Source organism: Clupea harengus, chromosome 15, assembly GCF_900700415.2.
Source record: "Clupea harengus chromosome 15, Ch_v2.0.2, whole genome shotgun sequence".
Classification (NCBI taxonomy): domain Eukaryota; kingdom Metazoa; phylum Chordata; class Actinopteri; order Clupeiformes; family Clupeidae; genus Clupea; species Clupea harengus.
In genome coordinates, this window is record NC_045166.1 from 10,061,843 (window position 1) to 10,206,021 (window position 144,179).

Genomic DNA, 144,179 nt, shown 5'->3' on the forward strand with positions numbered 1-144,179 from the left:
GATACTGATGTCATGTGAACATTATGGGTGACCAAAACTAATACAAAACTAAAACTTCCACACACTCAAACAAATAACCTCAATATATTATAATAATAATATAACTGTCAACATACTGCTCAGAAGATATTGCTATGGGCTTGTTTATCTTCACCTGATACCAAAGATTTAGCTTTTTCATTTCCATTTTGTCATACACATTGTATAAATTAGTCCTTAACCTTAATTTCATGACCTTTTGACTTCAGACCTTTAGACTAAGACTCAAACGTCGTTAAAAACAAACACTCTTTTAAAATGAAGGCTACAGATGTATTTTTTGAATTTCTCATCAGTTCTTAAATGTTCTTGTGAGATCTCTACACAGCTGTGTTTTTTTGTTCGTGGCGTGTCATTGAACAGAACACAGCATTGAAACACACAGAAATAATCAAAGATGGAAAAGCCAGCTGGCTGTTCATGGACATGTTATTCACTGTATGTTTACGGTCACTGAAAATACAGAGATAGTGGTTTAGCTTAGTTACAAAGCTAACGAGATTAGCCAGGCATAAAAGATGTCTGCATAGTGGTATGGACGCCTACTATTGCCAGCCAGTCTGGATATTAAATAAAATCGCTTACTGCCCTGATATCCTTTTATAGTCTGAAATAGGAGAATGTCTCCTGCACAGAAAATCTGTCACAAGGGGAGAGTCTCAAATATAGGGGAGTCCTCTGTTTTTAAACTCCCCTTTTCATTCGAAGTGTAGCCTACCTACCTTCACACAAAAGCGAAAACAAAAATTAAAGCGGAACTAAACAAAAGATCACAGGACTTATGCCGCTGATCATTTGTGTGTAAATTAATAGTGAGCGATCTGTTTAGTTAACAGTTTCCTAGCCCTTCGATTCCCTGAATTTCATTGATTTGTGAGTAAACACGTCATGCCGTAAGTTTCGCTTTCACATAAAGTGCAGCACTTGGGAGAGGAGGCTCAAATGCTATTAGCTAGCCTGAAGCCTGAACTTCAGTTTCACTCCTCGTATTATTGGTGCCGGCTTGAGAAAGAAGTGACAACAAGGTTCAGTAAGGCTTTACCCAACAGGTAGGCTTTTTGGTAAATATTTGTTTTAAGGTATGTGGAAACCATCACGAGCAACTGCTGATAGAACTGTGCAGTTTATTTGTTTATGGCGCCTTGTTTTTAACGAATGTTACAGCTTTCACTTTTGCACATTACAACACGAAACGCAGAAAATCTGACATATTGCCATAAGCAAGCCAATTAATTTAACACTTCGTGATATCGTTTTGAATAATAGCTGATGAGTTATTATACTGAAGGAATAGTGAAAAGATCTTGTGTCCCAACTTTTGTGTCTTCTGCACTGGATAACATTTTGTAAGTCGGTGATAGAGAAAGAAAGGGCCATGGTATGCACCCTATTTTCAATTACGTCTTCATTATTGCGAGTTAAAATAGTGAATTCAACGTTGACGAAAGCCCTTACTTTACCCATGTTTTAAAGTATGACATTGAAATAACGTCGTGATGTCAACGTTTTCAAATTTCCATCTCAAGCCCTTCTTTTATCCTTTAACTCCCAGCTGTTACACACGACTGCTTGCCATGATTAACAGATATGTAAATTCATTCTTGAAAACCGGTTGGCTTTAACTGAGCAAGTTTATCACAACTCACTGATCGTCGGTTTATGGAGAGCTGTTAGGATGGAGAGAGTGAGTTTCAGAAAACGTTGTATGTTTTACTATGTACGAAAACGATACAGATGCAAGTGTGATTTAAAGGTACAGTGTGTAGTTGTAATGGCATGTAATGGCGTGGTCCTCTTCCACAGAGTCAACCATGTTGTGCCCCATGTTTCTACAGTAACCCAGAACGGACAAACCAAAACAGTCTCGAGATAGGGCTTTTCGCATTTGTATGGCATTTGACGACCACCTTAGGTACTCACACACACTTGTAAAGGGAAGGGCATTGCAATTCAGGAACCTCACCCCTAGATGGCACTAAAAACTACACACGCCACCTTTAAGTGAAATGTTGTTCAGACTCCACCTATCTAATGCACCTCCTGTATAAAGTAGCTTTCGAGTCGAGTCGACCATTGCCAGTCTTGGTGAAGCAGAAGGGGGGGGGGGGGGGGGGGGGGGGGGGAGTGAAAGGGAGTGGCAGTGAGCTGTCCAGCAACATAAAGATGGAATGTACCTTGCCCTGACAACCTCAAGCTACAAGCTTGTTGCTCGGTTTGACTGAGCGGTTTCACAACCTCCAATGACGGAAAACTATAAGAAATATTTGTAAGTAGATACAAATATTTCAATGCTGCTTGTTCTAGATGCAATGAAAATTAGACGTTAGCCTTGGCTCAGTCGTGACAGTGTGAGGGTAGGCTATGTGTCACGTATAGGCTACATACATATAGCCATCGAAAAGTCTGTGTCTCGCCTGATGTCCTTGATACATGTCATATACTTTTTTCCCCTCAAGTGTCTATGTTACTACATTACATTATTGCCTGTTATTTTCCAGAGGGATGGAGAGGTTCAGTAACTCACATTAACATACATTTCCATGTCATTATACAGAATAAAGAATGGTGAAAGTATTTATCATCTTTGCTGGAAACACTCTGAACACTCATGCAAAGTTTTGGCAGCGCCTGGTCAGAAGTAACGATGCGGAGGAAGTGGCCAACGTTAGAGACTGTGATGTGACCCTCACATTCTGTCCAATCGTCTCACGAGTTGGAACTGATGTAGAGGCAGCCGTCCAGCTGATCCCAAGTGAGTGTTTGCGGAAAGGAACACATATGCAGAGAACATTTGTAACTGGCATTTTCACATTATTATCTTGACACTATAAAACGTATTAGGGTTCATTCATAGGTCACATTTGCCAATGTGTCTGTGCTTCCAACTAAGATTAACTTTTTGAAGGCTTCATGATGATGATGAACTGTTTGCGGAACAACATTTGTAACTAGCATTTTCACATTATTATCTTGACACTTTACAACTTATAAGGGTTATTCAATGTGTATTTGTCTTCCAACTAAGGTGAACTTTTTGAAGGAACTTTTTTATGATGAGCTCAGCTTCAAGAATGAAGTCAAAGAACAACAATACATTCATTTATAGAGCATAGCAATGGGGGATGTAACGTTTTTAAATGTTAATGTAGAAATAACACATACACTATAATCCCTCCTGCTGTAGGACTTTTTGTGTCATGTAGTGTGTCTCAGTTTTGTTCACGAGCTATGCACCTGAAAACAAGTATCATACTGTATGATGATCATACTGTAACTACCTGTACCGCACTAGGGAGAAGCTTAACTCTGGTGCCTCCCTCTATTATACTGTATTTATGTCTCCATACTTAGGCTTTGTCCTCATGTTAAACCTTCATTTTAAACTCTCTCTTTCTTCTTGTAGCAACTAGACCTGGAGTCCTGGTATTACTGCACCCAACCTTTAACCCAGAGGAAATAGTCCCAGACGCCAACAGATTTGTAACCAGTGCTAAAATCCTGACTGTCAACTGCTTGTTCCACGAGGGCACCCTACTGGACAGCCATTGCAATGACGAAGCCTTTGAAAGCGTTTCCAGTTACTTAAGGAAAATTGCCCCACATACTAGCTATGAACTTCCTTCTCCACCTCATAATCGAAACCATGGTTACAACTCCATGCACATGGTGGGGATAACTGTCACACTATTGGGTTTAATCTTTATTATTTATCTTTATCTTATGCCATCGCTCCAAGACAAGCCAATGGCCAGAGGTGGAAATTCCACCTCCTCTTCACATCTGTCAACCTAAAATTTAAAATGACATGTAGTTGTTTATGAACAAAAATAAATGATCAGTCAAACCAAGAAAACATTTTCATACTCTTGAATCATCCTCAAATATACCAACTTTAACAAAACATACATGATTGCACTGTCTACAAGATTGTGTTTAAAAAACAATATACTTATACCATGTCATGACATGTCATATCACACCCCGTGAGCAGAATTTGTTAATGGTAAACTCTAGCAGATTTGACCAGCTATAATATGGTAGGTCTTCTATCTCAGAATTGTCTGGAATTTCCACACACTTCGACATAAAATAGGCCTTATTCAATTCAGAGTTTGTAACTGAAGCTTCTCTTTCACACACTGTTTTTCAAAAGTTGGAATAATGCTTACTGGTGTGCAATCATGTCTCTTTTGCACTATAATAACTTCTGTTCTGCTGTATCATGTTTAATTTGGAACACATTTAGAAAGTTTAAGGATTTAAAATGAGACCTCAGCAATTGTGATGTTAACATGTGGCATAAAGAAAGTGATGAAATTAAAGACCTATTATGGGAGAATTGGTATTTTTTGCTATTGAGCTCCCTCTAAAGATGGAGAGTGTAGCTTACTTTTCATGGAAAGTGTGTCTGCTTCTCAGATGGAAGCTGGAAGATTATTCCACAGGAGAGGGTCTCGATAGCAGAAGGCTCTGCCTCCTATTGTGCTTTTTGACTTTCTTGGAATTACAGATCTGCACTCTGGGAACGAAGTGTTTTTGGTGTTAGAAGGAGTACTTTGAAATCAATTATTCTTTTGACAGAGAGGCCAGTACAGGTGAGATGTTCAATATATTTTTTAGCTCTAGTAAGTGTGCGAGCAGAAACATTCAGTATGAGTTGGAGGCTCTTTATTGAGTTGTTGCTATGTCCAGACAGGAGAGGATTGTTAGTTTAGTTTTTCGGCATCTTGGAGGGATAGGACTTTTCTAATTTTGGCAATATTGCGTAGATGAAAAAATAGTGTCTGAGTTCTGTTTTCTGTGTAAGTCTAGTAGAAGGTATTCGTTTATAATTATACAGAGATTTTTGGTGGAGTGTTGGATGTTAATAAGATGCCATTGAGTGTGGTAGATGGTTAGATAATGCCATTCTCGATTGTTTAGGGCCTACAAGCATAACCTCAGTTTTATCTGAGTTAGGGAGCAGGAAGTTGTTAGTCATCCATGCTTAACATCTTGCAAGCAAGCTTCCATCTTGGGTAGCTGTACAATTTCCTCAGAGTTCATGGATAGGTAGTCGGGCTAGCTAACCTGCATAACATTACTTAACTGTCGATACGGTCGTCTGCTTGTTGTCATTAGGTGAACGCTCTAAACTCGGAAGTAGGACCTTCCGGAATGGGAACTTTCTCCAATTCCCAGTTGCCCGAATGCACACTGAGCATGCACGTCTAATTTCTCATGTACATCTGTCCTTTTGTTGATGACACAACGAAAGGAAGGGAGAATTAAGAGGGTGTCTTTAACTATTAATCTTTAACTTGCATGTGGCATCAGGAAGTACATGCCACTGGCAGGAGGCGGGACATGCACTTCATGTACTCAGAGGTGTAAAGTAACGAATTACTTTTACTCACGTTACTGTAATTGAGTAGTTTTTTTGTGTACTTTGTAATTTTTAAGTAGTTTTTGAAATCGGTAATTTTACTTTTACTTAAGTAGATTTTGACTGAAGTATTGTACTTCGCTACATTGGACATTACATCCGTTACTGAGTAAAAAAAAAAACATAGTTCAAGGCGGGAATCGCGCACCACAATTCTCACTGCAATGGTGGATGCTGCATAGAGTAAATGATGGAGTCATGCAAGGAGCCGGTACGGTGCCGAGTCACGAGAGATAGATATGGAGGAAGATGATAGTGCGGACTACCAACAAGCTGAAGCACCGAACTTTCCGCCAGTTGAAATTAAAGAAGATGAAGAAAACCCGTGGCCATATCTCAGCAAGCAGTTTGCCTTCCAACGTAAAAGAGGCAACAGCTATATGCTGTGTAAACTGTGCCTAATCCGCCAGTCAGAACTTTCTGCTTATACAAATTCATCTTCAAATCTGCGCAAGCATGTGTTGGTAAGTACAGTATTTGTCCCTTTCCATTAGTAGTTCAGACAGCGTTTTTGTCATTTAGTTAGCTTTGCTCCATTAAGCAAAATATGCGTTTCATGGCACTAGTAGGTAGTAGCCTAATTTTGGCTAGCACTTGCAACCGACCTGAGTATGCTAACGTCGACAGCGGTCATCCAATAGACTAATAATACCATTCCTGTCTTCCATTCGTTTCAGGTCATAGAATTATTATGTTCAGTCTCTCATATTGTGTTAAAAACTGCAGATCAGTCATCAGCAATGAAATACACCACATAAACTGATATTAGGCTAATCATTTGGCTGCCTCCCATGCCTTGAAACAGAACAATGTGAATGCGCACACCATCGTTTTCAGACAGTTGGACAAGTCAATGTGTATGTCGTTATCTGCAATTTATCACGATGTTTAGTCAGATATTGATAACGATAAGTGGTGGCTTTGTAACGTGCACGTCTTTCATGTTCATGCTAAGGGGTCCCGGTTAGCAAGAATTGAGGATTATGAATTGTGATGCATGTAGAAATAGAAAATAATGCTATAATTCTGTATACTGTAGGTCTGTCATCTCAATTAGCTATTTATAGCTATTTCTGTGTTATGATGCACTCTTGATGGCAGCTCAATACTTAATTGTCAGAAATGTTGTTTGTCATTCTACAGGTCTAGTCTATGTCAGACAACACCTTGACCGGATGTTGGAGGCTGGAGCAAGTTGGACAACATTCATCAGATGAAGATGATTTATTTTCCTCAATGAAGTCCAGAAGGTCAGAAGGTTCAGGGGAGTTAGAAGGGTACCTAGCCTGTGTCTCAGTCAATATGGATCTGCTGAACGCCTTTCAGAATATCAAAAACTGTCCCTGAAACTCAATACTGGCCTACCTGCCTCGGCCGCCTGCGAGCGACTCTTCAGCTGTGCTGGATTGCTGTTCAATGCAAAGCTAGCCCGGATGAACTCTACTCATCTTGAAAATCAGATGCTGCTCAAACTCAACAAGAAGTTTGTAGACTAATGCTCTAAAGGTGGACACAAGTAAAGTAACCAAAGTTTAAGCGGGGCAGCGGTATTTTAACTTTTTATTTTAGCTGTCATGTCTTGACATGTCCTCCCAAAAGTTCTTAAATGTTGTGTTGACATGTTTAATGTTTGACATGTTTAATATCATTGCACTTATATTTCTAAAGATTCTCCTTTAATAAAAAATAACTAGTTTTTGTATTGGATTTATGACCCCTTGTCCTTTTTTGCACTATATAGGAGCGGCCCCCATCAAGTTGTTGAAAGTAACTAAGTAACTTTTACTTAAAGTACATTTTAAATGAACTACTTTTTACTTTTACTTGAGTAGATTTTTAGATGGGTAATTTTACTTGTACTTAAGTAAAATTTCATCAAAGTAATTGTACTTTTACTTGAGTACAACATTTCAGTACTTTTTACACCTCTGCATGTACTCCCTGATGCCACATGCCAGTTAAAGATCTAACTAAATATCCCCCCACCGCAATTAATAGATCTAGCCTGGGATGGATTAACGAACGGGGGCCCATGAGCTCAAGGGCCCCCTAAGCCAGAGCCTCTGCGTGAAGTCGCTGTTATGTATCTCTTACTTGGGGTGTATTTTGTTAATTTGCTAATGGCTTTAACTGAGTGTACCTGTGCTGTGTTAGAAAATGTGCATGTGCGCCAGGGGCGTAACTATATACAATGCAGCCAGCACGGCAGGTTCGTAGGCAAAGCAGACCCTGCTTTCTAAAAAATGTCAAACATATGGATGTCAGACTGTCGCAAGTTTGATGCGACAGTGATCAATGATGATTTATTTTTTTGGGCTATTAAAGATCCCTTATGGTATATATTCCCTCAAAATGGCAAACCTGTCTCTATCAAGGTTTTCATAATTTTTAGGGGGAAATCGTCAGTAGCAATCTATAACACAATTATATGCTTATCGTACATACTGTAGCGTAGCTCGGATTCCGCTACACGGACTGGTGTTGTTGTTATGCCGCGGTGTATTGTGGGAGTACTACACCGCAGCTGTTAGCTTAGCCACAGTGCTATCTGTTGTGTATGTCCCATTGTTGTGTGTGTGGTTGATGTAGAATTGTTCCTGTTCTGTATTGATGTGTTTTGTATATATAACTGAAGTGTCAACCGTGTTCATGTGTTATAGATGTTGTGATTATAATCCTGTGTATTTAGTGTTAATCTTTGTACGAGTATGAATGAGTGTTCGAGAACCAGTAAAAAGTTCTAAAACCATTCAAACGTCTCGAGCCCATTCTTATCTTCGCCACATTGGTGTCAGAAGTGGGATTGACGGAGATCAAGAATGTACACGCCATGGGGAGCACCTGGAGGTGCCACCGGACCGGCGAACTACGCAAGGACCACTCTGCCAGGCTACGGGATGGAGGAGTCACCGCTGGACGCACCACCACGACGTCTCTTCGAGGGAACAGACGGCGCCAGCGGCCTGCGGCAGAGGAGCGACACGAAGGGGGACGACATCGCCTTGCCCGCCGTGGACCAGCTGCCCGCCCTGGAGCCGCTATATCCGGGACAGCTGCAGGATCGACGGCTCCCGATGCCCACCCTGGACGCCGGACCCATCTACAACCCGCCCCGGCGAGCAACCATGAAGCTGCCGAAGTACCATGGAGAGGGACTGCTGGAGACCTACTTCGTCCAGGTGCAGCTGGCGGCTAATTTCAACGGCTGGTCGAGCGAAGAGACCGGCGTGCAAGTCGCACTCGCCCTGGAGGGAAAGGCGCTGCAAGCGCTGATGGACATATCGCCGGGCCAGCACGCCAGCTGGCCGGCGATCAGAGACGCGTTGCAGCGCCGTTTCGGACAGCGGGTGTTCACCGACGACGCACGGGAGAAGCTGGCCAACCGCTTCAGGAAGGAAGGAGAGAGCCTCGGGGCCTTCGCCGCTGACCTGAGGTTCTACACCCAGAGAGGATATTCCACCTTTGCGGATGCCGAGCAGGAGGTGCTCACACTGCAGGCGTTTGTGCGAGGTCTGCGCCCAGAACGGCTCCGAGAGCACATTCGCCTGAACTTTCCTCACTCCCTGGCTACGGCGCTGGACGAAGCAGAGCGAGTGGAACATGTCCTCTGCGTCTCAAGACATCAGATACGGCAGGCGGACGTGACCGGGGAGATCGATGAGGACGAAGTGGTGACACGACAGGCAGCGGCGACCGACGCACGTCGATACCCCAGACGGAGCCCCGGACAGCAGAGGAGGCGAGACGACGGCTGCTACCGATGCGGGGAACCTGGGCATGTGGCACGCCAATGCTTGGCGCCGGCACCACGGATCGCACCTCAGCAGCCGGCGTTAAACTGATAGAGGGTGGCCTAATGGGAGGATCGCCACCCTCGTCTATCACCATAGCCCCCTCCCCTGATCAACAGAGACTGGGACGTATTGGCCAAGCACATGGACTGTATGTGGACTGCGACATTGATGGTGTGCCCGTGCGGGCGTTGGTAGACACGGGGTCCACCATTTCCATCATCCGACCGGGTGTTCTACCCAACACCGACCAGCCAACACCGCCGGGCTGGGTAGCCACAAAGACACGCATCGCGACAGTAACTGGAGAACAAGCGTCAATGAGAGGAAGAAAAGCCCTGACAGTCTCCATTGCTGGCCGCACTGTCCAACATTGGTTCTGGCTGGCCAATATCCAAGATAAGAGCATCATTGGCTTGGATCTATTGACTCTGTGGGGGGCTACAGTGAACATAAAAGACTCTCAGCTTCACATAGGCAGAGTGACCGTGAGTCTGCGCACCGTTGGAGAAGAGTCAACGACAAGAAGCGCTGCAGCAGTCAGTGCCGGGCCGGCAGCTAGAAGCTCATCAGCTGTCAGGCAACCGAAGGCTGGCAGTCCTCGACAAGGTCCGCTCCACCAACAGCACGCCCCTCCCAGCCCGGGCCAGTCTCCGCCCACCGCCACAGCAGAGCCAGGCTCCGGAAGAACAACATCACGCCGGAAGCAAAACAACGCAGGGCCGAGCAGTTTCAACACTACGACACCACAGCCGTCCGAGGAAACAAGGCAAGCAGTCCAGGACCTGTGTGCTCGTAGTGAAGAAGGGCTGCTGCCTGCCCAAAAGCTCCGACTACGGCAACTGCTGCAGGGATTTATTGACATTTTCGCTGCACGAGACGAAGAGTGTGTTGGCACGAGATTAGTGCAACACGACATCAACACGGGTAATGCTCACCCGATTCGCCTTCGTCCCCGGCGGTTGCCCCTAGCCAAACGGGAGGCAGCAGAGCAGCAGATTGCGGAGATGGCGGCAGCAGGGGTCATCGAGCCCAGCAACAGTCCATGGACGGCGCCGGCGGTCCTGGTAAGGAAAAAAGATCAGTCATGGCGCTTCTGTGTGGATTACCGACGACTGAACGATGTCACACGAAAGGACTCGTACCCCTTACCACGGATCGACGACGCCCTCGACGACATTGCTGGGTCGAGATTGTTCAGCTCGCTGGACCTACGGAGCGGGTATTGGCAAGTACACCTGACGGCAGAGGCCCGCGCCAAGACGGCGTTTTCCATCGGGCAAGGGCTATGGCAATTCCGAGTCTTGCCATTCGGACTATGCAACGGGCCCGCCACCTTCGAGCGCTTAATGGAGAGAGTGCTCGCTGGTGTGCCACGGAGTCGCTGTGTGGTGTTCCTTGACGACTTGCTAAGCCATGCTGCGGACTTTGAAGGGGCTATGGCTAACCTGCAAGAAGTGTTCGAGGCCATCCGAACAGCAGGACTCCGATTACACCCACGGAAATGCCATCTGCTGCGGAGACAAACAGCCTTCCTCGGACACATCGTCAGCGAGGCCGGCGTGTCTACTGACCCGGGCAAAGTCGCCGCCGTGAGGGACTGGCCAACCCCCCACAACGTCGCTGAGCTACGGAGCTTCCTGGGGCTGGCATCTTACTACAGGCGCTTCGTCAAGGGCTTCGCCGACATAGCTACCCCGCTGCATCGACTGACGCAGAAAGCGCAGCCCTTCGACTGGAGCGCGGACTGCGCCAACTCATTCAACAGGCTGCGGGCAGCGCTGGTGGAGGCACCAGTGTTAGCATTCCCCGACCCCACTCGCTCCTTCATCCTCGACACCGATGCCAGCGACGTGGGTGTTGGGGCAGTGCTATCGCAAAAAGGTGAGCACGGAGAGCAGGTAATCGGCTACTTCAGTCGAGCCCTTAGCCGACCAGAGAGGAATTACTGCGTCACGAGAAGAGAACTGCTGGCGTTGGTCCTGGGGATAAAGAATTTTCGGACTTATCTCTATGGAAAAAAATTCCTCCTACGCACAGACCATGCCGCCCTCACCTGGCTGTTGAACTTCCGTGAACCAGAGGGGCAGTTAGCTCGGTGGCTAGAAACACTGCAGGATTACGACTTCAACATCCAACACCGGGCTGGCAAACTGCACGGCAATGCAGACGCACTGTCGCGACGACCGTGTGTGACGACGGAGTGCCGGCAGTGTGAGCGTCACGAGAAGAAGAGCACGGCGACGGCTGAGACAACACACGACCAGCATCCGAGAGAGGCAGATGTCCGCACAGCCAACACCGCGGACGCAGCGCCAGCCACAGACAACGAGTGGGAGGTCTTCGACAGACAACAGCTACAGCAGATGCAGGAGCAAGACCCTGTCCTCACCAGGCTCCGTTCTTGGGTGGGAGAGGGGCAGCGTCCACCGTGGTCTGCTGTTTCCGCTCTGGATCCAGAGACCAAAACACTGTACTCGCAGTGGCCCAACTTCACCATCAGAGAAGGGCTGCTGTATCGCCGCTGGCAAAAACCATCTGGACAGCGCGAGACACTACAGCTGCTGGTGCCTCCCTGTGTGCGTGGCCAGGTGCTACGGATGAACCACGGCGCGGTGGGGACAGGACACTTTGGCATCTCAAAGACATTACACCGACTCCGGTCACGGTTCTACTGGCCGGGTTGCCGCCTCGACACAGAGCAATACGTGCATTGCTGTGACGCCTGCACAGCCAGGAAAGGGCCCGGGCGGCGGTCCCATGCCCCACTACAGCAATACCAGGTCGGGGCACCCATGGAACGAGTCGGCGTGGACTTCCTCGGACCTTTTCCCGTCACTGAGCGGAATAACCGCTACATCCTGGTGGCAATGGACTACTTCACCAAGTGGCCCGAGGCGTACGCCACTTCCGACCAGAGTGCCGCAACAACAGCAAAGTTCCTGGTGAATGAGATGTTCTCTCGATTCGGCGCCCCGGAGGAGCTGCACAGCGACCAGGGGAGGAACTTCGAGGCAGAGGTGTTCCAGGACGTCTGTCGGTTGCTGGGGGTAAAGAAAACACGGACTACACCACTACACCCCCAGAGCGATGGATTAGTGGAACGCTTCAACAAGACGCTGGCGGAGCAGTTGACCATCACCGGCAATCGACAGGCGGATTGGGACCTCCACATCCCCATGGTCCTGTGGGCGTACAGGAGCGCAGTCCAGGAGAGCACCGGATGCACACCCGCTGCCTTGATGTTCGGCCACGAGCTCCGGACGCCTGTGGATCTGGCGTTCGGACCACCCCCAGAGCCAGCAGTCGAGGGCGCAGCAGGACTGAGTTACTACTACCTGCTGCGCGATCAACTCCGGAAAGCGCATGAGCTCAACCGGGAGGCGCTGCACACGGCGGGTACACGGCAGAAGCGCGCCTATGACAACCGCTCTACTGGACAAAACTTTGCCACTGGCGACCAGGTGTGGGTTTACTCCCCGCAGCGGAAAAGAGGTATGTGTCCAAAGTTGTCTAGCAAGTGGATAGGGCCATGTGTTGTGTTAGATAAACTGTCGGATGTGGTGTACCGGGTGCAGCTAACAGGGCGTAGAAGAACTGTAGTCCTTCACCGTGACCGCCTAGCACCCTACCGGCCTTTAGCTCGCCTCAGTGGGGAAATAGAGACTGTGGGGGAATCGTCCACTGGGACTGTAACACCTCCGCCTGCAATGAGGACGCCATCAAACCACTCAGGGCGTACCCGCAGGGCCCCTGCTCGTCTTCAGGACTTTGTAATGCAGGCTTGGGTTCATGAGGACATGTAACCCGCCTGGAGGGGGCTATGTAGCGTAGCTCGGATTCCGCTACACGGACTGGTGTTGTTGTTATGCCGCGGTGTATTGTGGGAGTACTACACCGCAGCTGTTAGCTTAGCCACAGTGCTATCTGTTGTGTATGTCCCATTGTTGTGTGTGTGGTTGATGTAGAATTGTTCCTGTTCTGTATTGATGTGTTTTGTATATATGACTGAAGTGTCAACCGTGTTTATGTGTTATAGATGTTGTGAATATAATCCTGTGTATTTAGTGTTAATCTTTGTACGAGTATGAATGAGTGTTCGAGAACCAGTAAAAAGTTCTAAAACCATTCAAACGTCTCGAGCCCATTCTTATCTTCGCCACATTGGTGTCAGAAGTGGGATTGACGGAGATCAAGAATGTACACGCCATGGGGAGCACCTGGAGGTGCCACCGGACCGGCGAACTACGCAAGGACCACTCTGCCAGGCTACGGGATGGAGGAGTCACCGCTGGACGCACCACCACGACGTCTCTTCGAGGGAACAGACGGCGCCAGCGGCCTGCGGCAGAGGAGCGACACGAAGGGGGACGACATCGCCTTGCCCGCCGTGGACCAGCTGCCCGCCCTGGAGCCGCTATATCCGGGACAGCTGCAGGATCGACGGCTCCCGATGCCCACCCTGGACGCCGGACCCATCTACAACCCGCCCCGGCGAGCAACCATGAAGCTGCCGAAGTACCATGGAGAGGGACTGCTGGAGACCTACTTCGTCCAGGTGCAGCTGGCGGCTAATTTCAACGGCTGGTCGAGCGAAGAGACCGGCGTGCAAGTCGCACTCGCCCTGGAGGGAAAGGCGCTGCAAGCGCTGATGGACATATCGCCGGGCCAGCACGCCAGCTGGCCGGCGATCAGAGACGCGTTGCAGCGCCGTTTCGGACAGCGGGTGTTCACCGACGACGCACGGGAGAAGCTGGCCAACCGCTTCAGGAAGGAAGGAGAGAGCCTCGGGGCCTTCGCCGCTGACCTGAGGTTCTACACCCAGAGAGGATATTCCACCTTTGCGGATGCCGAGCAGGAGGTGCTCACACTGCAGGCGTTTGTGCGAGGTCTGCGCCCAGAACGGCTCCGAGAGCACATTCGCCTGAACTTTCCTCACTCCCTGGCTACGGCGCTGGACGAAGCAGAGCGAGTGGAACATGTCCTCTGCGTCTCAAGACATCAGATACGGCAGGCGGACGTGACCGGGGAGATCGATGAGGACGAAGTGGTGACACGACAGGCAGCGGCGACCGACGCACGTCGATACCCCAGACGGAGCCCCGGACAGCAGAGGAGGCGAGACGACGGCTGCTACCGATGCGGGGAACCTGGGCATGTGGCACGCCAATGCTTGGCGCCGGCACCACGGATCGCACCTCAGCAGCCGGCGTTAAACTGATAGAGGGTGGCCTAATGGGAGGATCGCCACCCTCGTCTATCACCATAGCCCCCTCCCCTGATCAACAGAGACTGGGACGTATTGGCCAAGCACATGGACTGTATGTGGACTGCGACATTGATGGTGTGCCCGTGCGGGCGTTGGTAGACACGGGGTCCACCATTTCCATCATCCGACCGGGTGTTCTACCCAACACCGACCAGCCAACACCGCCGGGCTGGGTAGCCACAAAGACACGCATCGCGACAGTAACTGGAGAACAAGCGTCAATGAGAGGAAGAAAAGCCCTGACAGTCTCCATTGCTGGCCGCACTGTCCAACATTGGTTCTGGCTGGCCAATATCCAAGATAAGAGCATCATTGGCTTGGATCTATTGACTCTGTGGGGGGCTACAGTGAACATAAAAGACTCTCAGCTTCACATAGGCAGAGTGACCGTGAGTCTGCGCACCGTTGGAGAAGAGTCAACGACAAGAAGCGCTGCAGCAGTCAGTGCCGGGCCGGCAGCTAGAAGCTCATCAGCTGTCAGGCAACCGAAGGCTGGCAGTCCTCGACAAGGTCCGCTCCACCAACAGCACGCCCCTCCCAGCCCGGGCCAGTCTCCGCCCACCGCCACAGCAGAGCCAGGCTCCGGAAGAACAACATCACGCCGGAAGCAAAACAACGCAGGGCCGAGCAGTTTCAACACTACGACACCACAGCCGTCCGAGGAAACAAGGCAAGCAGTCCAGGACCTGTGTGCTCGTAGTGAAGAAGGGCTGCTGCCTGCCCAAAAGCTCCGACTACGGCAACTGCTGCAGGGATTTATTGACATTTTCGCTGCACGAGACGAAGAGTGTGTTGGCACGAGATTAGTGCAACACGACATCAACACGGGTAATGCTCACCCGATTCGCCTTCGTCCCCGGCGGTTGCCCCTAGCCAAACGGGAGGCAGCAGAGCAGCAGATTGCGGAGATGGCGGCAGCAGGGGTCATCGAGCCCAGCAACAGTCCATGGACGGCGCCGGCGGTCCTGGTAAGGAAAAAAGATCAGTCATGGCGCTTCTGTGTGGATTACCGACGACTGAACGATGTCACACGAAAGGACTCGTACCCCTTACCACGGATCGACGACGCCCTCGACGACATTGCTGGGTCGAGATTGTTCAGCTCGCTGGACCTACGGAGCGGGTATTGGCAAGTACACCTGACGGCAGAGGCCCGCGCCAAGACGGCGTTTTCCATCGGACAAGGGCTATGGCAATTCCGAGTCTTGCCATTCGGACTATGCAACGGGCCCGCCACCTTCGAGCGCTTAATGGAGAGAGTGCTCGCTGGTGTGCCACGGAGTCGCTGTGTGGTGTTCCTTGACGACTTGCTAAGCCATGCTGCGGACTTTGAAGGGGCTATGGCTAACCTGCAAGAAGTGTTCGAGGCCATCCGAACAGCAGGACTCCGACTACACCCACGGAAATGCCATCTGCTGCGGAGACAAACAGCCTTCCTCGGACACATCGTCAGCGAGGCCGGCGTGTCTACTGACCCGGGCAAAGTCGCCGCCGTGAGGGACTGGCCAACCCCCACAACGTCGCTGAGCTACGGAGCTTCCTGGGGCTGGCATCTTACTACAGGCGCTTCGTCAAGGGCTTCGCCGACATAGCTACCCCGCTGCATCGACTGACGCAGAAAGCGCAGCCCTTCGACTGGAGCGCGGACTGCGCCAACTCATTCAACAGGCTGCGGGCAGCGCTGGTGGAGGCACCAGTGTTAGCATTCCCCGACCCCACTCGCTCCTTCATCCTCGACACCGATGCCAGCGACGTGGGTGTTGGGGCAGTGCTATCGCAAAAAGGTGAGCACGGAGAGCAGGTAATCGGCTACTTCAGTCGAGCCCTTAGCCGACCAGAGAGGAATTACTGCGTCACGAGAAGAGAACTGCTGGCGTTGGTCCTGGGGATAAAGAATTTTCGGACTTATCTCTATGGAAAAAAATTCCTCCTACGCACAGACCATGCCGCCCTCACCTGGCTGTTGAACTTCCGTGAACCAGAGGGGCAGTTAGCTCGGTGGCTAGAAACACTGCAGGATTACGACTTCAACATCCAACACCGGGCTGGCAAACTGCACGGCAATGCAGACGCACTGTCGCGACGACCGTGTGTGACGACGGAGTGCCGGCAGTGTGAGCGTCACGAGAAGAAGAGCACGGCGACGGCTGAGACAACACACGACCAGCATCCGAGAGAGGCAGATGTCCGCACAGCCAACACCGCGGACGCAGCGCCAGCCACAGACAACGAGTGGGAGGTCTTCGACAGACAACAGCTACAGCAGATGCAGGAGCAAGACCCTGTCCTCACCAGGCTCCGTTCTTGGGTGGGAGAGGGGCAGCGTCCACCGTGGTCTGCTGTTTCCGCTCTGGATCCAGAGACCAAAACACTGTACTCGCAGTGGCCCAACTTCACCATCAGAGAAGGGCTGCTGTATCGCCGCTGGCAAAAACCATCTGGACAGCGCGAGACACTACAGCTGCTGGTGCCTCCCTGTGTGCGTGGCCAGGTGCTACGGATGAACCACGGCGCGGTGGGGACAGGACACTTTGGCATCTCAAAGACATTACACCGACTCCGGTCACGGTTCTACTGGCCGGGTTGCCGCCTCGACACAGAGCAACACGTGCATTGCTGTGACGCCTGCACAGCCAGGAAAGGGCCCGGGCGGCGGTCCCATGCCCCACTACAGCAATACCAGGTCGGGGCACCCATGGAACGAGTCGGCGTGGACTTCCTCAGACCTTTTCCCGTCACTGAGCGGAATAACCGCTACATCCTGGTGGCAATGGACTACTTCACCAAGTGGCCCGAGGCGTACGCCACTTCCGACCAGAGTGCCGCAACAACAGCAAAGTTCCTGGTGAATGAGATGTTCTCTCGATTCGGCGCCCCGGAGGAGCTGCACAGCGACCAGGGGAGGAACTTCGAGGCAGAGGTGTTCCAGGACGTCTGTCGGTTGCTGGGGGTAAAGAAAACACGGACTACACCACTACACCCCCAGAGCGATGGATTAGTGGAACGCTTCAACAAGACGCTGGCGGAGCAGTTGACCATCACCGGCAATCGACAGGCGGATTGGGACCTCCACATCCCCATGGTCCTGTGGGCGTACAGGAGCGCAGTCCAGGAGAGCACCGGATGCACACCCGCTGCCTTGATGTTCGGCCACGAGCTCCGGACGCCTGTGGATCTGGCGTTCGGACCACCCCCAGAGCCAGCAGTCGAGGGCGCAGCAGGACTGAGTTACTACTACCTGCTGCGCGATCAACTCCGGAAAGCGCATGAGCTCAACCGGGAGGCGCTGCACACGGCGGGTACACGGCAGAAGCGCGCCTATGACAACCGCTCTACTGGACAAAACTTTGCCACTGGCGACCAGGTGTGGGTTTACTCCCCGCAGCGGAAAAGAGGTATGTGTCCAAAGTTGTCTAGCAAGTGGATAGGGCCATGTGTTGTGTTAGATAAACTGTCGGATGTGGTGTACCGGGTGCAGCTAACAGGGCGTAGAAGAACTGTAGTCCTTCACCGTGACCGCCTAGCACCCTACCGGCCTTTAGCTCGCCTCAGTGGGGAAATAGAGACTGTGGGGGAATCGTCCACTGGGACTGTAACACCTCCGCCTGCAATGAGGACGCCATCAAACCACTCAGGGCGTACCCGCAGGGCCCCTGCTCGTCTTCAGGACTTTGTAATGCAGGCTTGGGTTCATGAGGACATGTAACCCGCCTGGAGGGGGCTATGTAGCGTAGCTCGGATTCCGCTACACGGACTGGTGTTGTTGTTATGCCGCGGTGTATTGTGGGAGTACTACACCGCAGCTGTTAGCTTAGCCACAGTGCTATCTGTTGTGTATGTCCCATTGTTGTGTGTGTGGTTGATGTAGAATTGTTCCTGTTCTGTATTGATGTGTTTTGTATATATAACTGAAGTGTCAACCGTGTTCATGTGTTATAGATGTTGTGATTATAATCCTGTGTATTTAGTGTTAATCTTTGTACGAGTATGAATGAGTGTTCGAGAACCAGTAAAAAGTTCTAAAACCATTCAAACGTCTCGAGCCCATTCTTATCTTCGCCACAATACACTATAGAAACTATTAAAAAGTCGATTCAATTAAATGAATAATTTCTTATTTAATTTGTTATTTTTGTCATATACAGATATGCAATGATGATTGCTGGGTAATATGTATCTTGTTCGCCAATGTCAAGTCTCTATTCGATCATGTGACGAGACGATACGATATAGCTAGTTTAGGCGCAGAATCTGAACGTCAAGACCTACAAGCTGACTGAGCACAGCCACTTGCCGAACGACGCCTTTCAAACATAAAAGTGGTGATGCATGATTTGCTCTTTCAATGGACAGGATAGCCAGCCCATTCAGCCTATCCTGCCCCATGCTGCTCAAGTAGGTCTTAATCAGTTTCAATCTGGAAAAGAATCACTCGGCTGTTGCCCTGTAATGTCAGAAACAATAGCAGGGCAGTGCACCGAAGGTGGATGTTACGGTGGAAACTTTGACCTGTTTACTTCCCCAGTACAATAGCCAAATTATCGACCGTTAAATCCAACACATTGTTGGTAAAATGTATATATAATACGCCTAATGGTGTTTGTGTGTGCGTGCGTGTTTTGCGAGTGCACAATTTTTTTTCCGCGAAGGGGGGGGGGGCTTTAAAATGTCCAGGCCCAGGGGCCCGTGGTTTCTTAATCCGTCCATGGATCTAGCTAGCTATGTTACCTACTGGCAGATAACATCGACTGTCACGAGACCTGACTTTTTCCTGGAATAAATAAAGTGAGCGTGGGTCAAATGACCACTAGTATTTAATCAAAACAGGTTTAATGGGTACCGTTACTTCGGTTCGTCATTAAATATCAGTTTTCATATGTAGCTAAACAGTTGTCGTGACTATGAGACTCTCCTACTGTCAAATTAGGACCAATCAGAGAAAAGCCCGTCCTGCTTTGGTTCCCGCCCACACAGTGCCAAAAGTATGAATTCGAGCGAGCAAATCAAGTTTTCGCGAGAGCGTATGTCAGTCATTCAAGCGAGCAGATCACGTTTTCTCGAGAGCGTATGTCAGTTTTTCAATTTAAATGTCTTCTTGGTCACAGGTTGCTAGGCAGATTTCGTGGGGCACATCTTAAACTTTGGCCTGTGTCGCTCACGCTCATTGGTGTTTCCATAGCAACAGTCTTATGTTTGCAGCGCTGCCCCAGAAGTGGAGGGACAGCGGAGAGCAGACAGCATTTCACAGAGCAAGCACAAACACAGAAACAAACACGAATCAAATTACTCCAAAACAGCACTATAATGCTTGTGAGTCTAGTTTATTCACACACACATTTACAATTGAATTGCTACTTTGCATATTCAGATTTCTGCACCACAGCGCCATCTGGATCTGGTGGGACACAATAATGTAGAAACTAATGTAGAAACGCCACTGGTCTCCTTTACTATGCCGCCATAAAGATCATGATCCATAAGACATTTAAGTGACAACAACAGGAGTCAAAACGGGCGCACTGGTGATTCTTTAAAGAAAATAATAATGTAAGTACGATATTTTCATGTTACCTCATTTCCAGTTATTCTGATTTATACAAAGAGTCGATGGCTGTAAATAAAAACAGATCATACGTTGCAAAATACTTTCAGTTTCATTTCTCCATTAAAGCCGCGCCACGGATGGTAGAGAGATGTTAAGTTTCATTCGTTCTTTTCAGCAAAGCGCAAATCCACTGGTTTCGATGTCCGGAAAGGTAAGTTTTAGAAGATTAGGAACTGTGTTACCTAGCTGCTGTACTGAATATGAATGTAGCCAAAATGGTGCAGCACAACCTCGTCCACACTCAGGTCGCTCTTCCACAACAGTGAGCGGGTGCTCGTCATGGATGGTAGAGGGATCTTAAGTTATATTCGTGAAAGTGCAAATTCACTGCTTTCGATGTCCAGAAAGGTACGTTTGGGAAGATTAAGAACTGTGGTTAATAGTTGCTTTACCAAATATTAATGTAGCCAAAATGGTGCAGCACAAACTCGTCCACACTCAAATCTCACTCCCACAACAGGGAGCGGGTGCTCTGCGCGAACAAATCCTACTTCTTTCAGATGAAGCAGCTCGTGTATTTGATGGTAGGTAGCCTAACACCTGCACATAGATGCAGACTATCTTCTTCTCATAAACTTTTACACAGATTGCTATTTGCTTGCGTAGTGAACTTGGAAAAACAACTATATTCATTTATTTTCCTTAGCCGCAGAACTTAATGAATCAGACATCCTCACCTTGACAAGGCAGGACCTAAACGACCTTCTCCCTGGGCCTCAGCACTTCAAGATTCGGAAAAAGATTGCGGAGCTGATCAGCTCAGCTGGAAGGGTGAGGAAAGCTACAAAGCTTAAATAAGGGTGTGGTTAAATTTGAAGTAGGCCCAGTTTGATAGGTCCGATTGTCAAATATGGATTAGCTTACAACCTTTGCACAAGATTTTGACTGTACAATTGATGCGTTTAGACAAAAACACAAGTAACAGGTGTTTGTGGGCAGTGGTTTCTGAATTAGATGCTAGTATAAGTATTAACTGCATACAATGTGTAATACTACAATCATCTTATCAAATACTAGGAGAGGTCGTCTGGGGTCAGTTGTAACACACAATACCATCGGCTGCAGCCATCAAGCGTAGCTAGCAAGTGGAAATGTGACAGCCTTGGTTTGTAAGAGACTACCTCAACGCTGTAAAGACTACAATTTACAGAAAAACCCTTATCCACCACTAGTCTGGTTTGAGTAGCCTAATGCACGGCTGTTGCATTACATTTGACTTTAACCCTTGAAATGGGCATGTACAATTGCCCTCAGCCATAGTTATAACTGCCCCCTAGGTACTCACTGCATTTAAACGAAAATTAGAGAAAAAGACGAAAGATGTATGTTGCAGATATGTTAAAATGAAAGGTGGCCTTTATGCCGATTTTTTCCACCAAAAGATCAAAAAGTACAGAAACGCAAAGTGTTTCAACTTACCTACATGTAAATCATACTGTATATTTGTTTTGTTGTAATTTGGGAAAATCAAACGATATATGTCAATGTAGTTGTATTCATTTTTGTATAATATTTAGTTTTTGGGTTTCACTTTTTACTTTTCTGTGTATTACAATAAGTTAGGCCTACTATACATTTGTGGGTGCTTTGTAAATCTGTCCATATCTGGGTTTATTTGAATCAAATTAGCCTCATGTAAATTTTCTAAATTTTGTAGACTGCTTTCAAGGAGCCACCTGTGTGTTCAGATTTCTTACCCGAAACACTAAAGGATGTGTTTTCAAGAGAGAATGTGAAGAGTAAGTTTCTAATCAAGTCACGTTGTAAGTAGGCGTAATGTTATTGTTCTCTATGATAATTCACAGGGAAAAACAAAGAAGAAAAAAAAATGAAATACTGGAAATTATTTGCAAACATGATTTGAAAAAAATGTATCTTGTTTGATGTGTAAACGTACCTGATATACATTTTATCAGTACATGTGTTGTTTAAGAACCAAACCCATCACCCCGATAGTCACAGCACATCCATCACTTGAAGTGCAGGAACTTACTTCCTCTCTAGATCTGCCTGTGGCTGGCGTACCCTTGGAGAACTGCCTTCGCATTCTGCGTGACGCTGAGACACACCTGGCATCTTCTCTGGACTCTGTGAGACAGCATGTGAAACTGCTGGAGAGCCTGCAACCTCCTCCCCCGGAGGGCCCCAGCACCGACGGGGCAGCTGCTGGGTGCTCACACCCTCGCATTAAAGATGAAACACGTCCTCATCTAAACAGCACCAGCTCTCCAGGTAAGCAACGGTGCCACTCATTCAGACCCACAGACACACCATGGAATAGAAATATTTTTTATTGCCAATTGTCAAGAGAATAACACTGAGATTTGCACAAGGATGTAGAGAATATTAAGAGGTTGGCTGAGACTATTCTGAAAGATTAAGGAGAAAGGAAGGAAATCTGCGTCTAAATGAAGGGCCCCTTTATATAAATTGAAGAGTGTTGTCTTGTTCCAAGGGAAGTGAAGATATATTTAGGGAACTTTAAGCACTCCCAGTGGCATTTGTACATCACGTGTTGTCATTAAACACGGTGTCATTTTTAACTTTGTTTGCAGTGCTTAGACCTGGCAAGCCACTCCTAGTACTTCCTGCCTGTACTGCATTTGATAAGACAGTGCTTTATGTGTATTTGCTTTTGGGTGTCTCCATACAGTGAAAATCCACTTACTGGTGTGTGGGAACACCATGGGCGTCCACAATGATCTGGTCAGGCGTGTGGGTGTGCCAACACTGGAGGTCGGTGTGGAGGAATGCCAAATAATCCTTGTGTTTTGCCCGGTGTGGTCACGAGCAGGGACAGACATTGATGCAGCACTGAGTAAAGTGCCTGGTAAGACTCACACTCACATATACTGTACATAGCTATACTGTACGATAACCATTTTTGCTCAAGCCTAAGACCTATACTATGTTAAGGACTTTACGATTTAAGATTTGTATCTCCCTCGTTGATGTAAACTGTAGTTATTATACTTCATACCTGTGCTAGTTTGATGGACACATTTCTGACAAATGAGTTGTTTTTCTTTGCCAACAGGAAACAAAGATGCCATTTTGGTGGTAATGCACTATACTTATAACCCCCAGCAAGGTCTGACTGGAACGAGACCTACTTCCCAAGCGAATATTAGAGCAGTTCACATATTGTTCCACGACCTCCACGGAGGCCTTCTGAACTGTGAACCTAATAGACAAGCAGTGGCTGTTATTGAGGCTGCCTTGAAAAAATATACTGTGCCAAACAGGTTTACATGAGAGAGGATGAATTCAGCCTCACATCACCAGTCTCCACAGACACTATAGATACTATACACCTACGGGTACTATACACATACATAAAGCTAAAGCTAAATCTGGTGACACAGACATTAGTCCACTTTTAATGATGTTAACGTCATGTGTCAGTACTTGCGAGCCGCAGTGGTCAGCCTTACTGCAGAAATGTTGCTTTTGTTGTGTTTGGCACTTTTTCCTCTGAAATGTGTAATTAATGAATGAATCACACTTTGGTAATGAATCCCAGGACGAAGTCAAAAAGGTGTTTCAATGCAAAGGTTTAATATAATTTCTCACAATGCTTTGTAAGAATGCCATCAACGCTGTAAGAAAATTAAAAACCATTCTTGCCCACAATTTCCTTATGTGTATTTAGTCACAGTGACCAAAACTTCTGCAGGCACATATATTTTTATATCTCACCTCGAACATTAGAGTGGACAATTCAACAGCCAGTTTTGTTGTTTTACCTTTTGTCGTTATATTTCATGACTACTTACAAACAGGTTTCTCATTGGTTACATAAATCAAACACGCAAAACAAGCACATTGGTTGCTGATGCTTGGTACAGTAGTGTTTGCCATTACATAACAATTTCAAAAAACAAACAAACAAAACAAAGAAGATCAGAACAAATACACCTGAAGGAAGTCTGTTATACTCTGGAGTACACAGGGGTATCTTTCACCTGCAGGAGACACGTGGACAGCCATGGGATTCACATCTCTTTTCAGATCTGTGCTAAAGAACGCCATTAACGTAAAAAACAAAGGTTGTTTCAAAAAGGGAAGTCAGACACTGGTAGAAAAGATACCCCTACTCCCTCCTGCACCATCTTTTATCTTTCCCTTTCCGTTACTCTGAGAGAATGCACAGAAATGTCAGAGTTTGGCCGTTTGGTGCAGAAAAGGAGGTTGCACTCACACAAGCTGGAAAGGGAGGGTGTACGTTTCATTAGGAACTGTGATAGGCCTCTCTGTCTCTTTCTCCACAGAGAACTTGACCATTACTCCTACAAACACTTTCTTTGTGCACAGATTTCAGTAAATAAGGAGAGACGGAACAATATTCCCCCTCTCATGAGTCAAATGAGCTTTACGGTCCGTCCTCATAAGAAAACCAAACTGTGACAAAAAACGAAAGCTGGAAATACCAGCTCGAGGTCCATATTGATACGTATGGGGATTTTTACTCTTTGAAAGTGTTCAAACATTCCCCCACCCCAATCAATCAACATCTGTGAAAGCGTGACCTTTCGCTTATAGGCACGTCGATTCAAATTCCGAACACCCTTTCATTACCACACTTCGTCCAATCACACAACGAGGTGTCAAAACGTTGACCTGCACCGCAGAGCATAATGTGCTGCTCCCAAACGTCACCGCAAACACACACACACACACACACACAAAAGATAAAACAAAAAAAGATAATGATTAAGGGAGCCTAGGAAAAAAAAAAAAAGAAACAAGAAAGTGTCATCTCTATACATTCAATTCACAACCAACCCTCTTCGGCGGGTCCAACAGCATTCAACCCCCGAACCAGTCTTCCCTCTTGGGATGGGAGTCGCTCACACGTCGTGGCGCTTTGTGAAGATTGGTCTGCCTCACTGTCGCTGCCGGCGGTCACTGGCTTGGTCCCTTCTGGCGCTGGGCCCAGTAGTTGCTGTAGATGTTGTTGAACATGTCCTTGCAGGACAGCTTGGCGTCGAGGCGAGAGCAGATGAGGAAGGAGCCGCCCATCTTGCGGTGCAGAGAGTAGGTCTCCTCGGGCGGCGGGGTCAGTCGCTGCTTCAGCATGACCGGGATCAGGTTGTGGATGCGCTCGGTGGTGCTCTGCGCGCCGAAGTTGAACGGCTCTTCGGAGGCGAAGGCCTCCCCCAGGATCATCACCGCGTCCACGTGGGCGTTAATCATGGCCTGGGGGAGAGGGGCAAAAACCTTAGATGGGTAAGTCTGTAAGCAACATTGGGTATGTGTGTGTGGGTTTATAGCGTATGTCAGAGGGATATATATTTGCAACATTGGTTATGTGTGTGTGTTTGTAGCCTGTGTGTGTGAAAGAAGTCTACATGCAACATTGGGTATGTGTGTGTGTGTGTTTATAGCCCATGATCCATGATCAGCCCTGCACTAAGCAGCGTTATCCTACTTTTTGGTTTAAACCTCTAGATTTGCGGATTACTAAATGTAAAACTGGAGTTTTACACTAAGTCACACGAAAGATTTCCCAAGCTCTGCATAGGACTCCGAGACAGACATACGGTATGTGTTTGTGAAGCCCCCACTCGGTCAACAGAACAAGAACATTTTAGCGCTTAAGAAACCCGTGTACTTGACTCCATTTATCCCATCTCCAGTGTCTGAAGACATGTTTGTTTGTGTGTGTTTGTAGCCTATATGTTTGTGTTCGTCAGGTCAGTTGGGAGTTCTTGCGGTCCTCTGTGTGAGTCCTGTCAGTATAAACGTTCATGTAGACTCTTCACTGGTGTGGCCTCTGACCTTTGACTCGTAACCTGTGAGGAACTTCATGTCTATGGACTTCGACAGCACACCCTCTCTGTTCCCATCGGCTGCTGCTTTGATAATCTGTGGCATCAGAACAACACCGTCACGAGAGTCAACCATTTTAACACATCTATAGACAAAATGCCACACATTCTACTAGATGCATTAGCATTTTGGGAGATTTTAGGGAAGTAATTGTACCTCGATATACGCGTCAGTGAAATTCTGGTCAAAGCCTCTCGTTGCACCAAAGTCCAGTAACGCAACCTAAAATAAGATAATCATCAGTGTTAAGTCGTACTAACTCATCCCCACTTGTTTAAAAAAATCCAAAGATTAGCTTTAAAAGACGAAGCGCTACCACGTGAACAAAGCCTTACCGTGTGTGTCTGTGGATCGTAGAAGAAGTTTGACCAGTTGGGATCTGTCTGCATGTACCTGAACTCAAACAGCTCCCGAAGACAAAGGTTTAAGATGTTCTCACAGATCTGCAAGGGGAAAACAAATACTAAGGAGCAAATAACCAAACGCATCAAATCACCTCTTTATTTTCTATGTAGCAATACCTTTACTTCACCACTAGGTGGCGAACACTACATAGTAAAGTCCCTTGCCTGCACTCATTTACTGAACACACTGCGATCACGATCACTTCACGTGCGTGCAGAAATCTCTCTCACAGTGGTGTGGTGTGGTGTGATGTGGTCTGTGAATCTGATCCCTGTATCAAAAATCACCCTGACCCTGTTGAACCGTGTTAGAATCTGTTCCAAGTTCCATAGTTCCAAGCTCTGGTTCCAGCTGTCCCTCCAGGGGTGCCCCTCCCTGGTGTGCAGGGGCAGTGATGGGGGCATGGGGAGGGCACCCTCCCTGGTGTGCAGGGGCAGTGATGGGGGCAGTGATAGGGGTATGGGGAGGGCACCCTCCCTGGTGTGCAGGGGCTGTGATGGGGGCATGGGGAGAGCATAGCCTGGGGAGAGCATAGCCTGCTGCCTAGTATTGGGGGGCGACAGTGGTACGGGGGTAGAGAAGTCGTTTAGTAATCAGTAATAATCAGTAGGAATCAGAAGGTTGCTAGTTCGATTCCCTGTCGAAGCGTCCTTGAGCAAGACACTGAACCCCTAATTGCTCCTGATGTGCAGTGTGCCATCAGTGTAAATGTAAAATGTGTATACATCCTTGTAAGTCGCTTTGGATAAAAGCGTCTGCTAAATGACTAAATGTAAATGTATTGACTTTGAGGGCCAACAGTGTGGAAGTGCCACAAACTATCTGAGAGCAGGGTGAGGAAATATTTGGGGTGGGGGTGCCATCGGGGTGAACTCATGTTTTGGCCATACCTCATGGAGGTGTACGTGTGTGTGTGTACCTCGTTCTTGAGCTCCTGAGGGAGGTTCTCGGCCTGGTCAAGTGGGAAGCCAGGCACCAGCTCAGTGGTGAGTACGTGACGGCCACTCAGCTCGTCCACCACGTTAGGCACGTAGAAGAAGGGCTGATCCTTCAGCAGTTCCCTACAAACCACACACACACACACACACACACACACACACACACACACACTGAGTCAGAAAACCACAGGAAAGTTGGCAGCAACTTTTTTCAAAAGAGGGGAACCGAGTAAGTTAGATCAATCTTTCCAGATATTTCATGACACAGGGGAGGAAAAAATTTATGAATTTAATCAAGGACGTGCTCCTTTGCAGCACGTGCGCGGGTACGCACACAAACGCACACACGCATACACACTGATAGACACACAGACAAGCCCCTGTAGTGGCCTAGTAAGGAGACATCAGTGACAGGCTAAGGTAGCTCCAGGTCTCAAAGACAACATGTCTGTCTGTTTCACAGCCATGCTGGCCTGCATCTACCTGAAGCACCGTGCTCTGAACCCCAAACACTCCCTCTTCCTGTCATCAGAGACTACTGGGCCTGGGATAGTGGCACCCTGTGTGTGTGTGTGTGTGTGTGTGTGTGTGTGTGTGTGTGTGTGTGTGTGTGTGTGTGTGTGTGTGTTTGGGGGGGGTTGACTCAGGGTTGGGGACCCAGGGTGGGGAAGGGAGGGCACACTGTCCTCTGTCCGCTTCTTCAGAGGGCTATATTGAAGAGCTGGCACAGTGCGAATGGTTTGGTGCCTTTATATCTCCTGGTCGAAACTCAACACCACCACAGGGGCTATTTCTGGTGCACAGCTGCAGGAGCTCCGAGGACTTGGAGTCAGACAGGGAGCTGTGAGTCCATAATTGCTAGATCATGCTCCATGTTGTGGTGTTTATTTTCGACTTTCAACGTCAGGCTATTTTAAGGCCTTAAAACAGTAAACGGCCAAACCGCATACATAATCAATAATTTGAATATAATTACGTAGCTGTGTGTCAACCTCTTCAAAACAGATACAATATGGGCAGTGCACAGCTTGTTTTGAGTATGTGTTTGAACAGACATATGGCAGATGAGCGTGCCAGAGAGAGAGACAGAGAGAGAGGGAGAGAAAGGGTGAAAGGAAGAGATGGAGAGAGAGAGGGAGAGAGAGAGAGAGGGACAAAGAAATGGAGAGATGTTGAGAGGATGAAAGAGAGAGAGCGAGAGAGAGGGACAAAGAAAGGGAGAGAGGTTGAGAAGATGAGAGAGAGATTCACCGTCTCGTTCATGACTCACTTGAATTTTTTGGAACATTTGGCCTCCCTTATGTAATCGCACTCCAGCGCCAGCTCACGTCTCATAACATCAATCAAGTGCTCAGGGAACAAACCTGCTCCATTCAAACACACACACACACAAGTAAAGGGCATAAGCAACAGGTATACTTAGTTCGCTACAGAAAACGACTCCAAAGATCACCATCATACAGTACAGTTGAAATCATCAGAAAGGTGTAGTTTTATACAGAGCGTTAAAAAAATAAATGCGAAACTAAGCTGAGAAATACACCAAGCCTGCTGTGCTTGTGATGATTCAGGTCAAAATGATGAGCGGCTACACTGGTGGGCCTTTCAGACCACTCCTGAAGAGGAGCTTCTCAGAGACCAAGCGTCACGAAGAGGGTACAGACAAACCACAGGAGATGACGGGTGGAAAGCATACAGTGCACCCCTGTCTCAGAGGATAGGGCCTTCAGTTTCACCCCTGTTTACAACCTGGAGAACTGATTTGTTTGAAACCCTGTGTGTTTAGTTTTTTGTATATGGGAGAGGGGGGGGGGGGCTGACCAAAGCCAAGATCAGAGTTAAAACAGTGGAAACGCTTTCACTGCAGCTGTTTAAGTGGTAAGACACCATAGAATAATGTACATCTCATGTCATTCCAAACTTGTGGAAACAGACGTGTAAAATCTACAAACAGGGACCCCTGACTACAGCAGCACCCGCAGTGAAGCTAATTACTGTAGCTAGCGAATTCGCTACGCTGCAATGACACTCCAGATAAGGGTGAGGTCATTGTCCCCAGCTGTCATGGCTGTGGAAGTAGTGCCTGAGGATAAAAACATTAGGTCACGTGACACTGTGGCAGCCTGCGCCTACAGGTCTTTGTTGGCAAGTCTGAGGCTGTCCTCAGAACAGACAAAAGGGCCTTGGTGATTGCCCTAAGTGATCATGAGTCATTGCATCACTGTGTGCATGACTGATCTCAGAGCAGTGAGAGTGTTGAGGTGAGGAGATAATTGAGGCTTAATACCATGTTCGTACCATTGGCATCTTTAATGGCAAGGCTATTCTCATGGGTACATTGTAGAATCACATCCATAGAGTACAGAAAAAATAATAAGCAGATAAACGAGTAAATAAATAAAACAACCAAATAACTATAGATGTGAAAGAGGGTGCACTGCATGCGTGTAAAACTGTGAGAGGTCATCACCTTCAGGTAGAGCGTTGCTCATACTGAGGAGCGTCATCATGTTATTGACGTCGCTGTCGATGCTCTGTGCCACTCCAGGGTACTAACAAAATAACAGAGAACACAACAGAACTCTCTGAGACCTGAAGAAATAAAAGCAAACTAGAATATTCCATTTATTTACTGAAGATTACCCTCTAGAGACATTGTCTCAGCATGTCACCATGTGTTATATATTTCTCTAGTATAGTTTTCTCTGTACTGCTGTATTAGGGTTCTCACAGCAAAAACAGCAGAACGGAGAAGTACATTACAGACACAGCAACATGCCCAGACTTGATAATGATAAAGTCTATTTATTGGTGCACTCGAAGCTAGGCACTAATCTGCAGGGCTGTGGTTCGAGCTGCGCCAGAGGTTAGAGCCCTACTGGAGCAGAAGACACGACAGACCGTGAAGAACAAGTTTATGTGAGCAGAACTGAGTTTAGATATCGTGGCTGCGTAGCGTAGCCGCTAGCACTTAAACAGATCCCACCTCCATCTGTGGTATGTAAGCCAGTGATATGTAATTTTAGCCACTGTAATCTGGTAGAGATACTACACAGTGAAGCACTGGTAGATCCACCTGTACCAGGTGTTTACAGTCCTGTGCACACCAATCCGCTTGGCACAATTATAGCGGACACTGAGCAGATACAGCCCTTCAGTCTTATACTTTAATAGCAAGGGATGGACCTTTGGGGACACGCTTGTCTCACCTGGATCTTCATGGCCACCTCTCGGCCGTCCTTCAGCTTGGCCAGGTGCACCTGCCCAATGGAGGCTGCGGCAAAGGGGCGATCCTCAAACGACTCCAGCTTGTCCCTCCAGTTGGGCCCGAGGTCGTTGTTCAGGGCTTTCTGCCAGGGAGAAGGGGGAAGGACAGAGATGAAGTCTGACTCCGATCTGACTGGACGCAAGTCACTGGGCTAGTAATCTAGCATTTTTATAGTCAAATGACTTCACGCCAGCACCTGGTAGAAAGGTCTACACACTCATACTTATATCATTAACGTGTTTAGACTACGATTAGCAAGTTTGATTAGAAAGTATGAGGGTATTCTGATGGACTGGCTGGAAGTACTCAAGAGCTCCATTCATTTTGTTCACTGTGGATACTTGCACCACTTCCAGCTGGGAGAAATAGACTTAACCTACGGTCATAGTATTTCACAGCATAACTCTGAAGTGACAGCACAGCCAAGATTACCAGCAGGCCTTACCGTCATTTGCTTGATTGGCATGAAGTCGGCGCTCTGGCGAACACGCTCGAAGATCTTAGCCAGCTGTGGGTTTATGAAGGCGTCATCTGAAAATTACCAGACACAAGAGGGCAATGTTAGTCAGTACAGCCACCAAAAGCCATAAGATAGATGCAGTCCATATACCATTCGCCATTCTAGGCCTCTAGCAATACTCTGGACAAGGGATTGGATAACCTTGGATAACAACAGTTAATAACAGTAATACCTATGCTAAGCTTTGGCACTACACACCACATTAAAAAGGAAGCAGTACCATAAACAAGTATATTTTGGTAAAAAAAAAAAACATGAAAACTATGCCTTCAACAGGAACACATGACACAAGATATAAGCCAGCACGATAGCCTTAGTTTCTCCAACTATCCACTAGGGGTCTACCTGTAACACCATGTATTCCTAGGCAACAACTTGATATGACTGATCTCTGCTGTGTAAACCCACGCCGAGCTGACCTCTGCACAGAGCGCATGTTATGATCTAAGCATGTTGACACAACCACAGCAGATGCAGGCGTTCCTGGAGGAAAATGCGGGACTGCTCTTAAGAGCGTACAGAAAAACATAGTCTAACATGAGGAGGTCCGGACTTCAGGACAGCAACATTGAGTAGACTCAACATGTGAGAGGTGTTCTTCAACAGCGTGGGTTAATGGACAGTAGACAACAGTTTTTAATAATCACACAAAAATAATTTTGTCCACACATTCTTTATCCAATCTGGCAAGAAGCTTGGGTGCTCACATTATTGACATGAACTAAGTCCATCCCCTAGCGGAGTTCAAAGTGTCCGATGATCGTCTGTAAAATAATAACGACCTTGAGGGTTTCGCTTGTTGTACTACAATGGCTGAAGGCTGAATCCATGACCTTGGTTTTGCCCGGTCGTTCACCACTCACTGAGCGGCAGGCGCCCTGTGTACCCTCCCGCATGGCCCACACACCACTCTGTTTTTTTGTTTTTTTCTCTGTGTGCATGTTTGTAATGCCTGGATCAGATCCGATGAGAAGGTCACAATCCTTGCATGGCTGACAGGCGTAGAAGCCGGAGGAGATCTCAAAATAAGCTGTCGCTGCCGCTGTCCCTCAGCTGGTAAGCCTCCACCCATCACACAACGAACATGACAATGTTGGAGGCACGCCAAGGGGACCTGGCCTTTTCGCACTGTGAGGGCTTGTTTACCGTCAGAGATGTTTTTTCTCTCTGAGACAAGACGAATGCAGAGCATTGGTCTGACCCATGAGCGATAACAGCCGCCTGTGAGTGCTATTTATTTCCTTTCCCAAAACTGAAGGTCGTGAACAGCCACACTTAGTGTTAAGTGTCCTGAATGTACATTTATATACCTACAGTATCTGCTTTATATATTAAGGTATATATGGAGTGTACTAATGTGCTTAACACTTGACGAGTGTCATTTTTGTAAATTGAATGTAGAAAGTGCAACACACTAATATATCGCGTCTAGGGCCCATGGGGTTCGTGTTAGGGGTAGGTTTGGGGTAGGTTTGGGGCTTAAGCTTGTAACACATAAAAATATGTATATGGTTTACAAGTACACAGTGTTACAATTGTGATTCAAAGTGGAGCCCTAACGATTTCATTCTAAAACAAGCATTCTTGATGCACGGTGCAACTCGATGCATCTAGGCTTTCTTGTTTTTCATTCATAAATACAAGCACTCAGATTTGAACTCTGTTTTCCCTTTTTATATTTGTGGTGTACTCCATAAACATGTTATTGTTTTCACATTAAACGCAAAAGGAGCAGTTTCTGAAATGGGTTCAAATTAGTTGTTTACATTCATTATGCAGGTGTGCATATTATTCAATTAAATTGTTAAGAAAGAAAAAAAAAAGAACGGTAACTTAATTTTGTGCATTCAGAATCTTTCATGTTAGCAAACCATTATTTTTCCCAGGCTCTAGTAAACATTTGGATAAGTACACTACACATATGAAATGGTACCTTGTGAACTTTTCAGTTCTGAGCTATTCTCCAGAGGACAGACACAGTGAGACAACAGAGAGAAGACACAAACACTAGCGTCTCCTTCTCACATTCCAGTCAATCCAGCCCGAGGTTAATGTCGGGGGTAACACTGAGTCAAGTTAACAGGAGCGCATGCGTTCGGGGGGGGGGAATAAAACCATTTGAATGATGACCTGGCACACAGAGGAACGCAAACTACATTCAAGGCTGCCAGTCAAGAGTTAGGATGACAACCACAGCTTATTCTTCCGTCAGGAATCATCCTCCCATTTAACATCGCTCACTCATTCTCACTTCAAACCACTTCACTCACTTACGCACTTAATTAAATCACTCGCTCACTCTTGGGTGAAAAGGTCTCACCGGCTCCAGTAATAATAACCTATGACAGTGTGAATGACAACACGACATGGAGGAAACATGAAGTACATTCAAGGCTGGCCGTCAAGAGTACGACGTCTTCCGTCTGATCATTCTGTCTTTGTCATCATGTCCCTCTCTTTCTCTTTCGCCCGCTCGCTCACTCTCCCACACCTGTCAGATGACACCAGCCTCAACGGCAGTAGCAGGTCCAGTTCTAATGACTTATGGCTGGCATGATGCTGGGATACCAGTCATAAGCTTGTCAGGCTGGAGCAGTGCCACGCAAAACCCCCGGGCAGTTAGGAAACAGGGCACGCATGATAAACGAGGCAGGCTAGACCCTGTGATGTAACAGTGCTGGGTATGGCTTTGAGGACTAGGCTAACACAGGGCAGTTAGGAAACAGGACATCTATGATGAATACGCTTCATCTGTTTGTGTAACCCAGTGGGGACCACAGCCATAATAAATGGAGCTATTCCATATGAGGACTTTTGGTGCGCTCGAGACAACTCGGAACTCAGGTAATTCAGACTTCCCAGTTCCAACTTTAAATTCAGGGTAGATGGATTACTTTGCGTGGTATTGCACTGTATTTTTTCTAGTGGGAGGTCAGAAAATCCCGACCTCTGACTTGTCTGGATCAGCATTAGTAAACACATGGTCCATGATAAATGAACCTATACCATGAGGCATAGGCCAACACAGGGTCCATGTTAATGAAACCTATACGATGATGCAAAGGCCAACACGATGGGCACTAGGATAAAGGGATATTGCAATGTGGGTCCTACTTTTAGATCTTTTTGGGTCAAAACCTTTACTAGTGGCATTTAACGATCGAAATCAGTCTACCGTAGTTTTGAGTTGGAACGCTACAACTGGCAACCGCAAAAATGGCTATACAATGGAATCCTATGAAACCAGCATGTCAAAGGTAAACTACTTGTTTTCGCCACTGACATGCTTGTAATTGTTATTATAAAAGGTCTGACAACACGGAGAGGATCCCTACAGAAATACACCTGTATCTGTTTACTTCAATATCTATAAAGAAACTGTAGAAAATTACTTTTTTTCTGGTAAAAGGTTGTTGATATTTGAGCTCAACAGTCATTCAAATCATATCCCTTCTTTCCATGCTCCTGAAGCAGCGTGTTGATTAGCTGGAATTGTGTATGGCATGTTTCCCATGTTTCCTATTTACCAAGGCAGGAATGTGAACAAACACTGGAGGTCACCTTTAAGAAACCTTTGCACTGGGCACACCTCTGAGGACTAGGCGGATAGGACATAGGAAGCACCCATAACAGCACCAGCCCCAGCAATGCAGACCCAGGGTGAGGGGGGGGGGGGGGGGGGGGGGGTACGCACACCTGGGGATCGGACTTTAGGACTCACCTTGGATGCTGAGCATCTGGCCCAGCTTGAGGGCGGCGCCGCGCACCTTACACAGGGTCCGGACGATGCGCTCGGCGTTGGCCTCCGATAAGAACGGGCTGGAGTCCAGCACTGACTTCTTGTTCCCTGAAGAGAGGAAAAGATGTCCGTCTGGACTGTGTCATCGTGTCAGCCCACACACAAAAAAAATGAGCCTCAGAGAAAATATAGTGTTACTCGGCGCTGTTTAAATCAAGGCGCACATAACAAACACTTAAAAAGTCTCTTTAGACGTCAGCAATAAAGAAGCAACACAGTTGAACATCTAATGGTATTATGGAAATGCCTGTTTTCCTTTTTAAATTCCTTTCACGGGGAAACCAGACTAAACATATCCGTGTTTCCATTTTTTTAATGTTCTGAAGCATTTGCAGAGGTCAAATGCTGCACATTTCCTTAAATAACTAGACAAAGTTGCTGCAGCAGGCAACAGTTTGCCGTTGTTGCAGTGTGCGTTGTTGCAGTGTGTCGTTGCAGTGTGTGCCTGTTATGCAATGCAAAATGTGCACGTTAGAATGTTTGCATAAGAAACCTCTGTACTGGGCACACTTAAGAGGAAGTGTATTTCTCCCCTATAGTTTTAGAGGCAACACAGTTAGTTAGTTACACTACTTAAGAGCAATAAGAGCCCATGATGACCGTGGGGCACCACCTCAGGGTAACACTGACTACATGCTCTCCTGGTAGGGTTGTGTGTGTGTGTGTTTGTGTATGGGTGAATATTGTGTATATGAGCATGTGTGTATATGGGTGGGTGATTTAGTGAGAATGTGTATGTGCAGTGTGCGCGGGTGTGTGCTGGTGTGTGTGTGTGTGTAAATGTGTGTGTATGTGTGTGTTACTGAATGTGTGCAAGTGTGTGTGTGTTTGTTAGTGTGTGTGTATATATGTGTGTGTGTGTGTGTACGTGTATATGTATACGCGTGTGTGAGTGTATGTCAAGACCATCAGCTATTTTTGGACGTGTTGAAGTTACTTGTCCCTGTGTGACATCTGAAGGCTGGATCCCATTTCTGGGCAGACTTCAGAGCATGGGAACGTCACAGATGTTTGTGTACACAGCCACAGTTCTATAAGCACTCCCCTTATAAATACAGACTTTGAACAAACACACCTTGTTTCACTTAACTTCCGATGAAGCAGATTTAAGTGGACATTTGTAGACACACACTGGTAGAAACAATAAAGCAGACACTTTTTTTTTTTTTTTACCTTACTAAGAAAGTACAGACACAAATCTATCTCTAGTGGCAAACACAAAGCATTAAACAAATGTGTGTCTGTGGTTCAGGGCTGACAGCATGGTCTATAGGCGCAGGCTGTCAATGCGGCATTCACAGATTTACTTATTTGAGCCCAGATTACACAAGAAAATCTGCCAGAATTGGGGTGAAGTCATCCAGGTCGTTGGGAATAGCATTACCCTACAGTCAAATCAATATAGGCATATGTTTACATACATATTTATGTATAAATGTGTTTACATCTTATCTGTTTGTAAAATATGTATGTGTACATATAAAGTATGTATGTGCAATATATGTTTCTAACAATGGTGGTGTGCAACTGCACTGCCTGCACAACAATTCAAAGTAAAGTGTGTTGCTCTTTTCAGAACACACCCAAGACAGAAACCCTTTTAAAAATGTTCCGACTGTTCATAACACAAAAGGTTCTAAAACCTTCCGCAGTCTTGGTCTTGGTGACAGATTTCTGTCACAGTGGGGAGGTAAAGGTCAGATGAATTAATGGCCTGTTGCTGATCTTCCTTGGCAGCTGCTGAACTCTAAGGACCGGAGCAAACCTCAAACGTCCCGTAAATAAAACTGGCCTGGCCCCATGAAGGAGGAGCAATCACAGGTTTTATAGGAAACAGGGTGAGGGTGATGCTGCAAATTAAGTGTGAACCAGGTGTCTAATTTTATCGGTACAGGAGTGTATTGTGATTCATGGATGTCTACTTTAGCGAGTCCAGTGAGTCTCGTGAATGTCTGATTTCTCGACCCCAACAGAACATACAGCTTGCTCAAGCAACATCAACCTCATCAGCATATCAGACAATGTTGTTGTTGTTGTGGTTGTTAATCTGTGTTAGAGGATAATATGTAGTAGTTAATGGTTGGAGCTTATTATTAAGATTATAATTAATATCTACTAGGTAGTAGTTAAAGATTATTATAAAGATTATAATGAAAATCTATTAGTTAACGGTTGATGATTATTATTAAGATATTTATGGTAATTTCCCAACTATTACCCGCAATTTATACCTTGATTTATTAAAATGTCTGCAGACCTGCGGTTAATACTCGGGCGCGGTCTATACATGGGAATGCATTTTTTCTCTCTCCCTCTCTCTTTCACATACGAAATCCATTAAAAACAACATGGGATACAACACATTTCCATAATGATAAAGAAACAGGTGTGTGTATTAACACCAAACTATAGCCCATTTAACGTGATGCTATGGAGCTCATACCTCCACAAGGAAGGTCTCGCGCCAGGTAACCTAGCTATGAACTATACTTGCCGTCTGTAGCTTAGGGAACCATCTTAACAGAATATGAACTCATGGTAATATGAAGCTGCACAGGCACCCAGTGGGTTTTTACCTATTGTAGCTTTTGAACTAACCTAGCTATCTCGTGCTCATGTTAATATGAACTCATGTTAAAAGCTGCACAGGCACCCTGAGGGTTTCTAACTTTTCCTATTATAAGTTTGAGGAGACTGAAACATCAGCTAGATAACTAGCTATCATGTCATGCAAATGGGACTCTGCCATTTGAAATGTTTAAGGTTATTTAAAAGTTTCCTTAAGCTAGTTAGCTAGCTAATTAGCTAGCTAGTTAGCGGCAACGTAGTAACACCATTTGCTGTATAACCTGAAGCAAAGTTGAATTTCAGCTCAACAATGAAAGGCAGTCTTGGGTTCAGAGTGATCACAACCACTTGTGGATGATGTTAATTGGCTTCACATAAGAAATTAAAACAATCCTAAGAGAAATAATGGGACATTAGTGAAGCAAGGGCTTACTCTGATACCAGTGAAGTGATTAAAGGGGCTGAAGTTCCCCCTTCCCCCTTGCCCTTCTCAAACATGTTAAGTCAGTGGTTGCCAGGGGACTTATTAATGATGCAACTTAAACACTTATAGTTGGTAAAATACAGTAGTTGTTAATGGTTGAAGATTATTATAAAGATTGTAATTATTATCTTACCATTTTTTTCTTCACTTCGCATACTCTTCTTGGCCAAATCAGCCAGTGCTCCGATGCCCAGACCAACAGCAAGGCCTGAAACAAGACAACATTCGTATTTACCATGTCCGCCTTTAAAAACACATTATCTATACGTACATACATACAAGTTTAAAGATGTATAGTGTGTAGTTATTGTGTGTATATAAGTATAGTTATTTTTTTAACTCTATTTTGGCTATACACAGTGATGGAGTATTACAACAAATGTATTTAAAATATAATTTAATGGAAGTCAAGAAATCTGGGATCTCTGGGACATCGCACTGACTTCAGTACTTAAAGGTCTTTCCCTGGCCTCTTTCTAGACCTCTCTATGAATAAGATTGTGATAAGAGTAGGATCAGAGTGAGTGAATGTGACATTGAGGTGAGAGAACAAACCCTGTCTGCAGCTGTCACAAACGGTCCCCAGCAAGGGGAGGGCACAAAAGGGAGTGCATATGGCCCTGACAGAAATATCACAGTATACCACTACATGCTGAGGTGGGGGCAAGACCCAGAAAGACACGCTTCAAATAGGAACGGCCAATAACATGGCCTCTAGCCGTCGCTAAATAGTCAGCACTTGCAGAGAAACAATAACAACATTCTGGTGAGCGCGCTTTTGGCTGGGGTGTTATGCAACCTCAGACGTTACATAACTTCCTCCAGTTTGTGAAATTCGGAGGAGGAGGAGGAATTGTGGAATGGAGTGCAGAATGCGGCCACAAGCAACGAACGAACGGACGAACGAACAAACGACAGGACTGCCTCGCTAGTGACGCTCTGCAAATATCATAAAGCTGAAGTCTGTTTACACTCCCAAACCAGTGACCTTCAGAGCTGTGCAATACAAGCTCAAGTTCGGGATGGGTCTGCCCTATTTAGCAGGCTGGGCAGTGAATCTAGATCAATGTGAGGTAATGATTAAACCACTACTCTTACTGTTGCCCCTCGTACCAACAGCAGCTAGATCAGCAGGGCTCTGGGTGAGACATCGACCACACCTCCCACAAACACTACTACAGTGTCTGCCCACTCTGGTGGCGTGCAGTGTGTGTGTGTGTGTGTGTGTGTGTGTGTGTGTGTGTGTGTGTGTGTGTGTGTGTGTGGGGGGGGGGGTATATGTGTGTGTGTGTGTCTGCATGCAGTTCTGTGGTTTGCGCTCCACAAAGATCCCACAGAGGCTATTTTGCATGGACAGAGTAAAGCTGAAATTCAACTTTGCTAACCTGTTTTGCACAATGAAAGTGGTTTGTTTGGTGTTTGACCAAAGTGTTGCTTTGTTGGCTCTCAAATCACTTTTCTACAAAGTATTATAGCATTCAACACTTCAAAAGGTGTCGCAAAGTTATCAACGCTTATACTGTCCATAGTGTTATTTATTAATTATGCTGTCACTACCCATAGTCCTACTTATTGTAGGCAAGTCATTGCAAATGTATACTTAAACTTGAAGTTTACATAACTCCCCCCCCCCCCCCCCCCCACACACACACACACACACACACACACACGTTCTCTCACCTCTACTCCTTGTTGCCACCACTGAGGTGACACCGAGTGGCCATTCTCTAGCTGCCCTTAATGCAACCAAGTTAGGACAAAAGCTCTGAGCCGCCACACCACAGAGGGAGGTTCATTTCTATACCGAATTGCAAATATAGATGGACTATATATAGACTGGAAGTGAATGTGACAACAGGCAGCTATGTCAATGATGACCAGTTGCAAACTGTCTCTACTGGTCGTTTCGATGTCTCTCGAGGGGCTACTTTAATGAGATATCAAAAGTGAGACAGGCGTTAATGACAAGACAGAGGCGGCACCAGCCAATGGGCACACCTTTGCTAATCTCAGAGTCAATCCATCATCGTGTTGTTTGCTTCCCTTCCAGAGGGCTAGGAGGCTCGACTAATGCAGACACCAGGCAGGAGTCTAGATGCCGCCCCCCACACACGAGAACAAGAACTAAATATCCTGTGAGGAACTCAATCTCTGAGAAAGTCGGTGAGGCTGCAGTTTCCACAGGCAGGGTAACCACGTTCCTGGTGGAGGTTGAGCTTGGTAGTCAAGGAGAGGGTAGGGGTGAAGGCTGAGCTTGGTAGTCAAGGAGATGGTAGGGGTGAAGGTTGAGCTTGGTAGTCAAGGAGAGGGTGGGGGTGAAGGTTGGGTTTGGTAGTCAAGGAGAGGGTAGGGGTGAAGGTTGAGCTTGGTAGTCAAGGAGAGGGTAGGGGTGAAGGCTGAGCTTGGTAGTCAAGGAGAGGGTAGGGGTGACGGTAGGGTTGAGCTGGACGTTGCATCAGACTGACTCGACCTCCACGTGTGTAGGAGATGATGAAGTAACCTGCCCCCACCCCCACATCACCTCACCCCCCTCACCTCACCCCCTGCCACAAGATCTGCCCTGTGTCCGTTACAATTCAATGATGCTCTTGGACTGCGGGGCCGACATGACGAACTGGTGTTCTTGTAATGTATACGGGCTGTGGCGGCCATGTAAGGGTTGCGCTGAACAGGTGCTTGCGGGTGTTTACCTATCCACTTTTGCCTTTTTTTTAAACCCTGTATCCAAGGGTGAGGTGAGAAAATGCAACACATGCCATCCCAATGTGTCACGCGTGTACCTGCCACCAGGGTGTGAATTTAGCAAGTAAACCCATCCCGTTATCATTTACAGAGTATCATGTGTCAGGGAAAAATAAAAATTAGACAGAAAGCTGAGGGAGATAGATAGAAGGGGAGATAGATAGAAGGAGAGAGAGAGAGAGAGTTTAACTTTCTCACACAATTACACACAACCAAAAAACCCACATAAAACATTCCAACCGACAAGGCTTAGCTTAAAATAAATGAGAGAAAGAGAGAGAGAGAGAGAGAGAGAGAGAGAGAGAGAGAGAGAGAGAGAGAGAGAGAAAGGAGAGAAGGTGCTGAGAGATGGAGAGCATTTTCACTTTTCACTGGGAACTGTCCCATCAGCCTGACAATGACACGTCCCTTCGCCACCTACCAGACACACACAAAAACACAGCAGACCAGACCTACCAGACACACACAAAAACACAGCGAGACAGACTCGCCCTCTCTGTCTGTGTCCAACTCCACTGAATAAGAGAGAGCACAGAAGGCCTCCTCTGTGTCAGACACAAAGGCTGTGTTCAGATGCTAAGGTCTAATGCACAATTAGGTTTTTTTCTTTTTTTAGCTTGCATCCCATCCCATTTTTCTGCCTGCCTTGAGGTCCGTGTTAGTGTCTGCATGTGAATCTTGCTTCTGAGGTCTGTGTTAGTGTCTGCATGTGACCCGTGCCTGTCATTACTGTGAACAGAACCTTGTCCTAAAATGACCCACATGGGCACAATTAAAGTTAAGTGCATTTGTTATGAGTTTTATATGCACAATGATATATATCTGTCAATCAATAAAAAAAAATTAAATTGCACATTTTGAAATTAATTAAATCGCGATTAAAAGTTTTTCTTCTTAAGACTAAATCTTATAAATTAACGAGTAATCACTTCATACAGCGTGTATTTTAGACACTGTTGTTTAATTTTTAATTTTTTTTTTAAAACGGTAAATCGATCATCTAACCTGGGACTGCTTTCTGTCGGGTGCTTTGCATTAAGGTGATAACTTAAAGACGAGCTGCTTCTGTGATAGCTAAATTCAGCTTGACAAATGCTACATACAACTTCAGTTTTGTCGATTGTTCAGTCATTTTGGCTCTTAAACAGAGACTTTCCGCCCAACAATCCCTCAGCTCTCTCCATCTTCAACTACCGCAGTGGTTCTCAAACTTTTGTCATTCCCCATTTTGAACAAGGGGGGCTTTTCAAGCCCCACCTGTCCCTCATCGCTCTCATAAAATGGTAGGCCCAGCTTAAAATTGTCAATTATTGAAATAACCTCAAGTAATAACAAATAGCATCTTATTTAGGTCAGCAAATGTATATTGCTTGGAGTGATTTAATGTTTCATGTTGTAGTGTATTGTTGCTATGGACACGCACACATGGACGGATTATGAAACCATTGGTCAGGACGTGTAACAAAATACACCGCTTCCAACCACAAATAAGAGATACATTTAAGCCACTTCTGATATTAACAAATACAAAGTCTAAAAACAATTGACAGCAAGCAAAGTTAATAACAGCAACTTCACGCAGAGGCTCTGGTTTAGGGCCCCCCTGAGCTCAGGAGCCCTTGGGCCTGGGCCCGTTCAGCCCGTTCGGTAATCCATCCCTGCACGCAGACAGTATTGTATTTCTTTCTGTTGACAGACTTTTACTTTGACAACTGTAACAGTTAGTAACGCACATGTCTAGTAAGCCTCTATTAAATTATGCTTTCCCTCGCACGCTCAAAAACAATGACTAAGTTATTTAGCTGTCTCACACTGTGATAAATACGTTTAAGTGACCTATGTTTAAATGCTATGAACTGTGTTAGTTCGTTGTAACGTAAAATGTAATTATTATTAATTTAGGGGTCATTCCACGCCAAACGGGACAATTAAAGGAAAATTCCCCACTCGACCATCTCAGATTTGGCTGAAAAAATTCAAGGTTGTTCATACACTTCTTAATATGAATAGTCCCAAATATTAGCTCTCTACTCCCAATAGTTTTGTCACAATAGGATGTTTTAGGGGGGAGGGGGTGCCAATACTTAAGATGCTTTTTGAGCAGCGTTTTGTGAAGAGCCATTTTTAAATTGCTATTACTAGAAAAGTATTTAAGCTAGCTCCTTCAAACTTTCTAGGCTTAAAATATGATACCATTACTTGAAAAATATGGACCAAGGGTGTGGCTTGGGTATATCATAGTATTCGGGGTGCTTGAATTTGCGCGGAAATTTTACACTATGCTCTGTCGTAGCATCTTTGAAGGACTGTGGAAAGCTCAATGTTAAAGCTAGAGACTTGATATTATACACAGACCTTCATATGTATGCTTTGTATGTTTTATTAAAAAACTGACCTTATGTGATGAATGGGCTGGAAGATATTAAAGCTTGAAAATGGATGAAAACCCATTTTGTGCCATTTTTGGCATGCTATAGCAAAAAAATGACAGCATTTACCAACATGAAACCATTTGTTTTGGAAAGATTAGATATTTGTTCTTAACATATCAAAAATGTGTGATGGTGTTCTGCCTCATTTTCTCAAAATATTTTTTTGAAAATATGGGATTTTTGTACACGCCCAGCATTCAATGGCCTATGGAAGCATATTCAAATGGTAGCAAAAGGTAAGTTTATGACACAGAGCTTAAACTGCACAAAATGCTTTATTTGATTATATTAAATTGTAAATTGTCACACATTTGACTTGTAAATCATTCCATGTAAAGTGTGACAATAACTCTCACTCAACTGTCTCAGATTTGGCTGAAAAGATTCAAAGTTGTTCATACACTTCTTAATAGGTATAGTCCCAAATATTAGCGCTCTACTCCCAATAGTTTTGTCACAAAATGATGTTTTAGGGGTGATGGGGTGCCTGTACTGTTTTAGCAGCGTTTTCTGTACAGCCATTTTCAAATTGATATAACTAGAAATGTATTTTAGCTACCTCCTTCAAACTTTCTAGGCTTAAAATCTGATACCATAACTTGAATAATATGGATTTCCAAGGGTGTGGCTTGGGTGATCATAGTATTTGGGGTGCTTGAATTTGCTCGGAATTTTTACTCTACGCTCTGTTGCAGCATCTTTGAAGGCCTGTGGAAAGCTCAAATGTTAAAGCTAGAGACTTGATATGATACACAGATTTTATACACAAACGCAGTTTAAGCTCTGTGTCATAAACTTACCTTTTGCTACCATTTGAATGTGCTTCCATAGCCCATTGAATGCTGGGCGTGTACAAAAATCCCATATTTTCAAAAAAATATTTTGAGAAAACGAGGCAGAACACCATCACAAATGTTTGATATGTTAAGAAAAAATATCTAATCTTTCCCAAAAAAATTGTTTCATGTTGGTAAATGCTGTCATTTTTTTGCTATAGCATGCCAAAAATGGCACAAAATGGGTTTTCATCTATTTTCAAGCTTTAATATCTTCCAGCCCATTCATCACATAAGGACAGTTTTTTAATACAACATACGAAGCATACATAGGAAGGTCTGTGTATAATATCAAGTTTTCAGCTTTAACATTGAGCTTTCCACAGGTATTCAAAGATGCTGCAACAAAGCGTAAAGTAAAATTTTCGCGCAAATTCAAGCACCCCGAATACTATAATATTCCCAAGCCACACCCTTGGGAGTCCATAATCTTCAAGTAATGGTATCATATTTTAAGCCTAGAAAGTTTGAAGGAGCTAGCTTAAATGCTTTTCTAATAATAGCAATTTAAAATTGGCTCTTCATAAAAAGCTGCTCAAAAAGCGTCTCAAGTACATGCACCCCCTCCCCCCTAAAACATCTTTTTGTGACAAAATATATTTTGTAATAATATTTTGGACTATACCTATTAAGAAGTGTATGAACAACCTTGATTCTTTTCAGCCAAATCTGAGACAGTCGAGTGGGCGCCATTGTCCCGTTTGGCGTAGAATGACCCTTAGATACATTACGTTCTAATATGTGACCGTTAGCACACCATTCATTCATAACTCAGTTGGTGGCAGACGTTAGCACTTATTAGCCAGCTGTGTTGTAATCTGTTGTTGCTCTGATTATTGGTGTAATGAATCTAATAGTAACTTGCTGTGTTTCGTTAAGATACCTTCTAAGTATTTTCCGTTTCTTGTGCATTATTGTTTCACTCATAAGTTTTCACCTGACATCAATAAAGGAGCAAGGCGAGTTAACCGTAGCCTACACAGCCCTAACTAAACTAAAGTAAAAAAAAATTAAATAAAAAAATGATAATTTTTTTTTTTTTAAGTTGCGTTAACTGTGTTAAAATATTTTATCGCGTTAATCGCGGGCGCATTAATCGCATAGATTAGCACGTTAACACTGACAGCCCTATATATTAGTGCTGTCAGTTATTAACGGCGTTAACGCAAACCCATTTTAACGCCGTTAATTTTTTCTTTTTTTAGATTAACGTTCTTTTTGGCCTCGCAAACTGTGTAGTAGGCTAATGTTACGGTTTGAATGAATGGTGAGCGCGATACGCCGAAATGGATGATAAAAAGCTTCTGAATGGAAAGTTTACTTTTAAAAGTTGTGTTGTGCAAAAGAAGCGAGCTTCACTGTTGTCTGAAAATGTCAACAGGCAGCTGGCTGAAAGCAAAGAAGTAGTAGGCTTACCTTTTATTGGTAACCTAACTGTTACGGTTCATTGTTTCTGAAATAAGAGGCCTGACTGCTATGTTCCCAGCAAACTTGAAAAAAAGAAAATATTAAGCCATGGTTTAACTGCACTATAGGCTGAGTCCTTGTTTACCTGAAATGTGCACTTTATAATTTTATTTTGTACCGCCCTGTTTGGCAATGTTGGTTTTCAATAAAATAAAACATTTGCATAAAGCAAGCCAATCCACTTTTCCATGTTGATAAGGGCATTAAAATAAAAATAAAATGATGGAAAAAATAAATAAATGAAGGGACATTTAGAATAGATAAAAATGTGCGATTAATCGTGATTCATCTTGAGTTAACTATGACATAAATGCGATTAATCGCGATTAAATATTTTAATCCTTTGACAGCACTAATATATATATATATATATTATTAATGTTATATATATATGTGTGTGTGTGTGTGTGTGTGTGTGTGTGTATCACTCGTCATTGCTTGGGCCCATATCACTGTTATCATTTTAGCAATATACTGTAAATGTGTTTGATGTTACCTGTATAAGATTGTATTATTGTGTCCGAAACACGTTGTTGTTTGTTGTTGACACATTTGACATGACACATGTTTTTATATATATATATATATATATATATATATATATAAAAATCCACATTTCAATCTGACAGTTACACACTTTTACTATTAAAAAAGTATATCTGAACAGAACAATAATGTGTCTGAACATGTGACAAACAAACAAAAAAAAAAACACGAAGAGGCAAATCAGAAAGGGTCATATTCTCTTTGCAGCCCCCCATTAATCTGAGAGAGGAGAGCTGCTGCGTCACAGTGCAGAGCTGCGTGCGGCCATGATGGAGCCACAACTGTTAAGGGAAAGGGCTAGGAGGCAAAGCCAGCCATGAGCCAGGCTCCCTGTGGGGAGACAGGTGTGGCGCCGGCCCCCCCAGACAGACTAAGCTTTCCCACGCACAACACAGCCCACCGAATCAGTCTGCAGCACGACTGGTCAAAGTGGAGATTAACTCTGAGGGCTCAATCTGGTGTTGTGTTGCGTAGGTGTCCATGTGTGTGAGATGGATGTGTGAGAGTGTGTGTGTGTGTGTGTGTGTGTGTGTGTGTGTGTGTGTGTGTGTGTGTATGGGCCTATAATAAGGATCTCTGGTGGCAGTGGAGAAGCACCACAAGGGTAGTCCTGCAAAACATGCCCTAGAGTTGTGTGCGCCTACGTCAAAGTATGAATGTGAGTGTGTGTGTGTGTGTGTGTGTGTGGTGGGGGGTGGGTTAGGGAGTGTAATGGACCATGCTTATTCACAGACACCCAGACCCAGAGCAGGACAGTGGAGGTGGAGACACAGAAGAAAGGAAAGAAGGTTGGCAAGGGTTAAGCTGCAACCATAAAATCGGCCCACTAAAACTGGATCTAAGCTCACCCTTCACACAAACACAGATCTAAAATAGAGCAAAGAGATGCTGCCCATGCAAGCGCTGGATGAGTCACCAGTCAACGATGCCAACAAAGGCCGTCGAATTATAAGCCTTTATCTGACTGAGGTCAGATCATGTTGCAAATGCGCTACGTCCCAAAAAAAAGGATGTACATATATAGATTCAAAACTAAAAAGTTAACAAACAAAATATTAAGGGAGGATATATGTTATCGGATAAAATCTTCGAATTCAGCCAAAATGCTGGGGATTTATTCTCCTACCACAGAGCTTATTTGTCCTATTTACAGTATTGAAAAAAAAAGAATCCATAACGTTAAAACGAAAAAGGTCCTTACCTCCAAAATTGGCCAGTCTTCCTAACCGCGTGACGGGGACTTTGCGCTCTCTTGCCCTCTCGCTGAGCTGAAAAGACAAAGATGTGGAGCCACACCATTATGTACACCCCCACACACTGTACACAGGCTGTCCCAGAGTGCAGTGGGACTCCGAGCCGAGCTGATTAGAGCCATGATGGCCTACAGAGGGAGGGGGGAGGGGGGAGGGGGGGAGATGTCGCGTACCATCTGCTTGTGGGGTTTCCCCTCATTCCGTTTGGCCTCTCTGGCCTTCTGAATGTCTTCGGCCGTCAAGCCGCCCACGGACGTGTGGTCCTGGTGGTAGGAGCGGATCTGCCCCGAGAACTGACTGCTGGGGTCCTTGTAGCCCTCGAACAGTTTGGACTTTGCTCCCGGTGCCTGGCCGTACGTCCGCGCCGGCTCTTCCGCTGCCGAGCCTGTGTGGTGACTGAACTCGTCCTCCATGCCTCTCTGCCCGGAACCTTCCATGCCCTCTTCGGCGCCAGTGAAGTTGTATTCTGTGTCCATTTCGGAACCTAAGTCTGACATGTTCTGCTGTTGACCGCCAAATTCCTGAAAAAATTAAATAAAAAAAATTAAATACACGCATAATAATATATTATAAAAAATATACACAAATAATAAGCTATATAAAGACATTCCAAGAATAGATACAAGGTGATACAATATGAGGAAACCACAAGCTGCCCTTTTGACCTTACTCAGAGGCCTCGATTGATCCTATTTGTGCACGGAGGAAATACTTCACACTAACTCCTGCATATCAACACAGTGACAAAGAGGTTTTTGTTCTGCTAAGTCAACAATGAGGATACGAGACAAAAGCGACACCCAACACTTGCAACCTTTCGAGACATAAACAATACACACAATGGTAAGGTCTTTCAGAGTTGGTGCTTTGGATTAAATAATTCATGCTGCAATCAAGGGTGGATGCAGGTCTAAGGCATTGATCAGTGAGGACGTCTGTGATTGGGTCGTTCTACCAATGATACTTTATTTCTTTATTATGTCATGCCCCGCTTCAAAAACGCAATCTTCGCCAAAAGCTTTCTACACCCGGAACGAAATAACTTCCTGCTGAACTGGTTCCGCTTCTTGAGGGCTCAGGCCAGAGTGCCTGTGTATGGGCAAGTGCAGCAGGCCCAGACCTGTGACTAGAGCTGCACACTGGCAGGACACCCGCATGCTTATGTCATCTCACACAGGCAGCAGGAGCAGGAGCAGGGCTCATGGAACAAACCAGCCGTGTGTGTGTCCGTGTGTGTGTCTTTGTGTGTCTTTGTGTGTGCCCGTGTGTGTGTGTGCATGTGTATGTGTGTCCGTTTGTGTGTGTGTGTGTGTGTGTGTGTGTGTGTGTGTGTGTGCACTCATATGTCTGTGCTTGTGTGTGTATTTCCACAGCTGGAGTTAGGGAGCAAACATGCATGTATACCAGCCAGCACCACCCTCTCCCCCACCCCTCCAACACCACCCTCTCCCCCTCCAAAACCCCCCTCTCCCCCACCCCTCCAACACCACCCTCTCCCCCACCCCTCCAACACCACCCTCTCCCTCACCCCTCCAACACCACCCTCTCCCCCTCCAAAACCCCCCTCTCCCCCACCCCTCCAACACCACCCTCTCCCTCACCCCTCCAACACCACCCTCTCCCCCTCACACACCACCCTCCCCCTCCCCTCCCCTCCCATGCAGTGGCCCCTGTTCTCCTCACCTGCAATTTCTGCATGGCCACGCCCATGCCCTGCTCGGCGTTCATCTGCATGCCCTGGGCGAAGGCCTGGGCACCGCCGTTGCGCATCATGCTGGCCTGCGTCTCAATCACCGCCTGACTCAGCTTGGCCAGGCCACGCACCAGCATCATCATGTCCCCCGCCATGATGGTTCTCCTTCGCAGAAAAGACAGAAGATCCTGGTTAGGGGTTTCAGGTTAGCATACAATGCTCCCAAGGCTCGCATAGGGAGATCCTGTAGGAAAACTGGTATCAACAAGGTGCTCTACATTACCATGGCCATGAGCTTAAAAACCAAGGGAGCACAAACAGGCTACTGATGAAAACGTGCATCTCTGCTATACCATAACGTGCATCTCTGCTATACCATAGGTGAAACATTGGATTAAAACATTTATTAAGCGAATAAATGAATAAATGATAAATGTCAATGTTAATGTAGACGATCCTGAATAAGGGGTTAGCATAAAATGCTACAAATGCTGTGAATTGGCTAACACTGTAAACTTGAAACTTAAACTGTACACTGAAAGCCCATTTGAAGTGACATGCTCCACTTTTACAGGGCCATTCTGAATGCTGATGCAATACTAATACTATATGTAACACTAATATGTAATATAAGAATATTGTACTACACGTAAGACTCATGTAAACAACAACAATAAGATCCGCTGCAGGTCACAAAGGTAAACGAGCAGACTGCAGCAAACAGCAGAACCACAAAGTGCCGGTCAGTGAAAACACACCAAGCAAACAATGCAGCGCTAAACACCACGGGCCTAAAATTAACACTCAGGAATATGACCACCGCTGGCTTGAAGTAACTGTAAGATGAACCCCATTGGCTGAGGTTGCCAGTGTCAGAGATGCCACTGGCTGGGAAAAATGTTGTCATGGTTGGGGAAGGGAGGTGGGGGTGGGGCGGACGGACGGACTGCGCTGTTGGCTTTAGTGAGTGAACGGCCGGGGCCACAAAGGGCGTTAGGCCAGCAATGCACTCAACGCAGAGGATCAACAACTCAGAGTAGAAGCACAACACAGCTGCTATCATGCCTCATGGCAGCCAAGACATTCCCTCAAAGGTTAGGCACATTTAAGGCTGAGTCATTAACCTGTAACGAACCAAAGCAGTAGCAGGTACCGGAGTTACTGTATCTACCTATCAGGCTGACCCTTTTTGACCACTTTGAGATGATTTGAGATAAGTTAGATTGTGGCACATTTAAGGGTCTTCCAAGAGAGTGTTCCTTATACATTTGACCGAATGTCCTTGATCCTAGTGGATGAAATATCACGCCCACATATCATGGACAACTGGCATGTCTGACAACATAGCAACAGATGGTTAGTGGAAGCCCACTACTTTCTGCTGTGCTGACGTTAATAAATTAACAATTCTACTCAAATACTCCTTCACAGAGTACCTGTGAAAACTGATTTTGTACAGCACTAAGGTAAAAAAATGTATATGGGTGGCTACATGTCATAAGGCTGAGAAGATCATGACACTCAGTTTTGGGGTGAACTATCCCTTTAAATTAAGGAGAGGAGGCCTCATTCATTCCAGTGCAACAAGGAGGCTGCTTCACTTCACCAAATGTTTAAAGGGCAAATAGCAGACGCATGAAACAGCCAGCTGACTATCGGCTATATACCCAGAGATGGCCTCTGCCTATTCACACAAACCACCCAATTATGTACAACAGTGTATAAATATTACTTGGTCACCATTACTAATTACACCCTGTGATTAATGCATTCTTCTGCACACGGTTTTATTTGACGACCAAGCCCTCTGTACTTAATGGAGTACATGCCAAGACATCAATTGCCCTATTATCATACAGGGGTATTTGCAATTGCACTATGAGCCAAGAAGAAGGAAGAGAGGAGTCTGCTGTTCCATTGTAAAAGTGCACTGTCTTTCTTGCCTCCCTCTTTCTGGAGCGCTGGGAGTGCTGGACGCCAAAGGGAGGATTGTCTCCGTTGCCAGACTGCTCGGCCAGTGAATATGCAGTCTGCCCACGTGTTCTTTCCCAAAGGCTTAACAGTTTGCTCACACACTAAAAGCCGCACAGGAACATTACCCCTGAATATCCCTGCTGACAGCCTGTATCCTTGAACACACTGAATAAAAACATGCCCACCACAGTAACTCTCTGGAGGGGTGTTCAGTTCATTTTTCAATCTGCACACAAAGAAATAGCTTGGTTTTAAAATGATTTCAGTGTCATATCTGAGCTTCTTTCTAAGCTCTGTAACAGCCATTGGTGGAGACGGCACTCTTTTCTGTGACAGACTTTGATGACACACTGTGCAGACGAAGCACAGAAAAACACACCCCACACACACACACACACAAAACACACACACACACACACCACACACACACACACACACACACACTTTTGCTTCTGTAGCACAGTGCTTTGACCTAGTCTCTGCTGGATGAGCTTGACATTTAAAACAGATAAGAGGGCACAACAGAGGGTGACTGCAGTAAAGAGAGTAAAGCACCTACTTTACTGGAGGAGATGTGTCTCTTTATGTCTCTGGATCTCTCTGGAAGTGTGTGTGTGTGTGTGTGTGTGTGTGTGTGTGTGTGTGTGTGTGTGTGTGTGTGCGTGTGTGTGTGCATGTGTGAGTTCTAGAAGACTCACAGTGGCTGATAAGTGACCATGCTGTGCATGTGACGTCTGCATGTGACATTTCTTAACATAAGGAGAGGCATGTGGTCCCCTTCTTTTTACTTCATAACTCATAACTCAATAAGAATGGTGATTCTGTCCACCTGAGCGAGCGTCTCCTCTCATTTCCAGCATGCTCAACGCATTAAGTCCTGCAGCACGCGTCGTCTGTGGCATCAGGTCAAGATGAGTTAGTATGGCATCAGTGGACGATCCTCCGCATGCCAACGCAACTGCATCAGGAGGTGCTGGGAGGTGTCTTTGTTTACACTGGCCTACTTATGCCTGCTGGGCTAACACACCAAGTCGTGTTCACACGATCGGAATTCCACCAGACGGAACGGGAGAGGGAAGGATGTTTGCCTTCCTCCGAGTGTCAACCCAACTGACCAATACCCTTCTCAATGTTATCGCGTTCAAATAAAGACTTTGAGCATATCGTGGAATTCAGAAGGGCCCAAATGGTCTAAGGCTTGCAAAATAATAGCGTATCAAAGATCCCAAGTAAAGTAGTAACAACAGTCATGTTATGACCTGAAAGCAAAAAAAGCTTTTAGCCGAATCCTCTGGCATACTGCTGCAGACAGGTAGAAGTGTTATTCCGTTGCAACCACTCTGGCTTATCAACAAATGGTCAAAGCTTTGAGATATGACCGTAGCTGTGCCTTCACAGCAGGGCTGGGGAAGGCATGGGGCGTGTCAGAGCAGCTCAGCTTTAGAGCACAGAGATCTCTTGTTTACGGCACTGCTGAAGTGTAGGCGGTGACATGCCTGTGCGCATCGTCATATTTGCCAAGGTTTTTTTTATTTATTTTTTGGTCTGGTCCAGACTAGGACTGAAATAAAAAAGGTTGATGAAATTTAGACATAAATGTGGGCTTCTATTGATCTCTTTTATTCAGGTTAGTATTTCACTATCAGCTGGTGGAGGTATTGCACTAAAATGTGCAAACACACATGAGAAATGTGAACTTTCAGTGAGCACAACCCAGACATAATATAGCCTAGCCCTTTCATGCATGGTGTTCACATTTGTTCCACATTTTGGACAGTTAATTGAACTCCATTTTGGATTAGCTATGGCATTCTAAACGGATGTTCGAGAGGAGCGTGACGAAATTAGCCAAGCCTCTAGTATCAAATCTGTCAGGTAATTTATTCCCAGTTTACCTGTTCAAGCCACGACATTTGCTTCAGCTTACCCCGCCCTCACGCCTCCCATCTTCCTTGGTTAAGAATGAAATGGGGTGTACACAGGGAGAACGCTTGACTCCTGCCGGCGCAGCTGACTCCTGCCCCCGGCGCAGCTGACTTCTGCTCGCTTCTCTTTTTGGGCAAATTTGGAGCGTGAATTCGTGATTCGTCACTTAGAGCTAGTATCAGTAGGATATCAATATTGTGAGAGTAGTAACTATCTTTTTTCCAACAATTTTGATTGCCGCCACTCTCAATCCAAGATGGCAGATGGTGGTAGCCATTCACAAAATGCTTCAGGCATATCTGTCAACTTCTATCCAAAAACATATTAGACCTGGTATGTACAGAAAACTGTGATGAACATGTTTGTGTTTTGTAAAACTAAACTGAGAGTAAAATGTAGTCATTATGTCGTCTTTAGTCCTCTGTTGCATAGTGTCCACACGTGTGGGCAGTTAAATAACTTTTGACAGTTTTGAATAATAAAAACTAATCTTGAAAACAATGCATGGTAGGGTTAGGCTAGTTAATTAAAATCAGTTCAGTTCCAAAAAACCCTATAAATGATTTATTTCATATGTCAGAACATTTTGACAGAACAGCATCAGTAGTAAACTAATTGGGTAGATCCCTTCAGTTGTTGAAATAGCATTGCACAACTTCCTCGTTTTGAAAAGAGGAACATCAGCATAAACTGGGCCTGGAACATTTGTTGTTGCTGTGAACCATGCACATTACTTTAAAAGAATATAATGAAGGGTGGACTATATTATTAGCACATTTAGTAGATGATGATCATGTAGAACCATCTTAGAACATAATAACAGATTACAATAGGGTACTATGAATTTCAAAAGCTGTCCAAAATCCATAAAAAAAATTACAAAAAACACTTATTTCCCAAATCCTATCAAAAACGTGACCGCTCATCACATTTTCCAGGATGTTCACTTAGATGGCTCCTTTAGGTCAGTTCCCAGGACACTAGAGACACACTAAAGTGCATTGTAGGGAAAAAACACGAGCATGGAGCATGGCGTGCTAAACAAATGCCAATTACCAGAAGATAAATGGCTGCTATAACACTGTGAAATGAATCTAGCAGACAGTGGCCATTTCCTTCCAACTGTCCCTTACACAGCACTGATGCACTCTGGGAGGATAAAGGGTCAATGCCTTGGGGACTGTGTGTGTGTGTGTGTGTGTGTGTGTGTGTGTGTGATGTCTCCCAAGGGTTTTTCTGTTTCGGGAGTGGGAAGATGGGGGGGCGGAAGGGTTGAAAAGGTTGTTTGGTATTTAGAGCCAATCAGGGATCAACTATCAGAGGACTTCAGGGAAACACCCCTGTCTTTCCTGTTTACACCTGCCCAGATTAAGGATTGATGGCTTTTCCAAAACACAGTGGCTCCATATCAATCATTTATCAAACAGAGCTGATATGATATGACGTCCGTTGGCATAACAAAGCAGGGCATAAAATAGACATAGCCTAATAAAACAATGTGGTGTTCAAGGTAAACTCAAATAACTCATTATCAGTCAAAGATTAGGCCAACACTTCTGACTATGATACTACATTGAAAATCTAATGCAGGCCATCCTTTCCATTTACCTACATGATACAAATTTGATTATGGAAACAAGTGAAGAGAGCTTGTGTTTACAGGGTAGAAGAAACTGCAATTAGCAAATATGTCATGTACTTAAAAATAACTTTATTCCCTTAAACTACAACACACTCACACAACAATTGTTTATTACTAAATACTCAAAAAAATATAAGTGTTTTTGTACCTATTCCAAGGTAAACCAAATCAAACTTGGCTCTTCCAACTAGCTTTATATTACAGACACACAACAAACACACTTTATAATCAAAGCACTAGGCTTATCATGCTGTATAACAAAAAAGGCGCTGGCAATGACCCCAACAATACTCTCTCCTTCAAGGACAGGCTGTAGCTTTAAAAGCTGATATGGCAGCATAACCATTGCAGTGCTATAGTGAAGGCTGGCTCAACCAGAATGGGCCAACAAGTTCAATTCAATTAAATTCAATTCAATTTTATTTATATAGCGCCAGAACAATAAAATTGTCTCAAAGCGCTTTGCAGAGCCCAGAGCCTGGACCCCCTTAGTGCAAGCACAAAGGCTACAGGGGCAAGGAAAAACTCCATGTTAATCAGGAAGGAACCCTAAGCAGAACCACGGCACATAAGGGGGGACCCATGTGCTTGAAGTTGCCTCAACAAAACAACGCTTTGCTGTTGTGAGGGCGGAGTAGCATTTGTATGCATGCCTATGATATCTGCAATCAAATGTCCTCTGTCCTTGAGAACTGCTTCATACTAATATTAAATTCAATATATAGTATGAGAAATAGGAGTGGGAATTGCCACAGAGGCGGCAATACAATACTATTTGATATTTGAAGATATTTGGGCCTTTACTTTTTATGATACATAAAACTAAGTATTGTGTCATGCTGTGGACTTCAGAAGCAATGTTATCAAAGTAGACATATGTACCAAACATCCTCAGATTAAATAAATAAATAAATAAATGTAATGACACAATACCCATCGCTGCATTGATATAATATTGTGCTGAAAAATATCACAATACAACACTGTAGGCCTATTGATTTTGTGTGTGACTGCGGAATAGGGATATTGAGGCATGCCCTTGGATATCAATCTTCAAAAACCTGGGCTGAGTTAAGGCATTAATGACCATGTCCTGTACAACACAGGATGAAAAACTAGTGAACTCAGTTACTGTTAGGTGCCCAGCATGGATGATTAATAGGGGACGTGACTAAAGTCACGCAATTGTAAGGGTAGCCGAAATGGAAAACTATACCAACGATGGAAAACACCAGGATGGAAGCTTTACGTGTCAGAACATTATGGGATTATGGGGGTATATCGGAAATATACAATTAATCTGACTCAATTAAATTACCAACAATATTACCATGCAGGATGTACAGTGCAGTCAGAAAGCATTCAAACTTCTACAATTCACTTCACAGTTTGTTATGTTGCAGCCTTGTGCTAAAATCGTTTAAATGCACTTTCCCCCTCAGGTTAACGTTAGTCAACGGCGACTTTGCAGAGCCTTCAGTTACACTTAACCATCTGAGATAACCAGTTGGAATCAGTTATACATGAACGTTACAGTCTTCATTACTTTAAGACAAACTCACACATGCCCGTACAGATTATAGCTAATTTACCCAAGCCCTCCAGACTTGAATGAACTGGATTCATCCATAACTGAGATAGCTACATCATCATCAGCTAACAGAAATAACAGACACAATATGCAATTGCAATTGTTATATAATGGTGGCTAGCAAAACGTAGTTAACGTCAAGTAGGGACAGCAACAACGTTATGGGTAACTTTAATGTTGCTAGGCATGGCTGTATACCTTCTGTCATCGTTAACCTTGACGCTACGTGCCTCCATAATCTGTTATGCTACAGTTTGCTGTAATAACTGCTACACTGTCGACATTATTGCATATAAAAAAGATTCAAATTCAATACCTACCACCTGGATTTGCGAAATTCACTGTTGTTCCGCACTAAGCCTCGTCTCCTTCACTGATGAAGCTTGCATACACCATGAGGTCAGCCAGTGCTGTTTACCAACTTTGGGCAGTGATTGAAGTGTTACTTTGGCCCGCCTTTAACAATGTATAATTGGTTACCTACTTCTTCCAAAACTGTGCAATAGGTGGGCGGAGGCCCAACCCTGCCTTCTTATTGGTCACATCACAAGCAAAACGTCAAACTTTTCATTTAACAAACCTCTTTAACCAATACAAAGTCATGTCTGGATTCGAGGGGCAGTCCATGCTAGAGTTTGACAAACCAGGATTGTGTTATTTACACGTCCATTACATCCTTCACAACATGCTGTCCCACTTTTTGATTGTACAATAAAACGCAGGCCTAAGGTAACGTGTAATGTGTTTAACAAGTAAAATAGTAGTAGGCTATTAGAAAGTAATAGATCGAAATAATAATAATAATTATTATGACAATAATAATAGCAACAATAACAACAATAATAATAATATGTGGAAAATGATAGTCTAATGTAACATGTAGCATATTATTCCACAGAGCAAAATAACAACAACATTGAAAACAACATTAAACGCACAATAATAGTGAGGTTTCTAAAATAACAACTACTACAACAACAACAACAACAACAACAACAACAACAATATTACATTCAAGCACAGTATAGCAATTTGCCACTTCTTGATATGTTTAGTCAAACTAGTTTTGGTATCTTCTTCAAAGTAATGTTGCCTGTAGGTTATTTGGCCATGTGAAGAACAGAAAAACACACCTGTCATTCCCACTCGCCTCCCAAGTTATGTAATGTGTATGTAGTCCTGTGGTCTGCAACAGACCATGCTCGTGAAAATGAAAGAAAAGCTTTCACAGCACAACGCTTGCCAAACCGATTACTAACACACACACCAATCAGCATGTTAGTAAGCTTTCATCAGTGGATACAGTTGGTGTTTGCAAGGTTTTCAAACGCCTTTTTTTCGCTAGTTTTAAATCAAAACTCATTACTGCTGCTGTAGTAATACTAACAGGCCATGTGATGACACAAGTACAGCTATCTGCTGCCACCTGATGGTGGATCTAAAGACGTGTTTAAAGGACGGCATTGACGTTTTCCTGTGTATTGTTCTTGTCTTTCCATTTCAGATGTTTTTATTCCAATTGAAAAGGGGTTTTCAGGCCTTTTAAAACGACAACAAAGGTATTAAAACACTTAAAATGTAGGCTATAATCGGGAGTTTGCTATACACAAGAGCAATGAGGAGAATTGTATTTTACTGAATGACTTAAGAAGGCCACTGTTGGCCTCAAAGTATCTTTACTTTTGAGAACCAGCCGCAAAGTCGACGTTTAAACCCCAAAAGCCCCAGTGAATTTTTGAAAGTTTTGTGGGTTTGTTGGCGGTTAGAGGAGAATTTGAGTGCATAAAAACGAAAACAAAAACCGAATCATTGTATCCAATACCCAAAATTCGTAATTTGGCTGTATCACATAATCCAATGTCTGTCAGTTCAATAATGACTACCCATAACTTTTGTAAATACCCACACAAAACACCATTTTCAAGTATTTTGGCTGTGTATTTGATGTTTTTCATTTTGTATTTTCTCCATGTCACAAAAGGCTTGTCAGGCCTACCAACAGGTGGCGTAACATGCACACTATGAAAATCCCAAAACAATGTACAGCCAATGGGCCTACATGTTGAGATGTGTAAGGTTAGAGCAACACTTGGTGACTCATGTTGTATCACTATCCTAACACCGTTGATAAATCCATAAATCCATAAAAGATTACTTGGATGTTTATCTGAAGTATTTACATTTATTGTGCTGATAAGTGATATTGCGATCAGTATGTGGATGCCTTACCTGTACAGGGCACACCTCTTAATGGGACTGTTAAATCGCTGGGGTGTTAATCTCAGTGCTAACCTTGTTACCGTGTTGATGGTCAGTCCCTATTCCAGGGAGTAAAGGTCATCTGGGATAAACTGCAAAAGACACGCCTATGGTATAATAGTTTTATACCCATAGATACTTGGAAAAATAAACAGGGCTTAACTACAACTGTATTTGCTCAGCTATAAAGCTATATTTACAGAGCTATGAGTATCAACCTCACGATGTACCACAATAGTGATCAATGATCACAGACAAGGGCACACACACACACTCATGTGCATGCACACACACACACACACACACACACACACACACACACACACACACACACACACACACACACACACACACACACACACTCACACACACACACACACACACACACACACACACACAAACATAATCAGTGTAAACACATGTAGATACACTCTCATGAATAAACATGTATTCAAATTATCACTTTTTCTTTTTCTTTCTTTCTTCCTTTTCTCGTGTGCACACACACATACAAACACACACACACACACACACACACACACACACACACACACACACACACACACACACACACACACACGACCTACAGTCACTCAGACTGTGGGTTAAGTAGGCCTATTTGAACTTGATCTGTGAAATTTGTTTTGATATTGTTCATTATAGCACTCATAACTTGATCCATGCATGCAAAAAACTAAACAAACAATGATGTCAAAGCAAGATTCTTTGCCTGCATGCCAACCTAGTTTCAATCACAGGGGATGGAAAATTAATTTTCATATACCTATCAGGTAGCTAGTCTTATTCAAATCAGAAGGGCCAATAGCATAGTATTTTCCATTCAGTTTGGTCTGCCAGGCTACACACTTCCCTGAGTTTTACTAATGAGTTAGTGACCTGGAATGGCTATTTAAACAAGATTATTTGGTGTGAAATATTTTTAAACCAATTGTTGCCAAATACATGTTGGCTTGTCTTGGTTACACTTAATTAACCTGAACGGGTTTTAACTTTATTTTCAAGAAACTAGTAGTGTTTATGAATAATAGTGTACACATTGGTGGTGTCTAAATTGGCATTGGTCTTTTCAGTCTTTTGTTTATAACATAGGCTATTACTGAGTCAACAATATATCTACCTAAAGCAAGAAACTTGTCGCCGGAGGAAATTACTATTAATCGGACTCCGTGTCCCCCCTTGCGAAAAGAATGCGAGCCAAACAAACGAAATTACACAATGTTGACGTACTCGCTATTCATAATCTTGTTGGGTTTGAGATGGCGAGTTTTTTCCTCCCCTGCTGTCTGTGAGCGGGGCAACTGAGAGAAAAGCGGCTGGTTCCGTTGTATTCAGTGTCACTTTAACTTCCTTCCTGCTTTTTGTACAGTAAACATGCTACGCAGAGACGAGGTGTTGAAGAACACATGGGACAACGACCATACAATAAGCTCTAACATGGACCAACGGAAGACAAACGCAAATTCGTAACTTTTCTCGTGATAATAAGGAGCTTTTTTGTGGAATGTGTTGAACTGCTTGTCTTTGCGTGGACCTTAACGCCGTTTACAGATGTTTTCTCCTCTGGATCAATTGCGTGTTCTCTCAGACTTGGTGAAGCTGGCAGCAGCAGACGGTGATTTTTGAAGTCCGAGAGGGTTTACTTTAATCTTAACGAGGTAAGCTGATCGTCCTCTTTTGGACTGCCGTTGTTAGCAAAGCTGTTCAGTAACCCCCTAGCCGGAGTGTTTCTATGAAACTCAGTTTAAGAAAATAAATGAAGAGTTGATTTCAAAATTATGTATTCTTTTAGGCAAGAGTAGAAAACTGTTAATGCCACGAATGAAGATTCTACAAATATGACATAAGACTGACAAAATGCGAACGAAATTAATGATATTTAACAGACATGAGTGACTGATTTTACGCATGGCATCAACAGAGAATATCATCACCAAAAGACTTAATAGCAGTCATGATGGTAATATTAACTTTACATTGGTGTTTTAGTATTCATGTATTACGTTCTATAGCAATATATAGATTTCGTACATCATTCCAGTAGACAATGCCGTAACCAACATAAAGCCCATAACATGTTATGTGAACTTCTCAAGTAGCCTAGCCTTTGTGGAATTAGTAGGCCTGTTTACCCCAGTGAGCTAATGAAATCTGGTTACAAATTGGAAGACAGGATAGTTTTGTCTGACTGCGCTGGAAGCACGTGTTCAGCTATTTTGTGCGTGTCCTCCCATCCTCCCATGATTTCCCTCAGTTGCCTGAATGGGTCCACAAGTTTCAGTCCTTTCCTATCTAAAATATGAAGCACCATAGGCTACTGATGAAGAGAGTTATCCTTTGGACAGACACGTAGCCTATAGAGTCGACTACAGATGTAAAGAGACCAACTTCATTTACTCTGGTACGAATGGTTGAAGGTAAAAGGAGCTACGTGAATCCCCATTTATTCTCTGCCCTGGGCTGACGTGACGTGACGTGATCGCCAATGAAACCAATATAGAAGATTTAATTTCATATGAATGTTTAAGTTATTGCTACTGCTTCAAAGTTGTTGTTTTAAAGTTTTACAGCATTATCCATTAAGGTTAAAACATCCGGTAACACCCATATCCATCCATATCCCTATAGACGTTCACAGCTGTGTGGATCCAGGATGCCATTGAAAGAAGTCTTGAGATTTGTATCTGACTGTTTCCTTAAATGGCTATAGGCCCACTTTAGGGTCTCCCTTCCCCTTGTCTGTTTCCCTCTCCCATGGTGTTGAATGGGAGAGCTGAGGCCTCCCAGTTTCTGTTGATCTTTGATCTAATGTTTCATCCAGCACGTCTTGCTCTCAGTAATGTAACTGGAGACGGTTGCTGTATTTTTTCCTAGAAGAAGTTAAGAGAAAGAGAGCTAGACAAAAGTTGTGCGTTCACTCTCTAGGTAGATCTTTGTTTTGCTTTCTTTCATCCTCAACGTGATGTAAGAGTGGTGGTATTCGAGACACAGGTTTATTTTTTCCATAATAGCACACCATTAATCCTGTGTCTCTCTCACACTGACGCACAAACATAAAAGGTCATGTTGACTGTACTCTTTTGGGAAATGTGTTTTCAGTATTTGGTGCTCGCTGTGTATACTTTAATTATAGAGAAAATAGAGAATACTCTATCCCGTTTATTTAATATTGAAGAGTTTCCCTCTCTCCTGGTGTGTTACGTGGTGCCCAGGATTAATTGTACAGTTAAGCAAACCTCCATAAAGCAGCAACTCAGTTTATATAGCTGCTTATGACCCGTAGTGCATAGGGACTAAACATTTCCACCAAAAGCTGCATGACAATTCTTCCTTAGGAACCTTAGCAACGGCTAGGGTGAGTGTCTTAGTAACCTGATTTGTTTAGGTTTGGGGATATTCCTAACAGGCCTCATTGTGTTGCACTGGACTTGTAGGGGGAAGCAACAATGTATCAAAGGGACTGGTGATTAAGTCTGTGGTCTCATTTATTTTCTGCTGGCACTGAAGATTGCATGTTGCTCGGCTCAGTGTTTCACTAATCCAGATGTCAAACATGTCACCTCTTCAAAATCTACCTGTCATTTATGAAGCATATTCTTTATTAAAATATTTTTATTTTTGCTTTTTTTTATTGTGCCTGCATAGGTGGAGTTGACTGTGTCATCTTGCTCTAACTAATATTTCTCCTTGTGTTTTCTATCCACAAACCTTTCAGACCTGAGTCTGCTATATACACAGAGTGCAGAGCTCATCTTCCTTTACCACGGCCCTGCCCAGTGATATGGTAGGGTCCATGAGTGGGTGGAACATTCTGGATCGGGCCTAGATGGGAGCTCACACCGCAGGAGCCAGCCTGGTACTATGGCTGCATGCGCCCTGAACGGCCCCATCATGATGAATGCCAACAACATGAAAGGTGAGAGCAGCCCTCGCACGGGGCGCCCCGTGATGCCGGTGCCTGACCGCTCCACCTACTGCCCCGTCCTGGTGGGCGGGAGCCCCTACAGCCCGGGCAGCGTGAGCCCCAGCTCGCCTGGTGCCCCGCCGTCCTTCGTTTTCCCCCCGGTGACGAGCCTCAGCGGGCCCCGTGCCCGTTCGCCCTGCCGGCACCCGGACACCCTGGGGGTGAACGTGGGCAACCGGGTACGTCGCCTGAGCAGTCCTTGCCGCGGGCGCTTCAGCAGCGAGGAGGACGATGGCGGCGGCGGTGGCGGAGGTGGCGCACTGAACGGTGAGACCAAGCGCACGGTGCAGATCGTGCAGATCAACCGCGAGCTCCAGAACGTGGAGGTGAACAAAAAGGTGGGCCTGTTCGAGGCACAGATCTCTGGCCTGCGTGCCCAGGTGCTGAGCGCCGAGATCCAGCGAAGCCCCAGGGTTCCCCGGAGGACTGGCCCCAGCCCTGGCCCCTCCCCTACCACTGCTCCACCGGGGAAGCCCAGCCCAGGGGGAGTCCCGGCCCCCCTCGGGGGGGACTGCCCTCCCAGTGTTCCCAACCAGCTCCAGAATGGGAGAGGATGTCGCGACCCAGAGGGAGTAGCATCAGCAGCAGCAGCAGCAGCAGACAACAAAAAAAGAAGAGAGGACAGGAACAGCTCAACGGCTGCTGACCCAAATACGGAACAGGGTGGAGGCCAGCATGCGAACAAATCAGCAGAGACTTGGACAGGCTCTGACAGCTCAGCGAGCACTCAGACCATAAGTTTGCCGGGGGTTAGCAGCGACTTGGCCGTGAGCGAGAGCCTGGTGGTGACGCCGGGCAAGACGCTCCTGCCAACAAAGGAAGGAGGCGAGCAAACGGAAGCCCAGGCGCAGCCCGCTGGCGGGGCCCGGCCCAGGGCAAAGGCCCTGGCCGTGGTTGGTGGGGAGGGGGGTTGCCCGGAGGTCGGCACCATCCCGGCCGTCATTGTCACGGACCACGGGATGGACGCCGGAGGGGAGGGTCCTGAGCCCCAGCCGAGCCCCGTCGCCAACCGGTCCCTGCGGAAGCTCTCCTCCTCCTCCGCCTCCTCCACTGGCTTCTCCTCGTCCTGGGAGGAATCGGAGGACGATATCTCCAGTGACCCGGAGCGGATGGAGACTCTGTCACCTGCATTACTTCAGACGCAGCAGAAGGCGGTAAGGCTCATAAGGCTTCTTTCACCAAACTTGTATTTACTCTTTCACAGTCTCTCTCAAGTTTCCCTCTGTCCAAACAAGCATTTGACTAATTATGTTGACTGTATGCTACGCTCCTATGCTCAAGGAATTTGTTCCATGCCCAACTTCCCCTATAGACATGTACGGACAAATATTAGTACTATGTTAAACTAAAATAAATGCCTTGTCACTCTCCAACCATGTATGTGGCCTCAAGGTTATGACATCCCCCATCAGGAGCCACTTAGTTCGCTGTGGGGATCTGGATCCCTTTAGCTCAGACTGACTGAAGGCACCTGAATGAATTGTTTGTTTTGAAGCTCCTGCGCTGAGCTCTTTGTCACACAGCTCACTTTCTCCTCAGGCCAGACGGCCTCCTGTGCAAGAGAAACGTCTGACATTCTCACTTACAAAAGGGACTTATATGTCTCACTACCTCTAACGACTCAAAGACTCCTCTGGCTGAAGCAGGCCGCTCCTTCCAGCTGGGGTTGGTTCATGGGCAGAGCACTGTACAGGACGTAGAGAATAGCCAGACATATTTTTAGCCAGACAGGCAATGCCGTATCTGTCAGTTTGTTATGCCATAAAATGGCTAATAAGCCCAGTCTGTCTTTTTTTTTTTTTAACCAAGAGCGCTTTGAACGAGAGCTTTCCCAGCATAACTAGAATCTGGAGGGCACTAGTAAGCATTAACCGCAATAGCAGGGCCGTTTAAAATCTCGACACATTTATCATGGATAAACATACTCCTGACCAGGGGTTGTCAAGACACTACAAAGCTTTCACCGTCTCATTGGCTTTTATTAGACGTGGTGACCCTGGTGACAGTCGGGGCGGTAGCCATTAAGAGGGAGCAGCTGTGCTAAGGTGACTAAGTACCTCCTGAGCTCTCCCGGGTCATGCCGCTGTCTTTCTGACCACCAGGGTCCTGCTGCTGAGTCACATGCTGCCGCCGCACTGACAGAGCTGTAGTGTTATTTGGAGATGCCTATCAGGGAGAATCCCCCTCGCTGGCTAATTGAGAGAATAATGGAGTCTGCGTCAAGGGCATGCATCAGCTAATCCTCTCGTGATATCTTGTTCATGTAAACATCATATCATCAAGGGAGGGATAAATCATCCTCTCGTGCCAGTGTGCGTGAGAGGGTGGGTGAATGGTTGGTGGGGGTGAGAGGGGGGGGTGCTGCCAGTGAACAAAGTGAGATTTATTAACTTCTTGGCGGGATGGCAGAGTGGGGTAGCGCACAAGGCGCCAGATGACTAGATGTCTGAGCTTCAGAGCATTTTGTGTTGTGTCTGGTCTGATTTGCGTTGGAATGTCGTCATGTGCTTAAGAGTCTCTCTCTTTGGCCTCACTTAAGTTACTGTGCGGTTAACATCTCTGTCTTGCTGTTCTGTTTGTGGAAGTACAGATGTCCTGGTACACATGGATAAACTTTGGAAAACTCTGTCATTTGGAAAGATGCGTCTGTCTAGAAAGGGGGAGGGAGGTGTTTGTGGTCATTTGTGGTTAGACTAATGGTATGCCTGGCACCAAAAATGAAATACCCTGTGGAATTGTCCTGCTCTTTGTCAAACTTCAAAAGATTTACGGCTTCAAAGGAGTGAGTGAAATGTTTATCATAACTTGTGGCCACAGATACAAATATACAAAGGCTAATCTTTGCTGAGCTGAAAATGATGAATACTCTGGCATGGAGTCCCAACCCAACAGTACAGAGGGCTATTTAGAAAACCAAACAGTCTGCAAAGGGGTTCTGATGAAATATTTTCTATGAAGAATGCCAAGTATAACTGATTTTTTTTTTCAGATATATTTTGCTAAAGGGCAGTGCTTGTTTCTAATTCCATCGCTTACTGTTTCTGTTGTACACCAGACTGTCACACGTGTTATGCATGTTAAACAAGGTCCGCCGACATAAATAATCTGACACAGGAAAAAGCCCCCCTTTAAGTTTGTCTCATTTTCCCCAAAGACCTATTTTCCACCCAAATTGGACCTCCCCTGCTGTGTTTTTCCCCCCGCTTCTAAATAGGCGTATTCTTCTCTGAGAGGAGACATGTCAGAAAGCACATGTCTGGCCCACGGTCTGGTGCCTTTTTTTAGGCGACCTGTCATGGCCTCTTAGCGTTTTCAGACCCATTTTGTTTGTTTTCCACTCTCATCACGGGACTGTTAGATGATTTAACTCTGTGGCAAAAAAAGAGCAAAAGAAAGAAAAACATGAAAATGCTGATCAACTTGTTCCTCTCTGGCAAAAACCTCTGTGATTCTTCCTTTGATAAGTACCACTAAATGAGGTAATCAAACCCAAAAGCCATCATCACTCCCCTCAATTGTTTTTCAGTCTTTTTTTTAGCTTCAAAGCAAAACTCAGTTCTTGTTAATGAAGTTTACGAGGGCTTGGGAAAAAAAGGAACAAGGGAATGATAAAAAAAGGTGTTATCAGCAGTGTGTCAGTTCTTACTGATGACCCAGAGAAGTTTCCACTGGGCTTGCTTTTCCACTAATGGTGTTATGCTTCAGATAATACCTGTTGAGCCTCTCTCTTTCTCTTTCTCTCTCTCTATCTCTCTCTCTCTCTCTCTCTCTCTCTCTAACCACCTCTCTCTCTCTCTCTTTTTGACCATCTTTCTCAAAGTTTATTAAATCAAATTAAGTTTCGTCTTAACATGTTTGACTCTCCGAAGCCAATTAATTGTTTAACACATGAAAGGAAACAACATTCAACTACATATGGGTTTAAATGAATCCCTTGTCTCTCCAAACGCTTTTCACAGTTCAACACCATTGGAAGACATATGATCAGCAGAGGTGGAAACACTGTCTTCATCTCTCTCTCTCTCTCTCTCTCTCTCTCTCTCTCTCTCTCGGTGTTGCCTAAAGTTAAGCACATACTTGACTTCTCTCTCTGGGCCAAGGTTTCACCAGAATGAGATGGCATGGTGGTTTCTGTCCTTCAGTGGAAGGGGAGGTCAAAGGGAGGGACTTAGAGGGGGACACCAGGGCAGTAAGGACAGACTGCTTGTCACCCACTGCCACCTCCACTGTCACGCTGCAGGTGTTAATTTGGTATTATAAAGAAGTAGGAAGTTCTTCTGTCGACTACAAGGTTGAGTGCACGCCAAGGCCTCAAGCAGTAGTGCGTCATCAATGGGTCAGCATTGTTTGATTGTTTTTCAAAATGTTGCACAGGGCAAATGCAGAACTGGTCACAAGCGTCACTTGTTTTTGCAGCGGTGACACTAACCTCAAGAGGACACTGATGACACTAATGGTGTCTCCTCTTCCTGTGTCGACTGAGGGAAGAGCCCTTAGTGTTTTTACTTGTGTGTCTGAGTGTGCGTACGCGCGGCGGAGATGAACATATATGCACAATAGCATAGTGTTCTGCTTACGACTACAGTACGAGAGCTGTTAACTTGTGGTTGCATGTTGAAACAAAGTGATGAGAAACAGCAAACAAGTCAAGTTTTCTCACAGACATGCCGTCAAAGCTTGTCTGTGGGCTTTTTTTAATATATATTTTTTTTTACTTTTGATAACATCTCCCCCCAGGGTATCCCAGAAAGCAGGATATACAAGTTCACCAGGCTTCTTAACTTGTCGTTCACTCCCTAGATCTAAATGGTGCTGTCTTTTCATTTTGCTTACAAGATACATACTACTCACTCCCCTAAAAGCGGCTTAACTTGCTATTTATTTACGATATATTTACGTAAAGATCTCTGCATGGGTTATCAGAAAAAGGACAAGAGTGAGTGGAACTAATTAACAAATGCGAGTCCAGGTTAGTTTCAGTTCAGGGGTGGAATGTAGATAAGTATCTGTCACAGAGAACGTATCACATATTTGTATCAAGCCCAGTCAGTTAACAGATCTAGTCAGTCCACAGAATACACATATAGACCATAAAATGCCCCTCGGCAATGCTTCATGCGCATTGTTTTCTTTTGTCTGTGTTGGCAAGGTAGGATGTAATCAGGGGTCACAGTGTTCCTCCCATCAGCACACGATTGATAGACCTTTTTCCTGTGTCGTTGGTGACACCAGTTATGTCTTCATCAGAAGGACCTGCTTTTGAATCAGCCTGATAACATTATCCTCTCGAAGCCAAGCTGTGACCCATGTTTTAGACAAGGCGTCTGGCCTGTATATATCTGCTGCCTTCACAACGTCTTCTGTGGTTGTTGTTGTTGTTGTTGTTGTTGTTGTAGTAGTGGTACATCTTGTCATTGACAAGAATATGAAGATGTTTCTTTATTTTATTTGTATTTTTTTTTTTGTCATGTGTTGTCAGATCAGTCGTTTATCTTTGGCTGCAGTTGTGTGAGGCACATGTCAAGGCATGAGTGGCTGGTTTCACATACTCAAGGCCCACACAGTGTGGGAAGAATGTATTTGTGTGTACTAGGGGGAGGGGGAAACAGTGCTGGGGAATGTTTTGCCATTCATCCAGAGCCGCTAGTGCTGTGGGGAGAGCATCAATTCTTTCCGTTCAAGACCAAATAAAATGGTAACATTTTATATTAACGCTCACTTAACTAACACTTGTTTATTCATTAGTTAACACTGATTAGTAAACAAATGATTTACTAAAAATATATTAACAAATTATCAAGCTTTTGTTTATATTCTTGTTTACTCCTGTATTATGCCCTACCTTAGGGATCCTAATACATAATTTTTTTTTTATTTAACAGGAATAAACCACTAACTTCATTGAACTTTTATGAACCCTTCTGCAATATTAGGTGTTATAATTACTGTTGTACTCATGTTAAGTAGTTAACATGTCATTAATGTTAGCAGTCAGATGTATTTGTAACTAGCCTTTAATTTGTTCGCCTTTCTCTGTCCCAGAGGATGTATTAGGTGGTGAGACCATTTCCTTTCAATCCCTCAGTGTGTCTAAGCACGAGACAGTGACCTGAAATAGCACGGCCTCTCTGCTTGACATTCATTGTGGTCTCAAAACGTGTGCTATGTGTGTATGTATGCTAGCCAACGTACAGTATGTTTGCTATGTGTGTATGTATGCTAGCCATTGCTTACGCGAGCGAACCCCAGTGTGTTTTTTTTTTCCCTTCCCGGAGTGGCCCTCTGACGTAAAGGCTTAAAAAATGATGTGTAATGTAAAGACTGTTTCAACTTGGGCAAGTGGGTCGTAAATTTTGAACAGTGCACAGTTCGTCAGTCCAGTCATTGCTAGCGCTTTGGAGCTCCTCTAGTGAATTTGTCATGCAACTGGACGAAGGAGGCCTGAAGTATCACCCTCAGCAGTCCCCCTTTAAATCACTCTTTAAGTCTCTCTAAGTCTCTCTTTAACTCACTCTTTAAGTCCCTCTTTAAGTCTCTCTTTAACTCACTCTTTAAGTTCCTCTTTAAGTCCCACATTAAGTCCCACATTAAGTCCCTATTTAAGTCCAACTTTAAGTCAGTCTTTAAGTCCCTATTTAAGTCCCTATTTGAGTCAGTCTTTAAGTCCCTCTTTCAGTCCCTCTTTAAGTCCCTCCTTGTCCCGTCTCACCATGAGTCCCTCTCAGTGGCTGTTGCTGCTGCTGGCTCAGGGGTTTCTAGGGCAAAAGTTGCCACTTTGTGTGTTATTTGTTAACCCCAACAAGTGAACGCTGATAGTGGCCAAGAAGACTCGTTTTTGAGCTGGAGGATCTGAGGGCCTCAGTTGCAATGGAAAATGTAACACCCCTTGCGGTAGACTGTTGCCTCGACGACCAGCTGACGTCAAGCCAGCCTCAGTTCAAACAGCTGTGGGGGGGGGGGGAGAGAAAGGGGGGGTTCTGTGTAACTCCAGCGCTGGTGGTGGAGGCACTCGTTTCATATGCATGAGACAGGAAGTGTACTACTTTCCTCTGATTGGCTGGGCCCTTTTTGGTGTTTTTGTTTCGAGGTGAGGCCCCGGCTGCCGGAGAGTAACTCTGATGTGCGTTTGGCAACTCTCACGGGGAAGCACCGGTGAACTCTTAATCAGCCGCTGTTTACGCTCGCCAGGCACAAAGAGCATTTGCATTTTTCTTGCATGTGCAAGTGGGCCTCCTTTTTAGGGATTTCTCCTTTTTTGTATTTTCGTTACCCAAAGTTTACATAAAGTCACAGTTGCGTCATGCCCAGTGTGCAGAAGTGGTTCTTCTTTTTTAATCCATCTAGAGGCCTTATATTTACATTACATTTAGTCATTTAGCAGACGCTTTTATCCAAAGCGACTTACATATGTGCGACTTACAATGTATACACATTTTACATTTACACTGATGGCACACTGCACATCAGGAGCAATTAGGGGTTCAGTGTCTTGCTCAAGGACGCTTCGACAGGGAATCGAACTAGCAACCTTCTACTTACTAAACGACTTCTCTACCTCCTGTACCACTGTCGCCTTATCTGAGGGTAGGTATGAAAATGAATGCATATAAATGTAATCAAACAGTCTCGTCTTCCAAAGAGAGCTGTTCCTCGTTGTCGCTGGCTTTCTGAGAAGCGGGGCTGAGGGGTTAAGGTGGAAAGGAGTAGTGTGCCACTGCTGCTTTGATGACCTCGCTGCGTCAGCGCGAGAAGAAGCGTCAGCGGGACAAGCGTCAGCGGGACAAGCGTCAGCGCTCCACTTGAAGTGGTGGCTTAGAAGTCCAGATGAAGCGTGGCGTGGCGTGGCGTGGCGTGGCGTGGCGTGGCGTGGCGTGGCGTGGCGTGGCGTGGCGTGGCGCTGGGTGGCATGGCATAGCATAGCCCAACCCATAACATATTACTATGGCATTACGCACATAGACGTACATAATTACACACACTCTTACACACATGCACGCACACATACACACAAACACACACACACACATGCATGTACACACTCATACATACACAGACACACACACACATGCATGTACACACATACACTCTCACACACATGCAAGTGCACATACAAAAAAACACTCTCACACACACACACATGCATATACACATACACACACTCCCACATACACAGACATCCACACACACACACACACACCAACAGACACAGACATCCACATTCAAACACACATTCACACTTTCTCATTGTCGCTTATCTCACACTCACAATACTCACCCACAAGCACCATAGACATACACCATAAGTCTCCATTCTCGAGCCTGTCCTGACTTGGCTGTTCATAGGGGCCTGTGCTATTGCCGAGGGGAATGATATTTAGTAGAAGTCCTCAAGCACGTCCAGATTTGTGAGCAGGGATATTGCAAGCACACCATTACATCCATCGCCAGAGACAGTCAGTGACACAGCAATTCCTGACCTCATGATCACTATTTAGAAAATTGATCTTGAAAATTGATTGATTTATCTCAATAATAATAGATAGAAAAGCAAGGGGAGAATATGTCATGAGGCCCGACTGAGACAAGCATGTGTTGTTTTTTAACTGCAGTACGTGTTGTGTGTTTTTTGTTTTTTTAGTTTTTTTTGGCTTTACCATTTCACTTTCCTCTTCGTGTCTATCGTGCTTTTTGACACTGTGAGCGTATCCTCACTGCAAGAGGACATGTTTAAAAATGGAGGTCAATGGCCTTGTTTTGTTTGTGCACTGTGCAGGAGTGCTTGGAGAAGGCTGTATCACATCCTTGTGCAATACTCATTTGCTTCAAAAAAAACTTCCATTGGTGAAGCAATGTGGCTGAATGCCCAGTGAACTTGAATGGTGAATGCTACTGTATAATTTCAGTGAGAACAAGATTTATAGACAAAGTTCAAAGTTCATGTGTTAGAAGGTGAGACCCAGTGAAAGTCTCTATTTCTGATAGGTTAGTGGCAAGTGCCTTGTATTAATACAGATCTTGCCTTTTTTTTTGCTGATCAACGTTTGTGCATGTATATTTGAGGGTGTGTGTGTGTGTGTGTGTGTGTGTTACCTACGTGGAAAATACTGTCTCTTAGCCCCACCGCTTTCCTGTCTCACAGAGAGGTTCCTCTCGAAGGGTTAAAAACCACTTCCTCCCTTTCGCACCCAGTGGAAACTTTAACAGCGCCGCAGAGGCCGAGGAGTCGCTCGCGAAGAGCGGCATCCCTTTCCTCCAGCTCGATATAGAAAGCCGTCTTTCTTTATCAGAACAATGGCACGACGCAGTGAGGTTTCGTGCTCGCCCCTTGATACGGCGTTGCCTCTTCCGTCTCCAATTTAAGAATGTTGTAGGGCTATTGATAGCGGACACACACACACACACACACACACACACACAGACACACACACACACACACACACACAGACACACACAGACACACACACAATGGTAATGGTAATAGTCGCGGGGGGCTAGTAAGTTGGGGGCAAACAAAGCCTGACCCACGGTCACAGGGATGTGTCCACTGGGAGTCTTGCTGCTGCCGAATTGTGTAATGGATGAGGGAGAGAGGCGGAAAATGAGTAAGTTGGAAAGGCAGGGCTTGGTTGTTTGGTCATGGTGACTTGTATTTTTCGGGAGAAATGCTAAGGGTTGGGCTTAGATGGTAAACAGAGTGTAGAATTACTGTTTGATGTCGCAAACGATAGGGGTTTTAGAAAGTGGAGAAAACATTCAGAGCCAAGAAATTGCTGCTTCATAATAAGCCGTGGAACTGTAGAGAAAAAGACGGCAGTTTGCTGGTGTAGCACGGTTGCTTTGCAAGCTTCAACTCACTCTGTTGAGCACCTGAGTGATTTCTCCCAGGGTGCATCACTACAAAGACTGTAGTAGGAAAGTATTGTGGTTTTTCAGACTGTGCTGTTTGCTGTGAAGAAAAAAAAAAGGCATGCAAGAATTTTTTTTTTCACCCTCAGCGCTCAGATCTTGGCGTGTCATCCCTTCTGACAGTCTGTCTAAATCGTCCACATTGCCCAAGACACACGTGTCTTTCATCATCAGCTTCAAATGATGCTCTTTGGGAGGGGGGGCTGTATTTGTATAGCTCTGTTTTTTTCTGTGTAATTATGTAGGGTAATTGCCAGGTGGTTGGTGTGTGGAACTATACCTCCAGCTCTTGTTCACAGAATGGCTTCTCCCCCCACCAATTGAGAACTCATTTTGCAATTTGATCAGCATTATTCAAATCAGCCTCCGCTTGCAAATGATCGTTGTGGTTCAGCAACAAAACAATTTTCTAGAGCCCTTTTTTCCCATTCTGTGCCTGTAAACCTTTGTTATGTGATTAGATGTTTTGCAAGCATGAACTTCAGTACCTACTGTAAACATTATAAACATGTAATTTTCTTTCTACAGTGTTTGCAAAGCTATAAACCATATATTTCATATCATTACAATAATAAAGCATTTTTGTTTGAAAATACAAAGTGTGATATCAGTTGCATTTATGATAATATGATAATTACAGTTGCATTTATGGCAGTGCCTTTGTGGATTACAAGAAAACCACAGTAAAACATATGTCCTGTAACTGCAGGGATGGGCCTACCACTCCTCCTTTTTCTCCTCGATAGCCAAACTCCTCCGATTAGTTCAACAGGGTTTGAATCCATTCTTCTGCTTAACCTCAAATGGATGTCTGGTTAGCCTAGTGTCTCTGTCTTAGTTCCTGTCGCCTACCAATTCAAGTGAGGTCAAAGAGGATGCTTTTATTTGCATGGCACTAGGCATAGCATCCACGGCCTCGCACACACACGCTTACCCATGTGCCAGACTCCCCAGCCGGGGTTCATTTGCATGGGGGGGTGCTTTGCTGTTTGTCACAGGTTTTGTTTGAAAGCAAATGAACAAGTGGCCGCTCTGCCCTGTCCACCTGCGTGAAATCCCAGCTACGCGCTTTTTGACCTCGATCAACACCGACAAAAACTAGCAGAGATTCCACCGCTGCCACCATGGCATCCTTTATCTCGAACGTCTGGAGCTTTGTTCTCCCTCTACTGCATACGGCGGTCACGTCCATTGCCTTCATCTTGGCGGAGTTGCAGGTGTAGTAGCTACAGTAGTTGCTTTGACTTTAGTTGCGACACCCAGTGTCTGTGCTGTGATGTGCTGTCACCTTAGGTGACTTTTGCTTCCGTCTGTCTGGTTCAGATTATGGCCAAAGTGAGACGACAGCCAGCCGTGTGACATTAATCCCAAAATAACGGCTGATCTAGGCCTGCTGGTGGGTGGGTGTGATTAAATAGACAACTTACCCTACCACAGGGTACATCTGGGCCAGTAATCATGTCCGGTGTTAATTTACTTGCCACCCTGAATGGGCTGCTGTAAATTGTTTGTCAGAAAAAAAGAGTAACCTAATGTTCAGTCTCGATTCACAGTATTGCCTTGTTAGACTTGAGAGTATACCATTGCCTTGTTAGGTTGAGATGATTGACATCATGTCTGTTTTTTTCTGCAATGTGCTCGAATTTGATCATTTCAATTTGATGCTTTTTGGTCGATATGGGCACGTAGTATTTAAAACTGTGTTTGTTTGCGTTTGGTCATTTTGACCTGACCTCAACCCCCTTGCTATCTTATCATCATGGGGCACATCACTTCCTGCCTGTTGCGCTTTTTTTTCATAAACATGACTCACTGCTTACACAGTGCTCTTACTCAGAGACCTGCCTTTTTATTTCTAATTTCCTTGTTTCCTCAACATCACCTACCTTTGCATTGTACTTTTTCCCTTCGGACCCACGATACCTGTCCGTCAACCCTAATGCGTTTTTAAGAATTTTCAGTTCGTGCTCTCGGCCCACACATTTACACAGATCCTGTTTTATGTCCGCCTCAGTGAGAGAAAGCAGACACGTGGACTGTATTCCGTTGAGAGGCACTGTCATGCTGGGAACTTTGAAATTCCTTGCTGTAACTCTAGCAAGAAAAAGAAAAAAAAGAAAGACAGATCCGTTGACATCCACCTGTCTGTGCCTCTCCAGGAAATTGATTTGAATCATAAATGTTCACTCATGATGGGTTTAGAGAAGAGCGTGCAATTTGTGGTAGCTGGCCTTTCGATGACCCTTGAGACCTGGCTCTAAGTGCTTCAGTCAGAAGTTCAAGCCTACATTCAGAGACGTTCTGTGTAGCATGTATTGAGGTCTTGTGTGCAGCTTCAGCTATTTGGACATGCATCTTGTCTGCATGTTGAGTCTTTGGTTACGCGTCTGGTTTGTGCATCGAGTCTTTGATTAAGTATCTCGTTTGTACAACACGTTTTGGGGTCAGGTATGTTGGGTAGTACATCTTGTTCAACAGCCTTTGGCTGTGCATTTTGTTTGTGCTTGACCATGCATCTTGTTTCCTGGCATCATGCATTGAGTCTTTGGTTTTGCATCTTGTTTCTGCAGTACAGTACAAGTGGGTTTTAGAGGATGGATGAGAATCAAATAAGCTCAAAACAGGGGAAACCTCACGACAACTGGGCCAGCCCCTGAAGGCTAGCTATGGCTTGGCTGTCTGACGTGAAATGGGTGAGTGAGTTTCCACCACATGGCCCGTGGAGATAGTCGGCCTGTAGTGAACTGCACACAGCACCAAACCTGCCTCCAACTTCCCCAAAGCAGTGAGGTGTGTGTGTGTGTGTGTGTGTGTGTGTGTGTGTGTGTTTGCCTCCACGTGTCTCACATGTCCTGCAGGGAGATGTTCCCTCCACCCCTCTCCCTCCTCCACTGAAGCATGGCCAAAGGAGTCCTCATGTGATGGGGAAAAAAGAAAGCCTGCACTGAGTTACCACTGATACCTTTTAAGGGCCTGTCAGGGTCTTGCCTTAATTCAAGAGGTCGAGGCTTTCTGTGAGAGGAAAGAGTGGTAACGTCAGCCGTGCACATGGCAACCACACAGACCTTATCAACAAATCGCACCACATTGCTCGACTGTCTGGTAGACTCAGAAATCAAAACAGCACTCGGACGGTGTCGAGTTCCCGAAGGCCATACAATAAGTTAAACGGGTTGATACTGATTCTGTGCTGTGTTTTTTTTTTTTAAAGCTTTCCCTGAAGTTTTTCCCTCAGGGGATATGGTTGTTTCTGGTTAGCTGAAAGGGTTTCCCCCTGACTGCCTTTCTCAGTTTGGACAGGCTGACAAGAGGAGTGCCCTTGGTTACTGTGTGCCTAGGGAGGGCTACTTCAGAGTTGGCTGTGTGCACTGAGGCCAGTTAAAAAAAAAGGCTTCCCCAAGCTAGGAGCGCAGTGTGGTCACTAAGGGAAACCCCACATCCATTTTAGAGACCAGAGAGAGAAAGAGAGAGAGAGAGTGATAGAGAGAGAGAGAGAGAAAAAGGGGAAAAAAGAAACGCATACTTGTTGCCAGCACGGAAAATGAAAGAGTGCTCACTCAAGGACATTCACTGAGGTGGAATAAAATGGTGCAACTGCACGTCAGAAAGTCTGGCTCGGAATAGCCAAACAGCCCCCCCCCCCCCCCCCCCCCCCACACACACACACACACACACAAACCTCACCGGGCTGTCATGCTAAGGGAGTTCTCTTTCTATGTGTGTACACAATGGCGTTAATCACTCGATGCGTGGCAACAGAGTAGCTGCTCTATGAAGCACTTTGCTACCTGTGTTGATCGGCCAGGTTGAAAATGGAGAAGGAGAAAAAAAAACTCTCTCATAGATATAGCTGATATGGCTATATGGCTAATAATATGGTTTTATGACTTATGTTGAATATTGATTAATAATATTAATAATATATGTTTAGATGCAGAAAAGTCAAGAAAAGACATTTTTGCATGTTTGCTAGGCCAGGCCTGGATTCTTGACCTTATCATCTGGCGAAGTAGCCAAGCAATTAACCGCCCTGAGTGTGTGTAAGCAAGGCCCCTATGAGATGCTGAAGGCCAACTATAAACACGCCGTCTCGGAAAATCGCCAAGCCATGATAGCTCATACCAACAGATGCTTCATCCGGCGTGTGTGAGAGAGTACACACTTGGCTTGGCCCTGCTGTAATAAAAATACTGCTCTCTCTTAATGTGTGAGTGGTTGCAAAACAGACACCATATTTATGCTGAGCAAACATTGCCTAAGACTTGTCTGGTTGATGTTCTCCTCTGTGGTATCCTGTCTCGCGTAGGCTTTTTCTTTTGTCAAGCTCTGGATGTTCGTGTACGCAATGTGTTGACGATCAGGCCCATGTGATACTGTACTGTACTGTGTGTGAAATGAGTGCTTTATCTGTTTATCTCAGTTGTGATTTCAGTTGCGGTGTGGGTATCGGCAAAATTCATATTTGTATAAAAATCTGCATTTTACGGGTTGAAAACACGCCATCTACTGTTTAAAATCATCCTGAAACTTGCAAGGCTGATGCTGACATAGAAGCAACTGTTTGGTACGTCTGCACGTCATGATATTCATAGACTCTCTCCGCCCCTCGCCCACACTTTAAAAACTCTTCCTCGGAAATGGCAGTTGTACCGGGAAAGTCCAAAGTTTCATTTTGATTTTATGATTTATGAAAGATCCCCTTCACAACACAACAAGACAGAAGTCCCAGAACTCCTTTTTGAGTCGTGTCCATTCTTGGTAGTTTTTTCTCATTTTGTTTGTCAGTGTTTTACAAATGGCCATGTTTGTTGAGATAACAGACAGGGTGCTGTCATTACATAACATTACTCAGTTCTTCTTTGACTGTTTGTTCACTATTTCCATATGCAGCATAAATCATGGAAGAAGATCAAGAACATGGTGCACTGGTCGCCGTTTGTGATGTCCTTCAAGAAGAAGTACCCTTGGATCCAGCTGGCTGGCCATGCAGGTAGACCTTGAGGGATATCCCTGGACAAACATTTGGACAGGATACTATACACAGCACACAGCCTTGGGACAAATACATCCCTTAGAATGGCCTGAAATGAGAATCAAGTCGATTTTCATGTCAGGGTGTTGAGTTTTTTGCCCTGTTTCAGCAATACAATCAGCTACCTCAGAGGACACAGTAAAAAATGTATTCATAAAAAACAATTCATAATGTCCTTGTAAATGTTTGACAAAGTTGACCAAACACCCCTCGGCTTTTATACTTGGTGTAACAGCCATTTCTGTCTCATAGCGACAGTGATACATGCACTGTACTGTGCAAGAAAGCCTATGCAGTAGAGTTTATGATTGGAAAGTCCTTGGAATATACTTATATCAATCTTAATTTTTCCCTGAAACTTAGAGCTATTTTGAATATATGTTTAAATAACCCGAATGCATATTTATGAGGCTTCATAGACAATGTTAAGTGTCCTCACAATATGTTTTGAGAAACTGACCATCAAGCCCCTCCTTTAACAAAACACCCTTGAATAATGACCTTCATGATGTTTATTTATTGTTGTTGTTGTTGTTGCTGTTTATCTCTGTGCACAGGCAGCTTCAAGGCAGGGGCAAACGGGCGCATCCTGAAGAAGCACTGTGACTGTGAGCAGCGCTGCCTGGACTGGCTGATGAAGGACGTGCTGCGGCCCTTCGTGCCCGCCTACCACGGCGACGTGGAGAAGGACGGCGAGAAGTACAACCAGATGGACGACCTGTTGGCCGAGTTTGACCTACCCTGCGTCATGGACTGCAAGATGGGGATCAGGTCAGTACCACGTACAGCGTACACAAAAAACGCAACCAGACAGGACGACCAGAAAGAATGTACACAAATTGGTTAGCGCTAAAATGTCTGACATTTAATTTCTGATTCATCCATATGGTTGCTAATGGAAGTCAGTCATTCATGGCAGTAGAGTCTATTTGTGGCACTTATAGTCTGGGGGCAGTGACACTCGGTTCTGGTATAAGTCAGGTCAGTGGTAGCCCCGCCCTCAGAGGCTTAGAGAGTTTTTTGTGTTCCTTCCTGTTTGAAAAGGGTTTCTGAAACCTGCGGACAAAAGGCCAGGCCAGGGGGGCCTAAACTGCCACAGGGGCTCGCCAGCGCATCTCTCTTTCCACAACTCTCTCTCTCTACCTCTCCGTCCCTCTCTTGCTCTCTCTATGTCTCCCTTCGCTCTCTCTCCCTATCTTTCTCTCTCTCTTTTTCTCACCCCCCCCCTCTCCTCTTCTTTCTCTCTTCTTCACTCTGTCTTTCTCTGTCTTTCTCTCTCTCTCTCTTTCTGTCTGTCTCTCCAGTACACTGATCGCCAGCTGGCTCATGTCACACACCAGCTCTTTCATCTGGGGGAGAGAGAGACAGAGAGAAAGAGAAAGAGAGAGAGAGAGAAAGAACGAGAAAGAGAGATACAGAGAGACAGAAAGAGAGATAGAGAGACAGAGATGGAGAGAAACAAAAACAGAAAGGGAGGAAGGAAGTAGCGAAGGAAGAGTAGAATGAGGGCAGGCAAAGGAGGGAGGGGAGAGAGAGAGAAAGAGACTGAGAGACAAAGAGAGAGAGAGAGAAAGAGGGGAGAGAGTCAGGAACAGAGTAAGAAGAGCCAACCGAACCATTTCCATTCCTGGTCGTTAATTACTCTGATGGAGCGAGGCCATGTATAAAGCCTGTCACACAGCCCGGTGAAGCTCACACCGGATTAGCCGCCGCACAGGCGGGAGCTGTTGTTATTTTTGAGAAGTAAATTACTCCCATGTGTTGATCCCTTGAAATATAAAAGAAAAAGCCCAGCCTGGGATAATGCTGGGCCATTAGAAATGCCCACAGAAAAATCCCATGTCTTCTCATCCCTGAAAAAGGGGGTCAGGACAGTGTGCTCCTGTTTCGGTGAAGTGTCACCGTGTGCTTTTGCCTTGTGGGTGTGTGGCGGTGGAGGTGGTGGTGGTGGTGGTGGTGGTGAGTTGAACATCCCTCTGGGCTGCTGTCTCTCTGGTTTCCAGCGCCACTTTGTTTGCTCCTGTGAGCCTAGCTGGAACCTCGCCTCGGCAACGGACAAATATAGAGATAGCCAGATGGCCAGTATATTAGCAAATGCTGGTCCATGCCTGTCTAAACAAAAAGAATGTGGTACTCAACGAGATCTCAAGCCTGCCTTGTTGTGTACCGTCTAGGCTGGAGAAAGAAATCCACTAATTCAATGTAACCTACCCAATTACAAGAGACAGTTTACATAAACGTATGGCACAGAAGAACATCTGTCCTTCCTTTGTAAATAGCTGCTTTGTCCTACTCAACACATTCCATTCCTAATTATCACATACGTTGCCAAACCAGTGTCATATTGTCCTATCCTCCATACTGAATTAAGAATGTGGTCAGATGTTATTTTAAATTGCATTAGATATGATGTATATAATACTCATGATTTACTACAGTGTCCTTCCTATATAAGTCGATGTTGTTAAATTGTGCACTTACTACTATGGTCAGGTTTAGGGTTATGTTTAGGTTTGGCGTCAGAGTTACACCAACATACTCTTACATGAGTAACGCGCTGTTCTAAAATTCTCAGTTGCTGAACATGTTACGTGTTCACTGTACATACATCATAAGGCTACTTAAAATACAATGTGACCAGATAAGCCCCTCTCACTGTGCACCTCTCTCCTCCACCCCATCCCAGGACATACCTGGAGGAGGAGCTGACGAAGGCTCGCAAGAAGCCCAGCCTGCGGAGTGACATGTTCCAGAAGATGGTCGAAGTGGACCCCAAGGCGCCCACGCCAGAGGAGCTGGAGCTGAAGGCCGTCACCAAGCCGCGTTACATGCAGTGGCGCGAGACCATCAGCTCCACGGCAACACTCGGCTTCCGTATCGAGGGCATCAAGGTAAATTATCTCTGTTTACACACCTGCTCGAGCTCTGCATCAAGCCGCATCCACTCATCCATCCATCCATCCATCCACAGATATCGAGTGTTGTGTTTGAGGTGGAGACAATGTAAATGTTTGAATTAGATCATTGGTAATAATGTTGTTCTCTTTCCACGGCAAGCTCCTCCAGTGACAAGTAAACAAAACAGCACGAGAGCCACAAACACCAGACGCTACACACTGCACATTTCCACTGACTTAACCGAAATAATAACGTGGCGGATATAATAGGGTTTGTCATGAAACTCAAATTTAAGGTGCTACTGAGGACTGGAATTGAATTAATAAAGTTCCTGTATGGTGTACCCGTTGCACAGAGCAGTGATCTTGTTGTTACGTAATGGGGCTGTTGCCCCGAGCAGCAGCAGTGGGGGTTGCCGGCGGAAACCCGGGAGTGTTTCTGTCACATGTCAAGGCCTGTCCGTGGCATCTCCATTCAGTCTAACATCAGTTTGTGACGGATCGCCTACCACCATAACTTGAGATGTTTTTTTTTTTTCAAACCTTGCTCAGAATTAGTAGATGTGAAGTGAAGAAAATCCCTGTTATGTAAACAATCCGTCATGGGAAAAAAAACGAAAAAGAAAAAGAAAAAAAAACAACCTAGAAGGTCCCCGGAAGGTAACCCGGCCAATTAGTTTACTCCAGGCTGGTCTAATGCTTCCCTAAGCTAAGGAGTAGAGATCAGTACAACCATGTTTGGTCTAAAACACCACAGTTTTTTTCCAAAATACATCCTCATTAATGAGCAGTAGGGCAGATGTCTTGCATGAATAACACCGCCCGGGAGCAACCAGTGCTTGCTGTCAGAACTTTCCATCGTTGCAAAGACCTGTACGGTTCAGTATGTCCTTAGAAGGCCATGGTACGGCCCGCTCTTTGTTGTCATGGCATCCCAGGTTGCCCTCGGCGACTGCGCCCTTTAAAAAAAAAAAAAAAAGCCTATCTTTCTTTAGTGCACAGAAGCTATTGTGGACTTGCAGGGCTAGGCAGTATAGTTGGTCAGCTGGTCTGAAATAACAAAGTGAGCTATTTAGGCACAGAATCCATTTCCATTCTATTGTGATTAACCTAGTGTAGACTCCTAAGGATTGCACAGCAAAAAAATCATGATATTTTATCCTTCATGATATAATGCACTCATTTAATTAAATTTTTTTTTTCAAAAACACCCACTCCCACATCAACACTACATTTTTTGTTATGCACTTGTTGACAGTGTCATATGTTGCATTCACACATACCGACTGATACCAGGGACATCATCCCACAAAGTCTTTCTAATGTAAAGCACACATCCGTAACCCTTTTCCCTCCCGCAGAAGGAAGATGGAACGGTAAACAGAGACTTTAAAAAGACCAAGAGCCGGGAGCAAGTGACAGAGGCATTCCACGACTTTGTCAAAGGAAACAAGAACATCCTGGTGAGTATGACGCAGCCATTTCCGTTGTGGCTGGGCCCAGCCTTTTGGAGGAAACTCTTGGACACTCCCCCCATCCCCACTACTCCTCCACCGACCCCCCTCGTGGCCACAGCTCCCCCCCCCCCCCCCCCCCCAACACACACACACACGTTGCTACCCACATGCACACAAACACACCACAACTCTGCATGCACACAAAGGCATACACACAAACACACCACAACCCTGCATGCACACAAACGCAAACACACAACCACACACCCTATCCCAATGATTCTTGAGCAGAGGCGTTAGACCCTGGCCCAGGCCGGTGGGGTCAAACAGACACATAAAACAGGCCCAGCACAATGTAGCTGTGACAGTTGTTTATCTCGCTTCTCATTGGGCAAACAGGCCGTGTCGCCGTGATTCCTCAGTGGCCCGTTTGCCTGCCTGCCTTTTGGGCCTTGGCCCTTGCTTGCCTCTATGTTAGCTGTCGGGAACAAAGCACTTCCACAGTGTGTCATGGAAGGTTTTGTTGTTCTATGTTTGACAAGATGAGGACGGAACGGAAGCTGTCATTGTATTTGTAGTAATTAATTAGTAAGTACGTAGTTGTAAGTAGTTTGTAGTAATTAATTAGTCTTTAATTAATTCATCATTAACCCTTCCTCTTGGTTTCTATTGGCTATTGTAAAGGGAATAATTGGAATGTTCTTTCTTTCTCTCTTTCTGTCTTTGTGTCGTAGACCTCTTATCTCAGCAGACTAAAGGCCATCAGGGACACTCTGGAAACATCAACATTTTTCAAGACACACGAGGTAAATAAAGAACCCCTTTGTCCTCCCTGATTCAAGCATTTTACAACATCAAAGCAACACTCACATACTGCCCTTTTGCTTACGTTGCTATTCTTAGCCGTTATAACTGTTTAAGAGAAAACAACTTGAAATAGTCCCACGTAAACAGTGGCGACAAACAGTAGAAGCCTGAACTTATTCAAGGACTTTAGTCACATGGCAAGATAAGCTAATGTATTATATTGTATTGTGTAGCATTGATCGTTTGAAAGTTGCTCAAGAAGGTCCAGCCTAACAGACTTGTGAAGGTCAGATCTAGCTTCATGTTGCGGCACACATCGACACATTGTTCTTAAAACGTAAAATGTAAAATCTTCCACTCTGTGGATATTCAATGGTTAGGAAAGCTGTCACACCGCATACTATTGACTCGTGCAAATGATGTGTCATTACCAGCATTTAACATTTAGCACAACCTTAAACTATTTGCATCGATAACGTGTATTTATTTTATGGCTCGCTATTTAGAGAGAACTGATCCCACAGTGTACACGTCTGCATGTGACAGGGAAAACAGGGCATGTTCATTTGTTTTTTCTCCGAAATTTGCAGAAATTTGGGTCTGTGTGTGTTAATGTTAATGCCATGGAGGATGTGGTTCATTTAAATTGAGGCCACTCACTAATGCTCACGCAAATGACCACGTATAGATAAACCCGCCTTTGGCTCTGAGAAGGGAAACAAAGTGGTCTCTCTCTTGCCAAAGGATGTTTACTGAGCGAGGAGAGAATGCCTTGTGCTTAGACCTAGGAGTGTGAATGTGTCTGTGTGTGTCCTGCCCGTATCCTGCCCTCTCCTGTGGTTGCGCTATGGTGATAAGTGCCTGCTCTTTTTCTGCCACTCGTTTATTCGTTTCGTTTTTATCTATTTTCTCTCCTCAGACAATTCAGAGCTCACACCTCTGTTGCATTTATGTATTTGTTTGTATACTTTTTTTAATTTGTTTGTTTTCTTCAGGTGATAGGGATCTAGCATTTACTGTATTTATTTATTAGTTAGTTTGTTTTATCTCTTCTAAAGATTGCTAAGACCTCGCTCTTACAAAACATTTGTTTATGATTTATTTAATTGTTTGTTTATTTGTTTTCTCTCAGGTAATTGGGAGCTCGCTCCTCTTTGTCCACGACAAGCGCGAGCAGGCCAAGGTGTGGATGATAGACTTTGGCAAGACCACACCGCTGCCTGAGGGTGAGACCCTGACCCACCGGGCACAATGGATGGAGGGGAACCGCGAGGACGGCTATCTCCTCGGACTGGACCGCCTGATAGACATTCTCGAGCATGTGGTGTCACCAAAGCCCCTCTAAAAATAGAAAAGCATAAAAGAAACGAGAGAGAGAAAGAAAGAGAGAGAGAGAGTTGAGGAGCCCCTTCTCTTCCTTCTCCCGGGTGGGGGAGGGGCAGCTCGCACTACTAGACTTCCTGTTTTCCCTCGAAAAGCTATCCTCTAACCCTTCCCAAAAATATGAGAGAAAAAAAACATCAAAACGAAATGAAAAAAAACAACAACAACAAACGGCAGCCACTCGAGTGAAATGTGATGACTGTTTTCTTGTAGGGCTACAAGTCAATGCTGTGCAGTACACATTCAGTAGTCTTTTAAAGGGTAACTTTCCGTCCAAGTAGGTATTTCGTAGCCAGTCTCATCATAAGCCTAGAGGGAGATATTCCACAGGGGCCTACCTGATTTATCTTTATCCTCTCTTCTGTCATAGCGTTACCTAACAGTGTCTGGCACTTATATCTCACGTTAACGTTGCACAATTTAATTTTTTCGATTTGACCTTCAGCACTTGCTGTCAGTGGTAACAGGAGGGGTGATATAAAAACATTTCACTTTGCTGCTCTGGGCTCTTAAATTCAGCATGAATCGTCCTCCTGTCCAGCAACTGTGTCAAGTGTCATATAGAATTAGAATGGATTTACTAACATGTGTTAGTCTAATTGTGTGCCTATCCCCCCATCACATTTTAAATGTAATCTCTAACGTAGATTTACTTCCCCAATAACGTTTACTGTTTTGATCACAAAATTGTTTTATTATATGCCTTTGGTCATATATATGCTTTTTACAGTGTACTAGAAGAATGTAGCATCAAGTGGTCTTATGAAGGTGGTAAATGTCTTATTTACTATATTTACCGCTAGTTAAGCTCCAAAATCAACATTCCTTTTTATCGAGGATCTCTCCCTCAGCCTTATGTTCTCAGTGCACAGAGGGAAGAGTCTTTCAGGAAGTGATTCATGGCCAAGTATGTCCCACTTTATATTTAATGTCCTTAGGTACTGTGTACTTAATTCTTAATCGATAGTAGTAATCGATAGTGTGTAATGTACTATAATGTTGCTTAATCTATAGTATGTAATGTGTTATTCTGTTGATTAGTACATGTTGCTACAAGATATACTTGGGGTTACGGTTAGGATTTGGCTTTATAACATATAGTTATGTGTACTTACATGGGAATTCATAGTATTATTTCTTACTTACATAAGTACACTGTTATAAGGACACGTGATATAAAATGGGACTGAGATGTTTTATGTTACAGTTACCACGGCAAGTGCCTTTTGAATTTCAGAGTGTCTGTTACAGTCCATCTTAAGTGGCCATTTAGAGTTTCTCCACATTTCCACTTGCTGTCCAAGGTGTGCGTAGTCAAAGCAGTTGGCTGTCCTTAGTTGATTTTTTGCAAACTAAAACATCCCTCCAGGGACCACATTCATCTTCAGGTCAACAAAAAGCACATGGAAATATTCCTGGTTGTGTTTACTGTGAAACATAACACAATGTTGCCTTAACTAGACTTTGCATACACACACGCACACACACACACGCCCACATCAACACTCACAAACACACATTTACCATATCCTGTCCTTTAAGGATGCTGGCCGATGCATTTAGTTTGAAGCAGGTGCTTACTGTTTGCATGGGCAATTTGCCATGCAAATCTGCCTTTCCTACATGGCCCTTCACCCATGATATCAGGTACCCACAAAACAAACTGCCAGAGACAGTCTATCTACTCCCTACTTTATCAAGGCCAAACAGTACACATTCCCTAATATTCCCTAATAAGTTTGCATTCAATCAGTGTTTACGCATTGGTTGTTTTTAATTCTGGGCAATCACTTCACAGGAACAAATGTAACTTAGCGCTGTGCAATAATTAAGCCTCTGGTCATTTTCAAGGTCAATTGTGCACATGTCAAATTGTGAACGTATGGAAGACACCGTGAGTTAGGAAGCCTGTCGGCTGTACACAGGCATCCCTTCTCTGTTCAGTGAGCATTGCAGATGTGTGGGATTATTGTTCTTGGTGGGAGGGAGTTACCTAAAGCACTGTTGAATTGGCTAAACTTGCAGAAGGAACTGAGAGAGTGGGTGAACAGGTACAGAAAGTTGAAAGTTCCCAAAGAAAGAGGCCAGTTCTCTAAAAAAGCACATTGAAACAAAAACAAAAATGGACAGGCGAAACAGACACGACACAATGCTTTTGCTGTTTTACAAACCACTGTCCATGCCTTCTGATTGTGTGTGAGAGGACCTTTGCAAGCATGCAGAATACAAAGCAGTTATTGGGCCCTAGTTTGACAATTTTCTTTTCCTAGTCTTCTTCAAGTCATGTCTTATTTGTAGTATAATAATCAGACAGGAAAAGAGATTTAACACTTTCAGAATGACACTGTCAAGTAGATGCAGCTTGTGAGCTTACAGAGGCTCACCCGAGTGATGTTTGAGAAAGTTAATGCTTGAGAGTAGAGCGCCCTCTGCTGTCCTGGTGCTGTATTACATTGAACAAACTAGAAAAAGATGTTTAATGCTCTTAACCCATCACTCCTTAATGATTTACTCCTTTAGTTACATTGTGTGTGACCTTCAGTTACAGCCTCTTTTTTAAGGGTTTCAAAATGAATCATCATATTTATTTTTTTTTTTTTTTCATTATATTTTGACAATTGCACAAGAACACTAAATGTAGCTGCATGTTTTCTACATGTCTGTGATTGGCTTCAAACTTCTTCTGACATGAGCATTTAGTGGTTCGCTGTAATATAGCCCTGATTCGCAGCTTCACTTAAGACAACAAAAAGATTACAGGCCCACACCTTGTAGATGTGGCTGTAGTGGTTTTCTTGTAGTCCAGGTTGTCAGCGAGCAATTTGAAGCTGTGTTTGTCTCTGTACAATGGTGTGTGTGTGTGGTGTTCGGAGATGGGAAGTGTCAGGATGACATTTCCCTGTTTGCGGTGGGAGACTGTGGATTCCGTTCTGGTTGGTATGGAGACACTCCAGAGACGTGATGAGGGGCTCACCGTGTGTGAGGTCAAGATTTGTTCGCTTTTACCAATCATGGACCCAGTACTTGTGTAAATCTTGCCATGTCAATACTGCAATGCGCTGTGCTTGGCTGTACATTTTTACCGAAGTAAAATTGAACAGTGGCTACAATGAGACGGATTCCTCTTGTGTTTTTTTCTTTGTCCATTACATTGTGGTTATTCTTCCCATCATGTCACAGAGAATTGAGTATGATTAAATGTTTGCTGTGTGGATTCATTTTGCAGTCTGTTCTGGAAATGCCACATGGGTGCCAATCAAAAGGGACGCATCAACAACTTTTATGATGCTATAAATGTCACGGGCAAGGAAACGAGTATAAGCCTGCTGTGTCTAACCCATTTTCTGCAAATAAACATGCATGTAAACAAATAAACATGCATGTAAACAAGTTGCAGGTCAGAGTTCAAGTATAAACCGAAGCTCATTTGCATTTGACGATTTACAATAATCAAGTAACAATCAAGTTAAAGAATTATTTATACTATGGAATAGGAACCTTTTCATTTTGAAGGCATTTATAAGGGTAATATAAACTACATTTGTACATGGATAATTCAGGGGTTAGCAAGAATTATCCTAAATGAATGCCACATCAAGGAAGTCTAATCCAAAACTAAATGCCCTTCAGTGCATAGTAAGGTGAAAGGGCAGATTGTTCTACCTAGAACGTAATAGCTTTTTATAACCATAGGATGGACAATGGAACTCCATGAACTATGTGGATATATTGGAACTATATGGGCAAACGTGTCTAGACCTTCCTTCGAGCTGCCACAGTTGCTGTGTAACTGATGTTTTGTATATTGTTTAAAAACAGTTGGGCTGTGGAGAGAGGACAACATTTTTTTGTTTTGTTTTGGTGTTTAGACTTGCACTCATATACAATATTAGGCAAGAGGACGGTGATTCGATGACTCCTTCACTTTTGTTTTGTCATTAAAGTCAGTTTCAAGCCTGGCATTTAAAAATACAACTTCTCTGTCCTGGTTAAAACTAAGCCACAAGACCATAAAGTAACATCTGCGATGCATGGGCCCATGGCAACATACCCCAAACAAGACAAACACTGGGTTCAGTACACTGCTGTTTGTAAGATAACCACCATGAAACCATGTTTCTTAGTTCAGATTGCAAAAGTAAACAGTAGCCCACTAGTGGCTATTCCATGCCATTACCCCAGCACAACACAGGGCTTTTAAAAGTTCACTGACATCATAAACGTGTATGTTGATTGGTTGGTTATAAGCCTGTCGGGACATGTATACAAAACCTATAGATACAGGATGTACTGGAATGTGTGTAGTGGGTCATTTCTAAAAAAAAAAGCACACAAAACAGACACAGGGGACTGTGCAGCCCAGAGATGCAGGGGGCTTTTTTCCCCAAAAGCAGCACTTCCATATTTAGTATTGCTTGGCCTGAGACAGATTGCTGGCAGGGAGCCTGAGAAAGGGAGGCTGGCCTGGGGGAGCAGAGAGCTTGGACAGGGGCCATGAGAGAGGAGAGACGGAGAGAAAGAAAAACCCACCCACACATCCTTCTCTCCTGGTGTAAGGGTTTGCTGGCCACCCGGGGTGCAGAAAATCTAAATGACTGGCTGCTCATCACTGGAACACCACTGAGCCTGCGCTTACGCCACACTGCCAGTGGGGGGCAGTGTAGTAGATTACACTCTCATTAATTTCAATGGTCAGTGATATGCTAGCTACTTCAGTCCTGGAAGTATGAAATGAATCTCAGACATCTTTTTTCATAGTGCTTAGTTTTTACACCTAAAAACAGGGCCGCAAACCCTACACTGATAAGCCACACAGGAACAGGATTTCCATCAGGTAATAGGAAATTAACTTCTTGGCACCTAAACAGTTTATGCTAACTGGCTGAAGCCAACGCCCAAAAGCCTGGCCCCCTTTGGTGTACACCTACTTTAAAGGGAGTAATACATAAGACTGGCTAGCTCCTCATCCTGCCCACCCCAAGCTTATTGGGGGCAGCATATTACTACATTTGTACACCCCTACCTCCTCTCTCTTTGCAGAGTTAACCAAAATGTTTGGCAAAGGTGACAGAGGCTAAAGGCTACTTGTAGCATGAAAACATTTGTATGAGTGAAAGATATCAATTGATATTTACATGTTAGATTGACTTAGGCGAGGCAAACAGACCCCTGTAGGTTTTTATTTAAGGACTCAAGCTTTTGAGCTAGCTGATAGTCTAACCATTAATGTTAGCCGATGGGCTTGCTACTGAACTACTTGTTGCTACCAACTACAGGATAGCCATGCTTCCTTAGGGTGGGTTTGTGAATTAAATCCAGAACTTTGAAAATGGATTGATGCTCTGTAGTTAAACAAATCTGAGCATTCATTTCTCCACAAATTAAACATTTTAAGTGTCATTATTTTAGCCTCTGAAATTAGATTTTAGCAATTAATAACACAATTCCTGACAGTGTGGGCTTATGCCTGTAACAGCCCATTGCTTTGCCTTGCTGTTTTCGCTATAGTGACTCACTAGTGCCTCTTGAGGTACAAATTGGTATTATGAGAGAGGATAGCGCAGCTTTAATTCAGGGGGTTTCAACTGATTGTGACCCAGGGACAACTATTCAGACTAGGAAGCAACCTGAAGACCACTGTTTTAAAAAATGTGATTCCCAGAGAGAAACTCCAGTACTGAATGCATGGTCAGGGACCACCTGCAATGCTTTCATGGACCACTGTTTGAAAACCCCTGTTCTAGTGGGTTGGCCTGCTAACTTCAGAAGATATCTGGACAACACCGTGCGCAGGCGTTTTTTTTTTTACCTAACATCAAAATGGTTATTTCTTCACCTTCGGTTGCTATTCCTACTTAATATTAGATTGTTTTAAAGTACAATTCTGACATATAGCACCTTTGCCCGGCTGTGCCACCCACTTCTTCAAGGTTGTTCTTGGTGGTGCTGCCAAACTTATTGTTGGTTAGCAAAAGCACTGACATGCCAGTAATTGGAGTTCTCTGCTGCATGTCATGTTTTGAATATAGCTGTGCTTTACTCATAATCCTGTTACAGGTCAGGTAGATACCCCCCCAAGAGGTCTGTTTGGCCAGGGCCCCCAGCTTGCTGTCTATCTTTTGCAAGAGCTCTTGAGGAAGAAAGGATTGAACTGTGGGTAATAACCACAGTGTTTGTTCACCAGTATGGAGTAGGGATCTGGCTTTCCCAAAGGCCTTTGATTTTCCCTGCTCACTCAGTTATTGAGGGGGTTGTTGATAAATGACGATGGAGGGAAATCAATAGGTTTATGTATACCCTGCATCTGTCATCTGTCTCCATCTAAGCATGGATGTGTTCTCCAATAAGTGATTGAATGACAAACAAATCAATCAGATGATTTCATACCACATTTGCAACTAGAGCTGTAAAGACAATGGTAAGCACTGCCTAATATTGTAATCAGCATCATGAATAATGACGAAAGATGTTGTCCTCGAGGGTAAAGATCACATTATGTGAGCTATGAAGCCATATATAATACTATTATGAATTGTTTTATTGCTAATATTAACCACATTGGTTGAAATTTGAGGTTGCAGATTAGCTAGATCACAGGGTTGGGTGCAACAAGAACATACCATCTTAAGATGGAACATTGCAGGCCATCACATTTTTTACTTCCCTCTTGTCCTCCGTGTGCTTGGACGTGGTGCCATCCTCCTGCTCTGCATTGTTGACTGTGTGATGTCACAGACGAGACATGAGGCAGCTGGTGGTGGATTGCGCACACACAGACACTCAGACACACACACACACACACACACACACACACACACACACACACACACACACACACCATGAGCATTCCAAGGGTCGGCCCAGCATGAAAGACTCACTGAAGGGGGCGGAAGCACGGTGTGCAGCCAACGAGCGTGGCTATGATCGGGTGCTCCTACCAATATTTTTTTGTTTTGTTTTTCTCACTCCTCATGCCAGTCGACAGACAGTCATCCATGACTCACACATCTGATTGGATTTGGCAGCACCAAACCAACCATGGGCCCTCAGTCAGTATTTAGCATAGAGTCAGTATAAACTCTTGCTAAATGAGGAGAGGGTATGATCAAAATGCAGCACAGTTACAATTAATTTGCTGTTGAATCAAAGCAAACTGCAAAATGACAACAACCAGAACATAACAGTTGGTAGAGGACGTACCAGACTCAAACCCAGCGTAACAGCAGCGCCATTGAGGCATTTAATAAATAGATGTCATCTCACAGTGCCACCTGTTGGTTGTCTGAATAACCAGCTGTCTCAACTATCAACATTGAGCATTCTCCTTGTTTTATGCACAAGTGCACAATACTTGTCTAGCAGTTCTTTCAACCTTTAAAGATTGAAGAATATTTACAAACTGGTATTTCAGTGATTGCTACTGCACTTACATTACATTTCACTGACCCAAGTAATTTTGTTTGTGGAGACACAATTTATTCCCTTGTAAAGGAGCCAGAGATTCACTATGTGGGCTGACAATACCCTTTTTATTTGCCCAACTGAACAACAGCTTGTCTTCAGGAGATGGAAAAAAAAAGGAACAAGACACAATGTGAACCGAGAACCAACAACAAACAGCTTGAGAAAATACAAGACAAAAGACAAGGCAAATGGATTTCCTTGATTTGGCCTTGAAATGCAGATGAAATAGCAAACATGACAAATGAAAACGCAAAAAATGTAAATGATGAAGTGTCCTTATTATCTATTTATTAGCCTTTACATGTTTATGTATACCATACTTGCTGTGGGGAGGACAGGCTGTGTTTATTTATATAAAAATAAGAATTAGAACATACACATACACATACCATACACAACAGTCTACATAACTTGTCTGATAGACCATAGCTATTTTAATGTCATGCTTAGTTGTTGTGGTAACCAAGTATGTTATTGTGTAAATGTTTGAATTGTCTTATCTAATGACATATAGTAGTCTATTCTTAAGGACCGTTTCTCAACAGTAGAGCCCCTAAGTAGAGTAAGGTCCCTAACCTTACCTCAACCCTGCAGTCTCCTGTTGAGACAAGTGCCTTATATACTCTGGAAACCCCTCTTTGCAAAATAATCACTGAGCCATTCTGAAGGATGGACCAATCAGCGACCAGTGGGGGTGGGTAAGTTGTGATGACGTTGAAATGAAGCGTTTGTTTAAAATGTAGTTACAACAATGGCAGCATTTTGAGAACTAGATGAAGTGATAGAAACAGTAGTAGCAACGCTAGCATACATAGAAGAATTGAGCAAAAGCAAGAAGATGATATAATATTATTCATCTCGGGAAAAGATATTGTTGCCTTACTGGCAACAGAGCTTGGGAAAAGCCTAATATATTGGCTTGCATCAATGGTACCAAAGTAAATTAGAAATACCACAGTGGCCAATGCTGATTGGTTAAAGGCTGGTCCAGTGGTTTAAAAATGGCCCCTTTAGTCTGTGTCCATTAGAATGCAACAAATGGTAAACAACCCCCAATGGAATGTGGCCAGACCCTATTCACGAAGTGACTTTATATCTGGTTATACCAGGCCAGTCTCTATCCCCTGGGGTGTGGCCACTACAGACTCCACAGAGTCTTTGTTCCTGGTCACAACACATCACCACTATTTGCTTCAGACACTTCTGTCAGTGTTACAAGTGTTACAAGTTACACGACTGAGAAACTGTAGTCTTTTGGTTTAATTGTTGACTCCACTCTACCTATTACCATAACAGTTTTCTTACCCTTCGACAGTGAGAACAATTCATAGATTATGTTGCTCATTAAACATGCTGACCAGTTCGCATAACACACAAACATGTAGTGAGCTAAATGTGGATGTCTTGACGTAGTGCTCACTCCGCGAGGGAGTCATAGGTGTAGCTAGTCATTGTGCTTCTGAACTCTAAATTTAAAATCTACACTACACAATAATCTAAAATCTGGAAACCGCTGTATCTTTCAGGGCCCGCTGTATCTTTCAGGGCCTGCTGTATCTTTCAGGGCCTGCTGTATCTTTCAGGGCCTGCTGTATCTTTCGGGGCCTGCTCCTCCCCACGCCCCCCACCTATGTCACTTTATGGAGTTGACTGGTGACTGTATTATTTAAGGTTCAGTGTTTATTTATTATTTTGGGAGTTGACTGGTGACTGTATTATTTAAGGTTCAGTGTTTATTTCTGTGCTGCAGGGTTCACAGGTCTTCCTGTCCTGTCCTGTTCTGTGGAGGTTATTGTGTGAGTTTTGCACGTTCAGTGAATGACCTCCTCTGTTGGCTGTTGTGGTGCTTTTTCTTTGCTCTCTGTAGGTGCACCTTTGTACCCGGGGCCAAACAAAAGGGGTGACCCCTTCAACCCGCACAGACCCCATCCACCCCCCCCACCCAGAACCCTCTTTGTCCCCTCCTGCACCTTTGTTCAGGTGGAGCTCCTGCTACAGGTAGACAGAACGTTGCAGAAGCCATCTTGACAACAGCTCTGCAAATATGCTGTATAACGGGCCCTTTTGCTCTTCTTCAGTAGGAAACTTTCGAACCTTTCAAAGGCCGTCAGGAAACACACAGAACTCATGACGTATTACCGACACTTTTTATTTATCTGTACATCAATGTCACCACTTCAGATATGCTTTTTTTGGCATGAATTGTCAATTATGTTCAACAGTCATCCAACATATAATTGGATGTGATATGAAATAAGGCGGTTTGAGTTCACAAGCCTGATCTACACCCATTTCATCACAGCAGAAGGATTGAAAAGGGGCCTCATTTCAGGCTTCAACCTTTTCCATTTCAACCACTTCATTTTATCTCAAACTCATCCAATTCAGTCACTGCTATACAAGGCTTTACATTTTTAATGGAGGAAAAGATAAAAACTGCTGTGATAGCATGTAGACCAGAACAATTAGGCCATTGAACTGAACTTAATTCAAAATGAAAAGCGTTCAGTGAACAGAGGTTGAATTATCCAGTTGTGGTAGCAGCAGTAAGTGGCTAACGTGACTCTTTGGATACTCCGACTGTGAGAAGGGTGTCCAGATAAACCAACCAGCTACTCCGATAAATCTATTTACTCCGTCACTTTCAACAAACGTTTACTTCAAAGCTAATACCTTCTTACAGACTCATTTTTTTTTTATATAGATAAATCAATCATCTATCTAAAACCTAATTTCCTTTCACGGCATCCCCCTCCCCTTTATCATTTCAATCAAGTAAAAATAACTCCAGCTAATTACATTATTAAATCCCGAGTGCTCGAGTCAATACTTGATTAAAGTGGACAGTATCTATGGTAACTGGCCCAGAATAATTTCACTGAATATGACAAAGATGTTTTTTCCACAATGACAACAACTGATAAACAGCGATAGGAAAACAGCGAGCCCTCAAGATGGCTATTTATGGATGGCAGAGTGTTGCAGGTAAAATATTTTAAAGCGCTTAAAAGGTAACAGCCGTGGTGTCCATGCAGAATACTGTTTATACTTGAAGTCAAGATCATTCTCACATGTCTTAAGGCTTTTACACATCACATCATGAAGTACGATCCAGGAGAGCCCCACAACACTACAAAACAGATCATCGTGAAAAACAAACACATTTTACTTATTCAAAAAAACTAAAAGAATAAGAAAGGTAAACTAAATCATGATAATACGAGGCGACTCTCCCATAAAATAAAGTATTCAGCACAGTACAGACAGTTGGCACATTATACAAGATCTTTTAGTGTTTTAAGTGGATATTTTTGCTGTTGGTGGTTAGCCACAGAGCGCTAAGACAATCCCTCAATCTTACGGTGGGAAGGCGTGTAGTTGTTTCTGGCTTCCACCCAGAGAAGCTGCAGTTGCAGGGTGACGTGGGTCATGAGGCAACATCCCCTCCCCAGATTCCAGCCTCTGTGTTAGGCCTGAGTTTCAGCTCTTGCCGCCCCCCCCCCCCCCCCCCCCACCCCCATCAGAGAGAGAGGCCCCTGGAGTGGGTTCAGGGTTGAAACTGTACATTCTTGACTCGGGCTTGGCCACCTCACTTCAGAGCTGCTGAGGGACGTCCTGATCCTTGTTACCTGAGGGGATAGAGTGGGTAAAGGTTTGGTGGGGTTTGAAGGTGAGAAGGTCAAAGGTCAAATGTTGAATCAAAAGCCACATGGTTACCACAACAGAAATCGACCTCGAACCAGCCAACACACATGCACAATGGTAGGTGAAATGTAAGGTGAAACAGTGTATGCGTTTCCAGAGGGATCGACAAAACAGCAAAGCCAGTCAGCTGAGGTACATACACCCATGCATTTCCCGGATTGAAAACACACACACACACACACACACACACACACACACACACACACACACACACACACACACACACAGTTGTTCTTTTGTGTTCTTTCAAATGTAGGCCAGTCAAGTGTAGCCACCTTGAAACTGTCCTGGTTTTGGATTTGATTTTGGGTAAAAGCCCGGGGGTCTGATTACTCAAGCCATGCAGAGTGCTGACAGCTGGGTGTTGTTGCGCCTAGAAGAGTCGACTAAAATGAGATTCCAAGGGCCCTGGCCTTGCCAATCTCTGCAGGCTCTAGCATCTGCTTTCACCGTAAAATAATTGACTCAAAGACATTTCGCAGTCTTAAACCTGGGATCAAAAAGGCTGGAACTTGACAAGCTTTCCCTCCCAGATTGTTTGTGACCTTTCCCCAGGAGGCTCCTATCCAGTCAGGTAATGCCCAGCACAGAGGCACTGGCAGCCACTTGAGGAAACTGGAAGCTCAGAGTAGTTGAGTGCCTACATGCCCATCTGGGCAGATAGCACCTGTCAAGAGCATGCAACACAAAAGGAGCTTGCACATTAAGATTTGACATTTCCTGTACAGGGAATGAATGACTGGCGCCCTGCTGGGGGCTGGGGTTAGTAGTAGCAGCAGTGGCACCATTCTGGCTAGGTGAGATACATCCCATTTCAAATTAATGCAATGGAGTCTCTGTCTCTCTCTCTCTCTGTCTGTCTCCCTCTCTCTGGCTCTCTCTCTCCCTCTGTCTCTCTCTCTCCCTCTGTCTCTCTCTCTCTGTCTGTCTCTCTCTCTGTCTCTCTTGGCGGGCAGCAGAGGGAGAGTGAGATGAAAAGGCTGTGCTGGGAGACTGGCAGATGGGAGCTGGTGGGAGGCACATTAGCACGGAGACGGAGGACAACAACAGAATGCCAGCAGCTGTGCTGCAGCCAGCCCACAACACAGACAGCACGGTGGGCAGCAGGGGTCAGAGGCTATGGAGGAATACACATGCATGCATACATGCACATGCATACGCACATGCACACACACACACACACACACACACACACACTCACTCACACACATATAGAGATATGCACATGTATGTATACACATACAGATACATGCACATGCACACACACACACACACACACACACACACACACACACACACACACACACACATGGAGAGATACACATGTATGTATACACATACAAGTATACGCACAAACTAAGGTGGCATTTAGACACACTCACGTACACAGGCAAAGACAAGCGCACACACTCTCTCAAACATACAAGCAGAGGTAAATTCACTCATATCTGGCTAAGTACACACACCCATAAACAGACAAACAGTCACTCTTTCAAACACACATACCTACCTTCAGAGACTATCATCCATTGGAGGGGCATTGGAAAGGAAAACAAATAGAAAAGGGAGACAATTAATTGTAATTCAAGGGGCAATAGAAGCCCTATGCTCAGAAAGCATCTGTGACTGGTCTCTGAAAAACACAATCATGGATTTTTATTCAAGACAGCATATTCAATAACATCACAGCCAGCGGGAGGTACAATGAAGATACAGATAGAGATAGAGATAGAGATAGAGAGAGAGAGAGAGAGAGAGAGAGAGAGATAGAGATAGATAGATAGATAGATAGATAGATAGATAGATAGATAGATAAAGTGAGAGAGAATTAAATCTGTCGGGAACAACCCCATCAGCACACACGTGGCAATTAATATCACACACATCCCCCAACTCGGCCTTCTCCCCACAACAGCAAATTGTCAACAGGGGAGGGACCCCACCGTCCCTCCGTGCTAACAACGGACAAGAAGAAAGCCACCATGGCATCATTAAGAGAATGGAGGGGGCGATAGCAAGGCAGTAGCCATTTCTAAAAAGCAAAGACGGGGAAGCATGCCAGTGGCAACTACGACTGAGGTAAATCATGGTGTGAATGCAGGGCTTTCTCTATAGATCCACCGCTTTGAGTTTGACTGGATGCTGCGCCTCAGTGCTTTGATGTTCATGTTTGATGGATTTCAAGGCCGTGTGGTGTGTGTGGAATTAAGGAGAGCTGTGAGAGTTAACAGTGTCAGAACCTCCACATTATACTATATATATAACAATATACACAGTTAAAACTGGTATTGCTGGCAATATGCAAATTATGCTATTCGATTTTAGCATGTGTGTTTTTGTATTTTTTTCTGTGAATTACAGTGATACACATCTTTACCTTTGGTTGGTATATTATGTATTTGAAAGCCAGGTTCTGAGTTTTAAAAATACTGCCTACACATCAATATTACTCACACCTGTTACATGGTAAACAAGATCAATTACATAACGTGACAAATATGCATCATGAAATGATTATACATGCTTGGCTCCAATATGCTAATCACAACACACCCTAAATGCCTGTCATAGAAGGGTTCTTTTGCAATATATTTCAATTAATTCACAAAGGCGCTATTCTCACATGGCAAAATTTCCCGACTATTAACCACGGTTTATACACCCCTGCGGTTAATACTCGGGTGCGGTCTGGCAACTATAGCTAAACTAAAATTATATAAAATACTGTAGTGCAGTTTATATAGGGTACAGTTTACAGTTGGGAAAATGTGGTCATCTGCCCCTGACTTACACACTTCTCAGCTATGTACTTCTGAGGGGCTGGAGTAAGACAAGGTGAAACACCCATTGTGTTTGAGGTCGTCAGTAGGCCTAGTTCTAACATCAATATACATGTACAAATAACGGTTAAAAATCACAATGTTTGAGTGTCAAATTTTAGGTTCGGTGGCAAGGTGTTTGATGTCTTGATTAATATAGAGCATTTAATTATAGGCTACATAACATCAGCTTAAGCTGGGACATTTAGATGTATCTTTTCCTCAACAGTGCTTTTAAAATCATGAATCCCCCACATCTCCAACACGTCTTTATAAATAGGCCTTGCACATGTTCATGGTGATACATCGATGCCTTCATTTACAAAAGTGTGATGTGATATCTGTTATACATAAATGTCTTCATTTTAGACTATTCATGTCACAGTTCTCTCCTCGCTTTCATTTTCAAAATCAAAATCTTGTTTAGATTTTCCATGGATGTTGATGGCATTCCTAAGGTTAATGCAGAAGTCCACATTCCACCTTTTGGCAACAGCCAAACTAAAGCAGGGTATTATCTTCTATTTTAAATTAATCACACCTCTTTCATGAGCCCGGCTTCATTCTGAAGTTAAGTGCTGTGGTTGTTATTGAAGCGCGTAGGGGGGATAATTGGGGGTAATTGAAATGCACAAACTGAAGGCGTGCAAATGTGAGAATACGGCCTATAGAATATGAGAAGTTAACGATTTGTATGTATAGGTACATTCATGTATAAGTATGTATTTTGTATATGTATGTTTATATGTATATGTATATGTATATGTATATGTATATGTATATGTATATGTATATGTATCTGTATCTGTATATGTATATGTATATGCATGTGTGTTCCCCTGAATGCATGACCTTGACATTATTGGTGGAACAGGTGAGGTGTAGGACACCTACTTGCCAGGATGACCATGTCCATCCCCCAGAATATGCTCATGATCCAGCCCACCATGACGATGGCGGTGAGGATTTGGATGAAGGCTGCGGCGATGTTGAGCCAGAACACACAGCACATGCTGCGGTCCGGCAGGTCCGTCCTGGCACCACACAGCACCGTGAACGCCGAGATGAACGTGCCTGTGGGAGGCGCGCGCACACACACACACACACACACACACACACACACACACACACACACACATATACACACACACACACACACACACATACGCACATACACAAACAATAGAAGCACGCTCATAAGTACGCACACGTATGTACACACACAGACAAACACATGTATTCACACATACACATGCATGCATTCAAACATGAATGCACACACAAACTCACAGAGAGAGAGAGAGAGAGAGAGAGAGAGGATATCAAGTCAACAAGCAAGAAAAAAGATGCTGGGTGTATGGCAGGAGGCCAAGAGTAAACAAACAGTGCCATGTTTTTTCCAGATATTTGGGAGTACATACCACTGGTAAATATAGTTTCTGTTCCTTAATACTGACACCCTATCTCCAAGAATACAACAAAACAAACAGAGGTCCGTCATCTCGTCATCAAAAACTACCTCCAAGCCAGCTAGGCCTGAGATTTCTACATGTCTGGATAATTCATTAAAAAATGTATCTTGAATCCAGGGAAAGACACATTTTATCTAAAGCAGTCAATACGATAACAGACAAGGGTGGATGTCAATCTTTGTGTTGGTCTGGCGCCAGGAGCTGATGCCTGTCTTTAAACATGTCACACCGTAGCCAGTTTGGCATGAGAGAGATGCAGGTGAGCATATGTAACACAGGCAATAGGGCAGTAAAAATGTATCTAAGTTAGATGATGTACATGTTGGACACCAAGTCTTTTCAATGGAAAATGGTCCGGAGATATCATTTGTTGTGTGTGGATGGATGTCTGCATTTGTGAATTATCTTGTCCAACTGACTTCAGACATTTTGATTAATGTACTGCTTTGTACTAGAGTAACATAACACAGGAAAAGTAAAAGATAAAATAAACAAGAGAAAAATAAACAACCATTTAATGCTATTTCTTAAAAGCACTCCTCCTTTTTTTGGCAGGGAAGCCAATATATTCCACCCACAACCAAAATGTTTTCTCTGCTATCAAAAAGCTCGGTCCAAGTTAAAAAAAATATTTAAAAAAACACACTTTTTACTCTGTGCCAAACACCAGATAGACCTCTTCTCAGGCCCCCTTTTGTAAACATACTCTAGGAGAGGGGCCTCGGCCATAAAAACTCACACTTATCGGCCAGGCCTGCATCTGCAGTTCTTGAGGACTAACTGACAATAATGCACTTCGCATTGTCTGTTTTCCAGCTATACCTTTGCAGGCCTCAAATGAAATGAAATGAAATGATGCTTCATTGGCACAAATCTATAAACACATTGTTGCCATAGCAACAAGTCCGAAACTATATAGACTGTACATAATATAGTCATTTTTTTTGTAAGATGACAACTAAAGAACTAAAGAACTAAAAAACAGCAAAATATCGAACAAACAATAAATAAACCAAAAAGCATGAAATAATATCTATCCATGTCTAGTTAGGTAATTCTCATGTAACAAAGTAATTACACACACATACACACACACACACACACACACACACACACACACACATGCACACTGTAGATCTAACCACCAACATACATACACACAATCCTGTTGAATTTATTTAATGCACAGTTCTCTCTCTCCCTCTCTCTCTCTCTCTCTCTCTCTCTCTCACGCTCTATCTCTCTATTTTCATCTGTGCTGTCTGGTCGACTGGATATTGCTTTCACCCTGTTGATGAGCGTGGCCTATGGGGTCAGGTGTTAATGGTACTCTAATTAAAGCATGTGACATGAGGACGCTCATTTCACACACACCAACCCCCATCACAACGCCTCTCCCCACTTCATCTCGCTTGCTCGCTCGCTCTCTGTCTTTGCCTCCCCCTCCTCTTCTTTCTCTCTCTCTCTGTCTCCCCCTCCTCTTCTCTCTCTCTCTCTCTGTCTCCCCCTCCTCTTCTCCTCTCTGTCTCCCCCTCCTCTTCTCTCTCTCTCTCTCTGTCTCCCCCTCCTCTTCTCTCTCTCTCTGTCTCTGTCCCCCTCCTCTTCTCTCTCTCTGTCTCCCCCTCCTCTTCTCTCTCTCTCTCTCTGTCTCCCCCTCCTCTTCTCTTCTCTCTGTCTCTGTCTCCCCCTCCTCTTCTCGCTCTCTCTCTGTCTCTGTCTCTCCCTCCTCTTCTCTCTCTCTCTGTCTCCCCCTCCTCTTCTCTCTCTCTTTCTCGTCTCTCTCTCTATTCATTCTTTATCTGCCTCTCTCTGCTCCTTTCATCCCCTCGTCTCCCTCATATGACCACAACATAAACAGAACCTTGTCACACAACCCGCTGTCAACTGAGTGGTGTCACCTGACACGGCTGTTTCTGAGTGGCATCCCCTAACCCCCCTCCTCACACACACACAGACACACATCCAAACACACACACACACATGCACACACAGACACACAATTACACAAACACACACACAAACAAACACACACACACTCACACACATATATACAAACAAAACCATGCTCCCACATCCATTCTTGCCCTGGCATACACACAGAACATATACATACATTGTCATGAGTAGTCACACACACACACAAACACACACAAACACACACACACACACACGGCCGCCTCACCTTGCCTCATTAATGCAACTTGCCCTGCCCCCTCCATGGAGACTACCACTCTCGCACCTCCACCACCTCAGACACCACCTCTTCCCATCCCCCACCTCCTTATCCCAGCCCAAGAGAGGATGTGATGATGGTGACAGAGCCTCACCGCCAGTCTCTGTCTCCACACATCACGCGCTAAATGACTGTAATTTTCTCGAGCGTTCGCATTTAGTGCCCACTGGAAAAGTGGGAGGTTAACTATCTACTTCTCTCTCTCTTTCTCTCTTTCTGTGCCTCCCTCTCTCTCTCTCTCTCCTTGCCTCCCCCTCTCTCTCACTGTGCCTCCCTCTCTCTCTCTCTCTCTGTCTCTCTTCTGGCTGTGTCTTTTTTTTTGTCAAAAAGGAGAGAGTTCCCGATTGAGGCTGTGTGCTACTTCTGATGAAAATGGTCCATTCTGCAGAGTAATCACTGTAGTACCGTAAATTTTTCTCCCTTCCCTCAAAGATACAGTAAATCCATCAAGATGTTGTATTTTTTTTGTTTTAGCCTAGCTCAGAGGTTCTGCTGGGAACAGTTTCATAAACTCTCTCAAACTTGGACAACATGAATAAGTTACACACAATCAATGGCTTTTGGCAGCAAAGGGCTGGCGTATGAGAACCCTGAGCAGTACTCAGTTTTCACCTGAACAAAGATAAAAATTTCCCTTCATACAGTCCAAATGGTGCCTTAGGAAAAGCCAAGCACAGGCTTGCCAAAGTACTTAAAAAAATCAATAGGCCTCATTCTCGAACGCAGTTAAAAAGAATTTAAGAAGTAATTTCTTCAGAATTGGATTTAGGAAAAGATTTGGCGTTCATGAAAGTTTTCTCATCTGGGATTTGTTCTGAACTTGAGAAGACTTTCCGAATTCGAAATAGCAGTCGTAACTCGGCCAGAGTTTTCACGCGGGCTTGTGGTTTTTTGAGGAATCGCATTTAAGAAAACTCTCCGTGTTAGAAGTGTTAATGAATTTGTGAGAAATCGTTGGTGATTGCGTTCACATCAACTGTACAGATCCTCGGATTAAAGTAATTATAATAATAATAATTACGAGAATATTTGTATCATTAACAATTACGTTTCACATGTATAGTCATGATTCTACGAGGCACCGTGATGTCATAAAATAAATAAAAGGACTACACCAGAATGCTGCGCTTGTCTAGTGAGCGTCGTTTGGCACTGCCGTCTGTGCAAGTACGGCAATCCAGAATTTTCATTTGTAGTTCCATATTGGCGTCCCTCTCTACCTTTAAGAAGCTTTTGAAGACCCAACTCTTCAGAGAGCACCTCCCTTCCTAACTGGCACTTCGACTAGTGCTTAACTTGCACTTACAGCAGTTACATTCCTGCACTTAGTTTTTATTTTCTATTTCGTTTTTCTATTTCTTATGTAAAGTAGTATTTATTGTTACACTAGGTCTCTATTGCTCGTAGCTTGACTGTTCTCTCCCTTGTACGTCACTTTGGACAAAAGCGTCTGCTAAATGACTAAATGTAAATGTGAATGTACACGAACACTGCAAATGTAAGTGTATAAATAAATAAGCACTAAACTCAATCACGTTGATATAGCTAGTGGAAAAGAATGGACACATCTACATCCTGCAACGGTCCACCTCTGCACTGTTGAAGTTAGATCTGCGTTTACTAGACCAGTGTTTGCTTTCCGCTTTGACATGACTCGTTTACGAGTTGCTTTCGTGTAGATTCGGTCGATTCCGACTGCACACGTCACTACGGTTGTGTGCCCTTATAAGGAGCTGGCGGGGTGGTGTATGTATGCAAATCCAGGTGCACGAGAACGCGCTTTCAATTTAAGAAAACTCTTCCGGGGGAGCACAGCTCAGAACACTTCTGCTGGATAGGAACACATTTTCAAGCATTCGTGAATTTTGCGGAGGTATTTTTCTTACGTTGTTTTTCCGAAGCCCGTAAGAAACATTTCAGAAGAAACTTCAGAAAATGTTCGAGAATAAGGCCCAATGATCTGATGCAAAACCTTTGGCGTCATAGAGCTGAAGCAAAAAGAGAGAAGTACGACTAGACAAGGTTTTTAAAAAATCCTTCAACTTGTTAGAGCGTAATTGTTTACTCGATTAGTTCCTTCTCTAACCCTCTTCCTCTAGGAGGAAACAAGACCATTCACACCAGTCAAAACACGGATGAGTCATTCTAGTAGGTCTCATAAAAGTATTTAATGTGTCCTTAAAAGTAAACACTGAAACATTAACTTTTTTTCAGTGCTAAATTTGGCCTAAACTACCGAAACCACTTCTCTGTAATTCTCTTCTGCATTTTCTCCACCACAAAACCCTGAATGACATGGAGCGCAGAGGTATTTGACTACATTGCCCTGTCAAGCCTAACATCTCATGTGTCTGAGGCAGAAATCCTTCGACAGACACATGTCGTTAATCACAGACCTCCCACTCAGCGTTTGCTCGCTCTCCTCCACTCACTCACACTCTCTCTCTCTTGCTGTCTCTTTCTCGCTCTCTCTTTACAGATCTACCTCTACATAAGCATTATCTCTCTCTCTCCACAGCTCCCTCTCTCTGCAATGTGTGTGTGTGTCTGTGTATGTATGTATGTGTGTGTGTGTGTGTGTGTGTGTGTGTGTGTGTGTGTGTGTTGTGTGTGTGTGTGTGTGTGTGTGTGTGTGTGTGTGTGTGTGTGTGTGTGTGTGTGTCATTGAATGCTGGACTGTAAATGTCCACTTGTTGGAGTAAAGTCTATATTGGCTCTTTTCTTATTTTAATTTTTATCTCCTCAAAACAGCAACAACATGACGTGTCTCTCTGCAGACTCCATTCGAGAGAGACGTCGTCACTGAGTGACCACTGTCCCTCATTTTCTCTCTATTGTGCAAAGTCCAGCCAGGAAATTGAAAAATCTCCCAGTGCGCGCAAGGAGTGACCTGAGGCAGGAGCAATGCTTCTGTGTCAAGGACGACTTCCCCCTCATGGGACGAGAGTCATGGCAACAATTTATAGCTCTTTACAGGCGATTGCTCTGAAATGCTTACTGTCACCAACTCACCTGTTTGGAGACAGCATCATATGGAGCTCAATGCACTTTGTAATCACTAAATATTACTGCATTAAGTCAGGTAGTCAGGCAGGTAATGAGCCACTGAACCTTTAAGACCAAAGGACCAAGGAGTCTTGGTGATGTCTGTGCACAAAAGCTGTATTGGTGAGGGTGAGATAGGTCTATGTCTTAGAGAAATGATGCAGCCTCTTCACAAGGTCCTCTGAAAAAACTGGGTTTAAGAGAGAGAGAGATGGAGGAGGGTGCATAAAGACAAGACGTTTGTGTTAGCCAGAGAACAGAGGCTTAAACCCCGCCAGAGATGAGGCGAGGATGTATTTCAAGCCATGGAAACCGTTCGCACTTCATTCCAAGCCAAGCACTCTGTCATCAAGCTGAGAGAGAGAGAGAGATAGACAGAGAGAGAGAGAGATAAAGAGAGAGAGCAAGAGAGAGAGAGAGAGAGAGAGAAAGAGAGAGAGAAAAGGAGAGAAACATAGACACAGTGTGATGATTTCTGTTGAATGCTGTCAAAAGCTAAAGCACACAGCTTTTAGTTAGCAAAATCAGGTCTTAAATTAGGATTTCAGTGTTGATTTGAAACAGAAGTGAGCAGAGGGTAAGAACAGATCGCAGTGGAAACCTGGCTCCTTGCCTCCACAGCGGTCCATATTGGCATACTACGAGGCAATTATACTACGGGGAAACAGCTGTAATATTTATAATTGAATTCCTCTTGGTGTCCTCTTTGACCTTATCAGGACTAATCAGCACAGAAATCTAACAGCAGGCCTATTGTCATGATATGAACAAAATTCTGTAATGATGCTCATTACGGCGTGATGGTCTGCAAAGTGGCAACACACATGAAGAAGCCACCATTTTAACCAAAGTGGAACAAGAGATTGTATTCCTCTGGTAGGAAGGAATGTGCGTTATGGCAAAATAATCTATAATTTTTTTTCGTGACCTAGCAAGCTTCTTTCTGGAACGATGTCATTCACTGAAAGGTTTATCTGAGATGCTATAAAGGGATGAAAGACACCCACAACACACTTACGAAATGTTTTGCGAGTCTTCTGAATCATTTGAGAGGAGGGAGGGGAAAAAAGCTTTTAACGTAATACGCCAAGGCCTGTGCGGACATAGAGGACAGGAAATGAAGGTCAAGGACTGACCCAGCCAGCGCCACGTCTAAACAATTCTTCTTGAGTAGACACTCGGAAATCCAGAGAGTCTATGAAATTGAAACACATCTTAAATATGAAAAGGGGAAGAAGAAGAAAGGGCCAAAAGAGAGATGGATTGTCTAAAATTCTGCCTGACCAAAAATAGCACAGTCCTGTTCTCCGCACAGAGGAGTGTGCTGAATAACCCAACACTTCTTTAATTGGCTGATAGATGCCAGCTGGGTGTTGAACCCTGGGGCAATGCCCTATATGTAATTTGGACAGGCAGCTTGGTGATGTGGCTGTAATCTTCTCTTTTTTTAGCTCTTTCATTTTGTGTTTCTTTTCCTCAGACTGTAAATAAAGTACCAAACTCTTAAACCATTAAATTGTGATGGTGGGCCTTGCTTTTCTCTCTGAAAATCAACAAAAAGACATTTGAAAAAAAAAAAAAAGGTCAGAGAAGACCAAAAGCATCCAAAATCAAAGACAAACATCCTTTAACCTTTCATGCTCAGTCATTTGATCAGCAACCCAGGTTTATGAATGGGGAGGGGGGTGGGGTTGGGGTTGGACCAAGGGGGGGGGGGGGGCAGCTTCATATAGGAACAAGCAGCTAATTCATCATGAAATTCTCCTCCCTGACAGCGAGCAATCACAGAGAGATATCAGTCGTGCTCCAGCTTACCACAGACAGCAATGGGGGCCTCCATAGGCATCTGCTGCCATGGAAACTAGGGATGGAAGTAATGGGGATGCTACAATAGGTCTCTCGTACTGTCGAGAAAGGCATGAGAACAAAAGCATGTGCTGAAAGTTCTCTTTCATGTGTGGAAAAGGGGGCTACATGAAAGAGGAAAAGCTCACTGTGTGTATACATACCAAAGCAAACACCATTAACCAGCTTGCGGCAGACAAATGTTATTTTTTTTCATTTCATTATTAATATAGTAAAACGCAGGTTCTAATACTACTGTATACAGATGTTTTTAAAGATCACTTGGATAAATAAAAAGGTATTAGGATACTTTATGCAAAAACAAAATCATTGATTACTTCTCATGGCTTCCAACTGCAGGAAATCTGATTATAATCCATTTAATGGTGAACTCCTAAATCAAGCTCCTCTCTTTGACACAGTCAGGTTTAAAAGTCATTTTCATACAAATTAATTCCTTAAACAGCAAGGATCTGAATGCCTTTCGTCAGCAGCTGTCAACTTGATTTAACCACCATTTATCACAGGTTATGTTACAAGCACCTGTTAAACAGGAAGGTGAAAGATTTTTGCTATCTCACCTTGTATAAGGATATAGCAGACAAGCTGCTATGTGTGATACTCAAATAGATTTTTTGTTGACATTTTGGCATACAGGATCTCTATCTCTCTCTCTCTCTGTCTCTCTCTCTCTCTTTTTCTGTCTCTGTCTCTCTCTCTCGCTCTCTCTGTCTCTCTCTCTCTTCCTCTCTCCCTCTCTCTCTCTCTCTCTCTCTCTCTTGTAACAGAGACCAGCGCAGGTCATTCTGGTGACTGAGAACCAAAGCTGCCTAAGCAACGACAGCCCTTGCCACTGGAGGGATTGGGGGTTGGTGTGTGTGTGTGTGTGTGTGTGTGTGTGTGTGTGCATGTGTGTGTGTTTGTGTGTGTGTGTGTGTGTGTGCATGTGTGTGTGTTTGTGTGTCTCTGTGTGTATGTGTGTGTGTGTTTGCGTGCGCTGGATGATGAGCAAGCTGTGTTGGCAGCTGCCCACTTCATTCCCGGGTGGCCCCTGTACCTAACCAGCCCTGTCAAGACCCAGAGCCCACTGCATACCAGAGGGCATCTGCAGTGGGCACAGAGAGCGTGCCAAGAGACAGGCCCGAAGAGCCACATTCTTAGTATGCTCCACAAGCATACCCTCAGACAAGAAACCCCCTGGGGACAGATCACATAGATCACATAGCCCTGGAGTTATAGATCACGTGGAGCCCCTGGGGAGTGGGGCCGGGGCCGGGGGGGGAGGTCACTTGTCAGCGGATCAATAAATGTATTGCGACAGGGCAGAGATTACACCCCAGTACACGACGTGACATTCGTCAAGGTTTTCCCATTCTGCTTGTGTTTTGGTAAGAGCTATTTTAGAATGCACATGTCATTTTTATATGTAAGCAGCCAAATGAAACACTTATCATACAAAAAGTCAGAACTCACTTTAAAAATATCACTCTTATTTTAAAGACAGTCGCCACATTCCAGCGACTCTGGAATCCACTAAGGCCACCCCGTCCAAGCCTCCACTGGTATGCTGAAAGAGCGCTTCAGTTGAGGCGTGTCTGGTGTTTAAATGTTTGGTCCATCTTGAATAACCTCACCGGCTCCTGCTGAGCCATTCCAGCAAATTCTACTTGAATGCTGCAAATGACACGGTGTTCCTACAATGACATAAATACAGTATATCATATTGTTCAGAGGTGCCCTGTTGCCAATTAGGAGGTGAGAAAGATCTCAAAGAGGACGGGAAGCAGGAGTGTAACTTACAGTGTGTGTGTGTGTGTGTGTGTGTGTGTGTGTGTGTGTGTGTGTGTGTGTGTGTGTGTGTGTGTGTGTGTGTGTGTTGTGTGTGTGTGTGTGTTTGTGTGTGTGCGTGTGTATGTGTGCGTCTGGAAAGAAAAGGGGTGTTAGTGATAAATGACCCAACACCAGTGGTGACACCAAGGACCAGCTCAGATCATTTCTGCACCCACAGTCTCTCTGTGTAAACTAACTGGGATCCAACCTGGTTTTACAGTAACATGTTGATTATAGTGATTGTGACCATAAGGATGAATGATGGGGATCATTTATGTTTTATTATTAACTGGTTTTACATTGATTGAAAAGTAGCCTATGCAGTGTGACCAAAAATGACACAGACTCATTTAATCCCACAGGTCACAGTAGTGACCGTGAAAAATGTTTTCAGTTATATGAATGATGTATCAATGCATTTCCAGCAAATATTCAAATATTTAAAAGGTCACAATGAAATATGTGCCGTCTTATGTTTAGAGTAAATTGAGTTGTTTACTTCCTGATTGCACCACGAGAAGAGGATGGCTGCATCAACACTCCAAACAAAATGTTAGTATGGTATGTTAACGTAAATATGGTATGTTAACATAAATATTTTGGTACAGAAAGACTGCACGAAGTTACCCCGGGGAACCTCTGAGGTTCTGACCCAAGGACACGAGTTGCTGGTCCGTTGGAAAGATTGTCACTATGGCAACAAACATGGAGGAGACATACAGTGAGACCTCCGTCAAGAGATGGAACAAGGAGTGACGTGCCTTCGACAAAGTCCCACAACCCAAATGCAAAAATCGACACAATGATTACATGGGTATATTGTCCACACAAAAGGTTAGTAGGATATGTTAACATAAGGATAGTACAAAGATTTTGGTACAGAAAGACTACATGAAGTTACCCCGGGCAACCTCTGAGATTCTGACCCAAGGACACAAGTTGTTGGTCTGTTGGAAAGACAATAACATTGTCACTATGGCAACAAACATTGAGGAGACATACAATAAGACCTCCGCAAGAGATGGAACAAGGAGCGAAGTGCCTTTGACAAAGCCCCACAACCCAAATGCATCAACCGACACAATGGGTGGTGTTGACCTTCACGACCTACATAATAAGCACATGGACAGTGTGGACCTTCACAACCTACAGGTTTCAAGATACCATCAGTTAGGTTGAATAAGTGGTGGTGGCCATTATTGCATGGCCTCTCAACAGTGCAATCGTAAACAGCCTTTTTTTATCTATTAAAGGAGGGACCATCGAACTGCTTACTTTCTCATCTCAAAAGTCTGGCACAAAACCACGGAGCCACGGAAGGAGATTTCTATGCATATGAGAAATGCAAAGCACCACTGGACATTGAGTGCTTCAGGATTTACCACAGACAGTAGAAAAGGAGATGAATGACAAAGGTCTGAATGAATGAATGTGTGAATGAATCACATGACCGCTATAGTTGTTAGTGAATGTTGCACGATACAATGGATATTGTCACAATGAATATTACACCTGTTGCACTAAAGTAACAATGTTACAATGTAGGTTACAATAAAGTAACAATGTTGAAATATGTTTATGTCATTCATATCGGTGTTGTATAAGGGTTATTGATATGTAAAATATCAATGTAGAATGTGATAAAGCATTGCAGTGACAGTGAGTTTTAAATGGGTTAATACCTGGGCTGGGATACACAAGAACTTTGATGACTGCATAGGAGAAATAGGTTCATTCAGTATACAACACATTATCCCACCGGTCACAATAGTGACCAACCATAAAACACACTTTTTCACCTACTTCTGCATGACAATTAAAAAAGGTAATGATTGATTATTTCAATGGGTTACTAATGACACATGATTTGAATATTTTCATGTTTTCATGATTAAACGGGTTAAAGCAACAGTGCGTCACATCATTTGAGCGGCTAATTCCTGAGAGTGCACAGTGACAAATGAATGTCAAGTTCATGTGTATTAAAGAAGCAGTTACTTGTTTTTGGAATCTATTAAAATCGCTTTTAGTAAAAACTACAAAGACTAAAACTTGCTATGGCAAGCTGGGTCTACTCGTAAAGAAACGATTACATGCAATTAGCTATATATTTTCACACTCTGAATGATCTGAGGATCTAATGCAATCTCTATGATGTGAATAAGACATGTATGTCTGTCATTTCGGCTCCACTGGCTTCGAGCTGACCCAGATGAATGCAACCGGTCTTTTAGAGCACAGACTACTCGATTTAATTTTCTTTAATTAAACTTCAGTGTTCAGTTTTATTGCACCTCGGTCCAGTTTAATTTAAGGCAATAACGGGTTTAATATCAGGATAGCAATTATTTGATCTTGGGTTGTCGGAGTAAAATTCAACCACACCCCATACAGTCTACCTGAGAGTAGGAGCGCTCAACGAGTACAGCCCCTCAGCTAACGGTGCGCTGTTATTCCCCAGCCTATTTAACCACTTTAATGAATCGTTTGAAAAGTATTCAATTAGTACACGCATGCCAACCGATGTTACCACTGCTCACAAATTATAAAGAACACGGTAACTAAAAGAACCGAGCTGAATCCAACTTACCCAATCCAGGCACAAACGTGTTGAGAAAGAGGCATATCACCGCAACAGGGAAGGGCATGTACGGGATAGCCGCACGTAACGGTCCTTTCTTTTCTCTGACTTGGACAACAACTCCACTGGTTGACGAAGAAATTCCCTTTTCGTTCATTTCTGTATCTTTGTGGTCCATCTTGTCAGTAAAAATCAGGTGAAAGGATTTCCCCCCCGCGTAAAAAGTGATTTAACGAGCTCTGCGTGTCAGACCGCCGACAACCTCTCCAAGGATGTTCAACTAAACGAAGTGAACTGTGTTTGTACGTGTTTTGTCACTAAGGCCGTCTCCTCCTCAGATTCGCGAACACTAGTGGGCTACATTAAACCTTGAATGATAGATTTAAAGCGACAGTGTACAACAAAGGTGTCGCACCTGATTTTGAACACATTTCCTCATATTGTTGAAAGCGCGTCATAGGTTACAATATCACCAGGAACACCTGTGATCAGATTCGTAATACGTTTATTATTACGCCCCCCCAAGCTGTTTAGTTTATTTAAAATTAATAAATGACCAGACTGACACCTGTTCATTTCAGAACCAGAGATTTTCATTATTGTGAATGTTGCACCTGTTAGCAAATGTTAAGAAAAACATATTATCATTTGACTAAGTAAACATTCATTGGTGAGAAGACTCATGTCGAGTTGAGTTGTCAGCTTGTACATTATAAAAGAGATTAGACATCCACCTTGCATCCTCCTGGCACAAAGTTGTTCATTATTTTCTCATTTGCTGGTCATCAAAATGATTGCTAATCATTTCAACACCAACATTCACATTTATCTCACACTTTGACACTGAACATTCACATTCACATTCAACACTTTGACACTGTGATCATTTTGATGACAGCTACTTTAAAGTCAAACTGGTCCACTCTCACTTGTATATTCACTGTGAGAGAGAAGTAGACTCATTCATGACTTCATAGTTCGACCCTGCGGAGTAGCTGCTGTGTCATGGCAGTCTAAGCTGTAAGCACTAAGTCCAAAGCTGGACGCTGTGGGTGAAGCAGTGAATTACACACTTGAGCTGTCAGACTATGGTGATGCTGTTTGAACTTGTCAGGTTTCTTTTTTTATGAGGCCCAGTCAGTCATGCCATTAAGGTCAAGTCTGGAGCATAATGCATAATGTTTGATAAGCTCTTTGCATCTTTGTAGCTGATTCACTCACCCCTTTTGGATGCTATTCTTTGCCTTAGCATTGCACAGGGAAGGACGCAGCACTCTAAATAGCCTAAATTGCTTTGGGAATGTTGTCTGACTGCACCCTCCCTAGATAAAAACACAATTTGCTTAATTTCAGCCAGTTAAGCAAATGGATGTAATGCACAGTGTACTTCCTCCAGTATAATTGTGTTAGCCGTGACTGTGGAAACATGATGGCTTTGGTTAGCAGAAGTTGACTGACAGAGCTACAGCATCCAAAAACAACCGTTGTTATATAAATAAGAGTTTAGGCATGAAATATACAGAGACATACAATGAAGAGATGTTTGAGTGCTTGAGTGTGTGGTATTCTCTACGTTCTGCATATCTGGCATGTGAGATTTTCCTCCATTCATATTTTTGCGGTAGGCATTGCAGTTTATGAACCATTACTAATGCATTTGTTATTGCGTATAGCATATATACAAGTGTTATCCATTACCTCAGAATACACTTCTGAATACACAGAATGAATGCTCATGAAATTCGAGTGAAGTCATCCAGCTAATGGCATAAATCCCAGACAACAAAACCCCACCACATTTCATCATATTTTGCCACCTATTGAATTAGTGAAATTGGAAAACAAACGCCCCCCCAAGCTGTTTAGTTTAATGATACACATAAATGAGATCATTGTGTTTGTTCTCCCAAAGTTGAGGTGCATTACTCAGCGGTAAACATAATACCTGTTTATGAGCTATTCGTCTTGTGCAAATTGAATGTGCAGTATAGTTTCTTTTAGATATGCATAAGGATGACCTCCCCCAAAGATTAACTTAAGTCTCTACTAGCATTATCAATAGTAGGTTGCTTAGCAACAGTAAGATTTGTTATAACATTCAGATGAATGCATTGCTTTCCTTTGATATATAAAGCATAATCATGTTAGGAATTAGATGTCAACAAGGGGTGTAATTATATTGATTAGAGATGACTGTAAGAAACAATGCATTGAAAATGACGTAGTCACACCAACCCCCAAAGAATCATTCTCAAAAAGCTGACAGCATTGTAGTGACTGAAAGCAAATTCATCGCCAGTCATTCTGTAGGGCAGGAGAATCATATTCAGATCCTTAACCCTCATGAGTGGTGTTATTCATGCTTGCATCACACAAAATGTCTCCTTGGAAACTGGTTTATAAGCAGACCCCGCTGGAGGTTTATTGTTGGTGTGTGTGTGTGTGTGTGTGTGTGTGTGTGTGTGTGTGTGTGTGTGTGTGTGTGTGTGTGTGAGGAAATCCACGTGGTCTGGCAAACCATCAGGGAAGAGAGAAACGATTTGATGATTAAAATCATACCTCATGCTCAGTCTACTTCACGCCAGGACCTGCTGACAAGAGAAGAAATGAAGGGAGAGAGAGAACGAGTGAATGGATGAATTTATTAATAAAATAGAGAGATCGGTGATTGCATTTAGCTGCAAGTTCTGAAGTTTATTCATACTAACAGAGTCAAGTGATGCAGACATGAATCTCATTTATATGCAAACCTTGACATTTATTAGTATTCAGAGCTATTTGTCTTCACAGCATTGATTATCAATGGTCCAGATGTTATAGCAGTTGAGATATGTGGTAAATAACACAAATGCAAAGCGTATGTCGTTGTGTTGGAAATGTAATATTGAAATCCTTGATTCAAATGTGTACAAAAAAAAGAGAGAAGAATACTTAATCTGGGTATTGTCTTTTAGGTCGTGCACACTTAAATTAAAATCTTCATTTGTAATGAGTGCATGTACTATTGAACGAAAGGGGAATAGTTGATAAGAGCATGTAGCCCTGTTTGATACCAGATAGATAGATAGATAGATAGATAGATAGATAGATAGATGGATACTTTATTAATCCCGAGGGAAATTTAGGAGCCATTGGCAAAGCCTGAATCGTTCCTGCGAAACCAAAAACAAATACACTGAAATTGTTCTGCATCATGCTCACAACTGGTTTTCAGAGCATGGATGGGCAAATGGTCTGTCTGAGGATAGTCCAGGCCCTAGGCTCAGTAAAGCGCCCCAAGAATTTAATTTAATTTGCTTCTCTACAGCTGGAAAAATCTAGACTAATCTATTGTGCGGGGCTGAGTTGTAGAGCACACTGTACCTGACTGAATTATAGATGTCTTGTGTGGGATGACACCTCGGGCGCCTGATCTGGTAAGGAAAAACAATGTCTCATCTGGAAAGGGAAATGCAATTAGCTTTAATAGTGCCATGCAACCCGGACCGATGAGCTTGGCCGCTCATTAAATCCCACATTCTCTCTTCCTTGCTTGTGCGCTGCGTGTTTCTCTCAGCGCTCGCGACATTTTGGAAACGAGGCTTTGAATGGAACGCAACAGTATTGTGCGGTCTCCACGTCTGTGCGCTTTTACAAAGTGCTTTGATCATATGTTGCGGGTCACTACTTTCATGAAGGCAGGGGGGGGGGGGGGACAGGGGGCTTATTGAGGGGATAGGCACAATAACGCTGAAAATGCCCAGCAATTAAAGTAATGTGATATAATTAGCCATAATGCATGGGGTTACAATGCTAAATCGCACAGGTGTGGCTAATAAGGTTGGTGGCAGGGTGTGGCCTAATAGGCAGGTGATCAGGGCTAATTGGAGCTGAGTGAAACAGAATGGGGAAATGAACAGGCTGGGAAAGGGGCGTGGCAGTGAGTCTGTGGGGGAAGCAGGGAAACTGAAAATCTTCCAAACACTTAGCTTCACAAACGGACAGAGATGGCCAGAGATGTAAGCTGTCTCTGAAACGTGCTGTTGCTTGGTCAGACATTTCTGGAGGTTCTGAAATGGCTTAGATGCCTCGTGCCAGGATGAGCCAGCAAGTGTTTATGGTGCTTCAGCTCAAAGCGACTCATGGAAGGGTAGAAGACCAGGGCCTCGTGGCGTTTTTGTCAGAATAGCCATTTTATTTTTCTGCATGGTAAGGGTGAAGCATTCTCATATTATTCAGCTCTATTTAGCTAGTTGTGCTTGTATATCTTTGGTGATGATATACATATATATAATACACAATATAAATATATATATTTTGGCCAAATATCTTGGGTTTCTCCATATTTAGTGCATTATCTCAGCCTAGACTGCCTACCTCAGCTCCAGAATGTCAGAATGATTCATTTTATAAATGATTTACTCGCCAAAATGGGATTACCTTGGCGCAGGTTTGTTGAGAGAATTAAAGAAAGTGTTGTGGTTTGCAGGGAAAGCAATTACTGTAATCCATTTGGAACATCTATGTTGATTTCATTTGTATAATTTCTATATCGATATCCTTTTTTTTCAGAATGGTAGCTACTTACTATAGTTGAGTCCTATTTGGATAGTGGGTAGCTGTCTATAATGTCCAAATGTGCAGCTGCATTCCGTCACACTTCACGTTTTAGTCCTGTGCATATTAACCTATAAAAATCCCCTATTCTAATAGACATCAGAACGTAGAAATTGTTCAGTCAAACCTTCCATCTACCCCAGAATACAGAATCCATGTAGCGCCCCCTGTTAGCATGCAGTCATCAGGTGCCTCACCATGCCTTCATTTGGGGTGATGAAGAAACAATACTATAGAATCTATGTATTATTAAACAAAATGTACAGAGTAGAGACAGTCAGGTTAGAAAAGGGCCACATCTGTTCTAGATTCAACAGAATTAACTAGAATGGACCTTTAATTCCTGTTTGAAACGTGCCTTTTCACTCCATGACATTATCCAGACATGAAAAATAAATTCAATTATGTGCTGTTAAGACTTCATAATATTGAAGTGCCTGTTAAATATTTTTTTTAGGGTTCTCTACCAGCATTTCTCTTAACAACCGTGAAATTGTGCCGTTTAATTGGATGGCCTCATAATGAGCGGGTCTAAACACTTGTGGTCGGACAGGGAGTATTGTCTGTGCCATAAGCGGCAATTAGTGGCAGGCACGGGCATAATGAGCCCTTTGTGCTTCCTTTTGTGTCATCAGGAATAGGCCTTGGTGATTCCAAAGCAGGCTCCCCTCTGGTTGGCTAAAAAAAGAACAGAAAAAAGCCTTGGCAAGGGTTGTCTGCGAGCTGTCAGCGTTTAAGAGGCAGACAAAAGCGGAGCACATGCAATGCCAGCGTTTAAAGAGGCAGACAAAAGCGGGGCACGTGCAATTTAAAAAAAAAATGAATTATAAATGTCTCCTCCTGAAATTAGGTGTTTAAGACGCTTCTTCATTTAGTTTCATCTCCGATTGAAAGGTGTTTAAGATGCTTCTTCATTTTGTTTCATCTCCTATTGAAAGCTAACGAATCATCACATCTGGCCTTTGCACATAGCCAGGACCCTGGGAGTCAGGGGAACCCCCCCCCCCCCCACACACACACACACACACACACACACACACCCGTCGTGTTGCCTCTGAACTTAATTTCCTGGTCCATCACACAGTTCGGGGTGACACAGTGTGTGATACAAACTAGCAATTACCAGGGCTTGGATTCCTTTCGTTATCGTTGTTGTTGTGTGTGTGGAAGGCCTCTTTTCATCACCCTGGGCTGGTTGCCTTCTTGCACTGCATGCCACAGATTCTCCATTCATGCCATACAATAATGTGGACATTTCTGTGCCTTTCAGACACTCAAGGTCAAACTGAATTGACTGTGTCCATGAATGCTCTCCAAAAAATATGGCACATTTATTTATCATGATCAAAGGGATGTTGTGGAAAAAAACAGGGATTTAAATCAATGCAGGTTTCTATCAGCGGAGCATAATCAACTCAGACCACCACCATCCCTGCGAGAGTAGGCCTCTCTTGAGTGTTCTCGTGTAGTGTGTAGTGGGTATGGGGAGGCTGTTGCATCTCTCTTCACCAGAGAGAGCTGATCCCTCTCAGGATGTGGGGATTAAAGCGCCGCGCTATCGCTCGAGTCACTCACGAGAGGTCTGGTGCCAGAGAAACGCTGATAAAATAACAAATCAAAAGGTTTTGGCAGAGCTAATTTTGAGCGCAACGTGATACGGGAGGAATGACACAGACCACATTTTTCCTCTGTCGGAACGAAGGAGGCCATGAAAGGCAAAATGTCCCCCTTCAACCCACTCAGCACTACTGAAACAGCCTAACCCAAACACAACTCCAAACCCAATCTCATTACTAGCGAGCCAATTTTCTGTATTTCTGTACTTGTGAAGACAGACATTACTTTGGTATATGATTTACAGCCAGCATGAGACCATAGCTGCGGCTCTTGACAACGTTTGCCTCAAGCTGAGATGCTGGTTTTATAAATTTAAAAACATGCACTTACATGTCTTTTATCTTCAGACAGACCATTTCGTTTTGTAAAGGGCTGACATATTTGGGAATGATCAATCCATGTCAATGGCTAAAAGAAAAACCTGTCCAATTAAAAGCTCATCCATCTCCAGACATCTGTACATTTTGCGACAGGAGAACATTGGAAAAGCTTTCATTGTTTGTTTACAGGTTGAAGAATTTAGTACTGTGTTTTTCTCCCTCAGCAGGCAGCCATGAGTGTTTGTGTGTGTTTCAAAGGGGACTATCGATTAAAATATTTCAGTAAAAATCCCTAGAAACTGTGGTCAACACATGTGTTCAAGACATCTTTCAAAGTGATTATCCTAGGAGTTTCTGAAAGGGTCGCAAGACGATTCCAAATGTTAAAAAAAATTTCAGCAGCCATGCTCCCTCTGTCCATTAGGGAATCCCTGCCCCCAGTTCTGACACTAAACTACATAAACCGGCACTGGTTCTGCATGTAGGCCTATCTAACAATAACATGTTCGAACATTCAGCCAATCAAATGTGCACATCAGATATTTCAAATGTATCAACATGTAAAACATCACTGTCTGCGCGATGATCTACTCTGACATGACCGGACAGGGCCGGACCTAGCACATTTGGTGCCCTAGGCAAGCTTCACCCATGGCTTCACCAAAACTTTTTAACAGTTCTACGGTAAAGTACTGCACCTTTATTTATTATAAGAGCTAAGAAGAAATGCAAAGTGCACACTAAAGAATCAATACAAATAAACAACTTAGCTAACAAACAATAATAATAATAACAAACAAAGAAAATGTCGCAAATTGCGGTACAGCTGAACTTGCGCTATGTTTTGCTAAACATAGCCTGATGACTGAATCGACTGAATGGCAATAACGAATGTCACACCCCTTCACTGGCTAGCTAATGTTAGCCAACTAGCAAGATTACATGACAATATGATCCCTTTGCTAAAGTTGACAATACAATCAAAATTGAACACCTTTCTCCTTGGCACGTGTCTCTTCTTCTTCCTTTCTTTTCTTTTAGTATTGCGCCCTGGATGGCTTTTGCCACTTCATAGTCTCTTTCCTCGACGCTGGCTTGGATACACACACTCAACCCATACCCATCAATGTGCTAGCATGTTCTGACAACACCAAGGTGGTACCCCTACCTCTTTTGATTTTTGGCTCATTTCCCCCTGATGATAGATTCATTTTTTGAATGTCTAAATATTGGTTGGAGATGCAAAAAACTCTGCCCAGCAAAAAAAAAGAAAAAAAGATTAATATTAGTGCTGTCAGTTAAACGCGATATATATATATATTTTTTATTATTAACGTTCTTTTTGGCCTGGCAAACTGTGTAGTAGGCTAACATTACGGTTTGAGTGAATTCATATATTTTTTGTTTTGTTTTGTTTTGCTGGGCGCAGTTTTTGGCACCCCCCTCTTGGTGGCGCTCTAGGCAACCGCCTATGTCGCCTGTAGGAAGGACCGGCCCTGTGACCGGAGAATGCCTAGAAAAAAAAAGGATACATTTTTTTAAGTCAACAGCAACTCTTCGTGTAAACCGAGTACCAGCTCAGATATGTATCCTGAAGAACCAAAGATGAAACATTTACGGGCGTACGACCCGGTATTTCTGAAATATGGATTTACTTATTGCGTGAAGCACAAGCCGTTGTGTGTGCTATGCAACGAAATACCAGCTGATGAAAGCCTGAATCCTTTGAAATTGCAGAGACATTTAGAAACAAAGCACGCCAACTATAAAGATAAAGACTTGGATTTTTTTAAACGTATGAGCCAAAACTTCGAAGCATCCCAAAAGACATTTGAACGTGCCATCACTGTTCAGGAGCATGTAAGTCATGATTTCTGTCATGAAGTCCTGTGATATCTTATTGTAACGTGCCGGCATAGTCGCCCCATAATGCCGTGCGGCGGGCGCACACTGCACTGTAAACCTGAACAAGTTCAGAGTACTTAAAACTTTTGATGTAACCGATTACATAATAAAATTTGAGTACATATATTATTATTTTTAAGTAAACTTAACTTAAAAATGATACATCAGCTATACTGATTTATTTTGTTATCGTTTTCATAATTTTTAAGTTCTCTGAACTTATATTCAAATATTTTTATACTTAAATCTTTTAACCTCTATGTACTAAATAATTTTCACTCAACAACACAAAATGAAATTAAGTTTTAAGCCTTAAAAATCAAGTTCAGTGCACTTAATATTGGTGAAAGAGTTCAACTTAATTATTCTGAGTAAATAATACTTAATAAGCTTACTTTTTTTAAGTGAGCACTACTTATTTTCAAAGTTACCTCCGCTTGATTATTCTGAGTAGGTAATACTTAAATAGCTAACTTTTTTTAAGTGAGCACTACTTATTTTCAATCATTGACCACATATACAAACTGACTTTAAACTGAAAGTTACTCTACAAGAAACATTTAAATCTATGTAAGATTTCTATTAAAAAGAGTGAGATGAGAAAAACTTAAGAGGCATCACATCATTTATATTTCTTGCAAAAACTGACAAAATAAAAGATTACATCAAAGCTTTAAAGAACAGCGTTACAAAGTTAACAAGTCAACAACAAATCGTTTATTTCAACAAATAATTTTTTAAGGTGAGTAAGGACGGTTTCAGAGGTTTGTTGTCATCCAGACACATAAAAAGGTTCTGTATAAGAAGGTGTGCGTGAGTTTTTTGGGATATTCTTCTAAATTGAAAGCATATGTCAGACCAATCAACAACATAAATGCCTCAGAAATCCTCTGCACCCAATTCAAAGATGTTCTCGCAGCTGAAGGGGTCGGGACCCGATGTAAGGAGAGCAACAGGAGCATCATCAAAATCTGGCTCCTCTTCCTCCTGCAAAACACCATCAATACAATTACCAGGAGAGTTTCAATGGAAACATATACAAAAAAACTGGCAATTAATAATACATAGTATCAACTAATATTAAAGTTTCAGTAACAAACAAAATTTGATCACTGTTGTGCAGTTAATCCTAGACATACCTGAAGGTCATAAGCCTCGAGGATCACCCGTAGCACCTCTGCTGTCTTGCCAGTCCGTGATGCCTTCTGCCTGTACACAAAAATATCTCCTTTAGTTGACTCCTCTTTTTATATGTCTACATCAAATCGGTTTGTTGTTTATATGCAACACGAATGCTGTCAGGGCAAAAAGAATATTGTAGGTCTTAACTGAAGTTCTCGACCATTATTGTTAGCTTGCTGCTAACACTTTTATCCATCAGATCCATTAAAACACATAGGAGCTAGCTAGCTGCTAAAAAGTTACATATAACATTAGCATGCTGATATAAATTATATGGTGTTTCTGTAGAACATGAGTTGTTTTCAACATAAACAATTGATTGTTGTTTACTTTGCACATGAACATATTTGGGGGGAAATAACCCACTAACTAGCTCTTTAGCTCTTTAGCTTCCTAGCGGCCAGCGCCAACAGTCGTGCAACTGAACTTGCTACTTGACAGCCAAAACGTGATTACTCAATAATAATTACAAAGAGGGAAATTCGCCACTTCTTATCGCAATTTCACTTGCTCCCGCAATTTTGTCCCAACAAACACCTAAAAAACACTGTTTACTTACCAGATAAGGACGCTTAGCAGCGACAGGATTACTAAAATATCTCCTTTGGTGGGGTGACCAGACGTCCTCTTTTACCCGGACATGCGTCCGGCAGTGATTGCAAAATCGTCAGGGATTTTGCCTCGTAGGATATTTGTGTTTCTCTGGGTCCTTCACAAACGAGTTTTTACGCCCTTACAAGTTTAGGAAAGGGTATCTCCCTTACGTTCCACCTTCTAGCACAAGCTCTGACTGTAGAGAGAACTGTCATTGGTCGACCGGCCTCTCAGTGTTGCCAGACGCACGATAATTATCCTCCAAAGACGATCATTTTGAGCATTTAATACGATACTTCACCATTTCCAATCTGGCAACACTTAGCACCGTGCCGCTTCCACTAGTTCCATTGTTTACAACAGGACATCTGCATGTGGAAAAGATGTCAAAATTCTGTCGCGGGGGAGGGGGCGGGGTCATCTGTATGCTACACACTACCACGCCCCTCCCCGCGACGAAGTGTCCTCTTTTTCACAAACTCAAATATGGTCACCCTACGAAGTTGGTCGACTCCTCTTCTACAGGAGGAACATGCTTATAGAAGTCTAACTGATACTATACAATTATTAAGTCCGCTGTCTCCGTCTCTCATCACAAGATCTCTGATTCTGTTCTGAACTAGTCCTGCAAAGACGTTGATGACGTCAGACGTCACGTTTGAATGAAACTAAAAAAATATGAGTTATCAGGCAATGTTTACTCAAACAAATACATTCCAATACAATTAAAACGTCTTCACTTGTCAGAAAACTAATACATTTAAAGTTGGGTCAACTAAATACCAGGTTTTAAGTACTGAATACATAATGTTAATAAGTTAGTAGAACTGTTTGGGTTTACAGTGTGTTGTACTATATGTGTTATACCCTATGTGAGGCACTAGCGCATGTTCCCTAACGATGTTCCTTACGGTTCTAAGTACCTGTCGTTATTATGTGTTGGGACAGAGGTTGTGCAGGTGTGTGACTGTAGCACAGTCTGTTCGTGGTTACTTGCACCAGGGCATGAAGCCCGTGCCATTTTGTCAGTGTGTTGTGTTTTAGTGTTTAATAAATAAGCCATAACAAAGATTCCACGTTTCCGTGATTTGTTACATTGGTGTCAGAAGTGGAATTATGGCTACCCCTTTATTCACGGGAAAGCACCCTGATGAAGTTCAGAGGACCTTCATCCCAAGACGCCTCTTCAATGGCGATTTGGTCCAGAGAACTAACGCTCAGGACCACTCGCTTGGGAGACCGGACGGAGCAAGCATGCCGCGCTTTCTAGGCGAAGAACCACGCCCCCCGCCCCTAGAAGGGCCACAAGCTGGAGAACCGGGAGCGTACAGCTGGCCGCTGCATCCGCTACGACCCGCCCTCTCAAGGGACCCAGCGACCCACGATAGCAGAGGCACCCCGTCGGACCAACACCAAGCTGCCCCGCTATAATGGCGAGAACCCACTAGAGACATACCTAGTCCAAGTGCGGCTGGCGGCGAACTTGAACGGCTGGTCGGCGGAGGAAACGGGCCCTACAGGTACTGGTCGACCTGCCCCCCGAAGAACATGCAAGTTGGACCGCCATCGAAGCTGCCCTACAACGCAGATACGGACGGAGAGTGTTCACCGATGACGCTCGAGATCAACTCGCCTCCAGGCGCAGAGGTGACGTGGAAAGCCTGGGAGCGTTTGCGGCAGACCTCCGACTGTATGCACGGCGAGGTTACCCAACGTTCAACCAAAGCCAACAAGACGAGCTGGCGCTACAGGCGTTTGTGCGAGGTGTCCAGCCGGAGCGATTGAGAGAGCACATTCGCCTGAGCACTCCTCGTTCGCTGGTGTCGGCCCTGGATGAGGCAGAGCGGGTTGAGCACATCTTATGTGCAACGGAAACCAGGCACCGCATACGCCAGGTGGAGATGAGCGAGGATGAAGAAGAGTTGGAGCTGACACGACAAGCATCAGCTAACCCCCCTTAACGCAGCTGGCGAGGGCCGAAGAGGGCCACAAGGAACGAAGGCTGCTACAGGTGTGGAGAGCCTGGACACGTATCCAGGAACTGCCCGGCTCCGGCGCCCCGTGCACATTTAAACTAGAGGAGGGTGACACGGTGGGAGGGATGTCACCTTCAATATCGACCACCTGAGTAAACTAGTGATTTTCAGACCTAACAAACTGGCTTGGCAAACTGAAGGGTTCTGTGTGTGTGTGTTTGTGTTTCATATGTGATGGTTACACAGTGACGATTCTTTTTTTACAATCAAAGTGTTTATTGTTTTTTCATTTGAGAAACACACAACATACACCTCACATTTAACATCACATTCCCATTCTACACTATACACACACTACACAACAATCAGGGCAATAAACAGAGAGAAAAAAGAAATACACAATTGAAATAAATAAAATTAAAATAAAAAGGGGGGTGCTAGTTAAGATTGAATAATACTTGAAAATAGTTAATTATGGAGCACTAGTCAGTTCAAATGTAATAAAATGTAGGAAATGAGACCAGACCTGGTAGAATTTACCCCTACCATCATTCAATCTTGCAATAAGATCTTCAAAGGAGGCTGTGTCTGTCATTAGCTTCAGCCAGTCTGTAAAACTAGGCCTTATTTGGCTCTTCCAGTGTCTAAGGACAATTCTTACTGCAGTGATAAACCCAGCTAGTGCCAGGGCAGACTCTGCCTTAGACACTTCTGGTGGTAGAAGGGACCTATCTCCAAGCAGACACAGTTGTGGAGACTCTGGTAATGCTGTTGTTAACCACTCTCCAATAGTTTTAATGATTTGTCTCCAAAAAGGAAAAACTAGAGGGCAATCCCATAAAAGATGGAGGTAGGAACCTGTAGCTTTCATACATTTCCAACATATATTGTCTTTCATTAATCCCATTCTATGAAGCTTAACTGGTGTATAATAGTATCTGTGGATAACCTTATAGTGTGTAAATTTACTAATTGAATCCCTCACAGGCCATCCTGCATTGAAAACCACCTTTTCCCATGCCTTACCCTCAATGTTTGAGTTCAAGTCCCTCTCCCAGATTTGCCTTAAGGAATCACAGTGACCATACATACTATCTGCCATGATCTTATAAAAAGCAGAGGCAGTACGAACAGGCTCCGGCTCCCTAAAATAACAGAGCAGCTTATTTGTGTCTTCATCAAGTGAGACCTTCAGACTTGTTACGCAGCTCCTCAGTTGTAAATACCTCCAGAAATCTGCTTTATCCCTTAAATTGAATTTTAGTTTGAGTTCCTCAAATGACTGGAACAGGCCATCAGCATACAAGTCGCTTAACCTATTAATGTTTTGGTTCAGCCAGGTGGTCCAAACAAAAGGTTTCTTCCCTACTTTAATTGAGGGATTATTCCAAATAGATGAATACATTTGCTTATACTGGGATATGTGCAGTTGCTTATGTACTTTTGCCCATGTCTCCCTGGAGTACTGCAGTATTGGGTTTGGGTGCCTATTTTTCTTAAGACCTTGTGACAGAGACTCAATTGGTTCAAATGGAGACACCAGCTCCCTCTCTATATCCAACCATCCCAGACTTGAATGCTCACCACACCAGTGTTTAGCCAATTTAGACACCTCAAAAGCTGTTCTGTATAATTCAACATTAGGTAAAGCCAACCCTCCCTTGTTTCTTGTAGTATACAACTTCTCAAGCTTCATACGGGGCTTCTTGCCATTCCACAGAAATTCTCAAATTATTTGGTTGTACTGTTTAAAGAAAGAGTCTGGAACAGTTAGTGGCACCATCATTGATATGTAATTCACCTGAGAAGCAACCATCATCTTAATGGTGTTTACTTTCCCCCATAAGCTAAGGTTGATCAGTTTCCACTTATCCAGGTTATCCTTTATGCGCTGAAGCAATGGGTTAAAATTAGCCTGTACCATGTCATTAATAGTTGGAGTAAGCCGAATCCCAAGATATTGCATACCGGAATCTATCCACTTGAACTGAAGTGCATTATTAATTGTTGGAAGACAAGTTCTAGATACTGGCATTACTTCAGACTTATGCCAATTAATCTTGTAGCCTGATATTTCCGAGAAGGTTTCCATAATTTCCAAGAGCCTGGGAGCTGAGGAGACAGGATCTACAGACAGCCAAAGGATGTCATCAGCATAAAGGAACAGCTTATGCTCCCTTCCTCCTGCTTTTATTGCATGTATGCTTGTATCTGATCTGATTGCCATTGCTAGTGGCTCAAGAAATAAAATAAATAATAGTGGAGAGAGGGGGTCTCCCTGTTTTGCACCCCTAGATATGTTGAAAAAAGATGACACCACTCCGTTAGTCAGCACTGATGCCTTTGGTTCTGCATAAATCAACTGAATCCATTTAATGAATCCCAGTCCAAACCCAAAGTTCTCTAGAACATGAATCAGAAACCGCCACTCCACCCTGTCGAAGGCCTTCTCTGCGTCTAAAGAGAAGGCAGCAACAGGTTTGTCAGCTTCTCTATTTTGCCACATAAGGTGGAGTAGACGTCTCAAATTGTCAGAGGATGACCTGCCCTTCACAAAACCCACCTGATCTGCATGTATAATACAAGGAACAATCTTTTCAAGTCGTATAGCCAGAACTTTAGTGAGAATTTTATAGTCTACATTAGCCAGACTAATGGGCCGGTAGCTAGCTGGATCTAGAGAATCCTTACCCTTCTTAAGGATGACAGAAATTACTGATTCATTAAGTGTGTTAGGCAGCTGACCAATTGATAATGACTCTGAGTATACTTTTGTCAAGATAGGTGCTAAGATATCAATGTACAGCTTGTAATACTCAACAGGGAACCCATCGTTCCCTGAAGCCCTACCTGACTGCATTGACTGGATGGCTTTCCTAACCTCCTCCTCTCTAATTGGAGCTTCCAAAAGCTGCACTTGTTCTGTTGAAAGATTCGGGAACTGGATCTTGGAAAACCATTTTTTCAATTTTTCTGAGTCAAAAACTGTATCTGATGTGTAAAGATTTTTATAAAAATCCATAAACACCCGGTTAATTTCTTTAGCTGAGGTAACTATATTTCCATTGCTTCCTTTAATTCATGGAATGGCACTAGCAGTGTGTTGCTTTTTCAATTGTCTTGCCAGCAGTTTGCCAGCCCTCTCTCCGCTTTCGTAGAAGCTGGCCTTAAGCCTGAACATGGCATACTCAGCCTTCTTGCTGTATATAAAATTTAGGCTGTACTTCAGCTCACACACCTGTTTAAGCAAGTCTTCACTATAGTTTTCTGACAGTTCTCTCTCTTTTTGTTTTATCTTACCTTCCAGCCTACTGATCGTCTCCCTATCTTGTTTCTTCCTTTTTGATGCTTCGGCAATAATTATGCCTCTTATACATGCCTTTGAAGCCTCCCATACTGTGCCTATTTTGAAGTAGAACCAATGTTAATCTGAAAGAAGTTTGTAAGTTCTTCTGAGAGTTTCTGTTTTAAACACAGTGTTTTGTAAGAGAGACACATTGAGTCTCCACCTGTTACTCTTGACTTTTTCAACACAAATAGATACACACAGCTCCACTGTTGCATGGTCAGTTAGTGCTATGACACCTATTGTGCTATCTATTACTGACTCAATAAGATCTTTAGAAATTACAAAATAATCAATTCTACTGTGTGACTTATGATTATGTGAATAAAAGGTGTACTCCTTTTTATTAGGATTCATCAATCTCCAGATGTCAACCAAACCAATATCCTCCTGGAGTTGACCCAATGCTACTCGACCCTTAGATGGTGCATGGTAGTACTTAGATCTATCTAATACAGGGTCTGGGGTCTGATTAAAGTCCCCTCCAAGTATTGTACATCCATCTTCAAATGTCCCAAGAAGTCTATTGATTTTGTGAAAAAAATCAGGATCATCCTCATTAGGTGCGTAGATATTACATATGTTTAATTTTCTTTCCATTAATTATGGTTTCAATACAGACAACCCTACCTTCCTTCATCTTTATGCTCCTTTAGTAAAACCAACTTCAGTTTCTTATGCACTAGTATTGCGACACCTCTTTTCTTACTGTCAAATGAGCTATGAAATACATGGCCCACCCAGCCCTTTCTGAGCTTCATTGCCTCTTGAATTTCTCATATGAGTCTCCTGTAAGAGCACCACATCCGCCTGCCTTGATTTAAGATAAAGCAGACACTTTTTCAATTTAGTAGGATTCTGTGTCCCATTTACATTCCAAGAAATTACTCTTATATGACTGTTATTATTATCCTGTGCATTCATAGACATCATGCTCCATCATGGCATACTACCACCATCCACCAGTAAGGACAAAAAGGGGGGAAAGAAAAACAAAGAGAGAATGATAATACATATTCAAAAATAACATAAAATGCCCATACACTAACAAATACAAACACCTGCACAATCAAACATGAACGAACGCTTGAACCTAGGGTTAATAACACCAACACCCCATCTCTGCCCACAATCCCCCACAAAACCTGTCCCTCAAGCTTCATGGGGGAAACCCCTCCCTTGATCTGGTCCATGAGGCGCTTATCCAATGGTTACCATTCAATCCCCCTAATCCCAATACACTATTTAAGCCCTATATTAACATACGTGGTCCATATATGTAAAGCAAAACCAGATAGCTTGTTGAATAATTACAAATGATAACAGCACTACATTTTTAAAATATTTTGAAAGTGGATTGTTTTAGGTAGAAGAAAGTAAAAACTGAAAAAAATAACCTGTTGGTTCCCAAACCAATATTTTCAACACAACGAACATCTAGCACTGATGCAGTAGCCCTAATAGGCTACTAAAGGACTTGTCCTATGTAGAATAGACTATGCTAGGTTTTGCATTAATAAAAGAAGCCTACCCACAGTCACTTAGAGCCTTCCGTCTCCTTGTTCAGAAATTGTAGTGCTTTCTTGTGGTCTTCAAAAGTAATTTTCTTCCCCTTCCAAGTGAAGAAAAGTTTTGCTGGGTAGGCGAGCGTAAATCGAATGTCCATCTCGTGAAGTTTCTTCCGAACGTCCGTAAATGTCCTCCTCTTCTCAGCTACAGCTTTCGTTGCGTCAGGAAAGAATGAAATCTTGGACCTTTTCCATTCCAGCGCTGTCTTGTATTTCCCTTTAGCAGCAGCCATCACTCGATCCCTCTCCAATACAGAATGGAATCTCATAACGACCGGCCGCGGAGGGGAATCCTCATCTCTGGAAGCTGGCCCTGGTCGATAAACTCGCTGTAGCTCATTGTCAGCTAGCTTCACTCCAAGAAACGTCACCTATCAGCTGACAAGCTAGCTCCCTCAAATTTTCGCCCTCACTTTCCTTTAATCCAACCAGCCCGCAAATTCAGTTGTCTTTCCCTGTTTTCTGCATTTTGCATGGCTCTGTCCAACTCTTCACAATGCTTTGCTCTTTTCTGCAATTCAGTGGCCAGCCTGGTATTTTCAGTTTCCAAGTCCATAATTCGACCGTCTGTCTTCTTCCAGTCTTTCAAATATGGTTGTAACGTCCACGCTAGTTTTAGCTTGCGTTCTCTTAACTTGGGAAACATCCTCTTGTAACTCTTTAAGTATCCCACTAACCTGAGCCATCTCATGCATTGTTTTTCTCCAGTGTTGCCTGAAGTCCGGCTAGGGCATCTATTGTAGGGCTGGTAACACCGGCTGAAGTTGGATCCTGCCTTCGGTGTAGTTCCACTAGCCATGCTAGCGTAGTGTACTCCTTGCTTAGCTGTTCTACTCTTCGATGTAAATGCCATGAGGGGAGGAAAAACTGAATAGTCACGCCTAATCACTCGTATTTGGTACTTTCTATACTTTACAAATCGTTTCAACATCAATTCTGGGCTTAAACTTTCGAATTGGCATGAAAATTAGGGGATTTTGCTGGAGGAAAGTTTTAGGCAGCCATCACCCTCGGCGGTCCCACGTGACTCCACAGTGACGATTCTTACATATATTTTACGGAGACTTAAACAGAGTTATAAATCCTGTTTCAGTTCTGTAAGCTCTGTGTCGCGCACTTATCGATACGGGCTCTACCATTTCATTAGTGCGACCTGGCATACCCCCCGGCACATTGACCGCGAGACCCCCAGGCTGGGAAGCGACGAAACTGCGCATCACCACCGTTACTGGAGAGCGTGCTGACCTGAACGGGAGGAAAGTGGTGCGTGTGAGGATTAACCAGGTGACAACCCACCACCAGTTCTGGTTGGCGAACAATCAGGACGAGTGTATCCTGGGTTTGGATTTGCTGGAGATATGGGGAGCCATGGTGGATGTTTCCCAGGCAGAGATTGATGGAAAACCTGGGATGGAATTCTACAGGCAGTTGTGTGAGAGGATGCGAGAAGTGCATGAAATGGCCAGACAGGCAATGTGCGCTGCCGGAGTCCGACAGAAGCGGGCTTACGACACACGCTGCTGTGGGCAAGAGTTCCACGCCGGTGACAAGGTGTGGGTATTCTGCCCTGAAAGAAAAAAAGGTATTTCACCTAAACTTTCTAATCAGTGGGTAGGACCGTGTACTGTACTGGAAAGACTGTCTGATGTGGTGTACCGGGTGTGGGTGTTAGGGCGCCGGAAGGTTGTGACCTCCATCGTGATCGGCTGGCCCCGTACCGGCCGTTGGCACCGGCTGGAGCTGAGATAGACTGTGAAACAGTGGGCCCCGCGCCAACACTGGTGCCAGCCCCGTCGGCAGCTCCGGAGGCTGCGCTGGCGCCTGCAGGGCGCACACCTCGACAGCACAGATTGCCGGCACATTTGAAGGACTTTGTTGTAAGGACTTGGGTTGATGCATGTTCCCTAACGATGTTCCTTACGGTTCTAAGTACCTGTTGTTATTATGTGTTGGGACAGAGCTTGTGCAGGTGTGTGACTGTAGCACAGTCTGTTCGTGGTTACTTGCACCAGGGCATAAAGCCCGTGCCATTTTGTCAGTGTGTTGTGTTTTAGTGTTTAATAAATAAGCCATAACAAAGATTCCACGTTTCCGTGATTTGTTACATTATTAATAACTTGAACATGAAGTCAATGCTTTCTCAATAAGAAGCCCGTGATTTCTCATTTACAAGTTGAACATGTAAGTCCATTTCTCATTAAGAAGTTCAGCATGTAAGTAAGGTTTTCTCATTTAGAAAATGAACATAAGTCCTGTGATAAGTGGAACATGTAAGTCCATCTCTGACTAAAAAGGTGAACATGTAAGTCCACAAATGTATGGCTTAAGTCCATTATTTCTCTAAGAAGTTGAACATATAGGCCTAAGTCCATGATTGCATAACTGATCCTGTTAAACAGTTGCATGTGTTTTCAATGGTAAAACAGTGGTATAGTATTAAGCCTAGTAGTAGTGGTAATAATAATAATAATAATAATACAATTGTTAAAATATTGGCCTGATGATTCATGCTGATTATTAATTGTTGGGTCACGACTGCGCTGGTATCTTAAAATTTGGGTCATGGAGCAAAAAAAGTTGAGAACCACTGTCCTAGCCAACACTGCTGACTGAAGCTCTGGTAGTGCTTACAATGTAGCTATTATTTGATGTCCCCCAGTCAGACCTGCAGTAGGAAAGTAGGAGTCTCAAAGTGAGGACTGACACGCCCAGTATTTTCAGTCTCTCTCCTCAATCATCAAGTTAGGAGCAACTTTAAGCATTCAGATGCTTTGTGAAACCAGGCCCTGTTCAATATATGTGTGGTGTGATGTTATGTTTACTGTCCCATGCAGGGGCGGCGCCAGGGGGGGGGCTAGGTGGTGCTCTAGCTCCCCCTGGACTAGCCATAGCACCCCCATAGCACCCCCAAGAAAGTAATGGTTTATTTTATTATTGTTATTTAATTTCAGTCTACGTTATTTATTGTGTGATAATAATATTTAACTCACAAAAGAAAATAATAACAGATTGAAATTAACAGATTGTTTTAGACACAGAGCAATCATTCTGTCATAACCTTTGACCCGTTTTCACGTTACCGGACAGTTGCAGGAGAAAGCGAGCTAGTGCGTAGTAGTTTCAAGTTAACATCAACAATGCATCTGTTTTTGCTACCTAAATGTCCACGTTTGGAAGAACGATTAAGAAACGAGAGTGACGTAGAAGAATAAGAGATTCCAGCGGTATCTGTTGTGGATTTTTAAGGAGAGGAACGTTGTGGTCAAGGAGGTCAACCCTCCACCACACTACTGAGGGTGCTAACCATGGTGAGGGTGCTGACCATCAGTGAAATTAGCATGAACGCTCAGAATGGTCCGAGAAGATCAAAACTCCAGAAATATCCACCTCGCATGTTTGGAGTCCAACAAATGAGTTTTTGTAAAAGCTGGTTGGAACAGTCTGGTGGTTTGAGTACAATGTAACTAAGGTATTGTTAGCTGTGTAACATTAATGAAAGCTGTCTGATTTGTTGCATGCATTGATTGCCCTGTGTAGCTGAAGACTCGTTGCGGTTGATTAGCAACGAAGATGCCCTTTTTTGTCGAAGATTTTAACTTTTGCCTTTTGTATTTTTTTGGAGTCGCTTTAAAAAAAAAATCAGAGACTCTTTAACCTAGGACAAGCAGTCTGTCTGTGTGCTAGGTATACATACGGTTCTATGTGATGATTGATGATTGTGAACTGAAATAATATATACTTTTTTAACGTATTTCTGACTCTGTTTTAGTTCTAGTTCATTCTATCTGCTATTCCAAGATTAATTTCACTCTGTCTGACATGGTAGTGGTCACCTGGCGCCCAACTTTAACCCTCACTACCACAACTTTAACCCTAACGCCCTAGTGTTTCAAAGTAATTTAAGTATTTGGGATTGCGGACTCTATAACATGCTGTATGCCTTTTGTCGGTGGCCGTTGCAGATGTGCGCGTCAGTCGGAAGTTGCCTATATAATGATAATAACAATACAATCGGTTTGTTTAGCGCTTTTCATGGACCCCAAAGACGCTTCAGAGAGCATGTAATCATGTAAACAGATGATAGGTGGGGAATTGTTGTAGTAGAGAACCCTGTGACACATAGGCTATCACCCTCATTTCATAGCACCCTCGGTAAAACGCCGAACTCCCCCATAGCACCTGCAGAAAAAAATGTCTGGTGCCGCCACTGGTCCCATGAGTAATCTAATAAATCAATCAATCTCCTTCAATCAATGTAACCGTAGCCTGATGTCACCTGAACTACACCCCCTGACATGGTGGACAAGACCCCATTGTCACCACCTGTTCTCCTGGAGCTGTGTTGGGTTGAAGAACTAGGTTATGTCATGCTCACTGCCACACCACAAACTACAGACAAACAACTACCTGGCTTCCTGTCCCTGTAATGGGATTCTAGAATGAGCTGTAAGGGGGAACCCCACAGCTCTACCTACAGTAAATAGCCAGATTACGCCACCCTGGGAATTTTACCCAGAGAGAATATTAAACTAGAGGCCCAATTAGGCACATCAGTCTTTGAAATTCACAGATTCAAACACACCACACAGGAGAAGTCGTGAATCCCATAATCATCTGTTTATTAGAGAAAAACCTGAACAAACATAAACATAAAATAATAAGTATGCTTCCCAAGGAAGAGGCGGACCTAGAGAGACGGGTTAGTCAAAAGTAGAAAATGTTTATTACCATAAGTTTACCTTTAAAATCAGGGCCCAAACAGACAGCACTGTTATACCACTACTGGCAAACACTCTCTGGAGGGGAATGACTCAAAACGAATGAAAAAGGCTATAGAAAAAGCTATAGCTATACCTTAGGGGGAGGCAGGATAACTGGGATGTGTACTCCAGGGCTCAAAACAAGCTTGCCGGAACAAGCACACATTCCACACGAAAAGTGACCAGAGTGACAGCAACCACACAGCAACCATGCCGTATTATGCCGACAAGCAATTAGCCTGAACAGATTGACTAAAATGCGTATAAGATGACTTCATCCAGTCGAGTGCAAAACAAATACACTTCCTAAATCCAAATTACAAATACACAGACTGCCCCCCCTCACCGTGGTGTTCTCAAGTTTGAATGTATGTACTGTATCTGTATTTGAACAAACTTTTTAATTTGTGTTTGTTATCTTCTTTTTACTTGTTTCACTTTACTCTTATTTTATTTATTTTAATTCTTTATTGTCTTTATATGTAAAGCTCATTGAGTTGCACATGTGTATGAAATGCGCTATATAAATAAAGTTGCCTTGCCTTGCCTAGACAGTGGAGACAGTGGGCCCGTGCCGCACCAGCAGGATTTCTATGATCTTGGTGAAACTGACTCAAGTGACTCAAAGGGCTTGTTAACCCGGATCTGTTTAATGAGTGACTCAGAAGAACTTGAGTCCGTAAAATGAGTCGTTTCCCATCTCTATGTGCGTTCAAGCTTTCATAGCAATATGTCTGCCTAGCCTTGTGGAAGACGCACATCGAGTGCACAGGAAGAGGAGATAGGCAGGTAGGTAGACAGGCAGGTAGGTAGACGGGTAGGTAGGCAGACAGGCTGGTAGGCAGACAGGCAGGTAGGCAGACAGGCAGGTAGGCAGACAGGCAGGTAGGCCATCCAATAATTTTATCCAGGACGAATTAAGTGATTGGACAGGCTTTTTACAGACCTGTTTTTTTCTTTTTATTGTCAGAGCACTTCATTTATTCATTGCCATTGAGATGTATAGAGGATTTCAAGAAATGTAACAAACATGCTTTTGTAAATTCTGTGTACATTCTGTATGTGTGTGCGTGTGTGTGTAGGCTACGTGTTTGTTAGGAGGTCCCCTTAATTCCCCTTAATTCAGTAAAAAAAAAAAAAACATTGCCACTCTAGGCCAAGCTTTTGTTAAAGCAGTAGGCTACCTGTAACTTCAAAAGGTTGCCATTTATGTATGAATTTTTGAAAAGTTTGTCAGAGAGAGCCCATTTTGACCTACCCTCTTCTCACCTCCTCGCCCTGAAGTGTCATCACAGCTGTGTGTGAACAGCAGAAAGGGTGATAACACATCGCCTGGTCACCTCTGTGATATGAAACATAAAAAAAATAAGCTCACTGCAAAGAACTTCTCCCTTTAAAATATATCAGGCTCTTCAACTACAACAATATAAGACCAGGGGAGTTAGGGACATACATGTGAAACCTATGGACTTTTGGCCAGTGATGCCGTTGGATTTTTCCCTAGTCAAGTTAATTTCTGCAGGCACATGAGGAAACAGCTCCACTTAGAGGACATCATGTCAAAGTACAAGGTAATACAACTTTTTACAATCTGTTTTGTATGTCATAGATTGATGTACTGTATATTACTCCAGATAGTTAGAAGATGAAGGGAAAAGTAGTGGTAGTGGTTGCTGAGAACTGAATGATGACACACTGTAACATTCATTAAATAATATAGATATCAAACAAATTCATATACAATAGCTGTTTAAAGACAGAAGTTTTAGAAACTTTGATAAATTATATTACTCACTGTATACAGATATTTAATGGTTTCTTCTTTAACTACATTCAGGTCTCCCATGTTTCATACAAAGCCTACAAAGTTTGCAGGAATAATATACTACAGTACAAGCGGTGAAGCAAAATACAACAGATGCCCAAAATAAGGTCAATCTAATGGGCTACGTGTGGCAGGACTGATGTATGTGTCATTACATGTGCTTCTGTAATGTTTGCTATGTCACGTACCCAGAGATGGGCAGTATTTCAATTACTTGTATTTGAAATACATATTTCAACTGCTTTGAGTATTTTGTAATTTGTATTTGATAGGGCCGATAAAAAATCTAACGTAATTTGTATCAAAATACTTTAGAGTAGAGTAATTTTGTATTTAAAATACTCAAAATACTTTCTCCATTGTTAAGGCAGAAGGAGATTTTTTTCTGTCAGATTCTACCACTAGACCATCTGATCTGCCTTTGAATGTCATTGTCGAATCAGGCAACAGTCAGGCAAAAGTGGTGCTTCAAATGACCCCGCCCCTTTTTGGGGCGAAATGGAAATCGCCCAGATCTCTCTCATTGACTCTCACGTTAAATCCATTTTTTTTTCACAAAACAGGGCTGTGTTCGAAAACTTAGATAGCTGTCTTGATCCTTGTCAATTTATCTTCATTAGTACGCCGACTTAAAGGAGGTTCTTTCAAAGAATCGAGTTGTTGCACCGAACTTTAGCCATCTTGACAGAATGTGGCTGTGGCTATTACGGCACACTTTACAAAGTACTCTGCAATACAGTGCACTGCAATACAGTGCACTTACATATGTAGTTTGTTCTGTCGCTGATTAGTGTTGTCTGAAATGGACAGTGTTGGGAGTAACGCGTTACAAAGTAACGCATTACTGTAATTCCACTACTTTTCGCGGTAACGAGCATGTAACGAAGTATTTTTTTAAATCAATCAAGTAATGCAGTTACAATTACTGAAATTGAAATTAGTTCGTTACTTGCGTTACTCTCTTTTGTGAACAATGAACACTTGGAGACAAGAAGACAAGATAGGCCTACTTTAGCTGCTTCTGATCTGACGTCGCAGGACCATGGTGGCGCAAACAGATACACCAATCGAATCAATCAATGAGCATTAAACCACATCATGGCCGACAGTGCGGATAGAATGAGCTTTCTCTCCTGGAAGTATGGACATTACTTTTCGCTCGTCGAAATTAAAGACAAAAATGTAGTGGTGAGTTGTAAATTATGTGCAGACAAAGAAGCTATCCACATCGAAGAGTAGCAATTCAAATCTTATGAAGCACCTGTTGAAACAACCCGCTTCGACAAAGCTAGTAGCGAAAGACCCCAGCCCTGCGGATGCTGAAGACGCCACTCCATGCAAACAACCAAGGCTAGACTTTACACGGTCTGCAGTGCAGCCGATAAGCCAGGTAGAGCTGAATAAATTGATTGCTAGGTACTGTATGTTGTCGATGACATGCATTCTCTGTCAACTGTCGAGTCAGTAAATTAGCTAATAAGCAAAATACCAGTGATAAATGGAGGCTAGGGGCAAATGTGCAGGAAGACGTTTTCCAGCTATTTAGACAGAGAATATGCGAAAATGCAGGTCGGGCTAAAAAAAAAAACATTTGAGGGTTTACAACATGTCTCTACCACAGCAGACATCTGGACTGCTTACAATAAAAGCCTTCTAGGTGTAACTGCACACTGGATTAATCCGAACAACATGCTACGTGGGAAGTTAGCCCATATTGTTAGCCCCTTTTAACGTTTGTTGAGAATCTCATCTCTTATCTCTATTTAGCTTTGCCTTATGAGCAAATACCATTGTGTTATACCATTTTGTTAACCTTTTGTTAAAATCACATATTCAATTATATGCAGCACCTCAAGGCACCTTTGTTTTCTCTTTGAATTAGTGTTAATACTGTAGGCCAATCACTTTTATTTCATTGGGCCTAATGTGGTAAAAAACACTGTTAAATGACTGAGACAGTTATTTTGTATTAAGTTAAGTTTTAAAAGGGACTTTTGTACTATTGCTTGATTTGAAGGCCTGTTGCCCTGTTTATTACAATAAATAGGTCTAAAAAATCTTTATTGTGTTTGACTGTTCAGTACTGTTCATATTCATTACATTTAAAAAGCAGACATAAAAGTAACTTAAAAGTTACTTTCCCTAGTAACTAATTACTTTTGATATACAGTAACTGGTGAAGTAATTCAATTACCTTTAAAAGAAGTAACTAGTAACTGTAACTAATTACTAATTTTCAGTAACTTGCCCAACACTGGAAATGGAACACTGAGAGACACAAATGTGGAAGCCTTTAACCCGTAAATCTGTGCTCCGGCCAACTGGAAATTTGGCGAAAAACAAAGATGGCGGACCAAAACTCTGCTGACAGCCGTGTTTTGTATACAAATGTACATCTTTTAGCGTTTTCTCGCTTAGATTTTTTAAAAGTTACAGAGAAATAGACACTGTACTATCAGATAACACAGTTATTGTAACCAGCAATAATGGTTGAAGTGATTTGCGAAGCGTCAGTCAGCCAACTTTCCAAACTGAAAAGCTTCCGAAAGGGCTCCTCCTCTTCTGCTACGTAGCCGAGATGGCGCCCGTTTAGAGTGAGTAATGTCCATTATTTCACACTGCATTTTTTGACCGTTTGCAGTGCGCCATCCAGGTACTTTCAGTGCCCTGAATTCTGCTGGTTCTGTCAGTGTGAACGCCCTAAGCACTGAAAGTCAGTGTTTGAAGTGTGCAAGTGTGCGGTAATAGACACGGCCTGTGACTTGATCAAAGTCGTATGACGTCCTTATACACAATTACGTATGACAAAAGCATGGTGGGACGAGCCCTCCCGGAAGCCATAGAGATTGCATTGAGATCCCTGTTTTGTGAAAACATTAGTCACACAGCTGCTGCCTGCAAATATATATATATATACATAATCAATCAAGTTGTTGTCTTTTAATAGCTTTGCTTAGTTACACTGATATTCTGTGACTGTTTTTCCTATTTGTGGGGTTCCCCAGAGCTTTGTGTACATTATATAGCCCAAACCTGAATGCTCTGCTATACCAAACTGTGAGAAAACGGAAAATCCAGAAAAAGTATTTCCTATATTTTAAATACAAAATACATGTATTGTATTTTGTTACATTTTCTGGCACCAGTATTTTGTATTTTATTTTGATACATTTATTTGAGGGGTATTTTGTATTTTGTATCAAAATACATTTTGATGTATTTTTGCCCATCTCTGCACGTACCTCAGTTTTCATAAGTGTGTCAATTCGGTTTTAGTGCTCTAATTTTGAGTGTTTGGTGTTTTCCCTCTTATTTATTTTTAACACAAACCACAGAAACAGACGAGTGAGCAGCAAAATGCTCCTCTAACAGGAAATGTAGCTGAGCAGAAGGGACACCTAATAACAGTACAGACAAAGAGGTGACTGGTTCAAACTCTGATAACATGTAATGGAAAAATACAGACTATGGCCATGTACTGTATTTGATACCTCTATGTTGGATATATAACTAACTACATGACAGCAGTGCACACTGTGGTAATTATTTAATTGTGTATTGAAAAGAAAAACAAAAAAATTAATGACTAGTTCATTTTCAAGTTGCGCTGAAGCTTTAGTATTTCTTAACAACTGCTGTCTGCTATTGCTGATGTGTACTCCAACATTATTCCACTATTTTAAGGAACTTACATCTGGAAACAGGTTCCTTTCAGTGCCCTAACAACTAAAGTATGTGCTGCATCACCTTTGACCCCTAAGTGTGCATCGCTACATGAAAAATAAAAGCGTGAAAAAAGGAAACAAGTGCTGAAACAAAGATACATAGCAAAATAGCTTTATTAACATCTGTTCAGATTAATACAAAGATGAGGAATTCTTAGGTTTATCCAAGCTTATTTGTCTGCAGATCTTATCTTGAAGGGCTGCGCTGAGGGAAATTCAGTGGAGAAATTACAGAATATTTCTGTGCAAAAGCTACGGAATAACAGAACGTTACTTCCATTTTAACTCTTTCGAGCTTGTGCTGGTGGACCTTGCTGGTGGTCACGTGTTAACAACAACTGGAGGTGGGTTACGTTTACCACAGCTTGTCCAGTTTCTCCATAATGTCCTTGGTCTGCTGGACATTTGGGTTGGCACACACCTTCTTGCCCCTCACAGTGATGAAGCTTTAAAAATAGTTTTTTTTTTTTTTAAATCAACAAATCAACTAAATTAAAAAGGTAAGTGGGAAGTGCTGTTAAGCAAGATGAGGAACTCACATCACCCCCTTTTTAGGGCAGTTGGGGTTGGTTTTTTTATAGGATCGAACTCTTTTCACGGGGAACCGCTTCGTGTAATATTTAAAACAGCATACATCCGGTCCCATGATGCCTAAAATAGAATTAGAGTTTGTTAGAAAATTAGTAAACTAAATGTATATACACTACATGCCTACAAAAGCACAAACAAGGGTGTGCACAGTAACACACACACACACACTCACCAAGCAAAGGTCGGTCTACTAGTTGCAATTTGAGTTATTAAGCTACTGCTTTCAGAAATCATTAACCACATCTCAATAATTCAAAACATATATGAGATATTTTGATGTAGACGTAGTTTGACAAGGGACACCTTAACATGTAAAACACTATTTTAAATGCTTTTTTTCCATAGCTAAACATTTTTGAAACCATGCTGAACAACTGATGAAAAATAACGCAATCTGACAAACTTACCCTGGCTCTGTGCCTGGGAGCAGAGTGCCACAACAAGGACAGCAACAGCCACAACACAGCACAGTTTCATCTTCAAGTCTTCAGATATCTTCAGGTGCAGAGCAGGTGTCCAGAAGCTCGTCCGAGGCTGACTGGCTGTCAGTGGCCTTTGCTGTCAGATTATATCTGACTATAGGAGTGTCACGTCTGTGCTGACATCCTCACCGGCCATGACCTCTTCAGCACACTCTCACGGCAGACTCACGCGTATGCGTTGGAATGCGTTGACTGTCAAGGTTGACGGATCCCCATTCACTTTGAATGGGGTGACGTCATTCTTTGCCGAACTGAATTGTGGCTTCGTTGGGTTCCGTTGCGTTGCGTTTCATGCATTGCTTGCGGCTAGAGTTGAAACATTTTCAACTTTTCGAGAGGCAACGCATGAGTCAGCCAATCAAATTGCCTTTCATGCATAACTGACAGCACAGGTGCTAGCCAATCAGATCGCGTTTATTCTCACGTGTAAAGAGCGCGAAGCTCAAAAAAAGAAGATGGCGGACCAAACTCCATAGATCACGGGGTACTCAATAGGCGGACCGCAGTCCGGATCCGGACCCAGACGCAACCAAATTTGGATCGAAGCCAAAATCAATATTCTAATTTAATCATGATCCAAGCGAGTTTTCATTGGTGCGTGGTTTCGCGCTATATGTTTTTTTCCTACTCAATGTGGTTTATTATATTATCCGTGTCCAATCCAGAGGTCCAATCAGGAGATGTAATAGCAACATCACTATGACAACTCACTCACTCAATGTTGGCCGCGAGCTCTGTGGGTCACACATATTGTGTGTGTCAATGGCAACAACGCGAGCAAATTGATTTGAGAACGGTATCTTTTTCTCAGCAAACGAAAATCATGTCCTGCTTCAAACCCGACAAAAAACTGACAAGTATGCATTTGTGCTGCCTGTGGGGAGCACAAAACTGATGTGTTTAATCTGCAACAAGACGATTGCCCTTGTCAAAAGTGGTAACGTGAAACGTCACTATGAAACAAAGCATGCACACTTCGAACAAAAATACCAGCAGAACTCTGAGGTAAGGGGCAGAAAAATAAACCATCTGCAATCATACCAAGCAACATGCAGTGTAATAGATAGATCAGCCACACAACAAGAGCGTGCATACCTCAACATACTGTTGTGAGTCTGCCTTTTCAACCATGAATATGGTGAAAAACAAATACAGGAGCACACTCACGAATGAACACTTACATCACAAAAAAAGCGTCACCTTTCACACAAATAAGGCCACATCACCTTTTGTGCATAGTTCGAAAGTTTTTGGATTTTGAACGTCACTGTTCCCGACCCTGGACTGAATGGAAATTTGGCGAGTGGAACTTTTGGGTTTCTAATTGAGTACCCCTTCCATAGATGGTCGTATTTGTACCTAAAAGTTGTTTGTTTGACTTTTTTTTGCTTAGATTTTTTAAAAGTTACCGAGAAATAGACACTGTACAATGTAAAAACCCTGTTATTGTAACTGAAAAATACATCTGATAGGATTTTGGAGGTGTCTGAGCCACCTATCTAATGTTAGCATGCTACTACTCACAAGGTAAACAGCTTGCTAGCGGGCGTGATTGGTTTGTTGTCCTGTAAATCTCACTATAACGTCTCCGCTATCAACACAACCCCATGCGCCAGACTCCTCCTCCGCCATTCGTTGGCGCAACGCATTCCAACGGAAGCGTGTGAATGCTCCGTGACTCTCACTCTCCCAGCTGCCCATCTCGTTAGTCACATTTGCACTCCCAGCTGCACTTCATTCCCATCCCGTAATCACTAATCACACACACTTGGCACTTCCCTTCATATACTCCTCACTCCAGTGTCTGGTCTCGTCGCTACACGGATAAAGTTTATGCCCGAGACGCCCAGCTCCACGAATCCCTCATTGCGCCCGAGATTCAGCTTCCAGTTTATCAGCCTCTTCGAGTTCCTGGTCCGCTGGCTTCTATCCCAGCAAGATTCCTTGTCCGCTGCCTTCCACGTCAGCGAGCTCCCTGCCTCCTGGCTCCTACACCGACATATCCCAGAGTTCTGTGCCTCCTGGATCCTACGCCTGCCTTACCCAGTCCGTGCTCACGACCCCAGGTCTTTCGTGACTTTCTTGTCCGGCTGAGGGCCGTGTATTTCAGTTTCGCGCCCTTGCGTTATAGCCAGAGTGAGCCATCTGAGTCCAGACGTCTCATGACAAAGAGGCTACTGCTTAGGACAGCCCACTTTCCACTGTGCAAAGACTGCGTTTTCCTGTCCATCAAAGAGGACGTGAGGCCAAAGTGTGGAGCAAGACGGGTTTGTGGTGGGTTGGCGCGTGGAGGAGAGAGTGAGATGCTCAGGGGGCAAAACGGTGTGTGTTTGTGATCCAGCTTTCTGTTTCTACCCCGACCCCACCTTCCTTCGATGCCTCACAGGAAGGAACACTACTGGGCTTGAAATTCATCTTCTGCCTCATCCCTGTGTTTTAACTTGCTTGTCACATAATAATCTATCATGTTTAGTCATTAATGGTAATCAAAATATAAATATTTATTAAAACATAAAATAAAACCATAAAAAGCTAGTTCTGGACAAGGACTTCAGGATGGGTTAAAGGCAGAGGACAAATTTCACCGGCGACCTCATCAGCATGCATGTGTGTGTGTCCTGTGTCGCTGCCTAATGCACGTGTGTGTTGTTGTGTGTCGTGCTGTGTGACAATAAAAAATGACTTTGACTTTGACTTAATTTCTGTAGGCACAAGAGGAAACAGCTCTACTTAGAGGACATCATGTCAAAGTACAAGGTAATACAACAGTGCAGTGCAACCTGGTATCATAAACATCTGTTTTGTATGTCAGAGACAAATACCAGCATTGATGTATATTACTCCAGATCGTTAGAAGATGAGGGGAAAAGTACTGGTAGTGGTTACTGAGCACTAAAGTATGACATACTGTAACATTCATTAAATGAATATAGATATCAAACAAATACATATACAATAGCTGTTTAAAGACAGCTATTATCATTTTTGGAAACTTTGATAAATGATATTACTCACTGCATAGTATACAGGTATTTAATGGTTTCTCCTTTGACTACATTCAGGTCTCCCATGTTTCATACAAAGCCTACAAAGTTTGCAGCAACTAATATACTATAGGGCGTATTCACGTGACGTCAGCATCTCACGTGGCGCCATCTTGGGGTCCACTTATTAAATGTCAGAAGAAGTTGACCTAGCGTGTCCGCTGTCTGATTATGCGAGAGGCCTGCAACCTCATGTCCTTCTGCGTTACTACTACTTCTGCAGTTAGACGCGGATCGCCTGCCGCCAGTGGAGGCAATGGATCTTGCGTCGTACTTAGTACTGGAGACAAGTTTTTACACACAGGAAAGTTTCAAGGCGTACAAAAGTCTGAAGGCTTACAACCAGGGGCGTTTCTAGGATTCAAAGAAAGGGGGGGCTTAGCCCCAAGGGGAGTGGCATGTTTGCGCGCTGCAATTTTTTGTTTTTAAGGCCCATTTGGGGCCGCGGATATCCATTGTTTCAGACAGTTCATAGATTGGTTTAATCAGAAAGAGTGTGATTTTGCTCTGTAGTTTTGCTTGCATTCAGTATAACACAAGAGACAGAATGACAGGGTCATAGTGAAATTTGACAACACAAATATACCAGCTGTGGTGAAATGACCTGTTCTGAGCACCAAAACTGTCCTGTGGGTAGCTCTTCAGCTTAACCTGTCTGGGCCCTGTGTCTTTTTCACCTAAATCATTAGTTGCTGCAGCTGCTTGGTCTGTCTCTTCCTCTCTCTGACTCTCTGCCTCAGCCTCTCCTTCTGCATGACCCTTTAAGATAAGTTCAAACATTGAAACATTAACTGATCGAAATCCAGAAGCCAATTTTATGACTTGGCATAAAAATATCATGTAATAATCTAGTTTAGGCTAACCCTTGGAGTAGCCTAGGCCTGACAACAAATGCCTATACATTTCTACCACAGTAGAAGAAAATTTAAAAAACTCCACTCATTTCCTTCTAGACCTGTAGACCACTAACCTCCATCACACCGGCTCCTTCAGCCCTGTCAATCTCCTGCTTCTCTCTCTCATCTGACTGGGCGGAGCTACCACCTCTCCTAAAGAATGTTCTTATATCCATCTGGTCAATGAATTGGATGATATACCGGTACAATAGCGTTATGAGGGACACTATGACATTTAGTTTTCACTAGCATTAACTGATTATAAATAACAACATTCTATAGGGACTGATAATATTGTTTTGAAATACTAGAGAGATATATCAATGCAAAGAATAGAGAGATAGTTATTTCTTGTATTTCGAATTCGCTCGTTCACACTCTTGCTAACTGGTGACAGTTTCTAACAAAGTAGCAAGCTAGCTTAGTTTTAACATAGCCCACTACAATTATTCGCTTTCATTTGCCTCATATCAAGTAAACCTAAAGCAGGTAACACTCGTTAACAACTACAGATAGCCACATTCTATAACTTCTTGTACTTACAATTTCACTCCGTGCATAATTTACTTTGAACTCCTTGTCTATAATACTGGCTGTCGTTGACGAGAGACGGTACTAGTGCCCGGGGTTTATATAGTAAAGTATGATGAAAGGCTATTGGAGTATAATTTGAAGGGGGAGTAAACATACAAACCAGAACGCACGCATATAAGTAGCATGTTAGAGTTATAATTAACTTGTCCGTGTGAGAAACAATAGTTTAATTTTTTTTATTAAAATTTTTTTTAAGCCAATAATGCCAAATGATTTGGGGGGGCTGAAGAACATTTTAGGGGGGCTTCAGCCCCCCTAAAATAGGCCTAACGACGCCCCTGCTTACAACTACGTTGTCTCTGGCTTTGTACAAAGCGTCAAGGGAAAACGGTTTGATGGGAAATACGTCGTGGTTGGGAACGTTTTTGTATTTTACATTTGAGGTTAACCTGGAGA

General features: G+C 43.7%; 5 protein-coding genes across 7 annotated transcripts; 2 read left to right on the forward strand and 3 right to left on the reverse strand.

The window, feature by feature from the left end:
* The first annotated feature begins 19,896 nt into the window (after nt 1–19,896).
* Nucleotides 19,897–23,762, forward strand: LOC105897782. 3 transcript variants are annotated; one of them, XM_012824749.3, is made up of 9 exons: nt 19,897–20,071; nt 20,245–20,280; nt 20,375–20,477; nt 20,590–20,653; nt 20,776–20,900; nt 21,787–21,868; nt 22,134–22,361; nt 22,783–22,959; nt 23,167–23,762. In XM_012824749.3, exons 3-9 carry the CDS (start codon nt 20,409–20,411, stop codon nt 23,382–23,384), a joined length of 963 nt encoding a protein of 320 aa, XP_012680203.1. In that variant the 5' UTR covers nt 19,897–20,071; nt 20,245–20,280; nt 20,375–20,408; the 3' UTR covers nt 23,385–23,762. The 3 variants fall into 3 exon arrangements, with proteins under 3 accessions (XP_012680203.1, XP_031436943.1, XP_031436944.1); XM_031581083.2 differs by having other exon boundaries at nt 20,393–20,477; XM_031581084.2 differs by lacking the exons at nt 20,375–20,477; nt 20,590–20,653; nt 20,776–20,900.
* On the reverse strand, nt 23,667–56,485 carry coq8aa (coenzyme Q8A, genome duplicate a). Its single transcript, XM_012824748.2, has 15 exons — nt 56,366–56,485; nt 48,903–49,077; nt 47,393–47,740; nt 47,168–47,234; nt 38,077–38,151; nt 34,814–34,939; nt 31,018–31,103; nt 30,514–30,654; nt 29,775–29,856; nt 28,575–28,668; nt 27,286–27,427; nt 26,297–26,404; nt 26,118–26,183; nt 25,911–25,997; nt 23,667–25,328 (listed from the first exon to the last, which is right to left on the reverse strand). Exons 2-15 carry the CDS (start codon nt 49,065–49,067, stop codon nt 25,035–25,037), a joined length of 1,881 nt encoding a protein of 626 aa, XP_012680202.1. The 5' UTR covers nt 49,068–49,077; nt 56,366–56,485; the 3' UTR covers nt 23,667–25,034.
* Nucleotides 56,486–59,334: 2,849 nt separating this feature from the next.
* Nucleotides 59,335–86,881, forward strand: itpkb (inositol-trisphosphate 3-kinase B). The gene is made up of 8 exons (XM_012824765.3): nt 59,335–59,980; nt 62,038–63,440; nt 77,083–77,182; nt 77,782–77,995; nt 79,911–80,115; nt 81,483–81,584; nt 82,313–82,384; nt 83,518–86,881. Exons 2-8 carry the CDS (start codon nt 62,184–62,186, stop codon nt 83,728–83,730), a joined length of 2,163 nt encoding a protein of 720 aa, XP_012680219.1. The 5' UTR covers nt 59,335–59,980; nt 62,038–62,183; the 3' UTR covers nt 83,731–86,881.
* A 6,484-nt stretch (nt 86,882–93,365) lies between these two features.
* Nucleotides 93,366–111,098, reverse strand: stum (stum, mechanosensory transduction mediator homolog). Its single transcript, XM_012824703.2, has 4 exons — nt 110,772–111,098; nt 98,651–98,830; nt 96,448–96,456; nt 93,366–94,861 (listed from the first exon to the last, which is right to left on the reverse strand). Exons 1-4 carry the CDS (start codon nt 110,938–110,940, stop codon nt 94,827–94,829), a joined length of 393 nt encoding a protein of 130 aa, XP_012680157.2. The 5' UTR covers nt 110,941–111,098; the 3' UTR covers nt 93,366–94,826.
* A 27,205-nt stretch (nt 111,099–138,303) lies between these two features.
* On the reverse strand, nt 138,304–139,063 carry LOC122133550 (C-C motif chemokine 4 homolog). Its single transcript, XM_042709986.1, has 2 exons — nt 138,716–139,063; nt 138,304–138,622 (listed from the first exon to the last, which is right to left on the reverse strand). Exons 1-2 carry the CDS (start codon nt 138,820–138,822, stop codon nt 138,532–138,534), a joined length of 198 nt encoding a protein of 65 aa, XP_042565920.1. The 5' UTR covers nt 138,823–139,063; the 3' UTR covers nt 138,304–138,531.
* Nucleotides 139,064–144,179: the final 5,116 nt, after the last annotated feature.

Excerpts from the sequence above, each read along its gene's own strand:
- LOC105897782 (XM_012824749.3), top strand. The coding sequence starts at position 20,409 with ATGGATGGTAGAGGGATCTTAAGTTATATTCGTGAAAGTGCAAATTCA. Across the intron at positions 20,654-20,775 it reads AGCAGCTCGTGTATTTGATG|CCGCAGAACTTAATGAATCA; the intron begins GTAGGTAGCCTA and ends TATTTTCCTTAG. Across the intron at positions 20,901-21,786 it reads TGATCAGCTCAGCTGGAAGG|ACTGCTTTCAAGGAGCCACC; the intron begins GTGAGGAAAGCT and ends TAAATTTTGTAG.
- itpkb (XM_012824765.3), top strand. The coding sequence starts at position 62,184 with ATGGCTGCATGCGCCCTGAACGGCCCCATCATGATGAATGCCAACAAC. Across the intron at positions 80,116-81,482 it reads TCCGTATCGAGGGCATCAAG|AAGGAAGATGGAACGGTAAA; the intron begins GTAAATTATCTC and ends TCCCTCCCGCAG. Across the intron at positions 81,585-82,312 it reads AAGGAAACAAGAACATCCTG|ACCTCTTATCTCAGCAGACT; the intron begins GTGAGTATGACG and ends TTTGTGTCGTAG.
- stum (XM_012824703.2), bottom strand. The coding sequence starts at position 110,940 with ATGGACCACAAAGATACAGAAATGAACGAAAAGGGAATTTCTTCGTCA. Across the intron at positions 98,831-110,771 it reads CACGTTTGTGCCTGGATTGG|GCACGTTCATCTCGGCGTTC; the intron begins GTAAGTTGGATT and ends CGCCTCCCACAG.
- coq8aa (XM_012824748.2), bottom strand. The coding sequence starts at position 49,067 with ATGGCGGGGGACATGATGATGCTGGTGCGTGGCCTGGCCAAGCTGAGT. Across the intron at positions 27,428-28,574 it reads AAATGTTCCAAAAAATTCAA|GGAACTGCTGAAGGATCAGC; the intron begins GTGAGTCATGAA and ends TGTGGTTTGTAG. Across the intron at positions 26,184-26,296 it reads ACGATCCACAGACACACACG|GTTGCGTTACTGGACTTTGG; the intron begins GTAAGGCTTTGT and ends ATCTTATTTTAG.
- LOC122133550 (XM_042709986.1), bottom strand. The coding sequence starts at position 138,822 with ATGGGACCGGATGTATGCTGTTTTAAATATTACACGAAGCGGTTCCCC. Across the intron at positions 138,623-138,715 it reads TGCCCTAAAAAGGGGGTGAT|CTTCATCACTGTGAGGGGCA; the intron begins GTGAGTTCCTCA and ends CTATTTTTAAAG.